The sequence below is a fragment of the Theropithecus gelada genome, chromosome 13, assembly GCF_003255815.1.
Source record: "Theropithecus gelada isolate Dixy chromosome 13, Tgel_1.0, whole genome shotgun sequence".
NCBI classification, from domain to species: Eukaryota; Metazoa; Chordata; class Mammalia; order Primates; family Cercopithecidae; genus Theropithecus; species Theropithecus gelada.
In genome coordinates, this window is record NC_037681.1 from 10,709,944 (window position 1) to 10,854,122 (window position 144,179).

The 144,179-nt window shown below is 44.6% G+C and overlaps 2 protein-coding genes across 6 annotated transcripts in view; one reads left to right on the forward strand and one right to left on the reverse strand.

Annotated features, from left to right (window-relative positions):
• The first annotated feature begins 22,173 nt into the window (after positions 1 to 22,173).
• UXS1 (UDP-glucuronate decarboxylase 1) lies at positions 22,174 to 117,336 on the forward strand. Of its 4 annotated transcripts, none has more exons than XM_025353809.1 (15): positions 22,174 to 22,416; positions 50,138 to 50,165; positions 51,440 to 51,488; positions 52,529 to 52,572; positions 58,138 to 58,198; positions 70,750 to 70,930; positions 80,345 to 80,449; positions 84,672 to 84,731; positions 87,264 to 87,385; positions 97,861 to 97,980; positions 105,766 to 105,809; positions 109,541 to 109,601; positions 111,909 to 111,966; positions 113,849 to 113,952; positions 116,481 to 117,336. In XM_025353809.1, exons 1-15 carry the CDS (start codon positions 22,323 to 22,325, stop codon positions 116,610 to 116,612), a joined length of 1,263 nt encoding a protein of 420 aa, XP_025209594.1. In that variant the 5' UTR covers positions 22,174 to 22,322; the 3' UTR covers positions 116,613 to 117,336. The 4 variants fall into 4 exon arrangements, with proteins under 4 accessions (XP_025209594.1, XP_025209593.1, XP_025209595.1 ...); XM_025353808.1 differs by having other exon boundaries at positions 22,215 to 22,416; positions 51,425 to 51,488; XM_025353810.1 differs by lacking the exon at positions 51,440 to 51,488 and having other exon boundaries at positions 22,222 to 22,416.
• A 17,565-nt stretch (positions 117,337 to 134,901) lies between these two features.
• Positions 134,902 to 144,179, reverse strand: part of C13H2orf40 (chromosome 13 C2orf40 homolog) — an 11,643-nt gene continuing 2,365 nt past the window's right edge. Inside the window, exons 2-5 of one of the 2 annotated variants that reach the window (XM_025354184.1) lie at positions 141,248 to 141,466; positions 140,390 to 140,437; positions 138,298 to 138,455; positions 134,902 to 135,297 (exon numbers count right to left, since the gene is read on the reverse strand). In XM_025354184.1, the coding sequence (XP_025209969.1) occupies positions 135,136 to 135,297; positions 138,298 to 138,455; positions 140,390 to 140,437; positions 141,248 to 141,332 (453 nt within the window). In that variant the 5' untranslated portion in view covers positions 141,333 to 141,466 and the 3' untranslated portion in view covers positions 134,902 to 135,135. The remainder of the gene's footprint in view (positions 135,298 to 138,297; positions 138,456 to 140,389; positions 140,438 to 141,247; positions 141,467 to 144,179) is intronic. The other variant, XM_025354185.1, reaches the window with a different exon arrangement.

Below are 144,179 nucleotides of genomic sequence, written 5' to 3' on the forward strand. Positions count from 1 at the left end.
TACATTACAAACAACCCAATTATACTTTTTTAGTTATTTTTAAATGTACCATAAGTCATTGTTGACTGTAGTCACCCTGTTGTGCTATCAAATACTAGATATTATTCTTTCTACCTAACTAAATTTTTCTACCCATTAATTATCCCTACTTTCCCTCACCCTCCACTACCCCCAGCCTCTGGTCACCATCCTTCTTTCTATCTCCATGAATTCAATTGTTTTGATTTTTAGCTCCCACAAATAAGTGAGAAAATGGGAAATTTGTTTTTCTGTGCCTGGCTTATTTAACTTAACACTATGACCTCCAGTTCCCCATCCATGTTGCAAATGACAGGATCCCATTCTGTTTCTACAGCTGAATAGTACTCCATCAGGTATATGCACCACATTTTCTTGATGCATTTCTCTGTTGATGGACACCTGGGTTGCTTCCAAATTTTGGCTATTGTGAATGGTGCTGCAATGAACATGGGAGTGCAGATATTCCTTCGATATACTGATTTTCTTTCTTTTTGGTATATATCCAGCAGTGAGGTTGCTGGATCATTTGGTAGTTCTATTTTTCATTTTCTGAAAAAATCCCCCAAACTGTTCTCTACAGTGGTTGAAATAATTTACATTCCCACCAACAGTGAACATGGGTTCTCTTTTCTCCATATTGTTGTCAGCGTTTGTTATTGCTTGTCTTTCGGATAAAAGCCATTTTAACTAAGGTGGGATGATATCTCATTGTAGTTTTGATTTGCATTTTTCTGATGACTGATGATGTTGAGCACCTTTTTTTATGCCTGTTTGCCATTTATATGTCTTCTTTGGAGAAATGTCTACTCAGAATTTTTACCCATTTTTTAATCACATTATTTGATTTTTTTCCTATAGAGTTGTTTGAGCTCCTTATATATTCTTGTTATTAATCCATTGTCAGATGAGTAGTTTGCAAATATCTTCTCCCATTCTGTGGGTTATCTCTTTACTTTGTTGATTGTTTCCTTTGCTGTGTATAAGCTTTTTAACAAGTGACCCATTTGTTCATTTTTGCTTTGGCTGCCCATGCTTGTGCAGTATTACTCAAAAAATCTTTATCCAGGCCAATGTCCTAGAGGGTTTCCCCAAAGTTTCTGTAGAGTAGTTTCATAGTCTGAGGACTTGGATTTAAGTCTTTAACCCATTTTGATTTGATTTTTGTATATGGCAAGAGACAGGGGTCTAGTTTCGTTCTTCTGCCTTTGCATGCCCAGTTTTCCCAGCACCATTTATTGAAGAGCCCATCCTTTCCCCAATGTCTGTTCTCAGCACTTTGTTAAAACTGAGTTCACTGCAGGTGTATGGGTTTGTTTCTGGGTCCTCTGTCCTGTTCCTTTGGTCTATGTGTCTGGTTTTAGGCCAGTACAATGCTGTTTTGATTACTATAGCTCTGTAGTATAATTTGAAGTCAGGTAATGTGATTCTTCCAGTTTTGTTCTTTTTGTTTAGGATAGTTTTGGCTATTCTGGGTCTTTTGTGGTTCCATGTAAATTTTAGGATTTTTTTTCTAATTCTGTGAAGAATGTCTTTGGTATTTTGATAGGGATTGCATTGAACCTGTAGATTGCTTTGAGTAGTATGGATATTTTAACAATATTGAGTCTTCCAATCCATGAACATGGAATATCTTTCCATTTTTATTCTTCCAATCTATGAACATGGAATATCTTTCCATTTTTTTGTGTCCTCTTCAATTCTTTCATCAGTGTTTCACAGTTTTCATTGTAGAGATCATTCACTTCTTTGGTTAAGTTTATTTCTAGGTATTTTATTTTATTGCTATTGTAAATGGGATTACTTCCTTGATTTCTTTTTCAGATTGTTTACTGTTGGCATATAGAAATGCTACTGATTTTTGTATGTTGATTTTGTATTCTGCAACTTTACTTACTTTATCAGTTCTAATAGTTTTTTGGTGGAGTCTTTAGATTTTTCCAAATTTAAGATCATGTCAAATATAAGAATAATTTGACTTCTTCTTTTCCAATTTGGATGCCCTTTATTTCTTTCTCTTGTCTGATTGCTCTGGCTAGCTAGGACTTCCTAAAGGGTTCTTGATAGAGTTTTTTCCTGGTTTGAGTTTTCTGATGAATTCCTGCAGATGGTTTTGCTACTCTGACTTTAGGCTTAGTATTGCCCTGCTGTGAGAACTGTAATACTTACTGAGGAATGAATGATCACTGGGCCCTGTCCCTCATTGGTTACACTGAAATTATTCTATACCATGTGAATCCTTGTATGTCCTACAAGAGTTGCTGTGTGAATAAAGGATTTCTTATGTTTATTTCACTTCCTTCTCCAGTAAAAATTATCTGATATTCCCCTATTCCATTTTAACCACACTAGGGGTGTATGGATATCCAATTCTGACACTAAGTACCCTTTTTTCTTCTCCTAATTCTAGCGCCCGAGTGAGGGCTATTAGTTCTGCCAGCTGAGCACTAGTTCCTGGAGTGAGGGGATTACTTTCAAGTATTCCATTATCACTGACCACTGCATACCCTGCTTTTCGAAGTCCTTTTTCTACAAAGGAACTTCCATCAGTATACAAGTTGAGGTCGGGAACAGTCAAGAGAACCTCTAGAAGGTCCCCTTGAGTGGTGTAGGTTTGAGCAATTACTTGTTGACAGTTATGTTCTATTTTTTATTCATTATCTGCAAGAAATGTGGCTGGATTGAGTTGCACAAGTGCGCAGTTGCAGCACTGGTTCTTCAAATAATAGAGCCTGATATTTAAGCAAATGGTTGTCTGACAGCCACAAGTCTCCTTTAGCAGTGAGTATGCCGTTCACATCATGAGATGTTCACACAGTAAGATCTCTTCCCTGTGTCATTTTAACTGCTTCAGATACTAAGACTGCCACTGCCGCCACTACCCATAAACAATGAGGTGAACCCTTTGCCACTACATCAATTTCCTTACTCAGATATGCCACGGGTTGCAAGCTAGTCCCTCGGACCTGTGTAAGGACTCCTAGAGCTATTCCTGCTTTTTCCGTGACATATAAAGAAAAGTCTTGCACCACTGGCAAGCTTAACACTGGGGCTTGCGTTAGGGCCTTCTTTAGGGCCTGGAAAGCCTCTTCTGCTTCAGGTGTCCCTCTTACTAAATGGGTACTGGCTTTCTGATTTTCCTTAATTAGTGTATATAATGGCCTGGCTATTTCGTCATACCTGGGAATCCATATTCGGCAGAAGCCTGTTATGCCAAGGAACCCTCTTAGTTGCTTTAGGGTTTGCGGATGAGGATCAGCCACTATAGGCTGAATATGTTTCTCACTGAGGGCCCTGGTGCCTTTGGATAATTTTAGTCCTAAGTATTTATCCTGCCGTGAGCAGAGCTGAGCCTTTGGTTTGGAAATCTTGTAGCCACAGGTGGCAAGGACATTTAAGAGTGCTTGGGTGGCTTGATGGCAGAAGGTTTCTGAACCGGCAGCTAAAAGTAAATCTCCACGTACCGAAGGACAAGAGTGTCCAGGTATGACAATTGGCACAAGTCTTGGGCTAATGCCTGGCCAAATAGATGGGGTCTGTCCCTGAACCCTTAGGGTAAAACAGTGCAGGTGAGTTGAGACATTGGGTTCAAAGGATCTTCAAAGGCAAACAAGAATTGAGAGTCAGGATGTACAGAGATGCAGAAAAAGGCATCCTTAAGGTCCAGGACTGGAAACCACTCTGCTTCCTCTGGTATTTGGGAAAGCAGAGTATAAGGGTTAGGTACAGCTGGGTATAGAGGGACAATGGCCTCATTGATAATCCTGAGATCTTGCACTAACCTCCACTGTCCGTTGTGTTTCTGTACTCCTAAAATTGGAGTATTGCAGGGGCTATTGCATGGTTTTACTAGGTCTTGGGCTTTTAGGTCCTTAATCTTTTGGAGTCCTTGTTGGGTCTTGGGTCTAAGGGGGTACTGCCTTTGGTAGGGAAAGAAGGAGGAATCCTTTAGTTTAACTTGAACAAGATGAGCATTCTTTGCTCATCCATATTGTCCTTCTGTTACCCAGACTTCAGGATTAATTTCTTCCTCAAGCAGGGGACAACAAATGGGTGTTCTTTCTTCTATGTTCAGGTGTATAATGGCCCCTGCTTTTGCTAGACTGTCTCTCCCTAACAAGGGAGTGGGGCTTTCAGGCATAATTGGAAAAGCATGTGAAAAGAGTAAAGTTCCCCAGTCACAGCTTAGTGGCTGGGAGAAGTATCTAGTGACTGGCTGTCCTAGGACCCCTCGGATAGTGACAGATCTGGAAGACAGTTGTCTAGGACAGAAGAGTAAGACTGAGAAGGCCACGCCAGTGTCCAGGAGACAGTTAACCTCCTGGCCCTCAATGATCAAGCATACCTGGGGCTCTGTGAGGGTGATGGTGTGAGCTGGCACTTGCCCTGGGCACCCTCAGTCCTGCTGCTGGATTGTCTGGTTAGTGGCTTCTGACTCAGAGGACCTTCGTCCCCTGGGGCAGTGGGCCTTCCAGTGATTCCCTTGACATAAGGGGCATGGATGAGGGGGCGGCTTATTCCTATTCAGACAATCTTTTTTAAAGTGTCCTTGTAGACCACACTGGAAGCAAGCTCTATTAGGCATTCCATTTTCCCAGCCTTTCTGTGTTCCAGAGCCTCCAAAATCTGCTTGCCTAAGGGCCGTGACTAAAGCGGTGGCCTTTTTCTTATCTCATTTGTCCCATTCCACCTGCTCCTCCTGATCTTTATTATAAAAAACCTAGGTTGCCAAGTTCAATAGGGTATCTAAGTTTTGCTCCGGGCCTAAGGCAGGCTTTTGAAGTTTTTTTCTAATGTCTGCAGCTGACTGAGTGATAAACTTATGACCTTCAATAGAGTCAGGTGACAGAGAAGTATGCTTACTCAATGCCTCCCTTAGTCTCTCCAGAAAGGTGGTAGGATCTTCTTCCTTCCCCAGTGTTACAGTGGACATTATTGAATAATTTATAGGCTTCTTCCTAGTTTTCCTTAGTCCTTCTAGCACGCAAATTAGCAAATGTCTGTGGCGCCCATCTCCATGTTCTGATTCTGTGTCCCAGTGAGGGTCTACACTGGGAACTGCCTGCTGGCCTGTGGGGAATTGTTCTCTTTCCTCTGTTGTCATCCTATCATTGACCTGACTGAGATACCAGAGATCGCCAAACTCTCGGGCTGCAGTTATGGCGGCACTTCTCTCATTTGGGGTTAGTGTCCGATCTCGCAGTAACAGTATATTTCTCCAGGTCATATCAAAGGATTGTCCTAACCCTTGTAAAACACCAATATAGCCATCAGGGTTACCTGAGAATTTACCTAGGTCTATCTTCTACAAGAGTTTCCCTCAATTATTGAATATCCATTGTGTTTTCTTTTTTTTTGTCAATCACCTGGGAGGAACCATCTATTGTCCTGTCCTGGAGGCAGTTCCTCCTATGTCTGGTCGGACCTTCGTATGGTAATTAAGATTTAAATCCCCTGTTAGGAAACCTGCTGGGTTAAGGGAATTTTCAGTGATTAGTGTTAAATTATCTTTTTCTAACAGAATAGCCCCATACTTTAAAATTTTTGAGTTAGTAAGCTACCTTTTTTGCTTTTTTTGACTTAGGATAGTTCTAAACTGGAGAGGTGTGCTCACAATGAGGTTTCCTCTAAAGGCTAATTTTCTACTTTCTTCTGTTAGCAAAGCAAATGCTACAGATGGAATGCATTTGGGCCATCCATGGGTTCCTGGGTTAAGGATTTTTTTTATAGGAGGGCTACTGGTTGTCAGTGGCCTCAGTGCTTTCGGGCTACACCCTTGTTTACACTGACAACAAAGGGGTATTGTAGTGTTACAGGGTCATGGAGAAAAGCTTCAATTATCAATTGTAGGTTTTAAATTTACCCTGGCTTTTAAAGAAATAGGGTACACTTTTTTCTTTACTACTTCTATCTTTCTCTTTCTCTTTTTCTTTCTCCTTTCTGTCTTTGTAGATGGATTTTGGAAACACAGTGGAAGGACATTCACTCGTTGCCCTCATTTGCCACTATAGGAATATGTGCCTCCCTTTTATTTACTCAATTTGCTTTCATCCTGATATATTATGTAGTTGTAGACTCAGTTCCAGTTGTTAAAGTACTGGATTATCAGTTCTAAGGCCCTGGCAAGGGTGGTGGGAAATGGGTCCCACATAACTGCCCATGGCGACACCAGGGACAAAACTCCTTGGTTTCATAGCCTAGGGGCCTAAGGATGCAGCATAGAGCTTCCTTAGATCCCTTTGGAGATACAACCTGCTCTAATACTTGGGAGAGGAAGTGAAAGTCTGAAGCATTAGTATCTAGGAGGCAGGGATTGGAGGAAGTAGATTCAGAGGTACAGGGAATTTTGCGGCTACACTTTCAAGAAAGTCATGGTCAGGACCCAGGAGGTATGGGTGAGAAGGAAAGGTAGGGGCGCACACATGGGCGACTGTTGAGTAGAGACTTCCGGCTGCACCATGATCTCAACCAGCTAAGGCCAGGAGTTTGGGACGACAGCTTTCTGCCTCTAGTCGGCCCTTGGCTTCCCCAGGAAAACTGAAAGTGGAAGCTGGTTCCAGGCAGACCAATGCTCCCAACCCAGAAGGGTTGGGGGTTGTTAGACAGCCCTTTCCCAGACAGCCTCACACCTGAGTCTTAAGTCCGGCGGCCACACGAATGGTTGTTTTTTTTTTTTTTTTTTTTTTTGAGACGGAGTCTCGCGCTGTCGCCCAGGCTGGAGTGCAGTGGCCGGATCTCAGCTCACTGCAAGCTCTGCCTCCCGGGTTCACGCCATTCTCCGGCCCGAATCGTTTTTAACCAGCCGACAAGTGCCCAGTATTTTCCTCCAATTCTAGGGAAGGATAGGACAGAATAGTGAGTGAAAGTGGTCCAATATTGCTCACCACTTTGGAGGTCCCTTCATGGTCGCCAAAATGTTACTGGAGGGGTCCTTGTTCTTCGAGTTCCCAAGATGGTGGCAAGCCTCTTGTTCTCTGACCTGGGGTTCTTGGCCTCACGGATTCCAAGGAATGGAATCTTGGGCCATGCGGTGAGTGTTAGAGCTCTATTAGAAGCTGTGAGTCACAGAAGAGAACCGTGGAACCCAGCAACTAGTGTTCAGCTCGATCAGGATGAACTTGGGCACTTAGCCATGCAGGAACAAGGGTGAGCCTTTAGCCTGATTGGGAGAGACAATGGGCACCTCACTGAATCAGGAGCGCAATGGACACCCTGCCAGATCCAGAGGGTTGGAAGCTAGCGGTGGGTCTGTGATGTCAGCAAACAGCAGTGATAAACGGTGAGTGAAAGTTCAGCTCGAGCCGTAACAAACACGGATCAGAAGAGTGTGCAGTTGCAATATTTAATAGAGTGAAAACAGAGCTCCCGTAAAATGGGAGGGGACCCAACCAATGTCTTGTTAGAGGCTATTCCTCCTCCAGGTTTTCTTGTGCACACTGGATCTGGACCTCTGCCGAATGCTTGATAAAGGTGATTACAGATCAAGGGCTTATCTACAGTACAGTTCACTCCTGTTGTTTAAAGGATCAGTTAGATGTGAAGGCATTGCCATATTGATGACAGACATAAAGTTTCTTCTCCATGTAAGTTCTCTGGTGTTTATAAAGTTTAGAGCTACTGCTGAAGTCTCTTATGCATTCATTACATTTATAATGTAGGTTCTCCCAGGTTGTCTATAATCAGAGAATTGACTAAAGGCTTTCCCACGTATCTGACATTCGCATGATTTTTCTCCCCTATAATTCCTTTTTTTGGTGTTGTGTAAATCAAGTGAGAGCTCTTGATACAGGAGATAGAAAGAAATTATTTAGGCAGATAGTGAGGGCAAAAGAGTCCTCGACAGAATTTCCCTTCTAACAAAAAGCAGCCCAAGAAAGCATTTCTTTTCTAACAAAGAGAAGCCTGAAAGATTGAGCTGCAAGCATCGATAAGGAAGCTGGAAGCTTGAATGTGGGGAGGCCTACAGCTAAACCCATAGAAAAGGGCTACCTGGGGCCAAGCATCTCCACCACGAGGCTCCACTTTCCCTTTTTTTGTTACCATGTATACAGTAAGAAAGAAATAAGCAACATGGAGTAGCTACACACCTGCATAATCAAAGATTGGGGTGGGGGCTGCCAGAGATTCATGTCCTATGCAAATGGCACAACTGGTCCTAACCGGATTTTCGTGCCCTGTGTAGATCAGACACCATCTCCCCACTAGCTCATCTATAAAAACACCCTGCATTTCACCACAGATTGGCAACCCATTTTCCTGGGACCCCTCTCTGTAGCAGACAGCTATTCTCTTTCTTTCACCTATTACAGTTCTGCTCTAGACCTCACCCTTGTCTGTGTCCAGGTCCTTAATCTCCGTGGCCATGAGACCAAGAACCTCCCGGCAGTCAACGAGGCCACTTCACTCTGATCTAAAATCCTGGTCACAGTCATTTTATTTCTTTAGTGTAAATTCCCTCATGCTTACTAACCAGAAATTTGGCCACATTCTTCAACATAAATGAACATTCATATCATTTCTCTCCAGTGTGAATTTGCTTGTGTTGGCTGAGGGATCAAGGATAACTGATGGCTCTTCCACCATCATTACATGTACAGGATTTCTCTGCAGTGTGAATTATGTGGTATGAATAAAGCTGAATGCTTAGGTAGAATTCTTTCCCACATTTACTATATTTACAGAGTTTCTCCATCATGCAAGTTCTTTAGTGTGAATAAAGGTTACACTTTGAGATGTTTCCCAAATTTATTGCATTTATAAGACTTCTCTCCTATGCGAGTTCCATGGTGTGAATTTGGTGTTCTGACCAAAATGTTTCTCACAGTAATTCCACTTAGAAGGTTTATCTCCAGTGTGGATCTTCTTGTGTTGTCTAAGGCCAGAGTATGTACTAAAGGCTGTTCTACATAGAAGACATTCATATACTTTCTCTCCAGCATGAGTGGGCTCCTGTTGTCTAATGTGAGATCAATGATTAAAGATTTTCCTGCATAGATGACATTCATAAGGCTTAACTCCAACGCGAGTTGATTTATGTCAACGAAAGGACTAGCAGTCACTGAGAATCTTTTCACGGTGATTGCAGGCGTGGGGTTTTTCCATGTGGGTTATCACGTGCTGACTAAATGTGGAGCTGGGATGGAGATTTCCCCACACTCACTGTATTCAAGAACTTCTCTCCAGTATGAGTTCTCTGTTGTTGGGAAGGCTGCTGAAGGACTGATTACCCTTACACTTTCATTAATTTATCTATAGATAGATTCTGGAGTGATCGTTTAGTGATAGTCTCCAGTCAAATTCCCTTCCATATCACTATACGCAAATCTATGTTAGTTACACACAGATTCTCTTGCATGCACAGAGATTTTTCTCTTTTGTAGCATCTCAATGACATAACTATCTGATGTATTTTCAAGGCTTCATTATGTTTCAGAGATGAGGTATGAGCCATGTCTATGCAATTGTCCTGAATTCCTAAAGAATTCAGGTTATAATTTTGAGCTCAGGTTAATATCTTCCTAAATTCAAATATCCAAAACCCTCTAAAGGGACACACTCCCAGCTCCAGTTAAAGCCATGTGACTGTGCTGTGTTCCTAACTCAGCCCATCCCCAGGTCTCTAATCTGGAAGAACAGGGTTCACCCCCATGAAGCTTATCATTGACAAGCAGGTAGAGGGACTCCTTCCTCCAGAGAAAGTGTATGGACACTATTTCTTGTTTTTAAAGGCCACCCTGTCTGCCTAAAATAATTGAAAAAATTAGATTGCTAGAGTGGCATTAGGAGGATGAACACAGGGAAAAGGATACAAGGCTCACGTGGGTAGGTTTCAAATACTGGCTCTCACATAGGGGAGACATGTGAAATGGAGGAATATACCAGTGACTAGGAAGACATTTCGGGAAATTAAAAATTTTAAAGTATTTTCGAGAACGAAGAGAAAAAATAAAGATGTGACATTGGGGAGGTCATGAAAAGGAAAATCATCAAAGGCAAAGGACCAGGGCAAAGGTCACAATGTGAAGCTTTAATTCTAATGAAGACGTGAATAGACATGAAAGAAACTGGTATATATATGAGAAATAATAACATTATGTATGGAATTTTTCTCCCAATGACTTCTCATAGTTTTCTAAAAACATTATTCACTCAAGGTCATCTGCATTCCCAATTATCAAAGTTCTGTCCCTCACCGTCCAGGCACCTCCTGTACTGAGCCTATCTGTCTGCAGCTCACCTGGATTTGGGCTCTGGGGAAATCCTTCCTTCCCTCCACAGCACTGCTCCTTGCTTCAGCTGGGAAATCATGAATGATTTGCAGAGCTGATGCTCTGTGGAGAAAGTTGCATGGATTTTGAATTCTGTGTGAGAACTGTGTGTGATCTTCAGATCTAGGGCAGGCTCCCAACAAGACAAGGCGAACATGGAAGGGCACCCGGGGAAGAGCACCTTGAACACCAAGGACATTCAGGGCCCCTCCCTGGAGTAGGAAGGAGAACCCCTGACACCAAGCCCCAGACAGTCTCAGAAGCAGTGAAGATTTAAATGTTTCCACAGTGGGTTGTGGAATTTATTCTCATAATTAATCCAATAAAATTAAGATCCATTGAAACAATCTAGGTTCTATTTGGAAAAGAAAAATGGCTATTATTTTTATTACTGTGGCCTCAAACCCTAGCTTAGTGCTTAAAACAGTATTGTCACTTAGTAAAAACTTAATCCATCTATTTATTCCAAAAAAATAGTCATTGAGTTCCCGGCACTGTTCTCAATGTTGGAGATGGAGTAGTAATAAAGACAAAAAGCTGTGGTCAGGAAGACATGTTCTAGGGGCTGATAAACTAGATTTAAGTAAACAAACAATGCTGAGGCAGTTGTAAGTGCTGTGAAAGAAAACAGATGAGGATAGAGACAAGGTAGCGTATGTGGAAGCCGCCTGGCCTGACGGGCTGAGCACCTGATGAATCACCTACCTCCATACCTGACCTTCAGCACCTGCCGTCACACATCCCTGTCACCTGTGGTCACCACACACCTAAGACCCCTGCAGCCTCTGACATGGTTGATCGAGTAAGTCATTTCCCCAACATGGCATTGGATGGATGAGAAAAAGATAGCCCTTCACTTATGTTCCCTGAAAGGATATCCTCACTGGAGAATGAAAAAATTGGTGCACATGTTGGGAAGGACATGATCTCATGATCAGTTCCTGACCTGCCATGAGCATTCCAGGGTTCTGGAGAAACAGAACTTTCATGAATACTTCTCGGACATACTTACTAATAGAAGATCCGGGCCGAGAGGAGAAATGTGCTCATCTGCTGGCAAAAGGTAATGAACTCAGGAGAAAGAGCAAGTCCCCACGCACCCGTGTGTTCCTTGTCAGGAACTCGGCCGCCACCTGTCTTCCTTCACATTCTCCCTCAGGATAGTCCGAAAACTAAGCAGACAAAGCTGAAGAGGGATGAAGAAGCCATGAGACCTTGGTCTTATTCACCCCGTTATGGATCTCCAAGCCTTCATCTGGGAGTGAGTGCCACCAGGTCCAACTCACATACGCCTGCAGGGTGATCTGGGTTACCTTTTTTCCCAGGTAAAAAGGAAGAAAGTTTTGGCTGGGGCAGCTCATAAGGAACATACGAAAATCCTCACTTTATAGAAAAATAAGAGGACAATTATAGTGTTTTATGCTTTGCTTAGACCTGGTATTCAGGGATATCATGTAATTCCCTCCCTGATGGCAAATCCTAGGAGGACCTGACTCATGCCACATGGTGATTCTTGTTTGCACAACCAAGAACAAAACTTTGTGACTTAACACTTCTTGGTTAGGTGCATTAGCATTCTTTCCCTAACACTCACCCAGCCCTGCAGAGCGACAACCTCCCTGCTGTGCCCGGCCCTCACCCTCCCTGTCCTGTCCCGCCCTACCCCCTTCCTCTCCACCCTGCCCTGTCCCCCACCCCCCACGCTGCCCCCTGCCCCCACCCTCCAATGCACTTGCCCTCAATCATCTTGACTCCTCTACATGTGGGTTCAGGCAGCACCAGAGACTCAATCCTAGCTCCATGCCCCAGGGCCTGAATATGCAGCCAAGCACCTTTAGAATCTGTTAAACAGTGGACATAACAGTTCAAAGCCTCATCCCCTGTTGGAGGGTTCAGTGGCTCACTATGTTAGTTTAGCAACAAAACCCCTTTCACCAAAAAGAAGCGGGAGTGAGCCCTTTCTAATGCTACTGCTGTGTCTCACAGTCACCCTACGGCAGTGGAGCTCCTAGAATACAGGAGGAAGGAGCTTAGTTTTGAGGGACATTTGACTCCTTTGGAAATCTGAGTGAAATGGTAGCTGGAGATCTGCCTTAGTAATTGGCATTGGCAGGAACATCTCAGCATTTCATAATTTATGTACTTGAAAGCATTTGTCAATAGTAGACTACTTTCTAGAACAATGTGAATAATTGGATGTATTGCATGGACGGATAGTGATAATGAGTCATGAACAGGGTGGGAAGACAACTCCTTGAGTGAGGTCCCCAAAAGAGAAAAGAATTCCCATAGCATCAGCTGAGACTCTGTGAATCACTTCCTTGCATTTGCTTATTTAATCCTCACAATATTTGTGCTACGTATGGGTAAGCTGTCCATATAACAAGTGATGTGAAGTTAAGTTCTAAAAGCTTTATGAATGTGACTAAGTCACATGCTACAAAATGACAGAGCTAGAATTTAAACCAAGCTCTGCCCATCTCTGTCTCAAATTTCTACATGTGTTTGTCTTGAGAGAGGTGGACACCAGAGCCAGGTTTTACCGGGATATGTCTCCTGTCTGACCAGCCAGGAGAGGCTCTTCCTTGTTATCACAGCCTTGTCTTTTCAGTCTGTACGCACAGTCCCTACCATACCCCATGCCCAGGTTCTACTCCATACCCCAAACATCAGCTCCCACGTCTCCCCATTTTTACTGTAAACCAAAAAGTGCCTGAGACAGATCTTCATTCATTAGAGGTTTATTTTGCCCAGACTGAGGATGTACCCAGGAAAAAGAAATGCAAGTTCCAACAGGATCTGTGACCTGTCCTTTTCCCAAATTGAAACGTCATGCCCATTAAACAACAGCTCTCTATTTCCCCCTCTCCCCACCCCCTGACAGCCACCATTCTACTTTCTGTTGCTCTGAATTTGACAACTCCAGGTACCTCATATAAGTAGACTCACACAATATTTGCCCTTTGGTGACTGGCTTATTTCACTTAGTATAATGTCTTCAAGGCTCATCCAATTGTACTATGTGCCAGAAGTTTAAGGCCAAATAATATTTCATTGTATGTTTATACTACATTTTGTTTATCCATTCAACTATTGAAGGACACTTGAGTAATGTTACTTTATTTTATTTAGAAATTCACCGAGGGATATCTCTTTTGAAATTCTTTTTTTTTTTTTTTCTCCCAGAGCAAATTTCCCTCTATCAAATTCAGCACTGGGGACTAGCTTCTTCTGGCTTGTGAAGGCAAAAAGGCCTTTGGCTTTTTGACCTGCTATTTTATCAGTGTTTCTTGTCTCCTTGAACTTGTATGTTAAACTAGGCGTACCTGACTTTAAAATGAACAAATTGACATCCACTTACACTGCATCTTCTGTCCTTTCTCCCTCCCCACTGTATGTTTTATTCTGCTAAAATGCTTTAGTTTTGTCCTATTAACATATAAAAATTTTCCCATCTCAGCCTTGACACCTGCACATTACCTTATGATGGAAATCTGCTACCATCACAAGAGCTCTGCTTTTCCCTTATATTGTTAATTTAAAAGCAATTATAAGGCTGCATATGAAGTATGATAGTAAAGGAACTGACTTTTGCACATATGTCTAAATGAATGTTGTCCTTCAGAATGATCCCCTTCTTATAATGTCAGTGGAATTGTCTTCACATCTATTTTATGAGTTTTATTACTTTACAGTCTCAGGGTGCTTTCATGGTTGATTACCTCCTCTGCTTTTTGACTCAATTTGGGCACATTCCACCTTTCCTGATGCTGTCCTTCACTGTAGGACCAGACAGTGAAGTGGAGGTGGAGGACATGAAGAAGAGGACTATTTCATGTCAGTTTTTCTCATGTACCGGCTACTTGTTAGAATTTTAAGTTAGCATTGGTTAAGTTAGAATTGGTTGTGCACCAGAAACCCTAAATCTAACTGCTGTAACTTCATAGCCCCAGATGCATATACAGAAGCCATTTCTATCTTTTCTCCTACCTTCTCATTGCATCACTACATCCTACCTTCACTGCTGACTATATATGCCATGTATAGTTGTGCAGGTTGTGCACTGACCGAAGGCACAATATCACAGAAATATATATATACACACACACACATATATAAAATATATGCACACACATATATACATGTGTATATATACAGATCTATATCATAACAATTTCCAGAAAGAAGTAAAGAAGGTGCATTGAGGAAAGCGAGACTTCTCCTGCTCCCTATCAAAATATCATGGCCTAGCAGCAGCTCTGCCTTTCAAGATCCCATGGTTGTATACCTTAAGACATTATAAGGTCTCAAAAGTATGACTCAGTAGTGGCTGATACCTAATTCACAATTAGCTGATTAATTCACTATTGCCTTTTCATATAGTGGTTTGAGCAAAGCCCTAGGTCAGTTTTTAGGAACTCATTATTACGGGGCTCTCACCCAGCTCATTGGTTATTTTAGTCTAGAATACAAGACCAGCTTTAGACTAGACAAGGAAGGAATTGCCTACATGATATAATATGGAGGCTTTTGTTCAAAACTATCTCCTCCATTAGCAGCTTTAGTACGTAAGATTCGTGATGAAATTATTGAACTGGAGGGAACTTGCCGATATAACCATGAAAACCATGAGTCATAGGTTCCCCCCAGTGTCTGTCCCATCTATCTCAACCACACAGGCATTACCAATATCACAGCACTTTCCTGTTGTGTCTGGATGCCCTTCCTAATCCAGAGCTTCAGGCAACCCACATTTCTACTGGAGTGGGCATGCATATAAAACCTATTTGTCAACTTTGAATTCTAGTCCAGGAGAATCACTAAAATACAAACACCTGGGAGGAAAAAAATACCTTCAGTCTTCACTAATACCTCAGGAGGACCTGTCACCCAGCATATGACATGAGAGTCTCATTTGATTACTCTTTCTCCCTGTTGATCTATATAATCAACCAGAATATCTGTCATTCAACTTCCAAAATAACTCTCAAAGTTATTTCTATGCCCTTTCCACCACGACTACTAGCTTTTCTCGCTCCTGACCACCTGATTTTTTGCAGCAGTCTTCTATGCACGAGCTTCTCCTGAGACCGCTCCCACTCCAGCCTATGCTGCTGGAAAACCCGCCTGGATGATGGGAGCTACTGCTTGAGACAGACAGTCACATCCCACTGTCTGTAGACAAAAGGCCAGACTCTTGTCCTGGTCAGGTTTAAGAAGATATTTTAAGGGTCTTTGGTACATCTTAGGGAGGGAACTGGATTTTCTTAGAAAACACTTCTGTTAACAGGTATAGATGAGGAAGGTAAGTCCTTCATGGGTATGGACAAAATGAGGGAAGACAAACTGCACAGCACAGGAATGAACAGGAGTTCCAGAGTTGGGGTGGGATGCAAGGTTGTAGGGAGAGCAGAGGAGAGGAAAGGGGTGTGTGTGTGTGTGTGTGTGTGTATGTGTGCGCGCACGTGTGTGTGTATGAAGGGAAAGGATAGAAATCTGCACAGATGCCATCCCAGTGGTAAAGTGGTCAAAGAAACAAGTGACACTGCTATACATGTGTACTGGAATCGACTAATTTAGTAAATGGATGGCAGATGGTGGGAGCCAGGTTTAGGTAGATGATCCTAAAATGATCCATGTGGCAATGTATTAGAGTTGGAGACCTCAGTAGGAACTCCTCTTTATAGATACAGAGTGTTACCTATAGAAACATTTATTGCTATGTGTATATACAAAGGTTAGGGCACATACACACATTTCTTTGCTCTATGAGCTAAGAACACCTAGAAGCAACAACACTCCAGTAGCACTAGCACACCTAGTACCCAAATCTTGGTTTCCAATACTGTTCTCCAATGAAAGAAAACAGGGATTCTTGGAGAAATGGCTGATTCTAGGACTGGGGCAGGAAATATACAAGATGAGTCTGGAGTTTCTTGGGAGTGCCAGGAAGTAAGAAAATGCTAAGACAAAAACAAAAACCTAGACACTCCACAATGATGGCAGTATGTCAAGGGGGCACAGAAGCCAACAAAAAGAGCTCCCTATAACAGACACTGGCAGAATTTGAACGATAAAATTAGTAAAGTAGTACGGTATTATAACTCCAAGCATAAAATAAATATCCATGAGTCTATACAGATACAAATAAATGATTGAATAAATTAACAAAAGGAGAGAAGAGACAAACTCCTGTGCAGTAGAATTCCAAAGAATTTATGCAGATTCTCTACCCTCAAGGAAGGAAAGCATGATGCCCCACTCCCTGAGTGTGGGCTGCATAGAGTGACTTCCTTCCAAAGAGTATGGAAAGGGGTTAAAAAATAAAAGAGTAACTTTCCAGTGGAGAAACTTGATAAATACTACCTCCGTTGACCTTGACCTGATCAAGGTCCACATCAGCAGTCACAAATCATGTTGATAGTGTGAACCCTTGTGATAAAAATCCCAATACAGATGCAAGATATTAATAATAGGGGAAAAAAGGTATGGGGTATGTGGGAACTCTCTGCACCATCTTCTCAATTTTTCCATAATCTAAAGCTGTTCTAAAAAATAAAGTATATTTTTAAAAAAGACTCAAAAATTGAAATGTTAGATAAGCAATTTCAAGTTATTTATGATGCTGTGATATTAAACCCATCTGTCTGCTTAAACCAGTAAGATCTAGTGTGCTCATCCATCCTGGGATGATGGTATGGTGGCAAGTAAAGCAACAGGGCAACAAGGCTTGCATCTATCCTTCTCCTGAGACCCTAGGAAAGGGAGACATATGTTCCAGAAAGGGACTCCAATACAGGCAGGGTGGTCATTACCAACAGGAAAACTTCTGTGGCCATGGCACAGCTGGCATGGCGGGGAGGAGCAGCTTCATGGCAGGCACCTCAGGAGGAGGTCTGAGACCAAGCCGTCTTTCTCACCTTCATCAGAGGAGGATCAATTGAGATCTAGTCAGGAAAACTATTGTAAGTATTTCAAACAGAAGAAATTTAATACAGGGGTTTGATTCCAAAGATGTTGGCAGGGTTAAGAAGCACCAAAGGCAGAAGAGAGATTCTGAAGAAGGAAAAATGAAAGAAGCGATGCCCAGAGATCAGAAGCTGTCAGCTCCAGATCAGCTGAGAAGAGGGGCCTTGATGACAGGGGTCAACTTCTGAAAAGATGTAGCCTCCCTGGGGCTGCTGAGTCCAGAATCACCCTGCCCTCACTGCAGCAAGTGCCAGCAGCCACTAGCCATGGCCACGTTAGAAGAGCTGACACAGAAACATCTCTCCTCTGCCCATTGATCTTCCTCCAGGGCCCTCTCTTGGCAGGGCATAATGGGAAGCCTGGAAGATGCAGTGAGCACACACTAGGCCCAGCAGTGTTCAGAGCAGAGTGCAAAGATGAAGATGGAGGCTGACACTGCTACTGAGTAGCCAGGAAAGAAAGTAACCCTTGATGAGGGTGTGATTGATGTCTTGTTTCTCCTAATCCTCATGGCCTTTCTTTGGAACATTACTTATACCTTCACTTCCTCTTCTTTTTTATTTTCTTCTTTTCACGATGGAGTCTCACTCTATCAACGACGCTGGAGTGCAGTGGTGCGATCTCAGCTCACTGCAACCTCTGCCTCCTGGATTCAAGTGATTCTCCTACCTCAGTCTCCTGAGTAGCTGGGATTACAGGTGCCCTCCACCATGCCCAGCTAATTTTTGAATTTTCAGTAGAGATGGGGTTTCACCATGTTGGTCAGGCTGGTCTCAAACTCCTGACCTCAGATGATCCACCTGCCTCAGCCTCCCAAAGTGCTGCGATTACTGCGCCTGGCCAATATACCATCGCTTCCTGTTCTCTGCTCCTCCCACCAGAGATCCCCACTATTTCCTATGGAAACCTTTCCCTCCCCAGCATCTTTGCCTTTGCTATTTCCTAAGGGATGCCCCTGCCCAAGATGTATGAGTCCAAATCCTATATTACATCTTTTCAAATTCAGCCCACGTAGGTCCTGCTCTGCAAAGCTTTCTCTCTCTCACTGTTCTCATCTGCAAGCAGAAGTATGCTAGTTAAAAGAAGAAAAAAAAAAAGAATCCCTGGTATGTAGCAACTGCATATTTCCAGGGTGCAAATAATCCCAGAAGAACAGTTGCTAACTGTCAGCTCTTGTGAGCCTGTCAGTTGGTCCTGGCATGGCAAACCACAGTCCATGACCTGGAAGCATACCTCCCTGTTGTGAAATTCCTTAGCCATTCATGCGACCCCCGACCCAGTGAGCTCTCACCACATTTTGCTATGTGTGACAGTCATTTCTTTGCAAGTCTGCACTCAACTCCAGAAAAGCATCCTCACATAGGGAAATTCATGGCTTAAAATTCCAGCCCTATACTCCCAGCTCTGTGACTGGTAACCCTGTTACTTGCCAAGCCAAGTAGCTGGTAACCCTGCCACTTACCAAGTGTTGGGACACTCATCAAATGTTCAGAGCCTCAGTTTCCTCATCTATTAATGACAGCAGCAATGTAAATCAGTAGAGCCATTAAGGAAGACAGTATAGAGGTTCCTGAAAAAATTAAACATGCAACTACCTTATAATCCAGCAATTCCACTTCTGGGTATGTACCCAAAAGAATCTATGGTGGGGTCTTAAAGAGATATTTGTACACCTGTGTTCACAGCAGCATTATTCACAATACCGAAAAGGTGGAAGCGAATTAGTTTTAGCTCTTCCACCATCTATACATTTATTAAAAACATCATACCACACATCATAAATATATACAATTTTTGTTGATTTAAAAATTAATTTTAAAAAGTTGTTTTTTCAAAGAACAGCAACAATGGCAACCCTGCCCCACAGGGGTGTTACAAGAATTAAACGAGTGTATTAGTAGTTTTCACACTGCTATAAAGCACTGATGGAGCCTAGCTGACTAATAAACCAAAGAGGTTTAATGAACTCACAGTTCCGCATGGCTGCGGAGGCCTTAGGAAACTTACAATCGTGGCAGAAGGTGAAGAGGAAACAAGGACCTTCTTCACTTGGCAGAGGGGAGAGGAGAGAAATGCCGTGAAGGGGAAACTTCCAAACACTTTTAAAACCGGCAGGGTGTGGTGGCTCACGCCTGTAATCCCAGCATTTTGGGAGGCCAAGGTGGGTGGATCACCTGAGGTCCAGGAGTTCAAGACCAGCCTGACCAACATGGTGAAACTCCATCTCTACTAAAAATACAAAAATTAGCTGGGCATGGTGGCGGGTGCCTGTAATCCCAGTTACTCGGGAGACTGAGGCAGGAGAATCACTTGAACCCAGGAGGCGGAGGTTGCAGTGAACTGAGATTGTGATATTGCCCTCCAGCCTGGGCAACAGTGAGATTCCATCTCAAAAAAAAAAAAAAAAAAAAGCCATCAGCTCTCATGAGAACTCCCTATCACAAGAACAGCATAGGGAAAATCACCTCCATGATCCAATCACCTCTCACTAGGTCCTTCCCTTGACATGTGGGGATTACAATTTGAGATGAGATTTGGGTGGGGACATACAGCCAAACCATATCAATGAGATAACAATGGCAAGTGCATTGCATAACAGTCCCTGGCACATTGTAGAGGTTTAATAAATGTTAATTTTCTCCACTCCTCAGGCTTTGTACACTCTAGAAGAGAAGCCATATTACAATTCATTTTTTAATTACCCTAAGTATCAAAAACACTACCTTGTAACTTGTAATTGTTCAAAACTATGCAATCGCTCAAAAATATTGTTGTTAACCTATCCACTGGAAATATGAGAGGGTTGACAGCGAGGGGAGGGGGCAGGGAGGGATGAGCCCAGAACCCACTGGGGAAGTGGGGATGGGTTGGGAAGAGACAAGGGAGGCAAGCAGCACAGGGAAATGGTGCTACTTACGCCCAAGATCCCCAGAGCTTACGGGGCCTCTCCAGCATCCCCCTCCCTCAGGCCTTCTTACCTCCACTGGGTGCACACTTACTATTGCTTACTCTTTAATTCTGGCTGCGGCTGAGCTGGACACCAGCGTCCTGGAACACCAACCGCCTTCTGGGTGGCAATAATGACAGCAGCAGCTATTTCAACTGCAGCTGCTAATGGTATTTCAATATACTTAATCCCACGGGGCAGAAGTTGGCACTAGCGTCCAGCAGCAGAAAAAAATGCTAACAGGGAATGCTGGGCTTAAGGAGTTTAGTACAGAAATGGCAAATACCCCATAATTTCTTACCTTTTTCATCTAATAGGATACCTATCAACTAAACCTTACCTAAAACCTAAAATGCTTGAAATCTGCCTAGAAGCTTCAGTCTGATTTTGCCCATAGGTCAAGTGCTAATGAACTGTTCTTTTCTTCCATTTCTGCTCCTCATCTTTAATCTAAAAACCACGGAGTCATGGAATGGGAAAGGCCTAGAGCTCCACTTGCTCTAATTACTTCTCTTTTCAAAAACCATAGATCTAAGGCAAACCCAAAAAGTCAGCCACGAGGAAATGCAGACTTACAGACAAAATCGATTTGTTCCAAACCGGTGTGCTCTGGGGGCCTGGCCCCTCTGGAAACCCAGGGCTCAGTCACCCATGCCAGGTGTTTTGTCACTTGGCAGCCTCCTCGGACAGTCAGAGTCAGGGAGCTGGGCTTCTCGAAAGAAGTCCATTCCATCTATGGACAGCGTGCACAGCAGGGGCGATCAGCCTCAGCAAACCGCTCAGCCTGTTTCCTCCTAGTCAGGGATTCTCAATACGTTTAGGGGCGCGGTAGGATGGAGATTTTATCAGAATCATGGCATTTGCACTATATAGTTTGAAAGATGTAACATAAAGCTGCTGCTTTAGTACCAGCTGCCATATTTCTTTTTCTTGGAGGTTTCTAATAAATCTAAAGGAGGGTGTTCTATTGAGTTGAGCAAAATGGACTGAGGTTCCAAGAACTAGAGCTGCTGCTGACTCCAGTTGCTCCGTATAGCTGAAGATGAGCTCTTGAAGCCTGCAGATCCCAAATCTGGGATCTCCCTTGATGTAGCATCACACACATCTGTGTGTACTTGTCTTTTTTTCCTCCATGGGACCAGCTCTCAGCAGATCCAAAGACAAGATTCTGATTGTGGATCTTCTGATACATCTCCTTGCTTGTAATCATTCAATAAATGCTTTCTAAACACAGGTACCTCCTATGCAATCAGTACAGCACTTATAAAACAGATCAACAAAAAGACTGAATGAAACACACATGACAACGTGTTCATGGTTTATCTCTAGGCAGAGACAGCGCAATTTCATCTTTTCTTCGTCTACCCTAAATTAATATACTTAGCACTGCTTTTTAAAATAACAATAAAAAACTATTTTTAAAAGAAAAGCACCCCAGTTGATATAGCCAAGGAAAAAAAAGGCGCAGCCAGTTTTTATTTCGGCAAGGTTTAGGAGATTTATAATTTTCGCTGCCGATATTCTAACTAAAAAAACCCGACTAAACAGCCCAGAGAACGAGGCAACTTTCTGAGGCAGGCATTCAACAACTTCAAAAGCTCGGCCAAGTTTAGCAAATAAGTTTCGTTTCACGGCAACACCGGGACGCCCACCGCGTGCCCCCAGCCGGGCGGGGCTCGGAAACTGGCCACCACGGTCGTGCCCTTGGGTTGGGGACGCACCTCAGCGAAACAAACCGAGCAGCACTTCCCGGCTGGCGCCCGCGCGCTACAGCTCGGAGAAAACAGACCGGAACGCGCATGCGCCGCGCTGCGCCGCGCCGCGCCGCACCGCACCGCCCACCAGCCCTCCAGGCCACATTCTTCGAAAACCAGGACAAGAAAGGCGGCAACTGCGCCTGCGGGGAGAGAAGCCGGAGGAAGGGGGCGGAGCCGGAGGAAGGGGGTGGAGGCGCGCGTGCGCGCTGATCTCGCCGGCAGGAAGCCCGGCGCGCGGGGGCGGGGTCTCGCGGCGGCAGGGGGCGGGGCTCTCGGGGCCGCTGCCGCCGCCGCCGCCGCCGCGCATTGTGTAGCAGGCGGGCCCCCGCGCGGCAGGGCCCTGGACCCGCGCGGCTCCCGGGGATGGTGAGCAAGGCGCTGCTGCGCCTCGTGTCTGCCGTCAACCGCAGGAGGATGAAGCTGCTGCTGGGCATCGCCTTGCTGGCCTACGTCGCCTGTGAGTGCGCGCCCGCGGCTAGGTGGGGAGCCCCATTCATTCCCCGGCTCCGCGGTGGGCCGGGCGGCGGTGGTGCGGAGCCCCGAGGCGGCCCTGCAGCCCCGCGTTGCTCCCCGCCCCGGGCGGGACCGGCGCTTTCTGCTCCCACCCCTTTCCACTCTTGCAGCAAAGCGGGCCAACTTGGGCGCACACCCCCGACAGCTTAGGCCCGGGCGCGGACCGCGGACGGAGGGGCCCTTAGCCGTCCTCGGGCGGCCCCCGGTCCCTGCCTCCTGTCCGGGGAACTCGGCGGCGGCGCTGTCGTCCACGTCGCGCTGGGAGCCGGCGAGAATCCCGGCCGGCGACTCCGGAGCGTGCCGCGTGGGGATACCCTTGGGGACACCCGCGGTCGCGCCGCGGTGTTGGTTAAGTCGGATAAAAATACTGTGGCCGTTGGCAGAGCCCCCGCTTCGACTGTTTGCTCCTCAGGAAAATTACTCAGCGTTTAACTCTTGGGGAGCCAAATGTGGGCGGCCCCCCGGGCCGCTGCCGTGGCCAGGTGTCGGGGCGCACGGGCACCCCCATTCTAGGTTTTCCCCCGGGGCTCGGCGGCCGGGCCCAGCGGGCAGGCAGTTCGGTGGCCGGGCGGGGCGTGCCTGCAGCTTCGCCGTGCGCGGGTCTAGTTTCTGTCATCACTCACAGCGTGCTGCCTGGAGACGGGGCAGGAGGGGCACTTCGCAGGCAGGTGGTGGGCCCTCTGCTTATTAGGGAAGTCAGAAATCGTCCTTTTTAAGATCTATTCGTTGGGCATATGTTTTAATTGCTGTTGTTAATACGTCACCAAGTACCGAAATTGGACTGGAAATAGCTCCCAGTGTGAGCTGCGTTTGAATGCTAGCCACCGAGACACACTGAAATGAAATCACCTGCTAACCTGTTGAGTTATCAAGATCTAATTCCCGAGGTTAGTGGGGAATCACTTGTCTGAAGTGACTTCAGTTGAGCTCTAAGAAGGCAAGTGTGAGTAAATCCAGCCTGTCTGCTAGAGCCCAGCTGTTCAGGAGGTGGAGCTGGAAAACCCCAGCAGGACTCCGGGTTGCTAGGGCAGGTTTCAGGCCTCGGATGGGTGTTAGATGTGAGTAGTTTTGCAAGGGAGGAAGAACTAGTCTGAAGTGTGTGTGGTCAATCTTGAGTAAGAAAGCTGAGACCCAAGAGGAAAGACCATTTAAAGTTGAATAACTATTTATTATGGCAATAATACTACCTTCATTTGTTGAGTGCTTAACCGTGTATGTGAGTCTTGATTCTTAGTGCCATTGTCTGAATCATTCAGCAACCCTGGGAAATCGGTGCTATAATGATTCCTGTTTTAGAGGTGAGGAAGTTAAGGCCAAGAGAGATTAGGAAATTTACGGATGATCACACAGATAGCAAGAGAAGGAAGGCCAACATTTGAACCCAGAAGGGTCTAGGAGCAGGAGCTAGAACCCTGGTCTTCCGACAGCAGTTTCCATTTTATTTTGGGGGTATTCTAAAGTTGCCGCAAGGGTTTAGAATTAATAAACTAGGAGAGTTATGGAGTCATGGAATTTTTTTTTTTTTTTTTTTTTTGAGACGGAGTCTCGCTCTGTTGCCCAGGCTGGAGTGCAGTGGGGTGATCCCGGCTCACTGCAAGCTCCATCTCCCGGGTTCACACAGTTCTCCTGCCTCAGCCTCCCGAGTAGCTGGGACTACAGGCGCCTGCCACCACACCGGGCTAATGTTTTGTATTTTTAGTAGAGACGGGATTTCACCATGTTAGCCAGGATGGTCTCGATCTCCTGACCTCGTGATCTGCCCGCCTCGGCCTCCCAAAGTGCTGGGATTACAGGCGTCTGCCGCCGTGCCTGGCCGGAAAGTTTTTTTTAACCTGTTATTCATCTAACCAGGAAATCTTACCAAGTCCTTACTGTTGTTGCCGAACTTGGCACCAGGAGACACCATGGGCTGCTAAAACACCTGGTCTGTGCTGTGATGGTACAGACCGTATACCACAGTCAGGCACATTGGTTCTCAGACTTAAGCATGCATCAGAATCACTAGGGGGTTTTTTAAAAACACAGACTGCTTGTCTCCCTCCTCAAGATTCTGATTCAGTTGGTCTGGGATGTGGCCTGAGAATCTGCATCACTAATAGGTTGTTCTGTATGCTGTTGCTGTGGCCTGACCCCACTTTGAGACCCACTGGCCGAGATGGTGAGGTGGGCATGAATTGGAAATGAAGGTTAAATTACAAACTGGTGTGAGGGAAAGGAATGAATGAGAACTGTGGCAGGAACTCCTGAGTGAGAGCAATCAGGTATGTTTGTTTTCTTGAGGAATCAAAAAATGAGCTGAGAATGGAAGGCTTATGTAGGAGTTAACAGGGAGGTCACAGGAGAGAGCGAGTTCTAGGAGGAGCAGTGTGTGCAGAGGTCCTGCGGCAGCCAAGAGCAGGCAGTATTCTAGGAATGCAAAGAAGGATGGTATTGTTGGAGTGTGAAAACAAAATTACAGCCATGAGGCTGCCCAGGCAGACAGAGGCCAGAGCAGGCAGGCAGGCCTGGGGTGCAGCCCACGACATGGGTGATTTTAGCTATGAGGGGTTTAAAACAGGGTGGAGGCAGTGTTAATAAGGAGCAAGTAGGCTAAGTCTGAGCCACTCTGCAGGGAAATATGTTACAGGGCTTGTGATTGATAACACCCAAGGACGCTGAAAATGTAGTCCCTCAACCGTAATGTCTGTGTTTTCTAATCTCTGCTTTTCCTAATTAATAATCTTGTCCTCCCTGTTACAAGTAAACTCTCACCACTGTTTGAAAAAACTGTCCATACTTCCCAATTCTTTATACCCTCACTGTTAGCCAGTCTCCGTTGCAGAAATGCCCTCCCTGTTTCGGGAACAGAACTCAAGTTCTGTTAGCCTTTCTCCTTCTGCTCCTTACATCTTTCCCAAAGCCTTTGTTACTTACTCTGGCCCTGAGTCTCCTCCTTGATACCACATAACTCTTCTTCATGTCTTGGGGTTGACCACCTGCCAACTTGCGTTGTACTTGAGTTCTTTCCCGTTCATATTTTGGCTTTTTCCTCAATGAAATCCTGATTCTGAGGACAGGGATTGTGTCTTACGTGTTTCAGCCCTTGTAGCATTTATAGCAGTGCTCATGGCTCATTGAAAGAACTCAGTTTCTACCCTTTGTACTGAATCAAAAATCAGGCCAACCTACTAGGTATCTCCTGGGCAGACTCGGCTTGAATAACCTTTAACGTATTATTTTTTTAACATGCATATAGTGTAAAAAGTTAAGTAGCTTCTGCGGGGCCAAACAGTATCCCCTGCCGCCATTTCCCTCTCTCCAGAAATAGGCACTTTACTTCTTTTTTTTTTTTTTGATACAGGGTTTTGCTTTTGCTGCCCAGGCTGGGTTGCAATGGTGTGATTTCGGCTCACTGAAACCTTGGCCTCCCGGGTTCAAGTGATTCTCCTGCCTCAGCCTCCTGAGTATCTGGAATTACAGGCATGCGCCACCATGCCTGGTTAATTTTGTATTTTTACTAGAGACGGTTTCTCCAGGTTGGTCAGGATGGTCTCAAACTCCTGATCTCAGGTGATCCGCTGGCCTTGGCCTCTCGCAGGCTTGAGCCACCGCACCCAGCCCCTAGGCACTTCATTTCTTTTAGCTGATTATTTTGGTATTTATCTTTGTGCCATTGAATCACCTGGCTTCCTGATTTTTCAGTTGTAGATATTACCTAGTGACTTTGTTCTTTGGGAGATGATTTTTTTCTTCTCTTTGCCCCCGTGCATGCTGTCTACCCTCCTCTATAGATGTGGTGTAATCTCACGGAGATCAACATGCAGTGTTTACAAGCGTGACTATGTAAATGCTGTTCTAGTAAGTCATGTTGTACGTTACTTTTTGTTTTCTCCAGCGAATAATTGGCCGGTGTTCTAATTTGCTCGCTTTCTATGTAGTATGACAGATCCCACTGCAAACTCTTTGCCAGTTGTCGCATCTTCCCCCACGATGTTCACGGGCATCAGGATGCCCCTCTGTCAGCACCCCTACCTGAAGAAGGGCCCCGGAGCCTTCTACTGAAACTTGTGTATGCATCTGGGGATCAGCTGCCAGCCTCACCACCTGCACCCACATCAGCCTGGACCTGCCCACCGCAGGGCTTCTGTCTCCTGACTTCCTCTTCCTGACTCCCCCTTGTTTCACTCCCTGGTTTGGATGTGATGGGAGGTGAATTTTGAGACTTTACCCATTAGTATGTTTTCTGCCTTCATGTCTGATAGATTGATAATATAGAATTATACAAAAAAATTTCCTTTCGAATTTTTGAAGCATCGATCCAATCCTTTTTGGCCTCCAGTATTGTTGAAGAGTTTCAAGCCAGTCCTTCTCCTTCTGAAGATTGTAGCGTCTTCCTTTCATCCCTGGTCACCAGTGTTCACCACACATGTCCAGCCCCCTGCCCCCCAGGTTCTTGGTAGGATTGCCCTCCCTTCCTCACTCCCTGAGCTTGATGGCCTCACATGGTTGCTGTGCCAGTGGCCTGCCCGGGAGCTGAGCGGAAGTGCTACTTCCACTTCTGGGCCTGCACTTAGCTGCGAGTGTAAGTTGCTGCCAGAGTTTTCCCTCCCTTTAGTTTGGTTCTGAACTCAGCTTGACAGTGATGATACTCAGCTTGCAGAACCCCCTCCTACCCATGCTGTGACCCTGTTCGATTGAAATAAACTTGAAGAATAAATCTTTGTTGTTTCAGGCCTCTGAGGGCTTTCGGGCTGCTCATTGCTGCAGCTTAACAATGCCTGCCCTGACTGATACATCCATGGTGTTCTGAGATACACAGTGCCTTGGTATATTTTATCCAGCATGTTGGGCATTTTTGTGCCCTGGCAATCTGGAAACACTTATTCTTTAGTTCTGGGAATTTTCTTGAATTATTCTGTGGTGATTTTCTCCCCTCCCATTTTCTATTTTCTCTCTTTCTGGAACTACTACTATTCTGATAAAGGATTGCCAGACCAATCCTCTTATTTTCTATTTTCTACCATTTTAAGGTTGTTGCATTTTTGGGAAGCCTCCTTATTTTCGTATTTGGACTCTTCTAGTGATTTTTTTATATTTTATTTTTGCCATACTTTTTTCACGTATAAGAGTTCTTTTTTGTTCTGTCAACTTTTTTTAAAAAACTAAAACATGGTCTTCAGTTCATGGTATATTCTCTTGATTTTTAAAAATTTTGTTTTCTTTTCTCGTTGCTGAAGGATCTCTTTCCTCTAGGCTGCCTTCCCGTTTCTGTGTGAGGCTCTCCTTGGATGGCCTGCCCATGTTTAATAGTGGGGGACTCGGCGGGGATGGGCAATGCCTGCTGTGAGCTGAACCTTTCCTTGTTGGGGCCTTCTGATCTCAGTGCTGTGGGTCGGTCCTCCCGGGCTGTTGTCACAAGACTCTCCCTGGTCCCTGCAGGAAGGGGAGGCTTGGCTGCCTGTCTCCTGGAGCCCAGTGAGCGAGGGCTGCAGCCTAATCAGTAACCTGATTGTCCCTGGGGGATCTGGGCTCTCCTGTCAGAGACCCTGATTCCACTCTCTTCAGAGATGGAGCCACCTGTCTTCTCCCAGGGCGGGACAGGAGCTGAAAGTTGTCCTGCTTCTTAGATATCTTTGAAAATCAGACTTCCTGTCTCTGCTGCCTCCACACCCATTGCAGATGCGCCAGGCCTGGCCAGTTCTTGACCCTGTCTAGGTATAAATGGGCCGTTCCACTGTCCACCCGTGTCCGTGTTCTCTCCATGTCCCCACATTCACCCATCTTCTTTTTCCCATCCAGCAGAATTTTGGTGCCTGTTCTCCCCTCCCCTTCTCCCTGTCCACATGGATTGATTCCTCAAACAACAAGAACAAAAAAAGAAATCAGGGAGGAGGGATATGGAGAGAGGGGCCGGGAGGAAAATAGATTGCCTATATTCAAGAAAAGAAAATAAATCAAAGACAAAAGACATTTTCTGATATTTTAGTGGGGTTTAGGAGCCATTGTCTTTTCACCTTTAGCCTTTGAAAATTAGAGTTGAGGCCGGGCGCGGTGGCTCATGCCTGTAATCCCAGCATTTTGGGAGGCCAAGGCAGGTGGATCACCTGAGGTCAGGAGTTTGAAACCAGCCTGGCCAACATGGTGAAACCTGTCTCTACTAAAAATACAAAAAATTAGCTGGGCGTGGTGGCGGCCGCCTTAATCCCAGCTACTCAGGAGGCTGAGGCAGGAAAATCTGGTGAACCTGGAGGCAGAAGTTGCAGTGGGCCAAGATGGTGTCGTTGCACTCCAGCCTGGGCAACAAACGCAAAACTCCATCTCAAAAGAAAAAGAAAAAAAGGAAATTAGAGTTGTGACATCTAGTAACGTTTATGTAATTTTTGGTGTATCATGGATTTTGTTGTAGTGACGTTTTAGTTGTGGTACCTTTCTTTCCTGCCGGTGTTGCTTAACAAGAAAAGAGATAAAACCTGAAAACCATATGAAAGAGTGTTTTATGTGTCTTAGTTTCGTGTTTATGGTAACAGGCTTCAAACTTCTCTGAGGTTGGGACTTTGGTTACAGTACAGTTTTGCCCTTAATATAATCAGCTCCTGCATGATTGGCAATTGCCCTCATAATTCACTCGGGACACAATTTCTGGCCTCTGCCTTGGATGATGTGCAGCAACTTAGATATCACTGTGATGCCAGAGGACCCTGGGGGAGAGCAGATGGCTAAAATCCAACAACCTAGTACCAGTGGCATTCCCAGGCTGACCTGAGCATGAGATCAGCTTGGGCTTGTCAAATGCAGGCTCCTAGGATCCTCCTAGGCCTGTATGAGCCTGGGGGTTGGAGGCACAACCTGGAAATTGTGAATTTTCAACATTTTCAAAATTTCCATGCAGATTTTCTATCTTTTCTACTAAAGGAATATTTTAGTGAACACCCAAATACTCTCTGCCCAGATTCACCAGATGCCTACATTTTTTCCACATTTGTCTTTCTCTTACTTTTTTGTATATATTTTATGTATACTTTTTTTGTTGAAATATTTGAAAGGTGCAGACATAACAGTATTTCACCTTCAAGTACCTTCATATATCTCATAAGAATAAAGGTATTCATCTATATAATCTCATTACCATTATCACACCTTAAAAATTAACAAAATAATATCATCTAAGATATAGTCTATATTTAAATTTCTTCCCATTGTACCATAAATGACTGTGATAGCCTTTCTGAGAATTTTTTTTTTTTTTTGCTTCTGTTTTTTTGAGGCAGGGTTTCAATCTGTTGCCCAGGCTGGAATGCAGCGGCACAATCTTAGCTCACTGCAGCCTCGAAATCCTGGGCTCAAGTGATCCTTCTGCCTCAGGCTCCTGAGTAGCTGGGACTGCAGGTGTGTGCCACCACACCCAGCTAATTAAAAAAATTTTTTTTGTTTGGTTTAAAATCTAGGACCCAGTCAAGATTTACATGTTGCATTTGGTTTTATGTCTCCAAATTTAGCCATAATAGCCTGATTTTTTTGTTTGTTTGTTTCTCATGACATTTACTTATATATATATGTGTGTGTGTATATACATATGTATGTATATACGTGTGTGTGTGTGTGTCTGTGTGTGTGTGTGTAAGCCCAGAGCCGTTTTCCTATAAATGTCCCACATTCTGGATTTATCTGATTGTTTCCTTATGATTAAGTTCAATTAAACATTTTTATAACAGTGCTTGCTAATTGGTGGTGTTGGGAACATGTAGTGTCTGGGCTAGTCCCACTTGACAGTGTTCAGTGTGACCCCTGGAGGGAATGGCCTCTACGCTGCTTCATTTTGAAGGTACATTTTTGCAGTTTGCAATCTGTGGAGTGATTCTTGCAGCCTGTGCGAATATCTTGTTCTCCAGCCAGTGCATTTCACGTCCATTGACGATCCTTGCCTGGACCAGTTTTTATGTTGGGGATTGCAATTAGTGGTTTTCTAGTTGTGTAAATCTTTTAATGTTTGTTAACTGGTGGTGTTTTGAAAATAACTTTCCCTCCCTCTTTATTCTCTCACTGTATTAGTTTCCCATGGCTGCTGTAACAAATTACCCCAAATTAGGTGCCTTTGAAACAAGAGGTATTTATTATTTCTCAGTCTGGCGGCCAGAAGTCTGAAATCAAGGTGTTGGCAGGGCTGAGCTCCCTCAAGAGGGATGCCCGTAAGACCCAGGGCATTGAGTTGGCATTTTGCAGAGGGATACAATTTGGGCAGTGGAGTTGAAGGTGAAAGTGATGGAATGAGCAGAGGCTGGAGTGGCACAGTGCCAGGATCATGAGTCTTTGTGGCCCATAAAGGCAGAACGTGTAAGTCTGACTAATTACATCCACAAAGACCTTTTTTCCAAGTGAGATAACAATCACAAATTCTAGGAATTGGGATGCGGACGTAGTTTAGGGGGCACCGTTAAACTCATAGTGATCATCTTTAATCACTGTGGATCGGTAGCTTCTTTTAGTCTTTGAGCACTTCCTTGATGTCTAGATGTCTCAGGCTCATCTTGTTCTTTTTCTGCCCCAAACCTGGAATCAGCTGTCTCTCCAAGGAGCCAGAATTGAGTGGAATCATTGGCCACTTCCTTGGTGTCTAGAGAGTGGGCGAATTGGTTGGTAGTATGGGAAAAGCACACACACGTGGTATCAGAAGTGTTCTGTAGGTAGAAACAGGGTTTAGGACTTGGGTGTCTTTATTTTCAACAATTTTCCCTTTTTCCACCATAGTTCCTAAGAAAATGGACAAGATAAAGTGGTCAAGGTAAAGTGCTGAGTACCAGGAGAGAAATGAGACCTGGGACTTGGAGAGAACGGGATGCCCATAAAACCCGGGGCATTGAGTTGGCATTTCGCAGAGGGATACAATTTGGGCAGTGGAGTTGAAGGTGAAAGTGATGGAATGAGCAGAGGCTGGAGTGGCACAGTGCCAGGAGCAGGAGTCTTTGTGGCCCATAAAGGCAGAAGGTGGAAGACTGACCTGACATAAACTTGATCTAATGAGATGAGTAAGCCTTGCATAAGAATTTGTGCAGCATGAGAGAGATTTTGATGAACATGCCTGAAGTGTTCAGACATTAGGGCAGGGCAAAGTATAATCAGTTTTGCATTTTGGGGTTGGCCAGTGTGGCCTGAAATGTGCTTTGTGGTGTGCCTTTCTCCTGTGCTGCCTACCTTTTGTAGATATGTGACTGGATTCTAGTCCTGGTATATGATATGTATGGTACTTCTGTACAGGCCAGTGCTGTGATCTGAATGTTTGTGTCCCCTGGAATTCATATGTTGGAACCTAATACCTGAAGTGATGGCATGAAGAAGTGGGGTATCTGGGAGGTGATTAGGTCAGGGGGCAGAGCCCTCATGCAGGGGACTAGTGTCTTTGTAAAAGAGGCCCAAAGGAGTTCATTCTTCCCTTCCACCATGTGAGGGTACAGCAAGAAGGCACCGTCTGTGAATCAGGAAGTGAGCCGTCACTGCCAGTGCCTTGATCTTGGACTTCCCAGCCTTCAGAACTGTGAGAAGCAAATTCCTGTTTATTAGCCACCCACTGTGTAGTTTATTTGTGATAGCAGCCTGAACACGGACTAGCTGAGAAGTCAAGAACATGTCTAATGTGAGGTTGGAGAGCTTTCACAAATAGATGTTGAACAGGTGAGGCCAGTTACCAGATTCTTCATGTGTACTGAACCCACTTTAATGTCTACTGCAAATTTCTTTTCTTGCTTTTTGTCTTACAAATATGACAGGTCTGAGGAATCACCTGAAGGGCAAATGTGGGGAGGAGTAATTCAGGGTCAGCCCTTTTCTTTTTCTTTTTATACATTTATTTTTTTCTGAGGTGGAGTCTTGCTTTGTTGCCCAGGTTGGAGTGCAGTGGTATGATTTTGGCTCACTGCAACCTCTCCTCCTGGGTTCCAGCGTTTCTCCTGCCTCAGCCTCCGGAGTAGCTGGGATTACAAGTGTGGTCCACCACGGCCAGCTAATTTGTGTATTTCTAGTAGAGATGAGGTTTCACCATGTTGGCCAGGCTGGTCTTGAACTCTCGACCTCAGGTGATCCACCCACCTCGGCCTCCCAAAGTGCTGGGATTACAGGCGTGAGCCACTGTGCCTGGCAGGATCATCCCTTTTCTGAATAAAGTTGTCTCACCCTGATTCAGCTCACCCTGTCACATGGTGCTAGCTTTCTAACTTTCTGTTTCTTTTTTTTTTTTTTTTTTTGCACTTGTAAAATGAAAATACTCTGGTCTCTTTTGCCATGCAGGTAAAAATAATTTGTTTTAAATACTGTGAGGAATTGAGGGAATTTCTCTAAAGAGATGGTAGCTTCAGCTGATGAGCCTCAAGGGAGAAAAGGTGTTGTAAAGTAACCTGCAACATACAGGGACTCTTTCCAGGCAGGAAGGGCAGTGACCGCCAGCAAGTGGGAACTTCTCCACTGAGGGGGGCCGAGGGTTTCCTCATTGCCCTGCTTTTAGAAGGGCCAAGAGTGAATTTGGAGTTAATCCATCAGTTTCTTTTTGGTTAAGCTTTTTAGAGTTGCTGTAACCAAAATAAGTAAGTGAAATAAAGCAACAGCAGAAAACATTTGAACTTCAAAGCAGTCTTTTTAGAGGGAGTCTGGATGTGCTAGAAAAGGAAAACAATTTTGTTAGGGTGGTGAGATCTTGGAATGTTATTCTTAGTATCTTTGAATTTTTTATAGTATTTTTAGAAATTGAAAGCAAAGCATGCTGGTTCTAAGTTAGAATTTGGTTGACGATATACTGGGGTGACCTTGCTATTTTTTTTTTTTTTTTTTTTTGAAAAAAAGACATGAGCAGGCAGCTGGGTTTTATCAGCAACAGAACATTGGTGGTGTAGGATGGCTTGGTTGTAACCAAGGGAAAGAACCAAGTTGTTCTGACACTCATCAAGGGGCCTCATGATGGCTCTGGTGGAAATGGCCATTAGCTGTGAATAACAGGTCCTCATAAACAGGGCTTCTCAGCAAAACTCATATACTGCCAAATCAGGATCTTTTTCTTTTTTTCCTTTAGGTTTCTTTTGCTGTTCTGTGCAATTTAATTCTGATTCCCTGCTTCCTTACCCCAATGCATCCTAGTTATTTAAAAAACAGAATTTCTATGCTAGGTTCTTAATACAGTGAGAGGACCCCACTACCCCAATGGAGACGCTCTCTGCCCTCCTTAGGCTTCACCTTACCTGCATTCCCACCCCACCGCCACCCACCAGTGCAGATGCTGAAATGCAGCCCTCACTTTGGGCAGGAGAAGTGGCACCCAACTATCCTGCAGTGAGGTGTGAAGAAGGGAGATGTCTCTCCATTTCATAGAGGGGGAAACTGAGGCACAGAGAATGAGCCCAGAGCACTGACAACCCTCTGGGTTGGGGCGTAGCTGCGGTAGCTGAGGGTCATGCCCATGGGTGCTGTGGTTTCCTCCTAGATTCCCTCCCTCACCTTTCTCTCTCTGCCCCTTTTGAACACAAAATGAAAAGGCTCACTTAAAACCATTATTAAAATTTTTTAAATTCCCATTTGAAAATGACAAAATACAGGAGAAATAAGAAAACAAGGTGCTCAATGTGGAAAAGCTAGAGAATGAAGTGCAAAGAAGAGAAAAATCCCAAACCTCTTAATTTCTGCATATTAAATTGCCTTCCCATCCAGAAATAGCACCTAGCTTTTCTTTGCCGAGCTTGTTCAAGCGGCGGCCCGCGGGCTGCATGTGGCCCAGGACAAATTCATAAACATTCTTAAAACATTATGAGGTGTTTTTTTTTTTTTTTTTTTTTTTGCTTTTTTTGCTCATCAGCTATTATTATTGTTACGTGGGGCCCAAGACAATTATTTTTCCAGTGTGGCCTGAGGAATCCAAAAGATTGGACATCCCTGCTTTAGACAGACCTTTCTTTTGGCCCTCAGGAAAGTTTTGTAATTTCTTTCTTTTGCGAAGTGTATTTCCATCAAGTTTCTCTTTAGCATTCATTCTACATCAAGATCAAGTATCAAATATATTACTAACAAAACTTTTTAACAGTAAGCAATAAAGAGCCCTGAAGTCATAATCCATCTTTGAAAAAATTTATCCTTTGCCTTTTGTATGAGTGCTTAAGTTGTCTACATTTTTCCCATCTTGTTCTTAACGTTTAGAAAGTGCCCTACTTTCTGAAAGAAATAATAGAGCTTTACATGTTATGTCGGATCCTAGCACTAGCAGTCCTGGGTTTCTTAGATCATAGTAGTTCTGCCTAAAAGTGGTGGTGAGAAGTCTGAATTTACTTTTACTTTTTCTTTCTAACTAGTATGATTGTTTTTGTTGTTGTTGTTGTTGTTGTTGTTTTTGGAGACGGAGTCTTACTCTGTAGCCCGAGCTGGAGTGCAGTGGCACCGTATCGGCTCACTGCAGCCTGCCCTCCTGGGCTCAAGTGTTTCTGGTGCGTCAGTCTCCCGAGTAGCTGGGACTACAGGCGCACGCCACCATGCCCGGCTAGTTTTTTGTATTTTAGTGGAGACAGGGTTTCACCATGTTGCCCAGGGTGGTCTCGAACTCCTCCGCTCAGGCGATGCTCCCGCCTGGACCTCCTAAAGTGCTGGAACTACAGGTTGTGCTACCATGCCCCACTTGCCCCAGCTTTCTTTGCCTTAGGCATTCTAAAAATAGTTTCATCCACGGTTATTCTCAAACCTAATCTGTGGTGCTGGCTGGAGCCTACTGAGAAGGGAGCGTGTGCTGGGAGCTGGGGCCAGTCAGCAGTTTTCAGAGAGGCGTTGGCATTTAATGGTGAGGTTCCAGAGCCCTGCCCCGAGCCAGGGACGTGATTGGCAGGAGGAAGAAGAGTACAGGGCTGCTGCGGGATGTGCCTGTAAGGATGAGGGCCCTGATGCTTAGCCTCACTGGTCACGGGCATGGGAGGGGCGAAACTCCAGTGACCACTCTGCAGCACTCTGTGGGATGCCCCCATGAGCTAGGAGGGTTTCCCTCCCCTTGGTTTTCCTCTTTTTCTTTAATGAATCTGTTCATTCCATCAAAAACTAAGGAGATTCATTCATTTGGTAACCTTAGGGTAAGTATATTTCATTTTCCTTTGTTATCGTTTGAGGTAAAATATTGTCACATTTCTGTAGGTGGACCCTACATCTCTTTAAGTAGAAAAAGGCAAAAGAAATAGCATGGCAACATTTTCTACCATGCCACACCAGGCGTCATTGATATTTGCGAAGTTGGGAGGAGAGAAAGAAGGAGAATCCACTTCTTATCATTTGATATTTGTCTGTAGGAATTTGCAGGATCAAAGTCCATTTTTGCTTTCTGGAGATCAGAAGTGGTCTGGAAATTTTCTTTCTATTTGTGCCTCCCTATTCTGCTCCCCAAATTTGATGCTATCCTCTGGCATTTCGGATGAAGAGGTGTTTTGTGCTTGTTAAATGGTGACACTGGACTAGAACCTTGAGTGAAACGTGTGAGTGAGTGCCACATGTTTCCAAGTTGATTGGTGTCCTGCTTCCAGTGACAGAAGGTACTTGATTTTCTCAGGTGGAGATGTGCAGATAGTGTATCTTATTTCCAGTTCCAAGAATTAGTCACATAGTTGTTACTGAAGTATCTATTGCAGAGCTTTCTCTCTGTAGTATTTTTGCGGCCAAAACCTAAGGTGAGGTGGAGAACCTGGGAAGGTACTTGGTGGTTAAGGGTGGTTTATAATTTGGATAGTGAGATGCAAGGGTCATTGATATTTTACATATATTTCTGGGGCTTAGTTTTAATTCATAATTTTAACCATCAGTCTGGAAGTATATGGAATGCATTGCTCCCTTCCAGCTAATCCTGTTCACCTTCCCGTAGGTTAGAATGTCTTAAGTGCTTTTAAAATGTAAATGGTTTTATGCCCTTGATTTTTCTGTGCTTTGCTTTTTTACTTTATATGTGGAGGAAATCTTTCTTTTTTTGAGACGGAGTCTCGCTCTGTTGCCTAGGCTGGAGTGCAGTGGTGTGATCTCAGTTCACTGCAACCTCTGCCTCCTGGGTTCAAGTGATTCTCCTGCCTCAGCCTCCAGAGTAGCTGGGATTATAGGTGCATGCCATCATGCTTGGCTAATTTTGGTATTCTTTTAGTAGAGATGGGGTTTACCATATTGGCCAAGCTGGTCTGGAACCCCTGACCTTGTGATCTGCCCGCCTCAGCATCCCAAAGTGCTGGGATTACAGGCATGAGCCACCGCGCCCAGCGATGGAGGAAATCTTTCAATGTAGAGATCTACCTCATGAATCCATGGTTGCACAGAACTCTGGTAGATTTATGTCATAGTGCCTGTGCCTGATGCATGACGGAGCCAGAGAGGGAGACTGGGCGCCCTTGGGATGAGGAGAGAGCCAGACACCAGTGACCGTGCAGGGCTTTGCTGCACAGAGCAAAGGTAACATGAAGCCCTGCTCCCAAGCTGTGCCCAGTCCAGCCCACAGGGACCTGGTCCTGAGCGAACTTTATCAGCACAGCCCTGCCATCCGTTAGAAAAAAGGCCCATTAATGATCAGACACTGATTATTTCTTGGTCAAGAAGTACGAGTGTGATAAAAGAAGCTGGAAGGCATTCTGTGGTTCAGGAAGGCTGGGGGGCACTGGGTGTGCTCAGAACTACACTGCCCAGCTTGCCACAGGTGATGGAGGAGTGGACATAGGGCAGGGGCAAGGGGGCTGGGTGTGGGGGCCAGTGCCAGGCATCCACTAGGGGGTATTCTACTCCACGTGGAATATTGTAAAAGAGATTGTGGAGCTGCTATATATACACACACACACACACACATACACACACACAGACACATAGGCACACATGTACATATACACACATGTATACACACATATATACATACACATACACCCACTTGTATATATTTACACACACATACACACACTTGTATATGTATACATACACATATTTGTATATATACACACACGTATGTATATACACACACATACTTGTATAGACACACATACTTCTTGCCTTGTCCTTGTACATTGTTTATTTCTGTTATAATGAACTTAATATAGTGGTACATATACGTATATGTGGGGTGCATGCTCAAGACTGATAATTGGAAGCAGGTAACCAGATTGTTCTGGAGAACTCAGAAATCTTGAGCAGGAAAAGGACAAAGACTTTTTGGACAAACCGTGTAAAGAAGGGAGAAGTGCCACATGGGATGGCATAGACAGAAGGGCCCGGAAGGAGGCGGCCTGGTGATGCAGTGGCCAGGGCCCCCACGCGGCGGGCACAGAGATGGGGGACACGTGGAAGAACACATTGTCAGCATCTGCCAACCATGATGGAAGAGCAGTGAAGAGGGAGAAGGGGCATCTAGAATTCAGTAGCGCCTGAGACAGAGGAGGTGCATGCAGAGGAGTTCTTCTGACATTTGACTCTGTTGTTTGTCTTACTAAAATGTGGAATGTCTTAAGACGAACTGAGCAAGTGAGAACACAGGTGAGTGACCAGAGCAGAGGGTCTCAGATTTGGGCCATATCAGCATCACCTGGAGCCTTGCTAAGGCCAGATGGCCGGGCCACACCCCAGAGTGTCTGCTTTGACAGCTGTCCTACTCCAGGCTGCAATAACAAAATGCCACAGACTGGGTGGCTTGTAAACAACAGAAATTTATTTCCCACAGTTCTGGAGGCTGGGAAGTCCAAGATGAAGGCCCCAGCAGATTCAGTGTCTGGTGAGGGCCCACTCCCTGGTTCATAGATGGTACCTTCTCACAGTGTCCTCACATGGCAAAGGGGTGAGGGCACTCTCCGGGGTCCCTCTTAAGAGGGCACTGAGCCCACTCATGAGAGCTCTGCTTTCCCAACTCAGTCACCACCCACAATCCTCACCTTGGAATGCCAATATATTGGGGGTTAGAATTTCAACATATGAATTTGAAGGAGACACAAATATTCAGACAGGAGCCCTGCATGGGACCTGAGAATCCATATCTCCAGCAAGTTCTCAGATGAGGCTGCTGGTGCGGTTCAGGAACACACCTTGCATAGCTCTGGTTTGAACAGGCCTTTGTGCTGTTCTCCCTTAGAGGATTCCCTATGGAAGTGAGTTTCTTTTATCCAGGTATTTTATTCTAAAATAAACAAATATATACATGTATAGCTTTAAAAATGCATGTAGCTAGACCAGGCTTGGTGGCTTACGTCTATAATCCCATCACTTTGGGAGGCCGAAGCAGGTGGATCACCTGAGGTCTGGAGTTCAAGACCAGCCTGACCAACATGGTGAAATCCCGTCTCTACTAAAAATACAAAAATTAGCCAGGTGTGGTAGTGCGCACCTGTAATCCCAGCTACTCAGGAGGCTGAGACAGGAGAATCGCTTGAACCCGGGCAGTGGAGGTTACAGCAAACCGGATCGTGCCACTTCGTTCCAGCCTGGGTAACAGAGAGTGAGACTGCATCTCAAAAAAAAAAAAAAAAAAAAAATGTAGCATTAAAAAGCAAAAACATTGACCCTGCTGTATGTGTTATCCTCTAAGTTGTCCTTTTTACTTAACGTTGACATTTTATGTGCAAAGACTTTTAAAAGGTGCAGATATCATCTGCAAAACCCATACTTTTAACCACCTTTTAAAAAAAGTGATATCTTGGGGCAGATTTTTTCCCCTGGGCATATTGGTAGGATTTTATTAGGTAAGCCTATGGGAAGGTGTGCGTCACAAACAGGGGTTTTATAGCCGAATTTCAGAGCCTACCATCTGGGATTGCGAAAGGCTGCTCTTTTGCCTGCTTCTGGAGGCAGCTAATTGGAGTTCTGGCTTCCTGGAGGGCTGAGAGCAGGGCCCTCTGCTTTAGGCTTGGAGCATGCCAGTTGCTAGAGCCTGCTCAGGTACCCCACATTGCCTTTTTATTTGGGCCACTTTTCATCCTGTGTAACCACTTAGGATGAGCGCAGGCCTGGAAGGCTGAGGGCGGCGGCGGCGGCAAAGGCTACTCAAGTCTGGACATGCTTCAGGAAGTTTAGAGCTAAGGCTCCTTCAGGCTCAGGAGTAGGCATGGTTTCCTGTTCGGCAACTGCCGCTCTTTGGCCTGTCATGATGCCTGACCTTTGAGCACCTTATTCTTTTGGTAGGAACTAGCAACTGCGAAGCCCCCTCAGCCCAGGGACACATCCCCCTTTCTTACTCGAAGAATTCAACACAGAGCAGTATCTTCTCATTTGAACCTTCTGGTCAGCTTAAGACAAACTTTGAATGCTTTTCTTCATAGAAGAATGATGCATATTCTTACCTGCTTTAAGAAAACATTTCAGTTGTGCCACCTCAGGATTTATCCAAGGCAAGTCAAAGATTTGCCCTTTTCCGGAGAGCTAGGATGATTGGGGTTCTTCGGAGGTGAGTAAGGATGCATCTTTCCTATGTACACTTGTTTTGTTCAGATGGGAGGTGGGAGGACTACAGTCAGGTGGGGAGCAGCCTGGGTTGGGGGGATCAGGATCAGAATTTTCCGAAGATTCAGACTTGGCGCTTGACTTCTACCCAGGTGGACCAGTCTCCATGCAAAGCTGTGCTTTTGACTGGAGGAGGGGGCAGATACGCTTGGTAGGGTATGCTGTGGGTGAGGAGGGGTTTAGCCCTATATTTGGCTTGATTTGAGGGCTGTGACCTGGGCATATGAGCATCAATAGATTAAAGGTGGTGACAGGTCCAGCTCTGTTTTGGTTGTGGTTATGTTTCACTGCTTAACCAACCACTTTAAAACATAGTGGCAGAAAACAGTTACCGTTGTATTTATACCCATGGGTTTGATGGGTCAGAAATTTGAGATGGGGATGGCTCTTCTTCGTTTCGTGATGCCTGGGACCACACCCAGGTTAGAACATCCATTTGCAGGCGGCTTCTTCACTGGCAGGTCTTGACCTTGAGGACAGACTCAGGCTTGACTGTTAGGGTGCCCACAGGCAACCTGTCCAGCCTCGGGTGGTCAGACTTCATGCATGGTGGTTCAGGGCTCTGAGACTGAGTGTCTCAGCAAATGTGGCGGAAGCACTGGCCATCTGTGACCATCTAAAGACATCATATAGTGTATCTTCTGCTCTTCCCTGTGGTCCAAGCAGCCCAAGACCCCCAGACTTAAAAGAAGGACATAGAGACACTCCTCCTGTCCCCCCATGCAAGGTGTGCCAGATAATTTTTGGACAGGTTTTAAAAGTGTCACTTTGGAGTCTCCCTTTGGGTATAAAGATTCCATGTCGCTTTGCTGCAAGCACTTGGCAGACAAGCTGTTTTACAACTCAGATGAGGCTTTTTGATACAGCTCACATGTTCAGAAAAACTTGAGAGGAACAGCAAACAGTCCAGCATCGGAATGCATGCAGCAGCAGCATTCTGGAACTTTCTCTGCCAATAATACTTTCAGTGTGCTCAAGGTGCCCTCTGTTTGTACAAGATTTCCATTTTGAATGCCTCTCTAAATTAAAGTGTTCCTGCTCTGAGCACTGGAAGGTTGGAAATCACTATTCGTTCTCCTGAAATGGGGGGCATCTTTCACATTCCAGGAGGCTTCACTGCCCCGCTGAGGATTTCATGGAGGTTGATGTCACTCAGTTTTTGTTTGAGCATGTGCCACGTGGCATCGAGGATGGGGGGATTAGCTTAGGGGATGTGTTTGGAAATGAACAAGGCGCCTTTATTCCGTGCAGATGGGAAGGAATCTGGAGCCCTTGACAGATCATGCAGGCCTTGGACTGAGGCCTCACTTTTGGAAGGGTGGCCCGGGGTGGGTGGGCGCTAGCTGTGTGGCCTCGAGCAAGTCACAGGCTACCTCTTGGGGCCTGTCTTCCGCTGTGGGATGGTGGCGATACCATGACTTTGTGATTAGAACCAACATAAAAGGCCCATGTGGAGTAGGTGCTCAGTAAGCAGCAGTGATGCCAGCATTGCCACTCTTACTGGGCACGTGCCTTGGTTCTGTTACAAGGCCCTCCCCAGGGCTGTGGCCTCTCACCATGTGCACCCCACACAGGCCCTGGGTTGCGCCTCTGGCTGGTGCGGGCCTTCAAGCCCCGGGCCTCAGGTTCTGTTTGCCTGTGAGACATCTTCATGTGGGTTGCTACAGGATGCCCTGAGCTAAGCGTGTGCTTATCTCAGACCATCCTCCCCTGCCCCAGCTGTCTGCCTCAGGTGCTCTTATCTTGTGACATTACTGTCCTCACCCTCAGGACCTGTGGGCTCTGCCCTCTGCATTATTTACTTACTCTGTGTTCAACCCTTCCCTCACCCATTTGTCTCTCACACCTCTGCTTCCAGATTCGCTCAGGCTACAGCACCTCACTGTCTCTCATGCTCCGAACAGCTGTTCGTTGCCTCCTGTCCGGAGCCCAGCTTTCTTGGAATAATATAAAACACAACGGTGGGAATGATATAAAACACAACAGTGCCCATATTTGGTTCATAAACAGAATCTCCTGGGGCTTGTTAGGAAAACAACTGTCCTGCCCATCTTGACCTTGTTGCTGCATCTTCCCTTCCCCAGAGGCCTCTGCTGGCATTGCTGCCTCCGCCCCTCCCTCTTCCTCCACAAGAATCTCCTTCTCCCTCCGGGAATCTTCCCATTTATGAGTATGTGGCCCACAGGCATCTTCACGCTACTCCCCAGGACTTGGGTGACTGCAGCCTTTACTTCTCCACCGTGCTTTGTATATAGGTGGCTGCTGGTCATTTTCCTTCGAGGACAAGAACTCCCTGGACTGGAATCACCCTAGTCCTTCTGGTATCCCTTAGAGCAAAGGTCAGCGAACTGTGGCCCGTGGGCCATATCCAGCCCACTGCTAGTTTTTGTGAGACCCAAGAGCTGGAAAGTTTTCACGGGTTTTAAATGGCTGAAAAAAGTCAAAAAGAAGACTAGCTCACAGCACCTGAAAATTACATCAAATGCAAACTTCTGTGTCCTTCAGTACAGTTGTGTGGGAGCACAGCCATGCTTTTACAAATTATCCTTGGCTGTGCTCACGCTCCAGTGGTAGAGTTGAGTAGCTGGGACGGAGATGTCCCACAAAACCAATATTTGCTATTCTGGCTCTTTTAATAGAGTTTTGTGGGGTTTTAATTTTTTTTTTTTTTTTTTTTTTTTTTTGAGACATGGTCTCACTTTGTTGCCTAGGCTGGGATGCAGTGGTGTGATTATGGCTCACTGCAGCCTCAGTCTCCTGGGCGATTCTCCCACCTCAGCTTCCTGAGTCGCTGGGACCACAGGTGTGTGCCACCATGCCCAACTAATTTCTGTATTTTTTTTTGGAGAGACAGGATTTCACCGTGTTGCTCATGCTGGTCTCAAACTCCTGGGCTAAAGCAGTCCACACTCCCGAAGTGCTGGGATTACAGGCATCAGCCACCACACCCAGCCTACAGTTTTCCGACTGCTGCCCTAGAGTAGCAATTCCCAGTCATTTGGGGGAGCTTTGTAGTCATTCTTTCAGCAAATATTGAGTGAGTACATGTTATGTTCATCTGTCTCAGTACCCTGGATAACAGCACTGAACAAACCAAAATGGGTGCTCCTGTGGAGCTTACATTTTTTTGTTGGGCACAAACAGGCAATAAACATAGACGTAGATAAATAGGTGTATTGGCTGGTGATAAGTGCTGTGAAGAAAAAGAAAGGCTAAGTGGGCTGTTGGTGGGGGTGCTCTTACAGATAGATTGGTCAGAAGACCTCTTTGATAAGGTAACTTTTGAGCTGAGCCCTTGGATGAACTGAGAGAGGAAGGGAGGAAGGGGGAAAGGTGAAGAGGCAGTTGGGAGAAGTGTAAGTGCAAAGGCCCTGAGGCAGGCAGGTGGGGCAAGTCTGAGGAATGATGAGGTGGATGGCCTGAGCCTGGACTCTGAACATTCAGAGAGGTGGGCAATAGGTGGTGGCAGCAGGTCCCCAGATCCCTTAGGGTAGAGGTCCTCTTCCCTCGCCAGGGGTCACAGTCACCTGGGGTACTTAAAAAATACAGCTGCTGGAGGCCTCTGCAGAGATTCTGATTCAGCAGGTCTGAAGTACAGACCTGTGGCCTGGAAGGTCCTGGATTTTATCGGTTGAGACTGGAGAATCAGATCCACATTGCCCCACCCCTGACCCCATCTTCGTCAGCGTTGGGGCCTGCAGAGCCCTTGCAATGCTAAAAGGCAGTGTGGATTAGGAACCTTGGCTACTGGACCTCACACATTGCTTGGCTCCTAGAAGATACTGAAATAAATGTTAACATTTTTAAAAAGAGACCTGCATTTGCCCTGTGACTGATGGCCTCTGTTACTATTATTTTGGGGCATGCCTTTTCTTTCTCTGTGCATGCTTCAGTCTAAAGGCCTAGGCCTCAATAAAGGGGTAAGTTCTTCAGCATCTAGCCAGTGGTGGCTGATCCACTTTTATTGCAGGAAGTGGGGGCACGCTGTTTCCTGTAGTCTGAGGTGGACTCCCCCACTGCTTGTCACCCAGCCAGGCCTTTGGGAAGACTTCTCCATGCCCTCTCTGGGGATCCTCCCTATACTTGCTACATTTCCATCACAGACCCCACATCACCTACTGGACAGTAAAGCAATGTGTGCAGGGTCTTAACTTGTGCATCTGCAAGTACTGAGTTTGTTGAATGAATGGGGGATGGATGAGCAAGGAAGGATTTTAGGAAACGTTGGAAGGAAGGCAAAGCCTGCATGAGGTCCCCACAGCCGGGGGCTGCCTTGATTTCACTGAGCATCCAGCAAGCTGCTTTATAGGATGTCATACTGTAAAGAAGGGCATGCCTTACATACAGTGTTACATAGATAACGTAGGGTAGGAGAGCAGTCTCCCTAAATCATACTTCCTTCCTGTGACTTAGTGTAAAGGTACATATGCTTTCCAGTTTAAAATAGTGGTTGGAATGACTGAGAAAAACATGCTAAAGCATACTGTAGCCATTTAAAATGGACAGGTATAAAATGGAAATGGTGATTTTGCTTGATCCAGCCTTGTAACATTACTTGAAATAGGACCATTGAAATTGCTACCCAGATCTGGATTCCTGGTGAAGAATCTGTACTTTGTGTGTGGCCTGGCATTCAGGGACTCAGGCTGTATCTCTATTCTAAAACAAATGTGCCTCTTAAAATCCTGGGCTTTGATGGATTCTGAATTGGTGGTTTTTCATTCGTTTGGGGTCTTGAATTCATTGACGGACCTTGACCTGTGAACACACAATTTCACGTGTGCTTTCACATGAGACTCCCCTCTAGTCTCCCTGAAACCCATTCAGGGATCCGTGGAGACCCACAAACTTCAGATTGGGAGACTGTGTTCTAAAAGGATTGATCTCATGATAGCTGATGACTGTTTAAGAAATCAAGTTAGACTCAGAGAGATTATGAAAGTGTTGGGTTAGTATTTTAAATTTTTCTTTGTTGGAAAAGGACACTGATTTTAATCATACCCTTTAAAACACTCAATATTTCACTCTAAATGAAAATTTTTATGAGATAGATTTTCTTGAACTGGGTTTCCCTGCATAGCTTGAAGTCTGGATACCAACATAATGAGAACTATGAAGCTGATGTGCCTCAGTTTACATACAAAGTATTTTTAAAATTTATATTAAAAATTAAAATATCTTGAAAGCTGTGTAAGGGAATTCAGTTATAAGCCCTTTGTCAATAACTGAATAAGTATCTTTATTAAAATACTTACTTTTCTTAATATCGATTCCTGGTACTATATAAATGGGTTTAATTCAGTTCAAATATTTGTAGAGTGCATCTGTTAGTAATGCCCAGCGATCTGTTTGAAGCACTGTAAGGTGGGTCAAAATAACTCAAGCAGGTTGCAAAAACTTAAAAGCAACATTACTTTAAAGTAATGTTTAACTTTTAAGGTCTATGCCCTGCAACCTTTCAGGCTACTCTACACAAAACTACACAAAACTACTGCTCCATAATTGTTGGAAATTGCTTGTGTCTTTCCATTCGGAATCTGTGCAGCAATGTGGGGGTTTGTCCTGCTTTGCCGTGTGTGTGTGTGTGTGTGTCTGTTCTTTGGTCTGGGCTGGGTATTGGATTCTGTCTGAAGTAAAGCAGGTAGAGCTTTTGATAATTTGAAAGGAGGCCAGAACACTTGACATAAAAACATTGTAAAGATTAATTGGTTATATCGCGTCTGAAGATAAAAATAAGCAAGGGATAACTGTTATAAGAAAAGGGAAAAATTACTTGGCATGCATTCAACTAATTTTAGTGCTTGGACCACGAATGCCTGGTGTAGCAAATGTAAATATGAAAACACCTCATCTTGCAGAGAGACCCACCTGTAAGGTACCAATTAGAACACAACATGTAGCAGGCCTTGGCCACACAGCAGGGCCCTCAGTGTCTCCTGGAGCAGGAGGGATGATTGAAGATGCTTTCTGGAGAATAAAATCTCAGATGAGTCTTGGAGGTGCAAGTGCCCAGGACACCACCTGTGGACGAGCTGAAGGGTTGGGGACAGCAGGTGGTTTAGGGAGGGTGGAGAGTCCCATGCAGGGGGCTGCTTGCAGGGGGCTGCTCTGGAGGTCTCAGTGGGGAAGTGTGGAGGTCTGAGTGGGGAAGGAAGGGATTCATGAAGCCTCCTTTGCAGTGTGAATCAGGAGGTGCAGCTGGGGAGGACAGGGTATGTCTCCAGGTGCGTCTCCAGCCTCCAGGGTCAGTGGAAGAAGTCTGAGACCCAGAAGTGAATCTGGTCCTTATCTGCTTATATCCATTCTTACCCATTTATGAAGGGTGGTAAAGCTTTGGCTGTGGCTTGGGCATCATTCGCCAGGGCTGATCCTGGGAAGAGATAATTAAGGAGAACCAGTGGGCAGGAGGAAAGGGCTCAGGACATCATGGTCAAGGAAACTGAAGGTGTCTGGGATGGGTGGCAGTCTTCACTGCTCTGAAATGAACTGAGGATAGAAGGATTGAGATATTTCTGTGAAATCAACTTTTTTTTTTTCCCCCAAGACAGGGTCTCACTTTTGTCACCCAGGCTGGAGTGCAGTGGTGCTGTCTCAGCTCACTGCAACCTCGACCTCCTGGGCTCAAGTGATCTTTCTGCTTCTGCGCCGCATCCCCCCCGCCCCTGAGCCCCCGAGTCCCCGGCCCCACCGCCGCCTCCCCGCGGCACCCATGTAGCTGGGATTACAGGCACGGGCCACCACCCTGGCTAATTTTTTGAGATGGGGTTTTCACCAGTTTGCACAGGCCGGCCTCAAACTCCAGAGCTCAAGCGATCTGCCTGCCTTGGCCTCCCAAAGTACTAGCATTACAGGCATGAGCCACCGCACCAGCCTGAAGTCAGCGTTTTAAACTGACTCAAAAAAAGGTTTGAAAGAAAAAACTGAAAAAGCAAATAACCATGGAGTGATTTGAAAGGTCTGCCAAAAGGTGCTACCCACCCAGAAGGCAATAAGAGAATGAATGGATGCTTCCATAGCATGGAATACTATTTTCAGTAAGAAAGGGACTACTTTGTCTACTTTGGTAAGCAGCTTAATCCTACAGCCAAAATGAGACAGTACACTTATTTGGGATATATAGCACAGTAAAGAAAAGTGCACATGGGTTGGGCAACTGGTGGCTCACAGGTGATCTTTGTGGACTCTGGTGGCAGCAGTGCCTGGAGTCCGAGCTGAGGACTGACCCAGGTGTTCACCAGGTGTCTAGAAAGAGGCAAGAACAGGACAACAAGGACATGGAGTTTAGTAAGGGTTAAATTCTCTTCCCTCCTTTTTTAAAAGTAAGTAAACACTTAACCACAAGGAAAATTAAACAGTTACTCATGTCACCATTTAAACTCAATATTTTGGAAATTTCACAGTCTTTTTTTTTTCCCCAATGCATTTTATAGAAGTGAGAGTCACACTGTATATATATTTTTTCGTCTGGTACTGTCATAACTGCATCATGTTACAGTGTAGTTCCATAGTCATATTTAATGGCTTTCTGATTTCATCAAATGGCTGTATGACAATTTATACAGCAGTTCTCTAATTGTGGGATATTTTGGCTTATTCCTTTTTTGTGTGTGTGATTATAAATAAGGCCATGACATTGGTGAGGGCACTTTTGCTGTATGTTTACTGATTTCCTGAGAATAAGAAAAAGACAAAATCATGTGGTCCAAAGGTGTAAGTGTTACAGGAAAGGGGTCCCGATCCGGACCCCAAGAGAGGGTTCTTGGATCTTGCACAAGAAAGAATTCAGGGTGAGTCCTTAAAGTGAAAGCAAGTTTATTAAGAAAATGAAGGATTAAAAGAATGGCTCCTCTATAGAGAGGGCAGTTCTGAGGGCTGCTGGTTGCCCATTTTTATGGTTACTTCTTGATGAAACGCTAAGCAAGGGGTGGATTATTCACACCTCCTCTTTTTAGACCATATAGGTAACTTCCTGACGTTGCCTTGGCATTTGTAAACTGTCATGGCGCTGGTGAGAGTGTAGCAGCGAGGACAGCCAGAGGTCACTCTTGTGGCCATCTTGGTATTGCTGGGGTTTAGTCAGCTTCTTTACTGCAACCTATTTTATCAGCAAGGTCTTTATGACCTGTATCTTTTTTTTTTTTTTTTCTTGAGATGGAGTTTCTTTCTTGTTGCCCAGGCTGGAGTGCAATGGCATGGTCTTGGCCCACTGTAACCTCCATTTCCAGGGCTCAAATGATTCTCCTGCCTCAGCCTCCCAAGTAGCTGGGATTACAGGCACATGCCACCACACCCAGCTAATTTTGTATTTTTAGTAGAGATGGGGTTTCACCATGTTGGTCAGGCTGGTCTTGAACTCTTGACCTCAGGTGATCTGCCTTCCTCTGCCTCCCAAAGCGCTGGGATTACAGGTGTGAGCCACCGTGCCTGGCGCATGACCTGTGTCTTAATGCTGACTTCCTATCTCATCCTGTGACTTAGAATGCCTTAACAGTCTGGGAATGCAGCCCAGTAGGTCTCAGCCTCACTTTACCCAGCTTCTGTTCAAGATGGTGTTACTCTGGTTCCAATGCCCCTGACCTAAGCAGTTTTTATTTTTTTAATGAATAATGACTCTAGTTAATAGCTGTATTTTAATTTCTCCCTTTTCCCTGCTTTCTTGCCACTTTTATTTATTTGGTCATATATTGCTGTCTTTTTTTTTTTTAATCAAGTTTCCTCCTCTGTTTGAAGAGAGATGTGCTTTTATGGAATAGGCGACATTCCCCTTCTTGACAGTGGGAATTTCTTGTGGGGGTGTAGTTTGTATACTGCATCCTATTTGATGAGTAGCTATTAAACTCCTACTACACACAAGAGGATGGCAATGGGAAGATGCCTGGGGTGATGAGATCCTAACCTTAGGGCTTTCCCAAACTCACAAAATTAACAACCCCAGACTGCGAGGACGTTTGTGTTTATTCTCTCTGTTCCTCCTCGGCGCCTGGAAGCACCTAAATGCACCTGGCACTTAGAAGGCCTTCAGTATCTGCTGAGTGGCCAAATGAGGGCCAAATAGGAGTATGTACAAAATATTAGGACTGCTTATCCTCAGAAAAGACCTCCATAGAAAGAATCGCCTGCTCAGTAACTTAAAGTGAGTGCTCATGGTCCAGTATTCCGTTTTAAAGTCATCTGCCGTTGATTCAGGGCTGACTTACACACATTTACCGAAGGCCAGCTGTATACGGGCACAGGAGAGCCTGCCCACCAGGCGCCTAGAGGCACCTAGAAGGGAGACGTGGTAAGTGCTGAGAAAGGATGCACTCCCGTTGGAGTTAAGCTGCACTGCAGGCCACTGTTGAACTTCTCTGGGTTTGCTTTCATCATCATTACAAGGGAGAGGTTAGACTGAACTTTAGGACTTCTTTCAGACATGTGATTATTTGATTTTTGTGACTAGCTCTTCCTCAAACGAAGGTTGAGAACATACTGTTTATCAAAACACATGCATCCTTAGCTAGGTGTGGTGGCGCATGCCTGCATTCCCACTTACTCAGGAGGCTGAGGCGGGAGGATCGCTAGAGACCAGACTGGGTAATGTAGGCAGATCTGTCACTTGGGAAAAAAAAAAAAAAGCTTCACATGCACTCTCCAACTCCAGACCCCAAAAGAGGTATTCCAAAACCACGGGGATAGATAGAAAAGAAAAACAGCTCAGAGCAGTATGAGCCATGAGGTATGCAGAATTTATCAGGCCACAGCGATGTGAGCATGGAACTAAAGTCATGCCCTGCCATGCCCAGGGCCAGTTCTTCAAACGCATTTTGTTTCTGCCCAGCTGCCTCACCCAATTATCTTTTTCCTGGAAATTTTGATACAAAAAACAATGTATAGCCAATCAGTAGCTTATGTTATTTTAATGTAAATTCTTGGTAACTTAGAAACTGCCTCTTCCTTTAAAAGCCCACTTGTGACTGCTGCTGATGGGAGCATGTATTCAGGGCTACTTGGATCAATGTTCTTGGGTTGCAGTTCTCAAACTTGGCCTGAATAAAACCTACCGGTCCTGTTTTTACTTATTTTGTAGTAAGATGTAATTGTTCTGAAAACAAAGTGTGCATTTGGTTGTCTTCATGACATAAGTTAATTTTCTTTGTAAAATTTAAAATATTGGTTAAAATTTAAGATTCCATCCATTGGAATCCCTGAAAGTTGTGGACTTAAACATTGACTTCTTTTTTTTCTTTCTCTTACAGCTGTTTGGGGCAACTTCGTTAATATGAGGTAATTGTTTTTAATTACTTGGGTACTGTGGTTGGATTTTATAGACACATTTCAGTTGGGACATAGATACCATGAATGTCATGGTTTAATTAAAGGTATGTTTTAAAAACAAAACTGGGTTCTTACTATTCACATATCTGAGGTGTTTCTTTTCTCCTGTCAGTATTCTCAAGGAATTCAGCTGATTTTAACAATTACCAAGTAAAGCCCACAAGTAAAGCAATGGTCAGCCACCCCTCCCTTCCCTCCTGATGTAGATAATAAAGGGTTGACCCTAGCTTATGTAAATTGTATTTCTGGGTGGCTTGAGCAAGAACACTGAGGGGCTTTTGCAAAGCCTTTTGAGAAGGGAGCTGTCTTCGGGAAGCCATGGCTGGCCCGGGACCCCAGGGGGCCAGTTAGTGGATATCGATGCAGAGACCACCTATTTAGTCCAGCGTTAGGCCTGTATGCATCGTGTGTGCTTCACAGGGCAGGAGGCACTCTTGTAAAAATAAAACCCTTGTGTTATCTCTTTACCAAATTGAAAAAATAGCCTTTAAAAAAAATCAGCAGAAAGAAATAAGCATTTATTGTAAAAAACAAATTTGGTACTGTTAATAGTTTTCCATGTAAAGGAAAATTTGCTCCCCTTGGTTATGTTGTGAGAATCACTGTTGTGATGATTAGGTTGGTATTGTAATGTAATGCGGCTGCACATGTCTACCAGGGTAAAAGGTTACTATGCCCTGAGGAGACTTTTCATGTGGAGTTGGGTTTTGCAAGATGAGTGGGACAGTGTCGATTTGATTCCTACCACCAGGGCATGTGTGTGTCTCCTGACAAAGGCTGCTGTGTATGACTAGGTGGGGTGCTCAGATCCCATTTAAAGGAGCTCTGTGGTTTTACTTAAAAGACTCCATTTTTGCGTGAAATCCCCAGGAAAGCCCAGCAGGCACAAACATATACTCCTACAGACACACTTCCTGCTTCTAATTTAAAATCCTGTGTTGGATGTAGCATAGCAGTGAGATTAGTTTAGTTTAGTGGAAATAATCCATTAGGTAATACTGAGCGTGTTCATAGATGGATTTAAGGGGATTCCCTCCGTTTGGTTGTCTTCTTTTCCTCTGGTGCATCCCTTCTGGAGGGAATTGTACATGTGACTGATAGTTGAGCAGGAGACAGAGGTGGTCTGCATCCTTTGGGTTATGTTAGGGTAATTTATTCAGAAACAGTCTTGAAGTCACAAAGCCTTTCTGTTGATCTCAGTTTTATAGCTTTCTACTTAACAGGTCTATCCAGGAAAACGGTGAACTAAAAATTGAAAGCAAGATTGAAGAGGTTAGTCTCTTTTCTATTTTTGTATCTATTTTGTCTGTGCGCTTGTCAATTTTGCTTCCTTTGCTTGTGCTGTCATTCTTATTGTGGCAGCTTGATGCTGTTCTGTGATTCTGAAACCATGTCTCAAAAAATTACTCCCTTATTTAAGAGGACATGCAATCTGTTACTGTTGGTCCATTTTTGACTTATTAAAACAAGTTCTACCTCAAAGGCAAAATGGATTTAGACTTTTACATGACTTTTCAGGAAAGCGTCTTTTAGAGAAAGGGAAGTGATTGCCTTTGGGAGATATAGATGAGTACCAACATCCTCTCACTGGCACAGATGCTGAAAAGAAAAATGGCCACCAATCGGATGCTAGGCCAACAAATGTAAAGAACGTCCACATGCACAGATGGAGATGTCGCACACCCACTCAGCTGAAGGCTAGCACCTATGCTTGGTTATGCACTTCCTATTTAAATACATATAGATACAGCCAGACCACTGTAACATGGACTGTGGGGGAGAGGATGGGGGGTTACTTACTTTGTATCTGAAGCCAAATAAGGGAGTCCTGGGAAGCTCTTGGGTTGCTGTCTTTTTCCTGAGTCCACAGTGTCTACAGACGTGGATGTGGGTTGACTAACAGCCTGCAACTATGTGCTGCAGCTGGTAACATGAATATACACAGTAATTGCAGAAACAAGATGTTAAGCTTTTGTGGGCCATGCTTAGGGGATTCTTCCTAAAAAGAGATGGATAGTGTTGATCTGTTTGTATGAACCTGAAACACCTTTTACATTCTTCCTAGTAAGATGGGTGAGCAAATACATTAATTGTCTCAGAAACTGAGGCGTTTATGGAGTAAGAGTTCAAATCGACAGTTTACCTGTTCAATTCTAGCATTGTGATGCAAGTGGTGTATCGAAATTTCAAACCGGAAGTTAATTTGTAGAAGAAATTAAAACCTGTTTTGCCTTATCTGAAACATCAGAATGGGGTGAAAGGAGTTGAGAACTGTGTTTTTGCTTTAAAACTGATTTTTGTTATTGTTCTAGATGGTTGAACCACTAAGAGAGAAAATCAGAGATTTAGAAAAAAGGTATGTGTACTTTTTGTCTTAAGGTCAATAGTTAAAATAAGTTTGTCTCAATTGAGTAATTAATTCTCAGTTTGTTTTCTCCAAACTCTACCAACCTAAATAAATGTCTACATATGCATTTCCCCCGCTTTGAGTGTAATACCCAGATAGAACATTGGGAGAAGAGTCAACCTCGATGTGTTAAGATCTTCCTTGTTCAAACTCTGAATGTCTGAATTTCTGCAAATTTATTACATAGAAGTTGAGGCCAGGCCTCACATTTTCCTTTAACTTCTGCATATATTGATCAGTTGGCTAGAATTCCGAAACAGGAGGACAATCCTCTGGGCCTAAAACATAGTACCATATGCAAACACCACAAAATAAGAATGTGGAGCCTGTGGTGTGTCATGTGTAGTCATTTAGCTGCTTTTGTCACAAAGGTTATGAGGTTTCCAGAATTTAGTCCAGGTGAAGTGGGAGGAAGAATGAATGGAATACGATAGAAACATTTATTTGAGTCAGATTCCAGAGAGAACCTCTCTTCACCCTTTGGGACACTATCGCCCTCAGGTTCTCTCTCAGGCACTCCCAAGGCCGCTGAGCCTCAGGCTCTGGGACCTTCCTCTTGCACGTACTGTATTCGAAAAACATTGTCTGGAGTAGCAGTTGAGTCTTTAGAAATTTTAAAAAGAAAAATGACAGCATGTATTAAAGTTGATGTGATTTTTTTCCCCTTTCTTGGGATGAGTTTGGATGATGTGTGTCAGCATTGGATGAGCCTTTTTATCAAGTCCAAAACAAAAATGAAGAAATGAAGAGCAGTTTTTCTTTGATTTTCTTTAAATGATCAAAGGGAAATACAATTGGAAAAGCATCATTAAACAAAAAAAAGCATCATTAAACTTTCTTCTTATACTCAACTGAGCAGTCAAGCAAACTGTTAGTTTCAGCACTTATCAGAACAAAAGTTGTCAGTAATTTTTAACAGATTCCCTTAGTAATATAAGGTTGCTACTTGTGCTTTAAATTTTTTTTTTTGCTGTGATTTTGTGCTTCAGTTATACAGCTTGTAATATTTCCTTGGATGGGAGCCAGAAAATCTGCCTTTGATAAGAGAGCAGAATTGAGAGATTTTAATTGGAAGCTTTTTTTTTTTTTAGAAAAATTGGAACGATAAGAAATAACCCAACACACGTTTTATATATTGGTCAAAAAAAAAACAAACTTGTCGACCAGTGATTATTTTCTTTAGATGATAGTATTCATTTATGAAAAGAAAAATGTCTCAATTCGATAACTTCCCTAAAGCAATAGCTTACGAACAAGAGCTCTCAACATGTGAGGATTACACAATCTCTTTGATACTTTTGTGATGTTTTTTTGAGTGTGTGCTTTTAAACTGGACAGAGAAGCACAAATAAGAATTTGATCCTAAGAATTTACTAACACTTTATTCTTGTCAACCTGTGAGACCACCTTGAAAATAGGGGCAGAGGGCAAACATTTGCCTCTGGGGCTGCTTGCAGGTGATTCATTCTGGAATGGTTCTGTCCTTCAGGTTGGTCAGCAAGTCAGGTGATCCACATGCCTGCATTACTGTGTCAGAAGGTCAAGTGCAGGCCTGGCTAAAAAAGCGTGACGATAGAAATTGATGGAACTCCGTCTAGCTTTACTTTTCCTAAGTGTGTGATAAAGATGATCAAACTACCATCTCGACACTGACAAGATAAGAATGTGACTGGAAGTAGGTTTACTTGATGTGCTTGTCACTTTGAGCAAAGTGGCCCCCAAGAACGAAAGATATTTTTGGAAGTTACGGGTTATATTTATACAGGGAAACAAAGAAGACGGTGTCATTCTAGAATCCTGAGTAAATGGATTGTATGTGGGCTTTTTCTCTTTTATCACACTCCCATTGCTTAATACTTTGATTATATGCCATTTGTTTAATTTTAACTCTGTATCTTTAAATGTTCTTTGAATAGATGGCAAATGATGATCATTTAAATTCTAAGTAAGAATACTACTTACTGGCTAAACAGTAAGTTTTATCTCGAATGGCATAAAACGTTAATAATTAGTAAAGTGTTCATTTGGGACTGTAAGAAAAGATTTGTTACCTAGTTCATCCCTCATTCTGCCTCTGCTTGCTGGTTTCTCTCTCGCTGAGGAATGCAGGCCTCATGCCTCTGCCGCGTTTCGCTGCTTAACCCCTAGTGCCTAGTGTAGAACGGTGCTTAATGGAAAGTTCCCAAATAAGAGGATGAGCCAGTACACTGGGTAGGATTTTCACCTGCTACAGGTCTTTAAGAAGCCTTGTGGGCCAGGCATGGTGTAATACCAGCACTTCGGAAGCCTCGGCAGGCCAGTGGCTGGAGCCCAAGAGTTCGAGCCCCCCTGGACAGCATAATGAAACCTCATCTCTACAAAAAATACAAGGCTGCAGTGGGCTGTGATGATGCCGCTATACTCCATCTGGGGCGATGGAGTGTGAGACCTTGTCTCAAAAAAAGAAAAAAAGGCCTTGTGCCCCTGCCCAACCCTGGGTCAGTCCAGCAGGTGCTTGGGAGCACCAGGCAGTTGGCTCAGCCTGTGGCCCAGCCAACAGCATCCACATGGTCACTGCACTCTGTTGGTGACTGTGCTCCGTCACCCATTACTGCAAGGAGGAAAACAGGATGACATGCCTACTGAGGAGGACCCCACAGGCACCCTCCCCTTCCTGTTACTTTCAGCTTTGTATGTGTGGCTTCTCACAGGAAGAAGTGAGGAGTATAAGATAGTTTTTTAAAAGTTTAATTACTTGAGCGTATACATATGAAATCTGAAACTCGGCTGCTACGTATTGAAGAGAAACAAAGCAAGAAACTCAACTATTTTTCGTCTTTTAAATTAAAGGTGTCAGCACACTGCATTTGAAGTATTTTTTAGTCCATCTTACGCCTGTCACTGCGTGTGTCAGGCAACCATGCCTTTGCTTGAGTTCAATTTCTTTGAAGTACATTTCCTGTAATAAAACGGTTTGGCCGTTTCCTCTTGGTATAAGTAGCACACCACATTTCATTTTAAGCTTTCAGATAGGGACTATTCTAAGCTGACAGCTTGGATTAACATTTGTTTCCGTGGCCCCGGATGCACACTCCACAGTCCTGCGCCTCCGCTCCTCACTGAATTGGTTTCTCTCCTGCACCTCGTTTTCCCGTATGTAGCTATACTCCCATTCCCGCGCGGTCCTGACTCTAAAATCATATACACAGTAGAGAAGGAGCCCTGAAGGTGAGTGAGGGGAAGTTACGAGTCAGAGACGGCACCAGCATTTTCACAACACAGTCCGGAGGAGCCACGGTGCTTGTGAGCAGTCGTGGGAAGGAAGGAGGGTCTCAGCTGTGCCGCGGCGCTGGGTGTGCCGCTCAGGGATTGAGGCTGAAGACCTGGATGGCGTGAGCTCAGAGAAATGAGGACAGTTGGAGCGGTGTGAGAGGCGTACACAGATAACTCTGAGATTTAGAGTGCCGTCCCCCAGCTGAGTTGGTGAGGGAAGAGACGGAATGACAAGAAGTGTTACTTGGCAAACAAGACATGTGTGCTGCTCCTGCCAGTCTAACAGCATCGCTTCTGACTGAAGGCAGAACTTGCACCTGCTCCCCAGCTGCGTGGATAACATTCCCGAGGCCCTTCCTATGGGCGGCAAGTACTAAAGACACTCAGCGAGCTCACAAGGGGAACCCTGGGGTTCCCACCTGTGCCCTCAGACTCTCCCATCTGCTTTTGTAGTCTGCAAGGGGAACTTGAGCTTTTGAGACTCTGGAAGTTCTTAATGGGGGAATTCGTCAGCATTGTAATAGCCCTTTGACTCCCATTTAAGCATGCTCCTGGCTTTCTGGAGATGAGAAACCCCTGCTTCAGGGACTTCTGTCTAATGACCCTTCATATTCCCTTCAGTTCAGCGACCATTAAGGAAGTGCATACTGTATCCTGTATTGCTGTGTCTGTGCTGGGGACAGGGCAGGGATGGACCTGGCCCAACCTCTCCAATTAGTGTAATGACCATAAAGCTGATGTCTCAGATTTTATTTAAAGCACTTTTGTTCCTAACTGAATCACTTTAAAAATGACTATTTCGGCTCTGTGTTTATTACCTCTCACTGGATGTTTTATATTCTCATCACACTGCCCTGCTCCTGGGACATCAGTGTGGGCTGGGGACCCATGGCACCTTAGGGCAGCAAGAGGGCATCGAAAGATAAGTGAGATTTAAGACGGGGTCAGAGCAGACCCACAGAGACAGAAGATGCTGATGCTCCATTGTTTTACCAGGGACGCTGGTCAGAAAGAGGATGCCGTGACTGTGAAAATTCCTGGAGCAGGAGACAAAGTTTCATTAATATCTTTTCTCACTCTTGCGGGGCAGTCCTCGCGCGTTGGGCCTGTGACTTCACGAAGCTGCTTTCTTCCACCTGGGCCCTGGTACAGTACCTAGAGAATGCCATGGTTACAGCCCGGTGGGTTCTTCTTGCCCACTGCCCTGAGAAAACCAAGGCACTGAGAACAACAGGTGTTACAGCCAAGAAGGAGTTCAATCGCAGGGCCAGCCACCTGTGAGAATGGGAGTGGTTTCTCAGATCTGCCTCCCTGAGAACTCGGAGGCTTGGGTTTTTAAGGGTAGTTTGGTGGGCGGGGTCTGGGGAGCTGAAACAATTGATTGGCTGGATGTGAAATCATGAGGGTGTCGAAACTGTCTTCACGCGGCTGAATCAGTTCGTGGAAGCAGAGTCTGAGGACCAGGTGACATCTCTTCGTCTGTATGCCAAAATGCTAAATCTGAAAGATACCTCAAATACCGTTTATTTAGGATTCACAGTAGTGATATTATCTGTAGAGGTTACTGGAGAAGTTACAAATCTTGCAACCTCTGTTTGAGTGACTCTGGGGCAGTAAGCAATATACAGATAAACCAGCTAAGCTAAGCAATGGCAGGTCAATGTTTATGCTTATTCTTTAGCAAAGTGCAGACCCTACCATAACTCTAACCTCAGCTTAGGAATGTGGCTTCAATCTCGAAACGAGGAGGGTCAGTTTTCCTTGCCTCAACATTTTACTATAAATTCCTCTCCTAGTTATCTTGGCCTCTGCACTAAAATAAGCAAAAACAACAAAAACAAAAATTTAGCCTGTGAGATTAAAAGCAAGATGGAGCCAGTCATTAGATTTCTCTCATTACAATTTTGCAAAGGCAGTTTCACGTCCATCTTCCTTATGGTGTGGTTTTGTCTGGACTAGTAGAGGTAGTGCCTGCCCTGCTTTAGCAGCTGCTGGAAGCCTGTAGTTCCTTAAGCTTTCACTTCTCAGAGGTAGAATCTCAAGTCATGTCCTTAGCTTGATCCTAAACAAGGAGCAGGTTAGATAGCTCTTGACCTCAAGTTAACTAGTGACTCCTTGGTTTCTCCAGCACTCATTCAAGAGTAGAGAGAAGGAGCAAACAGTAACAGCCCCAAAACCTGACACATGCTTTGATGATAGACAGAGAAAATATTCAAATGGGATGTTTGACTTTTTCCTTTTGAATCTCTTTATATTATACAGCTTTACCCAGAAATACCCACCAGTAAAGTTTTTATCGGAAAAGGATCGGAAAAGAATTTTGGTAAGTTTGCACACCTGATTAGTATTTGTAATATTAAGAAACTTTCTTTTTTCATTGAGAGATAATTCACATATCATAGAATTCACGCTTCTCAAAGATACAATTCAGTGGCTTATAGTATGTCCACAGAGTTAGCACCGCATTCTGATTCCACAGTATTTTCATCACCCCAAAAAGAAGTCCTGTACCCATTAGCAATCACTTCCATTTCCCAGCCCCCTCCCGCCAGCTCTGGGAAACCACTAAAACTACTCTCTATCTCTATGAATCTGCTTTTTTTGAACATTTCATCCAAATGAAATAATGTGATATTTGGTCTGTCTTCAAGGCTCAGCTCTAGCATGAATCGTACTCTTCATGCCTTTTCATGGCTGAACAATACTCCATTGTATGGATGTACCACATACTGTTTCCCTGTTTCTCAACTGATAGGTATTTGGAGTTGTTTCCACCTGGGGCTATTGTGAATAATGCTGCTGTGAATGCATGTGTGTAAGTTTTTGTGTGGACGTAGGATTTTCAGTTCTTTTAGATATACTTAGGAGTGGGATTACTGGATTGTGTGGAAACCCTGTGTTTATCTTTTTGAGGAAGTATGAAACTTGGGAGCTGTGGTTTTTAACCTTTTCTGGTTCACAGACCACTTTGATGAATACCCTGGAGGCTTCCTTGGCTAATAGTACTCTTGTTAAACATCAGTATAAACTCACCAATGAAAGAAACCCTTTTAACTATTAGGTAACAAATTATGTCCAAAAATATTGCATGTTGCATTTTTTTAAAGTAACAGATTTGTTGAGATATGATTCACATACCATACAATTCCCCCTTAAAATATATAATTCAGTAGTTTGTAATGTATTCTCAGAGTTGTACAACCATTACCACATCCAATTTTAGAACCCCCTAAGGAAAGCCTATACCCATTAGCTGTCACTCTCCATTTTCCCCTAAGGCCTTCCACACCCCAATGCCTAGGCAACCATCAATCTGTTTTCTGTCCATGTAGATTTGCCAATTCTGAGTATTTTATATAGATGGGATAATGCAATGTTTGCCTTTTGTGACTAGCTTTTCTCACTTAGCGTGTTTTCAGGTTTCATTCATGTGGTAGCTTGTATCAGTAGTTAATATATTTTTATTACCAAATAATCCATTATGTGAATATACCACATTTTATTTATACAGTAGGACCTCCATATCTATGGATTCAGCTAACCATGAATTGAAAATGTAGTTAGGCCCACAGTGGTTATGTCTGTACTGAATATGTGCAGACTTTTTTTATTATTCCTTAAACAATACAGTATAACATTTTTACGTAACATTTACGTTGTATTAGGTATTATAATTATCTAGAGATGATTTAAAGTATACAGGAGGATGTGTGTGGGTTACATGCAAATACTACACTATTTCATATGTGGAACCTGAGCATCTTTGCATTTAGGTATGGGGGGTGGGGTGTGGTCCTGGAACCAATTCCCTGTGGATACTGAGGGATGACTGTACATTTGTTATATGTGTCATAGGGTGACTCTGTTTAACCTTTCGAGGAACTGCTGTTTACCAGAGCAGCTGCACCATTGTACATTTCCACCAGCAGTATATGAGGGTTCCAGTTGCTCCACATCCTCAACACCACTTCTTATTGTCTTTTTGATTGTAGCCTTTCTACTGGGTGTGAAGTGATATCTTTTTGTGGTTTGAATTTGCATTTCTGTGATAGCTTATGGTGTTGAGCATCTTTTTGTGTGCTCATTGGTCATTTCTATGTCGTCTTTGGAGAAATTTCTATTAAAAACTTACCCTATTCTTTAATTGGGTTATTTTTCTTTTCATTATTGAGTTGAGTTCTTTATATATTCTTGATTCAAGTTTCTTATCAGGTATATTATTTGCAAATATTTTTTCTCATTCTGTGGGTTGTCTTTTTACTTTCTTAATGGTGTTCTTTGAAGCATAAATGTTTTAAAGATGAAGTCTGTTTTTTTCTCTTTTGCTGCTTGCACTTGGGTGTGTCTTATTTAAGAAATCATTGCCTAAACTAAGGACACAAAGATTTACTGTGTTTTTTCCCTAAGAGTTTTATAGATTTTGTTATTAAATTTAGGTCTGTGATCTATTTTGAGGTAGCTTTTGAATAGGGCATTACATCATCATTCTTTTGCATATGGCTGTCCAGTTGTCCAGCACAATTTATTGAAAAGACTATTTATTGCCCAGTGAATTTTCTTGGCACCCTTGTTGAAAATCATTTTACCATAAATGTACAGTCAAGCATCACTTAACAATGGGGATACGTTCTGAGAAATGCATTGCTAAGTGTTTTTGTTGTTGTTCTGTGAGCATCACAGAGTGGACTTACACAGACCCAGATGGTACAGCCTGCTACACACTTAGGCTACGTGGTATGACCTATTGCTCCTAGGCTGCAAATCTGTACATCATGTTGCTATACTGAATACTGTAGGTAGTTTTAACAAAGATAAGTATTTGTGTTCATCTGTATAGGCCACTTACCACAAATGGAGCTTGCAGGACTAGAAGTTGCTCTAGGTGAGTCACTGAGTGAATCCCTTATAATTAACTAATTTCCTATTTGGTACCTTTCCCTTCTCTTTCCCTGTGGAATCCAGTTACTATCTGGGGTCACTTGCTTTCAGCCTGAAGAACATCCTTTAGTATTTCTTGTGTGGTAGGTCTGCTAGCAATGAGCTCTCTCATTTTTTGTTTATCTAGGGATGTCTTATTTTTGAAAGTTATTTTTGGTTGTATATAAGATTATTGACTGCCAGTTTATTTTTACACTTTAAATATGTTGATAGAGTTTGGATATTTGTTTCAGCCTCCCAATCCCATGTTGAAATTTGATCTCCAGTGTTGGAGGTGGGGCCTAGTGGGAATTATTTGGGTCATGGGGACAGATTCTTCATGAATGGCTTGGTGCACACCCCACTGTAATGAGTTCACACGAGATCTGATTGTTAAAAAAGAGTATGGGACCCCCTTCTCCTCCCTCTCTTGCCATGTGACATGCCTGCTTCCCCTTAGCCTTCTACTAGGATTGAAAGCTCTCCAAAGCCATCACCAGAAGCAGATGCTGGAGCCATGCTTCATGTACAGCCTGCAGGACCGTGTGCCAAATAAACCTCTTTGCTTTGTAAATCACCCACCTTCAGGCATTCCTTTATGGCAGCACAAAATGAAGTAATACGTATGCCATCCACTGCTTTCTCCATTGTTTGTTGTAATGAACCAGCTGTTAATCATATTGGAGTTCCCTTATATGTGACAAGTCATTTTTCTTTTTCTGCTGTATGAATTTCCTAGGATTTGTGTAACAGTTACCACCATCTGAGTGGTTTAAAACAACAGAAATTTAATCCCTCGCAGTTCTAAAAGATAAAAGTCTGAAATCAAGATGTCAGCAGGGCCATGCCTATGTCCCTCTGAAGGCTCTGAGGGGAATTTTCCCCATGCTTTTCTCCCAGCTTGTCTTATTGCCAGAAATCCTTGGTGTTCTTTGGCTTGTAGAGACATCACTGTAGTCTCTGCCTCCAGCAGCACGTGGGTCCTTGCTTGCCTCTAGTATTGGATTAAGGTCCCACCCTAATCCGGTAAAACCTTTTCTTAACTAAATACATCTACAGGGGCTTTATTTTCAAATAAAGTCACATTCTGAAGCTGTGGGACAGACATAAACTTTGTAGGACAGTATCCAACCTAGTACAGCTATTTTCAAAATATTATCTTGTCTGTCTTTGGTTTGTGGGATTTCTAGAACGATGTATCTGTGTGCATCTGTTTTTGTTTGTGCTCATCCTAATTGCAGTTCATTGAACTTCTTGAATATGTACATTCATATGATCATCAATTCTGGGGAGTTTTCAGCCATTATTTCTTTGAATATATTTTGTATTCCTTTCTCTTTTCTGATACTCCCAGTGCAGCATGCATGTCGACGCACTTACTGGTGTTCTGGATTTGTCTGAGGCTCTGTGTAGTTTCCTGTATTTCCTCTGATCTTGGGGTTGCATAAGCCCTTTCAATCCAAGTTTGCTGATTCTTTAGCCTAGTTCTAATCGACTGTTGAATCCCTCTGTTGAATTTTTAGTTTCAATTGTGGTATTTTTCAACTCCAGAATTCAATTTGTTTCTATTTTGTAATCTGTCTTTATTATCTATGTACTTCTTTAAGTATGGTTTCCTTTCGTTCTTTGAACACTTGCCATTACTTTTAATGGCAAAAACTGCAATTACTTTTGCACCAACCTAATATTTATGGTGGTTGCTTTGGTGTCTTTGTTATATCCAACTCTGGGGACTTCACACAGACAGTTTTTATTGATTTTTTTTTTTTTTTTCTGTTTGTGGGTCACCCATTTCTGTTTCTTCACATGTCTTGTAATTTGATGTAGAAAACTGGGCATTTTAGGTAGTATATTGTAATGTAGCACTTCTAGATACTGTGCCCTCATCCCAACCCCCACCTTCCCCAACTTGTTTTATTTTATTTACTTGTTTTTTTGTTTAGTGACTTGTCAGGTCTACTTTAGTGAAGTGTTCCCTATTCCCTCCCCGCCACTCCAGTGTGAAGCTTTAACTGTTGATCCTTGGAGGATGTAGCCTTGGCCACACCCCCTGGGATGATGGTGGCTCTAACAGGCTCATGTTGACAGTCTCTTTCCCTGATTTCTCTATTAAGCCTGTGCAGTATCTCACCCAGCTGTTAGGCTGCCGGGGTTGCTAGCTAATTGCTTTATTTTTCAACAAGGCTGTGTGTTTTAAATTGCTCTTCAGCCTGATTCAGTTAAATTCTGTCCCCTTGGCAGGGGTAGATTTTGAGACCAGTCTTTGAGGTTTCTTAAGTGTCCTCTGCCTGGTTCTTTCTGTTAAACAAGCTGGCCTTGGATTTAGCTTTTTATTCTCATGGATCTACTGCCTTCTGTGTATTGCTTACCATCTGCATCTCCGTTGTTCTTGAGAGCACCCTTATGCTTGAACTTCTCCACTTTCCTTTTGAAATAAAGTCAACTCCCTTTAGGGAGAGCTTTTGAGTGCACTGTTTTCAGTACCTCTATCCCCCAGGAAAACCTCTGAACCACTGCCCTGAAGCTGGGGTGGGAGCAACATCTCTGTTTTATAATCAGGGTGCTGTAGCCACTGATTTTTTATCCTTGCCCCTCTTGGCATGGAACTTCTCCCTTCTAAGTAAGTTGGGGCAACCGTGACTGGAATCCTATTATTCTCAGCCTTCCCTGTCTGGAAGTACTGCCAAGTGGCCCTTCCTAGTGAGATACCATATCTTTTGAGTGGGATTCTCATTTTCTTGGCCACACCCAGCACATTCCCCACTCTAAACTGTGGGGATGGACTCAAGTGTTGTGTACTCTTGCTGTTCTTACTTAATTTTATATTTTCTTTCTTTCTTTCTTTTTTCTTTTTCTTTTTTTTTTTTTTGAGGTGGAATCTCGCTTCATCACCCAGGCTGGAGTGCAGTGGCACAATCTCGGGTCACTGCAACCTCCGCCTCCTGATTTCAAGTGATTCTCCTGTCTCAACCTCCCAAGTAACTGGGATTACAGGTGTGCTCCACCATGCCCAGCTCATTTTTGTATTTTTAGTAGAGATGAGGTTTCACCATGTTGTCCAGGCTGATCTTGAACTCCCGACCTCAGGCTATCTGCCCACCTCAGCCTCCCAAAGTGAATTTTATATTTTCTTGAATACATGTTACTTATTTGCTGTACATGCTTAGCACAATTTCCAGAGACTTTTACTGGTTATTTAAAAAAATAATTTGGACCATTTATGGTTGTTTCCTTGGGGAACAGGTCTGTGGAGCACTTTACACTGCAATTCTACAAGAAATGATTTATATATGACCTTGATGTTGAAATGACTAGTACACAGGTTGGTTTGTTCTTTTACCCATCACCTAGGCTGTAGGACTTTGCATCCCTAAAATATTATTGTCACTCCTGAATTGATATTAGACTATTGCCCCATATAATCTCTCTATTCTTCTGGAAGTTACATAAAGTCTCTTACCTTTTTGAGATGGCTTACATAACTCGCTGTGAGCAGACTCTGAAGTCTGTTAATACTTGTATGTCCCTCTTTTGAGGTTATTTCTATTGCCTCAAAAAGGCATATGCATTTGAGCATGAATTTGGAAATACATTAGTGTCTCAAGTAGCATAGACAAGTTAATTTTTCTAATGTTTTGTTGCCGTGTTGTCAGACTGATCACAAATCTGGTAGTCTACTCTTCTTAGTTTGTTTTGTGCCGCTGTAACAGGTTACCACAGACTGGGTAATTTATCAGTAGAAATGTGTTGGCTTATGGTTTGGAGGCTGGCAAGTCCAATATCAAGGGGTGTTCTTGCTGCATCATCCCGTGGCAGAAGGGCAGAGAGTGGGTGAGAGAGACAAAGGGGACCCAACTCATCCTTTTACACATAACCCACTGCCACGATAGTGACATAAATTCATTCATGAGGGTGGGGCCCTCATAACCTAATAACTTCTCATCAGGCCTCACCTCCCAATACTGTTGCATTGGGAATTAAGTTTCCAGTGCATGCTTTTGGGGGCACACATTCAAACCCATAGCATTCTGGCTGTGGTCTCTAGAATTTATGTCCTTTTCACATGCAAAACGTATTTATTTCATCCCAGTAGCCCAGCATTTTAACTTGTTCCAGCACCAATTCGAGAGTCCAAAGTCTCATCTAAACATCATTTGGGTAAAATTCAAGGCATGATTCATCTGAAGGCAAATTCCCCTTCAACTGTGAGCCTGTGAAATCAAAAGAAGTTATCTACTTGTAAAATACAATGGTGGAACAGGCATGGGGTAAACATGCCCATTCCAAAAGAGAGAAATAGGAAAGAACAGGGTAACTGGTCCCAAGTAAGTCCAAAACCCAACAGGGCAAACAAGATTCAATCGTAATGCTCCGGATCATCTTTCTTGACTCCATGGCCTGAGTCCTGGGTACACTGGGGTAGGGGTTGGACCTCCAAGGCCTCTGGGAGCCCCAGCCTTGTGGCTTTGTTGGTCTCAGTCCACCTGGCAGCTCTCATGAGTTGGAGTTCTGTGCCTGTAACTTCCTCAGGCTGGTGTTACATGCTGGTGGCTTTACAGTTCTGGAGTCTTGGTGGCAGCTGTATTACTGCAGTGAGTCTCTGCCTACCCCCGCCCCGGCCCCCCACCACCTCCCACCCCGCCCCAGGCTATTTGTGACATCCTTTGAAATCTAGATGGAAGAAGCCATGTTCTCATGGCTCTTGCATTCTGCACACTTGCAGAATTAGAGCACCACATGGACCCCGCCACCGTTTACAGCCTGTATCTTCCAAAGTGGTAGCTTGAGCTGTGCCTGGACTGGCAGGAGCCACAGCTGTGCTGGTTGAGGAGTGTTAAGGGGAGCAGAGACTTGTGGCAGCACAGGGCAATGAATGCTGACCTTGAGCACCTCTCTGGAAACGCTGGCCTCAAGGTCCCAGCCTACCTGGAGGATTTCTGAAATGCCTTCAGGGTCGTTCTCCCGTTGTGTTAACGGACAGAACCTGGCTTCCTTCTAGCCATGCTAATCTGTGTATCAAAGAGTCAGTTGTCTGCACTCTCCCACACTTTTTCGTTCTTTATATGGCAAAGCTGGGGATTAAAAAAAATTTTTTTTGTTCTCTTTCCCTTTTAGTTATACAATCTGTCTTTAAACCATTTTTTATTTTACTCTGTGTAGTTAAAAGAAGTCATGCAATTCTTTTAATATTTTGCCAGAAATTTCTTCCACCAGATATCCTAGCTCATGGCTTGTAAATTTTGCCTTCAAAAAGCCAGAGGACACAGACACATTTCAGCCAAGTTCTTTGCCACTTTGTAACAAGGATAGCCTTTACTCCAGTTTCCACTGATACGTTCATCATTTCCATCTGAGACCTCATCAGAATGGCCTTCACTGTCCATATTTCCAGCTATTCTGATCACAACCATATTATAAGTAATCTCTAAGAAGTTCCAGACTTCCCCCACGGCTCTTCTCTTCTGAGCCCTCACCACTGTCTCTTTAACCCTCCATTCACAGAAGTCTAGGCTTTTTCTACCATGCACCTCCAGATTCTTCCAGCCTCTACTCATTACCTAGTTCCCAAGCTTTTTCCACATTTTCGGGTGTTTGCATAAGCAACCATCCCACTTCCCTGGTACCCATTTTCTGTCCTAATCCTTTTTGTGCTGCTATGACAGAGTACCTAAGACTGGGTAATTTATAACAGAAATTTATTGGCTCATGGTTCTGGAGGCTGGGGAGTCCAAGAACAAGGGGTTGTGATCTGGTGAGGGTCTTCTTGCTATGTCATCACATAGTGGATGGGTAAAGAGAGGGCAAGAGAGAGACCAAAGGGACTTAACTCATGCTTCTATGCGGAACACGCTTCCACGATAACAAACTCACTCCTCTGATAATGGCATTAATCCATTTACTTCACCTCATGGCCTAATCACCCCACCTTTTAACACTGTTACACTGGGGATTAAATTACCAAAACCTGCTTTTGGTGGACACATTAAAAGCACAGCGGCACTGATACATGAATGCTGCAAAATCTTGCCATGAATTTTATTATGTACACGTGCAATGATCTTCCTGTCGATGCTGAGTATTGTAGAATTTCTTTTGCTTTACACATCACCACAGCAAACAGACTTAGTTTTTTCCCCCTCACCTGCCATTTCATAGGTTAGGCGCATTTCCGAGGCATTTGGCCTGTGAGTCTGGTATATTGTTGCTATAACTTGAAGCCTTTTCAGCAAATTGATAAGCCTTTGAACAACTTCAACAGAAAGAGAAGGCTTGCTTTGAAATGCATTTTTTGATTTTTTGCTAATTTGCTAAGCATCACGAGTTTGAATGCTGACCTTGAGCTACACCATTTTAGCTGCCTATTGGCACCCACAAGAGCGAGCCAGAAAGCACACTGAGACAAACCCCTATACTAGAAAGCCATGCAAAGCCGTGTAAGTTCTAATCCATATCATTGTAAGAGGTCTTACTTCTTTTCTCCTATTCTCTTTTGGGTATTAGCTCCTTGTTACTCAAAGAGTATCCTTGGGTTTGGTGATTAGTGTTCCTGATGGAGCTTTGTAAGTGCTAAGCTTTCACCAAATTTGTTTCTATTTGAAACACTTGCCTAGTGGGCTAACATTGATTAGGATAAAAAATTGCATAACCATCCAGCTATGTTATATAAATCTTAAGTATTTTAGGTAGAAGGAAATTACTTCAGAAAAAAAAAAATTCCCATGCGTTTTAGTCAAGCCAAGGTGCTTCCAACAATTTTATGTCAGTACTAAGACTAGTGAGATGTTGGAGATGATCACATATAGTTTAATATGCTGCATCTCTGATATCTCAGAACCGTCTGCCAGGTATTTTGGGCACAGAAATGATGTTAGAATGCCACTGAACATTTTGTTTTCAGAAATATTTGCATATAGAGAAACAGTTACATTAAAAGGGGTTAAATTTCTTTTTAAAAGTTGCAAATTTTTAACTGTAAAAATCATGGAAAACTTGGAAAAATGCAGTAACATGAAGATAAAATGAAATCTCATCCTGTGAGTTAAGCTGTAGTGGTGAGTCAACTTTGAATTTCAATTATTTTTCTGGAAAATCCTTTTTCATAGTCATTGTTCAAGTATAGCAGTAGAATGTGGGAACTCTTAAGATGAAACACAAACCAGACAAATTGACAGGCAATAGAGAGCATGTATTTAGAAAGAGTGTAGCTTTCGTCTATCCCAGCTAGTGATCTCTGAGGATTTTAGTCAAAGACATAACTTCTCTGGGTGTCAGTTTCTTATCTTGAAGGCAAAGAGGATTTGGAAAATGTTGCTGTTGGTAAAGCCAAGTGAAAGCTATCAAACATGAGGATGCCTGGTCTCACCCATCCTGTCTTAACCATTTTATTCACATTTCATCAGAGCATATGTAATATCTATGTGGTGGTTAAGGGATGGTTATTCTTGAGGTTGGCCTTGTTAATTGAAAAACCAAACTCTAAAATATTTTAGAGGTTTATTATGAGCCAGTATGAGTAACTGCAGCCCCAGAAAACACAAAACCAAGAAGTCTTGAGTAAGTGTGCCCGAGGCAGGCGGATTACAATATATACATTTTAGGGAGGCAGAAGTTACAAGGAGGTATAAATCAATATATAGGGGCTTTACATTGGTCTGGCCCAAAAAGACAGGCTATTTTGAAGTGGGAGCTCGTAGGTATAGGTGGGTTAGGAGATTATGTAATTTATTTTATTTTATTTTATTTATTTATTTTGAGACAGGGTCTCTCTCTGTCACCCTGGCTGGAGTGCAATGGCACAATTGCCGCTCACTGCAGCCTTGACCTCGCTGGCTCAGAGATTTTTTACTTTGTAATTGGTTAAAGGCATAAATCTTTGTGTAAAACTTTGGAGTCAGCAGAAAGGAATCTAAGTTGTGACAAGGAAGTCTGTTCACCAATACACTGGGTCAGAGTGACCTGGAGGGATGTGACTTAGCTCCTGTCTGGCACGACCCTAGGTCCTGTTTATGATCTCTGTTTTAACATTAACGTTGGTCAGTTATGTCTAAACTCCAAAAGATAAAGTATAGTGAGGCATGTCCAATCTCCTTTCACATCATGGCTGGGAACTCAGCTTTTCGGATTTCTCTGGGATTCCCTTTGGCCAAGAGGGAGTCCACTCAGTTGGGGGGACTTAGGATATTTATTTATTTATGAGACAGAGTCTCGCTCTGTCACCCAGGCTGGAGTGCAGTGGTGTAATCTCAACTCACTATAACCTCCACCTCCTAGGTTCAAGTGATTCTTCTGCTTCAGCCACCATAGTAGCTGGGATTATAGACGTGTGGCTAATTTTTGTATTTTTAGTAGAAACGGGGTTTCACCATGCTGCCCAGGCTAGTCTCAAACAGCTGGCCTCAAATGATCCACCCACCTTGGCTTCCCAAAGTGTTGGGATTACAGGCATGAGCCACTGCACCCAACCCAGATTTCATTTTTAGTTTATACCCTCCCCTTACTTCTCTGCCATTTTTGATCTTTTTCATCCAGGTGACTTATTTATTTATTTATTTATTTTGAGATGGAGCCTCGCTCTGTCACCCAGGCTGGAGTGCAGTGGTGCGATCCACTGCAACTTCCGCCTCCTGGGTTCAAGTGAGTCTCCTGCCTTAGCCTCCCAAGTAGCTGGGATTACAGGAGTGTGTCACCACGCCCAGCTAATTTTTTGTATTTTTAGTGGAGATGGGGTTTCACCATGTTGGCCCGACTGGTCTCAAACTCGTGATCTCAAGTGATCTGCCTGTCTCAGCCTCCCAAAGTGTGGGATTACAGGTGTGAGCTACCACTCTGGCCAAATCCAGATGGCTTTACTCTCTCACCCGTGGTGAATATTTCATCGTGTGTGAGATTTCATTTATTTTAAACAGGAGTTTCATGGAGAATTACATGTTTTAAAACCATAGACCTAGGAGTTTGTGTACTTTTATTTTAGGTAGAAAGGATTGCTGTCTTCCTATTAATTCTTTCAGTTTGAAACAGAAGGGTGAAATGAATGAGAATTTTGGTGAAGAGAAGGCAGAGTAGAGAACAGGATACAGCAGGCTAGAGAATCGAGTTGCGCGTGGCAAGTCTGTTTTCCGAGCCTGTTCTTTTCACTCCCACTGCCTATAACCTTCCCCCAGATGAAATTCCCTTTATCCTCCTCCAGTTATACCATTTAATTGGAATAAAATACCTGTGTTCAACTTAAAAGTATTTTTCAAGCGCAGTTGACTTTTCACCTTTGCAGGGGTCTAGGTTTTGTTATTACCGAGTTTCTGTCAAGACCCCTCACAGCTGCCTCATCGTGCTCTGTGGCTGGGAGTGGATACCACACTGTGTTCAAATCACCACTCAGAAATTAAACACACAGTGGACTTAGGCGTTTAGGACTTTAGTCTACAAACAGCATGTATTGCTTATTAATTTGTTCTTGTAAACAATTTAAAAGATACTTGTTTTTCATGCGGTTTTTGAATCTCACTTAAATATTAAGGTTTTTTTGTGGGTAGTTACCAAATCTCTGCATTTTGCTGATCGCTTTTTCTATAAAGTAATTTTTAAAGTTCTCAGCAGTAATATTAAAGCCATGTGAGCTATGCCCAGCATCCCGTTTGTTATAAAACAAGAACCTTTGACTAATGGGAAATTCTCTGTCAGCGAAGACATTTTGAAATTTGTAACTACGATTTTTCTGTATTCTTCCCAGAGCAGGATTTTGAAATTTTAGGCTGCTTAGGAGTTTAGAGAGAGTATGACCTCTTTGTTCTGCAGTGAGAGTCAAGGTGCTACCTTAAAACCTTTGCTGTCTCCCTTCCCCGCCTTGCTCCTGAGTTTTAAGTCGTGGCTACACCAGAGATGTCTCTCCGTGGAGCTGGTCCTCACTGTGTTCTCATGTGCTTTTTCTGGGAATGTTCCGCACACGCTGTCCGGATGCAGATAACCGGAGGCGCAGGGTTCGTGGGCTCCCATCTAACTGACAAACTCATGATGGACGGCCACGAGGTGACCGTGGTGGACAATTTCTTCACGGGCAGGAAGAGAAACGTGGAGCACTGGATCGGACATGAGAACTTCGAGCTGATTAACCACGACGTGGTAGAGCCCCTCTACATCGAGGGTGAGTGAAAACTGCACCTTGTTATTATTCAGAACTACGCAGGTGGCCTCGCCCGAGCTGCGGGATCCCTGAGGGTAAGCTGTCTGGCTCAGCACGTTGAAAGCTATGTTGGGTTTTATTTTTGAAACGTCTCAATGTGTATGAGGTGCTGTCCTAGTCTCTGTGGTAACGAGTGGTTGTAACAGTGTGAATAGCTGTCTTCTCTCCTACATGGCACCCCGGTCCTGAACTTTGTGGACCTGTTGAAGTAACTTTCCTGTAGTACACATCTGCTATGATCTGAATGTTGGTGTCCCCCCAGATTCATATGTTGGCATCCCAAGCCCCACAGTGGTGGTGTTAGGAGGTTAGGCCTTTGGAGGTGATCAGTTCATGGAGACAGAGCCCTCACAAATGGGATTAGTGGTTTTATAAAAGAGGCCTCAGAAAGCCCCCTTGGCCTTTCCACCGTGTGAGGACATGGCGAGAATATGCATATATGAACCAGGAAGCAGGTCCTCACCAGCACGCACTCTGCCAGTCCCTTGATCTTGCTAATTTGATAGAAAACCAGTGGTTCAATGTACATTTCTCCGGTTACTAAATATGCTTAGACTTTAACATGTTAATTCATCAGAGAAATACAAATGGTTGTTAGTCCATTTAAAAAATACTCTTTTAGTATGAGTTCTTTGTAATAGGAATGTTAACTGTTGGGCTTGTATTTAGCATTTTTCCCACAAAGGCAAAGTTTTTGCCTTTTCGTTTGATTGAAATTTTCTAACAGTGTCATCTGTTCATATCCCTTTTGCTGATTCTTGTGTTCTCTTTCTGCTCTAACCATTCCAGGGTTAGATGACTATTTAATCTAATATTTAGAAAGCAGCCATGGTGTTATTTTGTTGGTCGGTTTTTTGCTTCGTTTTTAAACATTTAATTATGTAAGCTGTTTGGGGTTTATTTTGGAGCGAAGCTGTAGTTTTTGTAAAGTGTAAGAGGCCATGTAGATTATAGCTCAGTGGGCTCACTTTCCTCTTGGACTTCCTCCTGGGATTGCTGTGGGGTTAACTGAGGTCATGCGTGTGACAGGGCCTGGCAGGCAGATTCTCACAGGTCCCTGCTAAGATGCCCCTTTCCATGGTTCAACCCAAGATGCTAGGTGGTGCTGTCACAGGACTTTGCTGATGGAATCATGGTTATGAGCCAGCTGGCTTTAAAATGAGGATGATCCTGGATTATCTGGGTGTGCCCCCACATAGTCACGTGGAGCATCAAAGGCAGTAACAGAGAATGGAAGAGTCAGGTAGAGAGACTGGATAGGAGAGACACCACGGGGAGACCAGGCAGAAGGGAAGCTGGAGAGGTTTGCAGTGTGCGAGGGACCTGACCTACCCTGGCTGGCTTTGAAGGAGCCGTGAGCCGGAGAGTGTTGCAGCCTCTGGAAGCTGAGACCAGCTGCCTGCTGAGAGCTTGTAAGGGGACCTCAGTCCTGCAGCCTCAGGGAACTGAATTTTGCCATCATCCTGAATCATCCTCTGAAGAAAGGAACACAGCCCTGCTGACACCTTGATTTCTGCCTGCGGGGAGGCAGAGCCAAGAACCAGCTGAGCCACACTGTGCCCGGTCCTGTAGACCTGTCAGATCAGATCGTGAGTGGATATTTTTTGAGCCTCTAAATTTGATTAGGCAGCAATAGAAAACTACTGTGAGGACTTAGCACAGCACTGGGCCCTCATTTCACTAAGTGCTGCCCAAATTATACCTTTTTTTTTTTTTTTGAGACAGAGTCTCGCTCTGTCACCCAGGCTGGAGTGCAGTCATTGAGGCGCCATCTCAGCTCACTGCAAGCTCTGCCTCCCGGGTTCACGCCATTCTCCTGCGTCAGCCTCCTGAGTAGCTGGGACTATAGGCGCCTGCCACCATGCCCGGCTAATTTTTTTGTATTTCTTAGTAGAGATGGGGTTTAACCGTGTTAGCCAGGATGGTCTCAATCTCCTGACCTTGTGATCCACCCGCCTGGGCCTCCCCTAAATGATACCTATCAATATTACTACTCTCTTCTCTTTTTTAGCACGTGGCAAGAAATATTTATTTTATGACATTGTTGTTCATATAATTTCAGTACTACTGAGAAGCCAGAACCTAATAAAAATGGTGTTTTAATAAGTAAATTATCTTCTTTAACTGCAAGCTTTGATACCATAGCTGCTCTAGGCCATTTCCACCAATTCTGTGACTGTGTGTAAGACACGCACACGAACATACACATACATGCAAACACACACACACACGCCCACACACTGAATGAAGTCATACAGTAAATGATTGCTGTTTTGTCCTTTGTTCGGAGTCTTGCATTCCCTCAGTTGGTATGTATGTTGGGAGAGCATAAGATAAGCTTCTCTGCCTCTGTAGTTTGAAGCCTGTTTTCCACTTTCTCCTTCAGCGGGTCCTCAGCCTTAGCATCAGGTCTTCTGTGCCCTTGATAATTTCCCGCTTGCTGCCCCCTCCATCTCTTCACTCTTTCTGCCCTCACAGTGCCCACTTCATCCAACAATGCCAAAATGTACCTTCCTTTGAAGCCCACATGAAACATTCTCCAAGATTGATCATATTCTGAGCCATAAAGGACACCTCAGCCAACCCGAAAGAACAGAGTCCTATAAAGTGTCCTCTCAGACCAGAGTGGAATTACACTGGAAATTAGTAATAGAAAGATACCTGGAAAATTACAAAAATATTTAGTGATGAAACAACAAACTTCTACATAACATATGGGACAAAGGAGAAATCTCAAGAGAGATTAAACATACTTTCAACTAAATGAAAGAATTAGGTTTCTTGTTTATATATTTGATAAAGAATGAGATGGAAGAGAGTCTGAAATATTTTTCTCTTTTCAAAAGAATCTTTTTTCCTCATGATGAAAATAATACATACGTGTTAAAGAAAATGTAGAAAGGTATTTTACAAAGCAAATAGAAAATTATTTTTAATCTTTCTATAAACTGTTGAGGAAGTTGGCTGGGTGCGGTGGCTCACACCTATAATCCCAGCACTTTGGGAGACCAAGGAGGGTGGATCACTTGAGCTCAGGAATTTGAGTCCAGCCTGGGCAACATGGTGAAACCCAGTCTCTACCAAAAATACAAAAAGTTAGCCGGGCGTGCTTGTGCATGCCTGTGGTCGCAGCTATTCAGGAGACTGAGGCATGAGAATCACTAGAACCCAGAATGCGGAGGTTGCAGTGAGCCAAGATAGTGCCGTTGCACTCCAGCCTGGGTGACAGAATAAGACCTCATCTCAAAAAAAAAAACAACAAAACAACAAAAAAACCGTTGAAGCTAACATCCAGTTGTTTTCCTAAATGTGATTTTTTTTTTTCAAATTAAAAGCATGCTTAATAGGTAATACGGTTATATGGTTCAATTATTTTAAAAAATAAATGGAAAAGATGGTTAGGCACAGTGGATCATGTCTGTAATCCCAGTACTTTGGGAGGCTGAGGCAGGCAGATCGCTTGAGTCTAGGAGTTCCAGACCAGCCTGGGCAACATGGCAAAATCCTGTCTCTACAAAAACTAGCCAGGCGTGGTGGCATGTACCTGTGGTCCCAGCTACCCAGGGGGCTGAGGTGGGAGGATTACTTGAGCCCGGGAAGTCGAGGCTGCAGTGAGCCATGACTGCACCACACTCCAGCCTGGGTGACAGAGGAAGACCCTGTCTCAAAAATAAATAAATAAATAAATAATAAACATAAAAATGGAAAAGATAAAACTATAAAGTCTTCCTCTTGCCAGTTCTCAGCTCTCCTCAGGAAACAGCTGTTGATCCTTTCTTTGTATTCATCTGCAGTGTTTGTATGTGACCCAACTAACACAAATAGGTATTTATAGTTCTCCCTTTTTATATAACCTATTATGTATTATCCTGAATCTTATTGTCTTCCACTTACTGTGTCCTGGTGATCTTTCATATATATCATATATAGAGACCTTTTTTGGCAGCTGCTTAGTGTTCTATTTTGTGACTATACTAGCTAGATCTCTTTACCAAGACACGGGTTTTTTTCCCCTCAACATTACTTGTTAGCAAGTTGCCTTCTTATGAATATATTGTAATTTTCTTAGTCCTGTGTTGTTGGATCTTTAGGTTGATTGCAGTTTGAGGCCATCATAAACCATGCTTCAGAAAGCCACACATCTGTGTCTCTGTCATCATTTTCATAGTACACTGGCTTTCCCAGGGTCCTGCTACAGAGCACCTGTGCTGCCCTGAAATACTGTCCCAATTTACTTTTCCACCATCTGCAAAAACAGTGATCTTGAGACCAGCGTTTCCATGGGAAACAGGAAAAGGCAGAAATGCGCATTGTGTCATGGGAAGACCAGTACTGGGAACTTGTAGTATCTCTGTTGAAGAGGTCCAGGAAAATAAAAGAAGGAAGTGTCCATAGCTAACCCTTAACTATATTCCAAGTGCTATTCTAATTGCTGTTTATGGTTGGCAGGTTTAATTATGTCAATACTTATGCGAAGTAGGCAGCTATTTTCCTCATTTTTTAGGTGAGGAAACCAAGACGTGGAGTCCTTTCCATTACCTGCCTTTTGCCTGGATGCTCAGTTCCTATGGAGGGCTGGGGGTGGGGGCACCAGGAGAGGGAAGACAGGAGAGCCAAGCCATTAACCCTGGGTGCCCACCCTAAAGAGGAGGGGTGGGAACAGTGTTTGCCAAGGGGATTGAGTCCATGTTTATGTAGACATTTAAAGCATGCAGCTCCGATTAGAATATTTTTGTTGAAGTATCATTTAGAAATTTTTTTCTCAGCTTTCAGTTTATATTGCAAATGTAAATAAAACTGCAGTGGCGGCTCTTAGAGATCTCCCTCTGTTTAATTTGGAGCTGTGGAGGCTTCCTGTGGAGCAGCCTAGGACACTGGAAATTCTTTCCCCTGCGGTGGCTTCACAGGGAAGGTGACCCCCTCGCTCAGAACAGCCGACAGCACTGGCGGGCAACCCCAGCTCCCGGCGGCTGAGCCGGTTTCTAGTGTGCGCAGCCTTTGCCCTAAGTAAATACATTTGACATGAAATGAAGGGAAAATCTTGCTGTTTTGCTTCTTTGTGCCGAGAGAAATTTGGTCTTTATACTTTGAGAAGTTCTGTATCTTCTTCATTCCTGTTTTCCATCCTAAATACTGTTTCTGGAGACGGAGACTAGGGCCATGCTGTGAGGCTTCACATTGCAGAGAGGAACATCTCATTGGGGAGTATTTCTGTAAAACCTCTGACTTGAGTGTAGGAAAAGAGAATTCGACTGTAAGTGTCTTTTATGATGGGAATTGAGTATATGCTAAATAATCACGTGAGTTCACAGAAAGAACTAACCCATTGTTTTGCATTTTAGTGTTTCCGTAGTCTTCAGTCTCATGGTACAAATCCTTAACTGGCCCTTGGCAGTTTCGTAGAGCGTGGGAGTGGCCCAGAATGAGGCTCGACGCAGACTATGTCACTAACTTAAGACAAAATTCAAAAGAAAATCAACCAAGGAGTGGAAGCTATAGTCAGTTTTTCTGTGGAAGAGGTTTTTTTGGTAGAAGAAAATACTTGATTTCTCCGATGTGTTCTGAACAGTGGTTTCAGGTTATTCCGAGCTGTTCTCTTCCTACGGTGATTTTTTTTCTTCCCTATTTATGTGTCATTTATGTGGGTTTTGGGCACAGTGAAATTCAACCTAAGACCCTATAGGGAGTTCATTCGTGGTTTGACTGGTTGGATTTTCCTGGTCAGAATTCACAGAAGGGCCGAGCAAGTCGCAGCCGTGCCCTTACCCAGCCTCTTCCCAACATAAAATTACCCTGCTTTCTGGTAGGAATGCTGCTGATCATTAATTGGAGCTCTTTTAGGCTCATTTCTTGAGACTTCTGTTTTTCCAGCTGAACTCCCAGCACATGGCTTTGTAAATGTGAAAGGTCGTGGCAGGGTCTCTGAGCGGTCTCTGGAACGGCTGTGTGGGCACCCGTGAATGGGCTGCCTTTCCGTCCTCCTTTGACTTCCTCTCCCCACCTCAGCTTGGATTTTGGAACATCAAGCTCATGCGTGGTGTACTCTGAACTGTACAGCTGACATGTTCCAAGGGCCTCTGTCCTGGGTTGTGAGGGTTAGCCTCACTGCTTCATTTACATTCTGCAGCCGGTTGTTACTAATGTTACTTCATGTTTACCTGGCACCCCTCATTGCTGGTTATTGTCCCTGTTCTGAATTTCCCCTCTTTTCTCCCCTTCAGAATTGCTCAGCAGACTACTTAACCAACAGACTCTGCTACAGTGCCCTTTTTAGGATAGGAACTGGAGTTACTGTTAACGTTACAGGAAGAACACATTCTCAGAGGAGAGCGGGTGGTGGGAAACTGATTTTCATAGAGTTTTCAGTTTCCTCTCAAATGGGAGGATGCAGCAGCGCCGCTGCTTAACTGAACATCTCGACAGTTTGACGGGGCAGCCCTCAGCCTTCCGGAGCAGCAGTGGGACTGACCTGTCCAATGAGGAAGAAACACCGAACCAGATGGACTGGCCTTTGGGGACGGAAAAACCCCAGTTTACGCTCAGTTCTTCTCTCAGCTAACTTTTGTGGAGCCCTGTTCCCAAATTGGCCCGGGCCAGAGCACCGTGGAAGGGTATTTGTTGTAAATGGAAGGTTTCCAGGCCCTCCTGGAAATCCTGAAGCGTGAGACCTGCGGTGAGCTCAGGAGTCTGCGTTTGTGGGTGCCTGACGGGGCCTCCCCTCCCTGCAGAGTCCACACTGGAGAGCATCAGGAGGGGAAAGGCCTGCGTCTTGTGCTTGGCAAGCTCATCATCTAGTGAGGAAGGCATGTGTGAATCTCGGGACAAGGCAGTGCTGAGCCGTTGTGGACTAGCGGTGCAGGCAAGGGGTTGTTTCTGACCAAGGGCAGTGAGAAGGTTTCCCACAGAGACGGACGTCTGGATTGAGCTTTGAAGAAGAAAGCCAGGACTGGAGCAGATGAGGAGGGAGGCGTGCGAGGCTAATGACAGTGGCTTTCTGTTTGATGTCGGGGCGGTTTCCTGTTCTCTCAAGGCACACTTCTTCCCTCTTAGCCTTTCAGGCAGTTTCCTGTCTTTCCTTGCATACCTTGTCACCCCGAGTAAAGATAGTGATGAATAATTTGTTGTGTTAGGTCACAGCCCATGCAGAGTTGTTTAGACTCTTTGAGGAACGTAGGGTGACCCTGTCTGTGTAAGCAGAAATGCCCGTGAGTGTGAGTCAGGTGGCAGCAGGTTCCAGGTCTCGCACACCTGAGCGGACTCTGTGGTGTCGTACTCAGCTCCGAAGGTCTGGCGAGGTTCTTTTTTTTTATTTTTATTTTTATTTTTAAATTTTATTTATTTCTTTTTTTGAGACAGTTTTGCTCTTGTTGCCCAGGCTGCAGTGCAATGGCGCCATCTTGGCTCACCGTAATCTCCACCTCCCAGGTTCAAATGATTCTCCTGCCTCACCTTCCTGAGTAGTTGGGATTACAGGTGCCTGCCATCACACCTAGCTATTTTTAAAAAATTTTTAGTAAAGACGGGTTTCCCCATGTTGACCAGGCTGGTTTTGAACTCCTGACTCAAGTGATCCACCCACCTCGGCCTCCCAAAGTGCTAGGATTACAAGCGTGAGCCCTCGTGCCCAGCCCTCATTTGGTTTTGAACTTGGCACAGTCCTGCTCCAAAGTGGCAGTGGGTATGAGGAGTCATCTTCAGAGGAGGCCGCCCAGTGCCTGTTTCCGGGGCTAATGGTCTGCTGCTTCTACCTGCAGCCCTGGAGCTTGGAAGCAGGTGTGCAGGAACTGACCCGATCTGTGCTGGACCTAGCTGGAAACTGCAAAAGATAGCTTGGCCTTAGAATTATGGGACTTTGTGAAAACTGATTTTTAAAAGGTATCTTGTTAAATTACAATTTGTATAATAGAATGTTAGTTCGTCTTTTATTTTTAGCAGTTTTTCAGCTCAGAATAACTTGTGGGGGTGGAAACAGCAGTCACGGGATTTCCTTTTACTTGGACAGATCCTTTCAGCGAACTTGCATCTTGACAGACCGTCAATAATTTTAAAGATTTTGGGTTTTGTTAGTTCTCTTTACAAAAAGATTATTCTTCCCATAAGCGTTGGTTCTATTTCTAAATGAACTCACTGGTTTTCAGACTTGACTTTCAAATGTTAAAATATATGTGTACACACACGTATATATGCGTGTATATATGTACATATGTGTATATATGCATGTATATGTGTATATATATGTGTATATGTGTGTGTGTGTATATGTATATATATGAAGGTCTAGAGTCTTCCAGCTTGCTTCAGGGTGTTGGGGACCCAGGCGTTACCTCACTGGGTGACTAGTGCACAGTCAGGATTGATTGAGAACCTCTAGACTGACCTGCTGCGGCTCAAAGGCTTGATCTTCAGCTCTTCCATTCCTAGCATTGGGAAAGGGAAGATAGCAGCAGTTACCTGGTCAGGAGGAGCCTGGAAGGCCCGGGCAGAGGGGCCCCTGCAGATATTCTTACACATCCATGTGCAAGGGAGAACTCATTTTGGCAGCAGAGCTTTCAGATCCCTGTTCCTCACTCTCCTGTGGATGGTGGATGTGTTTCCTCACCAGTGGCTGAAAGTAGAATGGCACGACATGGACTTTGTCTGAAAGGATGGCATTGCTCCTGTGTGTGTGTCTGTTGCTGCCATTCCACATGAGAGGCTGGTCCCCGAAGACTTCTCTGCTGTGTGCAGGTGTTACCTGACTTGGATTGGTGCTGGAGGGCTGTGGGTAGTGATGTTAAAGTGAATGCCTGTGCAGGAGGAGCAGGGGTTGTGTGGAATCTGAATTGCTTTGCCATTCATGGCTTTAAAACCCCGTCTCCCTCCCTCCCCATGGTCTCAGGGTCTGGTTTTATGTATACAGGATGCATAAAAACAGAGGAAAGTCTACTTTCTCCCATAGTTCTGTGTCTTTGGTTTTAAGTCATATTTGCGTCACAAACTAAAAAAAAAATTCATGCTTAATTCTGTGTCTGAAAAAAATCAGTCTTCCTTCTGATTTGAATGCTTTATCTGGGACAAATATTTCAGAAAACAATCAACTCAGTAATCGAATTGACTCTGGTTACACAAGAACAGACTCAAATAACTGACCCAGCACATGTTTTTGTTTCCAGATAATTAGACTTTCTATTTTTATTTAACATTTTTCTAATTACAAATGTAAATTAGTTTATATAAAGAATAAAATAATTTGATTTCGGTGAAAGATATACTAATACGTTTATTATACAGTGTATATCCTAGGAGGTCAGTGTTTTTTTAGCGTTTTTGTTTTTGTTTTTGTTTTTGTTTTTGTTTTTGTTTTTAAGTAATAGGCTTCTGTTTTGTCTCCTTTAGTTGACCAGATATACCATCTGGCATCTCCAGCCTCCCCTCCAAACTACATGTATAATCCTATCAAGACATTAAAGACCAATACGATTGGGACATTAAACATGTTGGGTAAGTTGCCATTTTCTTGTTTTTTGGCTCTTGCTGGGAATATTTTAGGCGATTATAAGCATAGGACATTGAATCTTCTACTAGAGTTTGATCTGAGTCCCTTATCGTCCCTAATTGCCCTGCCTGTGGTATTTGGCAGTTTTGCAGTGTTATTTCAGTGTGACTTTATTTGTCATCAGAATATGTCTTGGAGGAGATATTCTAACTTTTCATGCATCGTAGTAATTGGGCTGCAGCACCCTGGTGTAGATCCCCTGGGAGTGACCACAGGCGCTTCATGTGACTGACCACCCAGCCTTCCCCTCCTCCTCTCCTCTGAAACCAGTTGATGAATGCCAAGGATAAGTGGCATGCCTCATGCTGGAAAGAGGCAGTGGTGGCTCTCATCCCGAGGTTGGCTTGGCATGGCCTTACACACGGTTGTTTCAGTAGCACTCTTTGAAGGAATGGATGGAGACATCTGTATGGGATGTTATCAAGATGGAGTACCTGCCCTAGATTGGACTTCAGGGTTCGCATTCATGAAAGATGGAAGAGAGAGCATTGTTAAGGGTGGCCATATGTGTATATTCACAAATGACATGCCTTAGATTTATAGCTCTGGGTAATATGCACATATTAATGTTTAAAATTGGAGGCATGCTTAAATTTGGCACAGGTTTTTTCTAAAAACTCTCGGGGTTTTGATTATTTGCAAAGTGGAAGAAAGGAACCGCTTTTTAAAATGGCAAGTAAATGATGGATTTAAGTGTAGGAACATTTAATACAGGTTCCGCAAATAGACTTGGGAAATACAGCACTAAATTTTGATTTGAACAAAACATGGAGTCAAGGTAGTGAAAGGACAGCCAGAGATTGGTTTATCTCTTAGATGCAATATTTTAGGAGGTGGTACTAGTCAAGGTTCTACAGAAGAACAGAACCAGTAGGATGTGTAGAGATTTAGAGAAAGATTAGTTATGAGGAATTGGCTCACATGATTATGGAGGTCGAGAAGTCCCACCGTCTGCCTTCTGCAAGCTGGAGAACCAAGAAAGCCAGGGGTGTAGTTCCAAGGCCTGAGAACTGGAGAGCCAAGGGCAGATCAATGTTCTGTGTAAGCAGTCGACCTGCCTCCATCTCTGTGTTCCAGTCAATCCTGTAAGGGACTGGATGATGCATCCACAGTGGGGAGGGCCATCTGTTCTACGCAATCTACAGATTCAAATGCTCCTGTCTTCTGGAAACACCCTCACAGACACCCCCGGAGATAATGTTCAACCAGATCCCTGGGCATCCCGTGGCCTAAGTTGACACATAAAATGAACCATCACAAGGGTCAAGTTGTTTGGAGTAAGATGATTCATTCTTCCTGTCTGAAAAGAGCTTTATCTTCTTTGTTACCGCCCCCTGCTCTGGTCCCAGACAGAACAGGGTGCTGCTGCTTCTGCTTAGAGGTGTGTGTGGTGCCCTCTTCTTGCCATCACAAGCGCCTACCCCTGCATCATACCAGAACTAGACCGTAGAGGAAAAGCCCATCATACACTTGGTGTTTAGAGAGATTCCATTTGTTCTTCCTACTTAGGGGATGCAGTCACTGTGCCCATGAGTCCTGTCACTGTGGGGCAGATTCAGATGGGGTTACCCTCAGGCTCTTCTGCACTCGATGCCCCATGGCGGGTGGGGGCTACTGAATGGGCACAAGTGTCGGTGATACCTAGTAGGAAGGGAAAGGCTCCCAAAGAGAGGCCTCAGCAAAATGCTATTAGAGTTAAACGCAAAAGTGACTCGAGCTAGGGCTTGAGCTATTACTAAGATTGAATGTGGAGGCCTTGCAGGAATGGTAAAGAGTGCTCCAGGAGAGATGTTGACAAAAGGCGAAGGGAGACCATTGGTAGGCTGGAAAGAAACCCACGTTGGACTTTGTATTCTGAACGGAGGGGAGCCGTCATTAGCCATCTTGCACTTGAGATAAGATGCCATGAACTTTGCCTGGCTTCTTCCTGGTGAGACCCTTTCCTCTATGTAACTCGCCCGCCTCCCAGACCCTGTGCTAGACTTCTTCCTCTGATGAAAGCTTTTCGTAACCCCCAGACACTGTAGCAGCAGGATAGCTCCCTTGGCTTCACTCCCTGACAGTTGCCTCTGTAGATCCTGCGTAAGTCATTCCATGAAAGTGATACAGAAGTAGTCCTAGTTTCAACATCTTTAAACTCGGTTGTTTTTGAAATATAACACATTGCATTTGTGATGTGTGTTTGTGACCAAAGTTCAGAGAAAACTATAAACTGGAAATAACTCAGGTAGGGGGGAATATAAAATGTATAGTCACTTTGGAAAACAGTTTGACGCTTTCTTAAAAAACTAAATATGCATCTACCATATTACTCAGTAATTGTATTCTTGGGCATTTCTCCCAGAGAAATGAAAATTTATGTTGACATAAAAACCTGTATGAATGTTCATAGCAGCTTTTTTGTGTAGAGGTGGAAAATGAGAAGCGACCAGAATGTCCTGTCATAGGTGAATGGTTAACGGCAGCGCATCCATATATCCCCTGGAATTGTACGTCATAGGTGAATGGTTAACGGCAGCGCATCCATATATCCCCTGTCATAGGTGAATGGTTAACAGCAGCGCATCCATATATCCTCTGGAATTGTACGTCATAGGTGAATGGTTAACGGCGGCGCATCCATCTATCCCCTGGAATTGTACGTCATAGGTGAATGGTTAATGGCAGCGCGTCCATATATCCCCTGGAATTGTACGTCATAGGTGAATGGTTAACGGCAGCGCATCCATATATCCCCTGGAATTGTACACGGCAATAGATTAGGAAGGACCTGTTTATACACACTGCAGCTTGGATAGATTTTGAGGGAAATATGCTCCGTGAAAAAATTCAGTCCCAAGAGGTCATGTTCCATTTGTGTATCGTCCTTGAAATGACACAATTATAGACATGGAGAATTGGTTCATGGTTACCAGGGGTCAGCAGGTGGGAGGGAGAGAGGAGAGGCTGCAGAAGGGCGGTGTGAGGGATCCTGGTGGAGATGGAAATGCTCTATCACTTTTATCAATGCAATGTCCACTTCAGTGGAAATAGTCACCGATCATATCAATGTCAATGTCCTGATAGTGACACAATCTAGTTTGCAAGTTTTAGCATTGGAGGAATCTGGGTAAAAGATACATAGGGTCCCTATATTACTTTGTACAATTGAATTTGAATGTACAAATATCTCAAAATAAAAAATTTAATCAGGAAGAAAAAGATCTCAGGGTCCTTCATTTTGAAGCTACTACATTGTTGGACACGCTAATACCTCTGGTTCCCGCACGCTAGAATCCTTCCACCCCCACCAGCCTCGCCCAGAAGCGCACATAAGCTGCATGTGCCTAGCTTGTCTCACCCTCCTAGCAGTGCTTTGTGGGCATGTGTTGGCCCCTGCTCTGTGTGGGGGACAGAGCTGAGGGGTGTCCACATAGCCCCCATCTAGTGTAGTGGCGATTGGGGATGGGGTATGTCCCCTCTCTTAAGTACAGGGTTAATGAAGGTCAGGGGGGTTCTTGGAGCCTGTAATGAACCTCTGTACACTGGGACTCTGTGAATGAGTTTGGAAGACTTTCCATACTTACTTGACTACCGTAGATAATGATGTTCTAGTCAGTTACATGTGAGTGGTCAGTCCAGGGAAGGGGTTCAGAGCAGGACTGAGGAATGTGACAGTTGCTTTGGAGAAGGTGCTGTGTAAGCTGAACCGCAAAGGAGGAAGAAGAATGTGTGGACAGTTATCCAGACAGGGTGGCATGGGCAGTTGGAAGAGCCCAGGACATGTTCAGGAAGTGGCAGGTGGACCATTGTGGAAGTTAAGGAGAGAAGGGCCTTGCCTTCTGCCAATCAAGGGAAAGTTACCCAGTACAATATGGGGTCATATTTGGGGGCAGAGGAGTGCCTCACGAAACTCCTGAAATCACACTTTTATCAAAGTAACGGATTCTGCATTTGGCCCTGCTTATGACAATATTCAGCAAAATACTGGCCTTCTGAGAATCCATTTATGTTTTTCTTACTGCATTTGTTTTGTTTATTTTGGTGCCAAAGCAGATGCAGTAAGAGTAGATAATTGAATAGATAATTAAATGTCTTTAATACTAAAACATTGCTTAAATTGGCCAGCAAAAAATGTGCCCGCACATGTAAATCGAGTCTCTTTTATCATGTCTTTGCTTTCTATAGGGCTGGCAAAACGAGTTGGCGCCCGTCTGCTCCTGGCCTCCACATCGGAGGTGTATGGAGGTGAGTGGTGAGTAGGGGGCTCTCTCAGGGTACGCTCACTCCAGCCCTTGGTCTATTTTCATCCTGTCTCAGAAGAGTCCAGGGTTCTTTTCTGAGGAGACTCAGCCCGCCCATGCTCCTCCTGTGCACAAGAGGCTACCTGTCAGCCTCCCCGGTCGCCAAGCTCCTCTGCCCGGTGGGACAACCTCTCATTTGATCACACATCATTGGAGCACTGCACCCTGTCACCTGGCCAATAAAGACCCACCATTTATGATTCCACGGAAGTGTTTCTGCCATTCTGCTCTGAAAACACCCCAGAAATCACACTATCTTTTTACCTGTTTGGCTAGCACATGTCGTTCTTCTATGTGAGTCACGCGTGCTGCATGCCTGACCTCCCAAGAGCTCATGGGCTGGCCTTTAAAGCTTCCTGGGAGAAGAGACATGTGCTTACTGCCTCCCCTGTTGTATAACGAGTTCTGGAAGAACCTTAAGCAGGTAGTGTCAGAACACCCATGAGTTTGTTTTACCAAGCTACAGCCTCCCTCTCCTTCACTGCCTGGGAAGGAGTTGAGGAGTGGGGACCAGGGGCTGTATTTCCAATCTGTATTGATTTCTCTTCAGCCCCAAACCAGCTGGGTGTGCAGGGTTTAGGAGAACTGCTTTGCTGATGCAGCGGAAGCCAGGTCCTGGTATGATGCAATTTTTCTATTTTACATTCTTACTGTGGACGAGAGAAGGAAGTAAGAAGGCAAAATCAGAAGAAACTTTTTTTTTTTAAGTAAGGAAACTGAATGAAAAAATCATAGCAACAGAGAAATTCTTCTCAATGCAGTGATATTCTTTGTAATCTCTATGAAAAGGTAGTTCATAGTCTACGTTTTTGAAGTCCTCAGCAGTTACTAATAAAAGAGCAGAGCGTGTGCCCCTCCCTACCTGTGGGATGTGGTGTCTGTCCAGAGGAGCACAGTGACATGTTTCCCACAGCCACCCTGCTTCCCCCACTTGTCTCATTTATTATCCGCGTGTCTGACAGGAGCCTGTGTTCCTTAGGCTTCCTAAATAGCTGAGAGTGTAATTTGTGGAAGTCACCAAGTGCTCTCCTCTGACCTTGAACAACCAAAGTAAACTTTTGTGGAGCGTTTGCTTAGTGCCTTAGCCTCACAGAATGCTGGAAAGGGGAGATGATTGGAAATTATTTTTGACTCTGGATCTTTACTTTCGTGTTAACAATGTAAGTTTTCCCTGTTTTTTTCCACGGTGATTTTGTGAGGGGACTTATTTAGAAGCTTGCCGTCCTGAGCATTTCAGTCCAGACGGTGCCTGTCCAGGGACAGATGGGCGTACCCAGCCTTTTCTTTCTTGTCCTTTGTCCAATTTATGACCATCTCTTTTGGAGTGTAGCTTGCCCAGCTCTTGTCAAAGAGCCCTGGAAAAAGGTCTGAAATCAATCATCTGGTACATTCTGTGAATTTAAGTCAATGATTCTCTTCTCTCAGGAAGTATTTTCCTTAGAACTTTTCTCTCACTGCGCAGTGAGAAGTTTGCCCTTCGAAAGGGAATTTTAAACCACAGCAGCAGATACATAGACCTTTCTTTGCAGCACACTTCTGCATTGCCGCGGAGGCTGTGCTGACCCAGAGGGATCCGCTGAGCAGACATGTGGCAGGATACCTGTCTGTTTACCTCCCTGCACCTGCTCAGGCCCACTGAGTCCCAAGTCAGACTTCAGGGGTAAGATAAACAAGATGGGAATTTATAACAGTGCATCTTTTTGTCCAGATTTCATGGCAAAGACTTACACGTTTTATATCATAGTTGTACTCAAGTATGTATAAAATTCTAGGTGTACTAAATAAATTAGATGTATATTCACATTCCAGAAATATACTCGTGTGAGTAAGAGAATTTGTTACTTGTTTTCTTCCAATAGTCTCTTCCCCTGGTAGGTCTTAAAGCATGGTTGATTTATACGCTAGAAAAACAGGAATTGGGAGTGTAAAATGAGGGCTAGAAGAACAGGCTCCCATTTGCCAGGGAACACCCCATCCCTCCACCTGCCCTACAGGAGCCTCCACGTTGTCTCGTCACAGGTCCCGATGTGTTCTGCTGATGGCACGTGTCAAAGTCATCATGTTCCACAGATGCTGCGTTTTTCATTTTTTTCAATAAATACATGTTTTGCTCCAGTTATCGATTTTATAAATATAAAACAAAACCATGTATCTCTTCACATAGATTCTATTTAATTGTAATTTGCGTAGCACTCTAAAAGTGAAGAACAATTTACGGAAGAGAGGGAAAACTTAAAATTGGGAGACCTGATCTTTTACTTTTTTTTTTCCCTGTAAGTAAAATGTTGTCATTGCTTAATATCGTGTCCTACTGGAACTTAGAGAATGGACCGGAAACCTGAGGTGGCCTCTTTAATACATCTCTCCATCTCTAAATGGGTCTTTCCGAAGTTCCCTTTTGCATCATAAATATGCATTATTGATATGAACTGGAAAAAGGAAAGATGAAAACAGTCTCACTTTTCTCCCATCGTAGATCCTGAAGTCCACCCTCAAAGTGAGGATTACTGGGGCCACGTGAATCCAATAGGACCTCGGGCCTGCTATGATGAAGGCAAACGTGTCGCAGAGACCATGTGCTATGCCTACATGAAGCAGGTATTTCCCCAGGGTCTGGGCTTGCGGTTTAGGCGTGCTGAGCACCTGATCTGAGATGTAAAGTGCTGTAAAGGAATGAATGCCATGACTGATTTTGTCTGGGGATAGGTGTTTGGGAAGCTCAGTTTCCCAGTATTATAAATTAATAGTATTATCAACAGCTTTTTCCCTGTATCTCCTTATTTTAAAAATGATTTCCTAGAGATGAATTCTTGGGTTTGGAATACTGTTTTATGACTGTGAACAGAATGCTTCTTCATTGCCATTTGCTCACCAGCAGCTAAGAAGTGCCTCTTTTCCTGAAGCCTCCAAATCAATGGATCTTCGTTTTTTACTTTTCTATCAATTAAGTATAAAAATGGATGCATTATTGCTGTAATTTGAACCTCTTTAGGAATTGTTATTGATATGTATTTACATTATTTCACGCTTTCTTCATTAGTCATTGTTGTGCTGAGGTGCTTTTGCCAAGGATATTTTATGTCACAGCTTTGGTCTCCCGCATGTTATAGGAGAAATTGCTCACAGACCAACATGCTGAGGTTGCCACACTGGCCGTACTGCCGTGTTGACTCTTAAGATTTAAGCCTTCATTCTCTCAGTTCTTATCTCTGACACAGGGTGTGTGAAGCCTGCCTTGCCCACATCAGGGCAGTGCAGGAGCCAATCAACTGTGCAGAGGTGGAGGCCCAGGCATAGGATATTCCATTCATGTTCTCACTGAGTGTGTCCTTGGACTTGGGTCTGAACTTCCACATCCTCATGAAAATGCCCTCTGGTATGGTGGGACATGCAGGTAAATCAACGTGGCTGTGGAACGTTGGTCCAGGACAGGCTGTTGGTAGATGCAGTGTCTGTTTCTGGGAGCAGTGCTGTCAGGCTCAGGGTCTAGTCTGCAGGTGAGCTTGGGGAACTGTTGGCTGTGTGCTCTATAGGAGGGGAAAGTGTTGTCAGCATGGCCAGCATCCAGGAGTTTTCCTGACCATCTGTCTCAGGTCCCGGCAGAGCCCTAGTCAAGCATGTGCCAAGGGCCAGGTCACCTGCTCCTGACCTCGGATGAGAGTTTAATCGCTTTCCCTCCCCATGGTACCACAGAGGACAGGGCAATGTAAAGCCAGGTAGGCTCTCTGATGGGTGGGAGAGAATGTCAAGGACTCTCTTTCTCATCGTGTGTTTAATGAAATGCCAGCATTAAAGATCCATAAATTAACCTTATGCTATTGTTGATATTTAAACTTTACTGCTTTATTTCTTGGCCAGAAGCAGAACGAATTGCCTTTGAAGCTACTTTAGTCTGTTGGCTTACATTATCCACTTCCTCTACGAAATGCTAATCAGTTTTAGTAGGAACATACTTTCATAATTCTGGGGCCCAGAATATCTGGACTCAGAAGCTTCAGATGATCTCCCAGACACTCAGGACCACTCTGTGTGCGTGGGTACTTAGGAGTACTGACTAGAGTGTCAGGGGCACATAATTGCATTTTATTTAGAATATGTTCCAGGAGTGATATGATTCGCAACTGTTTTCTTTTGCTTTCAGTCCTATGATTGTATTTCTTACCTAGTGAATTTTTACACAGGTAAAGCTGGTGGACAAATGGGACATTTTGATTGAGCTTTTAGTTTTAATTAAATGGTTATTTGGCTAATGTAGTTGATAACTTTATGGGTATACGTATTACCTGAAGTATATGCTTGAGATAATTATGGTATTTGGTAATAATAGAGGTAGCATTTCTTGAGCACCGACTGTGTGCGAGGTAACAGTTCTAGGGGCCTGGACTCCAGCCAGGGTCTGCATTTCACACACATACTAACATTGGATCCGTTCCTGTCATCTGTGCCTGGGGGTTCAGGAAGGTAACACCTAGTAACTCTGGAACATCAGCATTTACATTCCTGCTCACATAGGTCTCGGGAGCTTAATGGCATGGGCAGCGTTGCCCTGAAATCTCTGAGTAATGTACGTGTTAGAAGTACCCCGTGTGGTCAGCTGGTTCCTCCTGCTCAAGGTAACATCCCTGACATGAACCCTGTGGAGAGGATGTCCCTGTCACTCCCTTGGCATGGTACGCCTTCTATGGAGTCACCAGGCGTGGGCCTCCCACCCTGGAGTCCCCAACAGACAGTTGCAGAATGGCTGCAAGAGTCACTTCTGTGGCCAGGTTCACAATGTAGTTCACACAGGTGCTGTGGGTTCTTCATGTGGGAACCACACTTGCGGCTTTCCGTCACACCGGGAGGCTTGAGAATTGGCCCACGGAAGACAGGTGCAGCACTTTCTAGGAAGGAGAGTGTGGAACTTGGGGTCTTGGCCAACAGGTCAGTGATCTGTAGTTTCATTGGGGCTCACACTCTACTTAGCACATGTGCTGAGGGTTTGCATCTGCTCAGGTAAGAAATGGCACCAAGGAAGGCCCACTTCTGGTGGCACATTGAGGGGGGCACGGAAGCAGGTGTGAAGCAGGTGTGATGTTGCCACCCTTCCCCACGGACCCTACCCATTCCCACTGTGCGGTCATTATGTCAGGGAGTGACTGTGCCCTTGACCCTAGGGGTGCTGGGGCCCTGTCCAGTTCTGGTGGCTGCGAGGCAGACAGCAGGAGGTTGTAGTTTCCTGACGAGGAAGGAGTGACGGGACCAAGAGCAGTGAGCCTGTGAGGGTCACTGTGGTCTTGCCTGAGTTCCAGGAGGCCTGTGAAGAAGGTGCCATGTGTTCTTCCCACCTTCCGTCCCATTGTTCATGTTGTAAATGTTGTGCTCCCTTGTAGGAAGAGCCATGGGTCCAAGACCACAAGCCCCTCTGGGCCCTAAGATTGGTACCCAAATACTCACTCCCACTTTTGTCTGAATGGGTGCTGAGGAGGGAGGAAAATGGTGCCTTTCCTCTCTGCGCGTAGGAGCAGACACCGCACAGCTGAGACAGGTTTCAGTTCCTGCTATGGCAGGATATTTTGCCAGGTATAGAAAAATAAGAGAATACTGATTAAGCAAGAAAAAAGAGAAATTGCTATGCATAATCCCAGCTAGAGACAAACATAAGGGGGAAAATTTTAAAAAACAACCACCACTATGTGAAGACTGTGAGAGATATAAAACGTTCGGATGAAGACGTTGAGATGGTTCTTTAACTCAGGATTTTGTGACAGCTGGCAGCAAGGGTGGGTCCAAGCACCGCCTGCCACATTGGGTCTGAACTCTGTCCATGGCCTGGTCTGGGGCAAATCACTGGACCTCTTTGGGGCAACAACTCCAACGGGATTGTTATTTTCTGGGACTATGACTGTGTTCTGAGCACAGCGGCCTGCAGGGCATTGTGCTTTTCGGACGTGCCCCTGTCTGGAGGTGACATTGTTTGAGGATGCTCTGCATGCGTGCTGTGGGTGTTGCGAGAGAGCAGGAACTGGGAGCTGGAGTGCCTGCTGCATGCTCAGCCTCTGTTAGGGCCCAGTCCGTTTAATCTCAGTGAATTCCCTGCAGTCCCCTCTGAGGTGGGAGTGGTTAGCCCATCGCACAGATGGGAGGATGGGCTCCAAAACTGGTTTCTAGGTCCCTAGCCCATAAGTGGGGCTGGGACCCTCAGCTGGGTACCTGTGGGGCCTGCTCCTCCCCACACTCCCTGGCTATCCCTGCAGGCTGAAGCAGGTAAGGAAGAATGAGTGAGCAAGAGGAGACCATGCAGCTCCAAGTCCAAAGGTGCCAAGGCTCCTTTGCAGCTCGCACAGTCATGGGACAGTGCCCAGAACGAGTGGTTCACGTGCCTGCGCTAGCGTCACCCCTGCACCTCTTAGCTGGGAGATTCAGCAACGGGAGCTGCACTGTGACCTTGTCAGTTTATAGTTCTAAACGTGACCTTTTCAGATACTTTGGTGGGAAAATTTAAAACTTCGTGTTGGCCGGGCGCGGTGGCTCAAGCCTGTAATCCCAGCACTTTGGGAGGCCGAGACGGGCGGATCACGAGGTCAGGAGATTGAGACCATCCTGGCTAACACGGTGAAACCCCGTCTTTACTAAAAAATACAAAAAACTAGCCAGGCGAGGTGATGGGTGCCTGTAGTCCCAGCTACTCGGGAGGCTGAGGCAGGAGAATGGCGAGAACCCGGGAGGCGGAGCTTGCAGTGAGCTGAGATCCGGCCACTGCACTCCAGCCTGGGCCACAGAGTGAGACTCCGTCTCAAAAACAACAACAACAACAACAACAAAACTTCGTGTTAGGATTTATGCTGTCTGGAGACAAATGAAAAAATCAAGCAGGATGAACCAGGTGGAATAGTACATCTGGCATATTTTTAATTCATTATTTTAACAACTTTAATTAATTTCTTATACATAATAACATATCCCCTCTTAAGTATAAATTGTCATTTTATTGTCAAGATGCTATATAGTATGTGGATATGTCTTACTCTGAGTAATATGTAAAGATTGAAAATATAAACAAGATAGAGGTAGGAAAAATTTTTTTATAGAAAAATTTCTCTTTTCCTAAGGATTCTCTTCTGAGTTTCTTTTAATGAATGAAATTTCCTAATGTATTCAAAATAGAATTTTACTTTCCAGAAAAATCTACCACACATCCCTTAGAAAAAGGGAAACTCCCTGGAATATTTTTTCGTGGGATGGAGTGAGATGGAGGCTGGGATCAAAGGGCAGAGCTTCTCCCGAATGGTTTGAACTTGCCAGGGAGGAATTAAATTGCCGCCTCTGCATGCATTTGGACGCAGTGGCTTGATAAATGTGGGGGCCTCCCCTGTAGGCTGCGGTCAGTGCTTAGTGTGCATTTGAGTTCATCGCCCCCTCATGAGTCTGACTCTGAGGTCTGTGGCCCACCCACTGGGCTGGATCTGCAAAACAGGCCACCATTCATAAAACCAGCAAATGGCAGAGTGGAAAGAAATCATACTCAGAAATCACCTAGTCTAATGGCCCTGAAGGTGTGGTTTTATGTTAGTTCCTGGCATCAAAGTACTTTTGAAAAAGTCAAAGAGTTGGTATATATATTCTACCTGAGTTGAAAAAAAAAAAATAAGCAGCCAAACCAGGTGCAGTGTTCCATGGGTAGGACTGACACCCCAGGGGGCCTGTCCTGTCCTCTGGATCTGCCCAGTAGCAGTTTGGCTTCCTGGCCCTGTGACTCACTCATTGGGTGCCTGCTGGCCGCATCCCACCTGTCCCACCTGGACACTGGCAGAGTGATATCCACGCCTCCTGGCCTGCTGCAGAGCAAACCTCAGGAAGGTCAGCTGATTGTTGATGCTGAAGCAGGAGTGCTGAGGAAGATGGCCAAGCAGTTGCAGACACACCCCTCCCAGACCCCCTTCCTCAGCCACCCCCTTGAGTCAACTTGAACCTTTTAGCACCTTTGAGAATCGTGCTTCAGCACAGTGAGCTCTGCAGTTCTGCAGTGGCCTTAGTCTTATCCACAGGTAGGGAGCAGAACCCGAGATATATGCATGACAGGCCCTAGGGGAGTTGGGGGTTCGGCCCTCACAGCCTGACCCTGTTGCTTTAGGGATGTGCACGTAATTCTCCAAGGGAAGCGTCAAAGAGAGTCTGGGCTGCTGTACCTGGGTGCACTTCCTGGCATTTCTCCATCCTGTTCCCTACAGGTGAGTATGCCCAGGCACCTCCTTCAGGACCTGCTCCCACTATGCAGTGCTCTCTTCCACCTTCTATCACTAGTACCTTACTAGTACCTTCCGTCAGCGAATATAGTGATCATGTCACAGTGTTCAGTGGCTTGATATAGCACAGAAAGTCATCACTTAACAGCATCAGTGGGTTCTTGGAAACCGCTACTTTCAGCAGAAGGACATAGAACAAAATCAGCAGTAGCACAGGCTAGTTGCTATAAACAAGAGTTAAGTTCCCAGGCGTATTTCTGGTCACAAAACATCACCAAAATTCTAAATAAAGACTAAAACACTTCTGATATTAAGGATTTGAAATAAATGTGAGCCATCCACCTAAGGAAGACAAATAAAAACAAGATAATTATTTGCAGGGTCTCAGGTGGCCAGAGACTGTCGCAGCAGCTCCAGGTTCCAGGCAGGAGCCTGCCCTGGACAGGATGCCACCCTCTCACAGGGCATACTCACTCACACTGGGACCACTGGAACAGCCCACTTGTCTGCCATACACAGCTTCGGAATGTGACAGGAAACCAGAGTACCCGGAGAAAACCCACGCAGACGTGGGGAGAGGAGAACGTGCCAGCTGCATGCAGACAGTAGCCCCAGCCAGGAGGTGCTTTTGTTTCTCATCAGTGTTATCATGAAATGATATTGTTTGGGGACCTGTTGTACTCTCCATTACATTTTAAAAGAAACTTTGAGGGAGAACCCATGTGTCGTGAGCAGGGCAAACAAGATCAGACATAACCAGGTCCATGAACGTTTGTGTCTTTCCACAAGGTCAGGCTTTTATTGATACTGTTTCCATCATAAAATCCATGTGCTCTATGCAGTGTCCAAGGAGGGACTTCTTAGTACTTTCCATGCACTCGGTAATCAGAGCTATGGTCACACGGGCTCAATCCGCTCCACAGGTCAGTCAGTACTGCAAACCATACCTAGTAGTATACTTAATATAGAAATGTTTAGATTAAACATTCCACATCAAACAGAGTAACATTTAACATTGAGAGATAAGGGGAGAGGAAAAGGGGTTAATGAACCAGTCCAAGGACAGTGACATGGACAAGGAGAGGGTCCTGGGCTTATCTGGACGCACAGCATCATCTTGCATGGAAGAGCCCTTGATTTGGCGGCAGATGCTGGGTGCTGATCATGAGTGACAGCAAGGTGGAGCCTGTCAAGATGGCCATCTCGAGTTGTAGAAGTCCTGTTCATTATGGCCCTTGAGCCCTTTGGTGAGGACGACAGTAAAGGGTTATGCCCTTAATCTGGTTGGGAGTTGTCTCTGTTGATTACGCAAACATCTAGACCGTGTTGGTTGGATGCCTTTTGAAATGTGAAATGGAGTCATTTTCTAAGATAAAATCACTTATGTCAGAGGTGCTCTGTACACCGTGTAATCCCTGCTGGTAACATTTCTGTCCTTAGGAGATATCTGGGGAGGGAGGAACCCTGTACCTTCATTATTCCTCTTGGATCACCTCTTGCTTCTCGGGCCTGCTGTTAGTTGGCTCCATGTCTCCGGACCTGCATACCCAAGCCCTCACTCCTCTCTCAGCTGCTACGAATGAGGCAAGGAGGCGTTTGGTGCCAGCTTACACTGTTCCAACCTAGCTGGTGTTTCCAAAGGGCCTTTGGGAGCCTCAGCCTGTCCCTTACAATCCTAGCGTCCTGGTGGCAATGTGTGTGAGCTATTCCACACGTGGTCACCGTCACTTCAAGGTAAATTAGTGTCATCAGAAAATTGGGGACCGAGGTCAAGGGCAATTACTGGGTTGATAACCATCCCTTGGAGGTAGATAGTAATGATGGCAGTTTTCAAAACGGTTTCAGTGTTTTAACTCCTGTGTTGTAGGTAGAATGGATATTATTGTCCTCATCTCAAAAGATTAGGATCTTAAGTCTTAGAAGCTGAAGTGACTTCCTCGGGATAATGAATCCCAGGATGGGATGAGGCCATCCAGACATTCCAGCCTGCACCCTGTGCAGGGCCCTCAGCATCCATCCTCTCTGAGTTTCCGTTGGTTCTATGTTGGCGCAGCTTAGGCTTGTAGGAGTTGTCTTGACCTTCCTGATGCTTGGAGCTGTCCATGACTCATGGGTCATCACAGGGGACGGAACCACAGAGCATAAAGTGAAACCCAGCCGTGCCTAGGGATGAGTCAGCAGTTAGCTTTCTGACTGACAGCCTTGTCTATGCTCAAAGGCACCAGCTCAGTGTCAGCAGGGCCTGACCACTCGCAGACAGAACATTGTGTGGGAGTCAGGGGTTCATGAATGTGTTTGCTTCTTGGTCCTTCAGAGGTAGGCTCTCCCTTAAATGAGACAGTGTTGCCTGCTGTGCCCTTCCTGGGTTTTCAGCCTGGCTCTTCCCTTCTTAGGAAGGTGGCTTTGGGTCAGACCCTGGACCTCTCCTCAGCTCTGAGATGAGGAATAACTATACCTTTCTCCAAGCCATGCATGTGGGTGACAACTGAACTGCCACCATGAACAGTGGTGTCGGCACCCACCGACTGTCCCCCCGCCTGCCCACATGGTCCCACCGTGAGGACCAGTGGGAATGAGGATTCAGCAGCAAGTGGACTGTCCAGATTGATTGGGGGTCACCTTTGTATGAAGGCCAAGGGTTCCTTGAAGCTACCTAGAAAGGGATAGATGGGCACGCAAACTCCAGAAGACGCCATCCTCCCAGAGGAGAGAGCTCTTCACTGGAGTGAGCCTCGGCTTCCTGTCTATTTTATGTAAGGAGTTTCGGCTTCATGAGTAGCTCGTCTTACTGGTGTAGACCGGCCCTGAGAGCTCGCGTTCTTAGAAGTGTTGTTGCGCTCACAGCTATTGCACCTGTGTAGAAGGGCTGCCCTCTGTTGCTGAACCATTACAGACCCAAATAGAAGAGCCACAGCAAGCAAGCTTGTTTATGGGTTGGCCAGTTCATGTCTGCTCATCCTAATGAGGCCACGTTCTGGAATGTTGTTTTGTGGAAAGGGAAGGTCAAGAAGATAAAAGCATTTGATTTGCTGCTAATTTTGCCTAACCCATTGAGCTTTTCCCCTGCCAGGCACATTGGGTTACTGTAAATGTGCTGAGGTTTTCCCAGTCTCTTCCTAGAATAAAGCCACATCCATTCACTTTGGTTCTTTCCTCATCTTATCAATGAAATGCAAGTGGGTACTTCTGAGTTATTTTCTGTTGAGAACAGCATCTCTGCTCCCCCACTCTTTTTAATACACTCATTAGTTCGGGGGGTTGATTTATTCTTGGACTTAGCTCATATCTTTGTAACTGAGTGGCTCCTGTGAAGTATTACAGTGTATTGCTGGGAAGAATTAGCACTAATAAAGCACTCTGGCTTCTAAAAGTTAACTGTGTGCTTCTATGCCTCCCACCCTTTTTCATATCACAGCACACGTAAAAACCTGCCCGGGTTTGTGGAACACCCTAGGGAAATTGACAAGGCTGCTGTGGGCTGAAGTGGCAGCCATGTCACTCCAGCCACTGAGAGGGCTGGTGGGGCCGCTGGGGCTCACGCCTCATGCCCTTTAACTCGCTATACTGGTGGAGACATTAAAGTAAGCCTTGTTAGCTAAGGGTTTGTTGGATTCCCACTCCCAGCCCATGCCGGCCTAAGGTGTTGATATAAATTGAAAAAAGAACTGTTTCAGCTGGTAGTGATAACTGGCACCCAATACAACCACTGGGCCTGTGCTTCCGTGTCAGAACACTGAGGTGATCAGGTGACTCCTTTCCCAGTCTCGCTGTGACCGAGTCGGTGGCCTGCCTGGGCAGTGAGCAGTGGAGCAGGAACGGCAGACATATGGGCACGGTGAAAAGCAGGAGCCCCAGGTCCTCATGCCCGAGGCTCCCTGCTCTCAGATGTCCAGAAAGTGCACGGTTGTTCGGCAGGGAATCAAATGTTAGATACATATATACTGTAAAAGCCCACTAATTCAGAGTTTGTGATAAAAATATTTAATTTTTCCATCCATGGCAAAGCGGTCTGTGAAATAATTAAACATGATCATTTAGAACAGGCTTTTGTTATTCAGATATGCACTTCCCCGATTGCATATTTGAAAACAGCTTTTCTGGATTACAAAAGTAATACATGTTTATTGTAGTAAAAATAGAAGCATTGAAAAATACGTAGAAGGAAATGAACATAGAGATGAAAATGAACAGGAGGGATGACGGTTTTAAACAGTGGCAGTATGTTTCTCTTTCCAGGCCACTAGCTAATAACCTATACTGGGCACTAAGTTGTATTTAGTTTTTCACTAAAACGGATGTTTTTCAGTCAAACAGATTGGGAGTGTAGGTGCAAGGTCACTCAGTAAGAATGTTTCTGTGTCCCCTTTTCCTGAGATAGAGAGCCTTCTTTTATTTCTCCCTAGCTATTAAATATTCATTGACATCCAAATCTCTACTGAGTGATAAATTTGCACAGTATATTATGTGAAAAAGATTAGAAAAGCATATTCATAACATGATCCCATTTGGGAAAATATGTATTTAACTGGGAAAAAAATTTATATAAACAAAAGTTTTTTGATCCTTGCACTGTTTATCTAGCTGGTTTTCTACCAAAATACTAATGCTGATGGCCTTTCAGTGGCGAGATCTGGGACAGCTTTGACTCTCTTTGATATAGCCCTGTGTGGTCTCCTGATTGGTTTATAATGAGCACATTGTGGAATCAGAACAAAAAAGCCATTTCCATTTTGAAATGGAAAGCAGAACGTTTCCTGAAAGGCTTTGCATGCAACACACTGGAAATGCAAAGTGATCACATGGACCACGCAGGGGGGCACGCCTGACCTCCTCTTCTCTCTGTTCCAGGAAGGCGTGGAAGTACGAGTGGCCAGAATCTTCAACACCTTTGGACCACGCATGCACATGAATGATGGGCGGGTGGTCAGCAACTTCATCCTGCAGGCGCTCCAAGGGGAGCCGCTCACGGTAGGTGCTGGCCTCGGCGTAGGGAACACATTACAACCCAGATCAAAGTCAGCTCACAAAGGATGAGGGACGAGTGCATCTCGGTTCAGGGATTGACACTTCTCAAGCTGCCATGTCGTGTTTGTGTTCATCCCCGCTGCCCTCCACTAGGGGGAAGGCAGGCACGGGGACAGAACCCAGATGCATGACTGCTCCACATAACTCGAGTCGCCGTGCCCTCCATGGCCACTGAGGTCTCTGCCCATGCCTCCAGGTCTGCCTGCCTGTACCAGCCGGCCTGTGAAGACCTTCCCCGACATATTTTTGGCCTGCTGGCTGTAGCCAGAGGTGTGCCTGTACTGGGTGTCCTCGGATGACCAAGAAGCCTGGACTGGTAGGGTGAGGAGGTGAGCCGCATCTGGTCAGGCTGGGCCGTCACCTTGACAGTGCCGGCAGGCCCTCAGTACCATCCTCTACTGGCCACCCTCAACCCAGGGAAACTTCTGGAGCCAGCAGAGGTCCCAGTGATCTGTGGTCGGTGGTCCGAGTGTGTGGCAAGAATGTCTGTGCCGACAGTGACTGCTTGGTACCCTCGGATACCATCTGGGGTCAGGGTGGGCTGCTCATTCCAGACCTGTCCCCACAGCCCTCTGGCCTCCCTGGGAAGGAGCGACCCAGGCCTGCCTGGTGAGAGGCTCTGCCGGCGTGTTTGGTTTTGCTAATCCTCCCTCCCACCCCCACCTCCCCTGCCACTCCTCTTCATGGTTATCTGCCCAGGCTGCTTTGCTCTGATCTGTAGCCTCCTAGAGCCCTTTGCAGCGTGGCATTTAGTGGGACTCAGGAGTCGTTTGCATCCTGTTACTCTGAAAATCCTGTAGGATGGTTCGTTATCAATGGAGTGTATTCCAGGGGGAAGAATTAAAGCTCTTTGTATTCTGTGTAGTATATATGCGCCTACCCATTGACCAGTTGGTCACGTTAGCTCACTCTTCTGTCCCGTGATCTGCAGGTGACATTACTCACCTCCTTTTTCAGGGGAGGATGCTGGAGCACAGAGGTTATATGAGTTGCCCAGGCTTAGGTGGCCACACAGTGATAGCCTGGGTTTGAAGCCAGAGCCCCCGCTCTTCATGAGCGTTCTCCGTGGTGCGCATATCTCCTTGTCTGTGTTAGCTGCTCCGCTGCCATTGTAGAACCAAAAGCCTAGCCTGTTACACAGTGGGATGGCTCCCTGCGGGCAGCTGCATCGTATAGCTGAGTTTCGCTGAATGCATTCCAGGGAAGAGGTGAGTCCAAACTCCAGCTTCAGGCTCCCAACAGCCCATGCCAGTTCTCCCACGTCCCCCTGTCACTAAGTGGTATCTTGGTGCCCCAAATGGAGGCTCTGTGACCACACATGGCTCTTCTCCTTCCTTCACTGCACAGATCCACCAGCACATCCTAATAGCCGTGTCCCACCCAGGTAGATCCAGACTTCAGTCCCTGGTCTACACTGCTGCCGCCCCACCCCTATTTATTGCCATAGGCTTGGAGCCACTCTCATTCTCCCTGTCCTGTGTACTCTCAACCCCGCAGCTGGAGGGAGCCTTGTAAAGAGAGGTCAGAAGCTCGAGTGGCTTTGCAGCTCCAGCAGAGCATGGGATGCGGCCCTGTTGCCTCCGAGCCTTCCCTCAGGCCGGGCTTCCTTGCTCCCTTGCTCCTGCCTGTCCCAGGAGCGTCTTGCTTTTCTTCCAGGCATTCTTGTTCATTCATTCTCTCCTTAAGGGAAACTTCTCGATGCTTCTCTGCATTATGGCAGCAGGCTGGTTACCATAACCATGTTAATTGTCTTCACTGTCCTTGTAACCAGCTGAAATACGAATTTTACAGCCCCAATCCCTGTTAGTATTAGTGTATGCTCTTCAAAACCAGGAACTTTGTTTCATTCATGGTTGCATCCCCGGCTCCCAAAAGACCACCAGGCACATGGGCGCAGGAGAGAAATGTTGGGTGGACTAGTTACTGGGTTGTAGTGGCCGCTTTCCTTTATGGTAAGTGAAAGTGGTGAAACTTCCTGTCATCTCGTGTTCCCCTCTTGCTGCTGCTTGGGGTTCTGAGGAGCTCGTGCTATGCCCTGCGAACCCCTTAGTGCACCTGATCAGTTGAGAATTCCATGTCTGAGGACAGCCTGGTGCCTTTTTAGTGACTGTTTAGAAACTCCCTCATGCTGTGAGATGAGAGCTGCTTTGTTTGCAGAGTAAACTGTGAAAGCCTCCAAGAAGCAACTTGATTTAGTGCCTCCTTGGCAGCAGCCAGGGCTCCCGGTGTCCCCTAGCCACCCCAAGAATGCCTGCATTGTTGGCAGAGGTGATAATTCATGTGTTGTCTTCACACCGAGCAAGCTTTTGTGCCAGAGACAGAAGGGAGAAGATCTCTGGAGCCGTCCCTGACTGCAGTTAATCCAGAACGTGGCGGGCTTCAGTCTCTGTGGGCACCTTCTGGTGGCAGGAGGCAGAAGTCCCGAGGGAGGCCTTTCAGAATGTGTTTTTGTTTCCTTTGTCACACAGAATTCTGTTTCCCAGCAAGAATTTGATGAAGTCACTGACTTCATTCTTTTCTGTCCAGTTGAGATACCATGCCTTGCTCTTGTCAGACGGCTCTATGGAGCGGTCTGGGGAGAGACTCACAGGCCTGCCTCAGCCAGCCTGTCTTTAGAAACACTCAGTTTATTGAGGAAGGGAAATTAGGAGGTGTGTCCACCTATTTCCTTTTCTGCTACATTTCCAACAAGTCACTTCCGAGATGAAGACCTCTTCGGGGTGGTCGGAGACGGCTCAGTGTCTCGTCCCCCCTTTCCAAGCGGGATGGGCGTGATTGCTTACCTTGCAGCTGTGTTTTTGAGCAGATTCCTCATGCCTGTCTTAGCATCTCACTCGCTGCTGTACCAGATGCCTGTGAGGAGGACTCAGGGAGTATGTCACTAGGTTAAGTGCATCATACATCAAAGCTATATTTTAAGTGGAATCATGTAGAAGTTCAGCCAATTTTGCATCTCAGCTTAGAAAATAGATGAGTATGGTTCAGGTAGAGCTATTGTCCTACGTTTATTTTCGAAGAGACTTTGGCCCACAGTTCAGCAGCACATTCACAGGAGGGGTTCACTCTGCTTTCCACCTTACATGATTTTTCCCAGGTTTGGATTTGCCCAGGACAGGTCAGACGTGGCAGAATTGGGGTTTGAATCCAGTTCTATATCATTTTAAAAGCCTTGCTATTCTTCCAAAGGGAAATTTTGGAAAAATCATACTTCTAAGACCAAGTCAAAGCTGGTATGATGTTTAGCCTTTTTACTGATATTGTGGTATGTTAAGTGATTCTTACATTGGGCCTTTGTGGCAGAGGGCCATAGGATTCGTTAAACAGTTACTAAATGGTACTAAAATATGGTGAGGAAGACTTTATTCAGGACCATCATGACAGGAATACGGATCACTGCAGTGGGATTTTTCAGGGGGAGAGAGACTGGGATCAACTCCAAATACAGTACAGGCAAGCAGGATTTTCAGCCAACGAGCAGGGAGGAGATGAGTGGATGGAAAATGATTAAGAGGAAGCCTCAGAGGTAAAGAGGATTCTATCTAAACCAATCTAACAGGATTCTTGCTGATGACAGGCCAGGGTGATCGGACACACTCTGGGGGATATGAGGAGTGAGGAATGTGAGATATCGAGGGTGAGGGTTTCTCTAAACTGACTTAGCAGGGTTCTTGTTAAAACTAGATTTTACAAGGAAGTGCACAAATGGGCCTAGGAGAAGGTACTAGAGCCTGAATGAAGTTTGGCCAAGCAAAGAATCTTTGTCACATCTTAAACACATAAAGCACAGCAGCTGAGGACATTGCCAAGTGATCATGAGAGCTCCTTGCTGCTCCTCACCCCCGGCTGGTCCTCTCCCCTGTTGGTGACTCCTTGATCATCATGCTGCTTTGACCCGCACACAGCCCTTCGTTCCCCGGCCCCCTGTAGCAGCCTTGACTCTTGCATGAATCTCCTTGCATCTCTCCTGTTCTGTGAAATGAAGCCAGAGGGACCAAATCTCACACTCTGTCTTCTGTTAGAAGAACAATGAGGAAGCCGAGGGAGCTCTGCTGACGTCACCTGTCCACACCAGATCCCTGTGATAATCATGCCCAGATTTTGCTGCACACCCAATTTGTGCCAAGTCTCTGTGGGCCTTATCTTGAAGTGGGGGAGATAGAAGGCCTCAGACCACGCTGGGAGGGCTGTACACGGGCTGCAGTTGAGTTCTAGAGCCCGGGGAAGACAGATAGTTTGGATGGGGCATAAGTGCATCGCATCTTCTCTCTTGCACACACACCCCTTTCTTTTACTTTACATTTTCACATTAGCACACTGAATATTTCACACATGAATTACAAATCCTCATGTTGCAAAGTACTGTGTTAGTGAAATAGGGAGGGTAATTTAATCCCAAGTATAGATGATGGATGTGATATGCTATAGAAACTGAAATCCAGCAGGACTCTTAAGGATACGAGGAAGGAAGTGTTCCAGGCTACCACTGACATTGCATCTTAGCCTAATGCACACACGGGAGCATACAAACCTTCAAGACTCTGTCAGCAAGGCCTGTCGGGGTGTGCAGTGGGCGTCCCACGGGATCCACGCCTTTCCACTGCAGCCCGGCAGAACAGCCGCATCTTGTACTAGGGACTATTTCGTTGAGGCCCAGTTGCTTTGTGGACATCAGGTGGGACCTCAGAGGGGCTGCTGCTGAGCGGCTTGTGTCACCGAATCTGAAGGGAGCAGAGCTTACCCGGTGACCGTGGTGCCTGCAGATGAACCTTGTGTCGGTGCTGGCTGGGTGGGGAGCTGCCCCTGGCGAGTCATGCAGGGAAATGCGCCCACAGTTGTAAATCTTCCAGTGCGCTTTGAATGAGGCAACAGTGGGAAATACCCAGCAGCCTGCAGGTTATTTCGGGAGCCTTTTGGACTTCCCAGACTGCAGCCCTTTGGGATGAAGTGACATTCAAGCTGCTGAGCGTCTCCACCACAAGTCCCCACCACAAGTCCCTTGTTTGGTTGAGCAGGTACCTGGTGTGATTCTTCACATCCTGAGCCTGGCAGCCTGGGTTAACCCGTCCTGGTCTGGGGGTTACCCAGCATGTGGTTCCCTGGATTGTGTTCCCTCCAGGGCATGTTTGGGTGGAATAGAAAGCCGCCACTGTGCTCTTCCATGGCTCCTCTCTGAGAGGCGGCGTGTGCGTGGATACCGCAGCTCTGATGGGCGAGCCTGGGCTTTCGATCAGGCTGAAGACTGGCCTCGGCTGGCTTGTTGAAGGCCACTGCCACTCTGCACAAAGGTGGGCTTTCTGTGAATGTGGCTGGAATGCACTGGCGGACTGGTGAGCCCACCGTCGCAGTGACCCTGACTGAATGCGGTGGGAAGGTGCAAAACAAGTAGCAGAAGTGCATCTGTGCGCTCAGCTTTGAGAGCAGAGCCCCGGACACAGGCAGAGGCAACGGGCAGGACAGCAGCACAGCCCCAAACCCACCTGTGGAGGAGCCTGTGACGCGGGAGTTGCCTAAATCCGATACTCACTACAGTGAGGTCGTAGAATGGCCTGGTGCCAGCCTGAGAGCCACAGTTTGAAAAAAAAAAAAAAAATTGTACAGGCAGTTCCAAAGTTATGAACACAATAGGGCGGGAAGAAGAATCCTGAACTTGGAGTCAAGATAAATTTGACTCTGCTGGGTGCAGGTCACTGCAGCACTTTGACCTTCCATCAGCTCATCTCCAAAATAAGGTTGTGAAAAACAAGAAGAGTTACACCTACAGCACTGGTGTAGAGGCGAGTTTCCAGGCTGAGGGAGCTGGCAGTAGGTGGACCTCCTCTCCTACCAAATCAGGCCCCCCGCTTCCTGCCTTCCTCACGTGTATCAGAAGGATCAGCCAGGCCGGAGAATCAGGTTCAGACAGAACTCAAGGAATTCCCCTCTGCTTCCAAGAGGCCCACGCCCATCTTTCCTCAATGTTCCTTTACTGAGATTTGTTGCAGCTGTAGTTTCTGTGTTGACAGGAATCTCCGTTCCTCAGTATCCCCAGCCTTTTCTCAGTGGAAGGCCTTACCCCCAAGAACAGAACCTACATAGATAGAACTGATACACCTGTGAAACTGGCATATGTAAATGCTTACTAAGAAAACACAGATACAGCCTTTGAACCTGCTAAATAAATAAGACATTCAGGAGATTTGAGGCATGTGCTTTTTTTTTTTTTCTTTTGAGACAGAGTTTCGCTCTTCTTGCCCAGGCTGGAATGCAGTGGCGCAATCTCGGCTCACTGCAACCTCCGCCTCCCAGGTTCAGGCGATTCTCCTGCCCCAACCTCCCGAGTAGCTGGAATTACAGGCATGTACCACCACACCCTGCTAGTTTTGTATTTTTAGTAGAGACAGGGTTTCTCCATGTTGGTCAGGCTGGTCTCGAACTCCCGACCTCAGGTGATCCGCCCACCTCGGCCTCCCAAAGTGCTGGGATTACAGGCATGAGCCACCGTGCCCGGCCATGCATGTGCTTTTCTTCCCCACCTGCTCCTTCCCCTTTTCCTTCTCAGAGCTGGAGGGAGGAGCTCCAGGGAAGCCGGGCTGAGTGTCTGGGGCTGAGGGGGCTGGTGCTGTTCTCAGAGCTGCTGGCAGGGGTTCTTTTTTGCTGTCAGGCGGGAGGAGGCCCCAGGGTTGTTTAATAATCAAGCTTTTGCCAAAGGCAGTCCATTCCTCCCAGCTGCCTGCTTTCCACCACAGGAAGGCACACAAGCAAACAAAACCTCCGAGGGCACTCGTTCCTGTGATGCTGCACTTAGGAGATCTCCCCAAGCACCTCTGTTGCCATCTCCGCCTGAGTGGCGTGATCCGTGACGCTCCGCAGGTCGTTCAGCAGATGCTTATCCCATGCTAGTATCGCACCACGCATCGTGCTGGGCTCCAGCAGGGCGAAGAGCGTTTGGACACCAGTCCTTCTGGGGAGTTCACAGTTGGGGGCAGTTGGCAAAGGGCTTTCCCTGGGGAATGAGCCAGAGGAAGCTTCTCCAGGAGATGGCATCAGAGCCTGTCCCTAAAGGATAAGTAGCACTCTGCCAGGTGGAAAGTAGACAAGAGGGTCTTGGCCGGCAGAGCAAAGAACACAAGCCAAGCTATGGAAATGTGGAGCAAATGTGCAGTGGAAACAAAGGAGAATGTGACCCTCCCTCCTGCCTCCTCCGCGTCACTTTCAGAGTCTCCTGCATGGCTCCACCTTGGCCTTACATTAGAATCTCCTGGGGAACTAGCTGTAACAATACCAGGAGATGCCGGCTTCATCCCAAACAGTCTGTGGACCAGCCTGGGCGGCGTCCCCGGCTCTGCTGTTGGGCAGTCAGAGTGAGGAACCCCAGTTAAATGCACGTGTTACTGTTTGTGTGTAGATCTGTCACCTAGCTGGACTCTGAGGTCCCAGCCCTCAGAGCCTCACATGATGCCTGACACATCATAAGACTCCAGCAGAAGCAAATTCCTTCAGGCACTGTCTTTTGAGGGAAGACTTTACGCATCTATACCAGCTGCACGCTTTAGGTGTTGCTGCCCCCGTCTCACTGTCGGGGCATGGTCTCGAAGTAGAGTGCGGGATGTGGCACTAGATGCTTGGAGTCAGCATCACTGCCCCCTGGGATCAGTTTCGAGGTCAGTCTATGTCCCCTGAAGTTCCAAGGACACCTACCAAGTACTGGTGTGGTTTTCTCAGGAGGCCTAACTGTTGGTTTCCTTCCAGGTATACGGATCCGGGTCTCAGACAAGGGCGTTCCAGTACGTCAGGTAAGACCGTCCTGCCCCACCCCAGCCTTAGCAGTGCCTTGGAGCAGGCCTACTTGACAGTTCAGTGTCTTGTATATATTAACCATTTCCATTTCCACAACACTAACACTATATATTGATTAAAAATGTTTAATTTTATGATGGGAAAACTTGCTGTTCTCTGTTTAAAAGTTAAAATTTGCATTCATCTCCATGACTATTGTGACTCATGTGCTAATCTTTTACTGCCACCTAGCGGTGTAGCGCTGAAGTTGCCCAGCTCTGAGGGTGACTTGGGTGATTTCAGCGCAGGCCAAGTTAAGAGATGGCCTTATGCATCCAGCAAACCTGTGAATGCCAGAATCTGACCCATTGCAAACGTGGCTCGCGGGGTGGAAGAGGTAGTCCTTGTGGAGGGCACAAGGTAGATAGTGTTCTCATGTTGAATTTCATGCTGACACTAAATGCAGATAAAAATATGTTTTTTGGATAGATTCACATGGTGATTTTTATTGTTTTCTTGGCAATCCTTATAAATCCACTGTTTTGTTGCTCCATTCCACTGTTGATTAATTTTAGAAGGCAGTATGGATTCTCAGAGTAGTTAGGATAGAAGCAGTTGCGTATGCCAAAGTGCATCCACCAATATGTGGCTACTGTAAATTCTGTGAAAGTTTCTGGTATCCTGAATTGTTATAAAACCCAGTTCTATATTTTGAACCCATATATTTTCATTCTTCATTGCAAATACCCCAGTATGCCTGTCAATCAGGAAGTGTTATTCCTGCTGTCTTGGCGCCATCCCAGGGGCACTAGGGTGAGATGGTGGCTGTTGTGGTGCAGGTTGGGGTGGTGCAGGTCAGGGCAGCCCCCGAGTCCCACCTCAGCCAAAGCAACCACATAAAATTCTATCTACCCAGGACCCTTAGGTAAGGGTCCTGGGTAGGAGTCCCTAGGAGAAATGAAACTGGTAGTCAACTAAAATTTTAAAAACAATTCAAAATAACCACTGTAGATTTTTGCTGAAAGTATTTGTGAATTTCCATTTACTCCAAAAGAAAGCTGTGAGTAAACATTTACACAGTCAGTGGTTTTTTCCTCCCCACCCGTTAGTATCTTGCCTCAAGGGGCAAAAAGCCCGAAAGTGCACTATAACCAGCTATGTTGCCTAAATAGGCATGCATATTCTAAAAAGCGATTTAACAGGGAAATGGCAGCGGTCCGACTTTGGGACTGTGTTCATTTCAAAGCATTTAGCATAGGCACTGTGTCCCTGGAGGAACTATCATGGCACACTTCTGTATGGGGACCAAATTGTGGGCCTCCTGTGGATTGAGTACTGTCTTCGCGTAGTGACACGTTCTCATCCCATCCTCCTCCACTCACCCAGCTGTGCCCTTTCCTGAGGGAGTTTGGCTGTCCTCGGTTATGTGTGCCTGCCTTAGGCTTCCTCACCAGTGGCCCCCAGGCTTCTCCAGCCCCCACACCACATGGAATATCAATGAGATGTTGTGCCGTAAAAGGAAATCAGTCAGAACCCATTCTTCTTTCTGCTCTCATTATCTCAAGGGCATTGCCTGCAAAATTCATTTAAAATAGCCTCAGAGACTTTTCTTTTTCTAGGGACTAAAATACTTTGAGCATTCGATGATGCCTGCGCTATGTGCTGTCCCAGCTCAGGACAAAATGCACGCAGGGTACCCGGCCCGCTCTGATGGGCGAGACTCCCCTGCCCCGTCACCCTCTCTGTGCCCTAGTCACTGTCCTGTGCCTGCTTTGATGGTTGTGGCTCATGCTCCTAGCTGCCATCACATGCATTGTCCTCTCGCACACCACTTGACTATTTGAAAAGAGGGCGTGAGCAGTTTCCCTAGACATTTGGTTGTTAACCCTTTTAGAAAACCCCTTTTCGTAACACTTCAGTAGTAGTTATTTACTCCCCACTCTGGTGATCCTCTCCGGTTTCACAGTAGCGGAGCCTGAGATGACGAGGCTTCAGGGACTTTGCCATACTTGGGCAAGGGTTTCCCGACTTAACTTTTTAGTCATTGAGGACTCAGCTGAGTTCATTAACTGACCAAAGTTTTGATGTTTTTCACAAGCAGTTTTTTAGGAACCGAGCATCTTTTAGTAATGCACAATGTCTGGGTCCATAGTTACTGTATTAAATTAACCATTCTCCAAACCCATGATTGCCTCAAAACAACAGTGCAGGGAGTCTGAGGTCTAGGTGGCCATCCGCATCGACATTTTGGCATGACCGTGTTTAATATTCTCATGGCCGGTTTTGTCCTCATTTACATAACAAAGGCATGCTATTTTTTTAAAAAGTCACTTTGTCAAAATGACACTTGTAAAGAGCTTCAGGTTAAATGAGTGTGATCTATGCAATTGTGACCTTAAAAGTTGCCAGTTTGTCAGGTAGAAGGCCCATGGCCCTCCCGTCTGCCCCCCTGAGGATGACTACCTGAGAGTCAGCCTTCTTCCAACTCAAAGAGACCCACCCCCCAGTTTCAATATGAAAACCTATTGTGGATGCAGTGGAATGGCAGCTTTTAATGTCTTTTTACAAACGTGCACAGGTGTACGTCATGAGTGCACTGTTGTAATGTAACAGTACTGCCATAGTGATGAAGTGACTTTTTGCTACTTTCTATAAAGAGGAATCATCCAGGGTCAGCAGGGATTTGCATTAGTGCTTGATCCTTGAGAATACAACATTTTAAGCATGTTCGTATGAAATACGCATTTGTCGTAAAGGAACACGCAGAAATATCTTATTTACTAAATACCCCAATAGTTTTTTTTCAGTTGAAAGCAAAACCTATCTGAGGTTTTCTTTTGGAAGTTTATCCAGACCCAGCGTGACCTGCTCCTCACTGGTAACGATGGAGGACGAGAAGGAGACGGGTCAGAGCTTTAAAAGTCTTCTAAGAATTGTAGCTCATGGAAAATTGGCATAGAAAAAGTGCTTGTGCTTATTAGCAGTGAGGTGTCATTTTTACGAAGTCACTTTTTTTTAACAGAGCCACACTTTAAAGCTTCTGAAAATAAGAGCCAAACCTTGGTAAGCGAAAGTTTGCTTACTTATCTTCACCTTCATGGCCCAGTTGATCACAATCCATTTGAAACATCTGAATATCCCTGACCGTTTTCATACGAGGTGTTTTGCGGGATGGCGACTTCACTGTCGGGGGCATAGGGAGGGACGTTTCTGTTTATTTCAACCCTCAGTATTGTCTGGCTTTATCTGTGATTTGCCGGTATGGGGATCACATACTGGAGTTCCTTCATTTCCGTGGATCTTGTTTTTAAAAGTAATCACGTGCTTTCGTACAGGTCAACTACTGGGTTCACATTAAACATGAATTTTCTTTGGAAACTTACGTAAACTCCATCTTTTTTGAGTGTATGCCTGTTTTAACTTATGCTTAGTTTTTCATTGTTAAAGGACTTCAGAAATGCAGTGGCGAACTCAGCCCCATCTCTCAGCTTCCATCCTATTTAACCATCTCCACCACACCCAAAAAAAGCAAATCCCAGACGTCAAATGTATCATTTCATCCATAAATACTTTTGCATTATAAACACCATCTTAGTTTGCAGGATTTAATTTTGACATTCAATTTTCCATTTGGGTTTTTATTTTCTTCTGGGGGTGGTAATTTTTCTTCTGGGAGGGCTTCTACGTGGCGCGTGGCACTAGCGCATTCCAGCAGGCAGAGCCTCACCCGCCTCCCCTTTTTTTACAGTGATCTGGTGAATGGCCTCGTGGCTCTCATGAACAGCAACGTCAGCAGCCCAGTCAACCTGGTGAGTGCTCCTCTCCCTCCACTCTGCAGGACAGCTCAGACTTTCATTCATTTGTGAAACCATGAGCAGCACCAGGCTTTGCTTCATTTGCTATCAGCACACTTAAGGCATTCGTGTTTGTTGCTTGCTAAATACTAGAGGAAAAACAAACAGAAAGTAAGAGTATACAAAGAAGTAAAATATCTGCAAGACATGGATGAGTGATGTAATTAGTCCCTCCACCTTCTGAAGGGCCCAGGTCTCAAATTGTGTGAAGCCCTTTGGTGGTAGTAGGTGGACATGTGTATGCAGCTCATTCTCTTTTTACTAGGTGCGTCGTCATTATAAGACCTGATTGCGTTTTTAGAAGGTGGAGGTTGTTCAGAGAGAAAGTTTTCCAGTTTTGGATGATGTCTGTCATTTAGCCGGACAGACCACCTTCGTGGCTTCTTGCCTTCCCTGCATGCCTGCCCCCAGCCCAGAACCTCCTTGTTGGAGGGATCATCCAGTCTTGAGCAGTTTCAGTGCTGGTGAACTTGCTTCTGCTCAGAGAAATTCACCCTGTCTTTGGACAGTTCTGGCTGGCAGAAAACTCTTCCTTATATTGAACCAGAAATCTCACTTTCTGCACACCTATCCACTGACCTCACTTCTCCACCTGGGGGCCATTCATGGCAGTGTGATGCCTCTACATTGTGGTAACTCTCCAAAGATTTGAAGGCCATGGTCCTACGCGCCAAGCCTCCTCCTCCTCCTTGGCTGCGTCAGCCAAGGTCATGGTAGGACCTCTTACCCTTTCTATCACTGAGTGATTTTCTGAGCAGTTTTGTTCCATCTCATTTAAAATGCAAGGTTTCCAATGTGGACTGTCCAGCATTCAAGATGTTCTGCGTCTGTTGATGGCAGTGGACACAGGAACCCCTTAGCTCACTAGAGACCTCCCCCTTAATCCTACCTCGATGAAGCCTTGGGGTCATTTCAGGTGCTTCTCCCAAACTACCTCTCCCGGTTCCTACACAACATTCTAAGGTTCGGGGAACTCTACAATGTTGGCCATGTGACCTGTTTCTTGCAAACCATGTCACCTTTGCTTATGCATGTCTTTGTAACCAGCCATCTCAAATACATTGCAGACCGTGCATTTTCCCCCGAGGTGAAAGGGAATTCTCATCACGTAGGGAAGAATGTGCCCTGGAGTGCTGACTCCATCCTGGGACTATTGCAGATTCGTGGGTACAGTGTGCCGCGTTTGAAAAAAACATTCACTTAAAACAGACCAGAACGTGCCTGGCACTGTAAGCCTCATCTTGCTTGCAGCATTTGCCTGCGTACACCGGAGAGGCCTGAGCCGCCCCTGCTCTGCGTTTTTGCTGCAGGTTCTTTAGCAGGGGTGTTGTCAGTGACTTCCCTGGGCAGCCAGGCTCTTCTCTGTAGATACCATGTTCCTCCTCCCCCCTTTGTGGAGGGCCTTTGCACAGGGACAGTTCATGAACTTGGAATCGTGTGTGTGCCAGGAGCCCCGATAAAGGCAGAATCACTTTCTTCCAAATTCCCGTCGCTCCACTTTGCTAGTCAGTCCCCTCTGTGCTCAAGTGAGGCCCAGGGTCCCTCCCTCCACATTTACCCTCTAGCTTCAGGCTAACCGAGGACCTGGGCATGAAGAGGCTAAAGGATATAGAATTATCAGACCTTATGGTGGTCTCTTATGATAGGCAGCAGTGGCGGCAGAGTGGAGTAACAGGTGTTCTGATGTGTGATGGAAGGGAGAAAAAGAGCAAGTGGTTTTCCTTAAAGCCCCCACAAGTGTTCTCTCTTCATGAAGCGCATCGAGTTTGTCCTCTGGCTTGCTGGGGACGCTTGCCTGTGAGCATACTCATTTCTGCTTTAGCTTTCGGGTGTGAGATTGCAGGTCCTTCATCATTGACATAGTTAACACAGCTCACCCAGAGGGAAATAGATGGTGTCAGGAGAGCTAATTTTGTAAACCCAAGCTTTTATAAAAGTGACATTGAAGTTATGTCAGATATGAAATTGTCTGATACTCAGCGAGTGAATGTGTGCCTTCATCAGAGACTCTGGACCTATCCAAAGCCCAGCCTTGTACACAGCAGCCGAGAGGCCGCAGGTCTAGATGGTGCAGTTTAGCACTGCCAGGTGAGTCACTGTCATCTTGGAAGCGGAGTACACTCTGGCACACGGAGCTCTGCTGAAGCACTGCAGAGAGGTCAGACTTGGCCAGCAGACGTCTCTGCAGACACGCATGTGGTCTGGGTGGCGGGTTGCTGCTGTTGTCATGACGCTTATAACTGGAAACCCTTTCTTCCTTAGGGGAACCCAGAAGAACATACAATCCTAGAATTTGCTCAGTTAATTAAAAACCTTGTTGGTAAGTAGGATAAATCACTTCCTGAGTAAAATCGGCTGTGCCTGCCCTATCTGTGGATAACACCTTGACTAGACAGCGGGTAATTAATACCAGCTAATTGAATTGGATCAAAGCAGAACTTTTTATCAGGAACACTTAAGTGTTTTCTAATTTTTAAGGAATAGAAAGATAAAGGAGGGCAGGATGGCTTTGTTCTCAGTTTTCATTGTAGGTTTGCATGGAGTGGGAGGGAGGAGGAGATTTGCTCCCAGGGTTTGAGGCACGATTGTGTTAGGTCATCCTGCATGGGTGACAACTTTGGATTTCCGAACTGGTCATGTCAAGCATAGCATTTCAGACAGCAAGAGACAGCAACCACCAGCTGTGTGCTTCAGGCAAGTTTAAAATTTTGTTTGCAGTTCTGGTCATCCTGGCCGCCAGCCACTGGGGGCAGTGTAGCATTGGGAGAACCCCATCAAGGTGGGCTCTTAGGCCATGAGAAGGTCAGGTCTTCCAGACCAGCTCTGGATTGCAGACGTAGAGTGCATGAGCCCTTGGCCTCATCCTCAGACTTCCTGGAGCTCTGAGGAGTCAGACTCTTGGAGGGTGTCTGTTGTCTGGGGTTGATTCTGAAATTTGAGTGAAGTCACAACCAGACTGGACTGGCAGGTAGGCCAGGGAGGAGCATGCCACAGTGTGTCCTGAGGTGACCATTCAGACCCCACTTGGCTGGGTTAATTCCTCCAGCGTGCCCTTCCTGCATCAGGATGCCATTTACCGGCGTTGGTCTAATCACCGCGGACAGTTGGAATCCTCTCGTTGCTCATGGCAGTAGAGGCAGTGGTCTTCCTCAGACGTAGCCTGCATCATCTGCGGCTCCCACAGCCGCTTCGATGCACTTCTCAGCTTTTCCATCCTGAATCTGTGTTCCTCCCTCGTGAGGAAGGGGAAGGCTCAGATCACAGCTCTCTGCCGTCCACTCCTTCATACCCTCACTGCCCAGAGTGAGGCCCGTGGGCCAGCGCAGCAGTAGCATTGGGTGCCTGTTAGAAATTTGGACTCTCACACCCTAGCCCAGGCCCGCAGATCAGGATCTGCATGTTGACAGGCTCTTCAGGTGATCCGTGCATGCTGACGCTTGAGAAACTCTATTTGAAACCTAAGGTTTGGGGGAGGGGTGCGCAGCTTCTTTGCTGTGCTTCTATGTGTAGCTTTGTGGCACACCATCCTGAACCACCCGTGGTGGTGATTTGCTGCAGAGTCTCCGATGTGGCCTCCATGACGGGGAGGCAGGGAAAGCCTCCACAGGCTTTCTTCTGCAGGTCTGGCCCACAGTCACTGGTGGGGCTGTATTCTGCTGGCCAGTGGGGCCTGGGCCCAGCAAGGGTGCAGAACAGGCCAGGCTTTGCCGTCCTCTGAGAGGTCCCTCCAGCTGGGTGGCTGCACATCTTGAGTCTCAGGGCTGTCCAGGCTCCGAGCACCCAAGTGTGGCCCACTTGGGGCATCCACCTCAGGGATGGCCCCACACCACGTTTGTGGTCTCACACTGGGGTCATGCTCAGTGGGCACGTCTCACTTGTTACCTGGTGTGGGTGGTCTGCCTTGGAGCAGCCCTCTTGTACTGGGCGGAAACTCAGGCCTGTTGAGACAGAGTAACGTGCCTCCCACCAGGCTCTTGCCGGGCGCCTGCACAGTCAGCTTGGCCGCAGCGGTTGCAGGAGCGTTCCCTGGACTTTCATGCAGGACAGTCCCTCGGGAGCTCTGGGGCTTCTCGAGAACTGCATCTCCACAGCCTGCACCCTATTCACACTGCATATGGGGTTTGACTTTGATGTGGATAGTAAGGCCGCGCTTCGCCGTGCTTTGTGATTCTCGCCTACCTTTTTTTCTTTAAACATCTCAGGTAGCGGAAGTGAAATTCAGTTTCTCTCCGAAGCCCAGGATGACCCACAGAAAAGAAAACCAGACATCAAAAAAGCGAAGCTGATGCTGGGGTGGGAGCCCGTGGTAAGTGCAGGGAGTTAATGCTGCCTTGTGGGGAGGGGCCTCCCGTGTCCTGTCTCTGCTGTCCTGTGGGCACCGACCCTTGTCAGGCAGCCCCCAGGGGAGCAAGGTGGGCTCGGCATCCAGGCAGATAGAGGGTTTTCTCCAAGCAGTAAACAGCCTCTCCTGTATCAGGAGTCTCAGAGAATATTACCTGGGAAGCGGCTGGAAGCCCCAGCTCTGGCCTCTGTTTTCGTAAAATTACACACACACACACACACTCTCTCATACTCTCATACACACACACTGTCATACAAACACTTGTACACACATATTCTCACACTGTCTGCCACACTGGCATATATACACTGTTACACGAACACACTTAATACATGTATACTCACTCATTTTCACACATACACATTCACACTATCATACACATTCTCACATTCATACACTCACACGCACACTCATACACACACATTCACACATACACTCTCACTTCCATATACATACACTCTCTCACATACACACACACACACACACACGCACACACGGCTGACTGTGAATGACGTGCCGAGAGCACTGGCAGCGCACACTCAGAGCCCTGTGTGGCCCCGGTTGCCTGCCTCTCGAGTGTCGGGGGCCAGGTCAGGAGCAGGTGGTCTGCATCAGCCCGGCAGTGGAGCCCCTGGTTGGAAGCATGTGAGACTGAAGGGTGTGGAGGAAGGGGAACTGCATGCCGCCTTGTCGTCTGAAGGGGGCAGGGTGGGGGCAGCTGCCGCCCCTCTGGTGCTGAGCCTGAACCCAGCCTGCCTCTGCTCTGCTTCCTGCTGTGCCCTTCCTGCCTTGGGTGACTGCAGACTCCTCCCCGCTGGAGAACGCTCGCCCTCAGGGCTGCCTGTGTCCTTCAGAGACCACCTGTGTAGGGAGGTTGGCTGGGCCGGCCGCATCTACAAAAGCAAGCCCACCTCATTTACTGTCACCTCTGCCTGGCTTTTCCCTCTTTGCCCACCCTCATGTGCCCCACTGAAACTCAGGCTCCCCTTGGGCAGAGGCGTGTGGCCCTGTGTCCAGCAGGAGCCCAGCACCTGTCAGACCTGACACACACTGGGTGCTCAGCCAACGTAGGAGCGTCTTGGCGTGGCCCATGGGTTGTGGCGGTCAGAGAGTCAGGGACGCAGTTGAGAGCTCCATTTACCTTTTTAAAATGTGCATAGTGAGAGCTGAGTAGAATCCTAGAATATTGAACTTTAAAGGGACACGAGAGTTCCAGCCTGATGATCCTTATTTCATTCTGTGATGTCCAAGTCTAAGTGATCTGCTAAAAGCCACAGATATTTGTTGAATGAAATAAAAATACAATTATACCCAGACTTCACAAAATCTAATAATCCCAAGCTGTGCAAAACGAGTTATAGCAGCTTAGGTAGTTTCTTGTGTTTTGAAGCTTTGTAAGGGGCCATTGGTCCCTTTGTAAGGAGAACCTATATTTTTAAACAAAATATTTTTTGAAGAGTTAAATGTGCATTCGCTAGGTATTAACTCTTGCTTTTGATGTGAGGTGTGTGTATGCTCAGTATCTTTATTTTTCTGGAATTTAGATCACAGTATTCTAACATTCTTGGAATGTGAGCCATCTACCACTGGTTTCTCTCCTAGTAGTAGTTTTAATTTATAATAAACTTTTGAGGGATATGATCCAAAGAAACTTACAGGCGTTATCCATCTTAATTGTCCCAAGTGTGTGTGTTTAACAGCTTGTTGAGCTGTAATTGGCATACTGCAAACTGCCCATATTTAGAAGATACAGTTTGATAAGTTTTCATCTATTTTGACACCTGTGAAACCATCCCCACAGTCAAGCTGACAGACAGACCTTCTCCCCCAGTGGTGCCCCAGCACCCCTTGGCAGTGCCTCCCTTCACCTTTTCTCTTTCTGCTCTTAATCAGCAGTTGATCTGGCTGGTTTCCTGTTGGCTGCAAAGCAGCTGCAGATGAAGGTTGCTTTCTGTGGTGTGGGCTGCCGTGGGTCCCCTCTCAGACTCAGCCTCTTAGTATGGTGGGGGTGCAAGTGGGCCACGATCCGCTGGGCAGCGTAAAGGGCTGATGTCACGTGGGAGAATCAGGCGTGTTGATCAGATGCAAATCACCTTCCCAAAGCATCTTCCCATCACTTCAAGGTGGATTTCTTCTGAAAGAATGGGGCACATGGGCATTATCTGAAAAACAGTCTTGCCAGCTGATTGAAACTGGAGCAGACATTATACCGGCAAGAGGTGGTTGGGGTCTTTTGTGGGGTGGAGCTCACTTGGCTTCAGTAAGAGTGACACTTATTAGCTCCACATTACATTCTGAAAGTGGCCCTGAAGGACCTCTGGCTTCTCTCGGTGGGCCGTGATGCTGGATGCTGGATGCTGTCACAACCAAAGTGTGGTTCTGTGCGTGTTCCTCTGAAGGAGGCCCGACTGGCTGCAAGGTGGCACTTCCTTCCTGCGATGCCCTTCTGTCAATGTGACCTTGTCTCCCTTTCTCGCTTTCCCTTTAAACAGGTCCCGCTAGAGGAAGGTTTAAACAAAGCAATTCACTACTTCCGTAAAGAACTCGAGTACCAGGCAAATAATCAGTACATCCCCAAACCAAAGCCTGCCAGAATAAAGAAAGGACGGACTCGCCACAACTGAACTCCTCACTTTTAGGACACAAGACTACCATTGTACACTTGATGGGATGTATTTTTGGCTTTTTTTGTTGTTGTTTAAAGAAAGACTTTAACAGGTGTCATGAAGAACAAACTGGAATTTCATTCTGAAGCTTGCTTTAACGAAATGGATGTGCCTAAAAGCTCCCCTCAAAAAACTGCAGATTTTGCCTTGCACTTTTTGAATCTCTCTTTTTATGTAAAATAGCGTAGATGCATCTCTGCATATTTTCAAGTTTTTTATCTTGCTGTGAGAGCATATGTTGTGACTGTCGTTGACAGTTTTATTTACTGGTTTCTTTGTGAAGCTGAAAAGGAACATTAAACGGGACGAAAAATGCCGATTTTATTTATAAAAGTGGGTACTTAATAAATGAGTCGTTACACTATGCATAAAGAAAAATCCTAGCAGTACTGTCAGGTGGGTGGTGCACCGGCATTGACTTTAGGGCAGATAAAAGAATTCTGTGTGAGAGCTTTATGTTTCTCTTTTCATTCAGAGTTTTTCCAAGGTCTACTTTTGAGTTGCAAACTTAAGACTTTGAAATATTCCTGTTGGTCATGATCAAGGATATTTGAAATCACTACTGTGTTTTGCTGCGTATCTGGGGCGGGGGCGGGTTGAGGGGGACAAAGTTAACGTATTCTTGGTTAACCATGGTTAAATATGCTATTTTAATAAAATATGGAAACTTTCCAGTCATGGACTTCAGTTTTAAAGGTTGTCTTTCTGCTTCGGCATGACACTTGTTGGACTGCTAAGGAAAACATTGGAAAATGCAGTTTAAAAGAAAATCTGAAAACATTCAGGTTTGTGCACTATGTAATCTGATATGTAGCTATTGAAAACATTTATATGCTTCTCGGGCTGAGTGTATGCATCTAGTATTCACTGCCATGTGAAGTTTTCAGATCTTAGCCAGGGTTAGAATCAGTTTTGTGACCTTCCTTGGCAACATAGATCAGAAAAAAAGGTACAAGTTGTCTCCTCTGGAGAGATTTGTGAACTAGGCTTATTGAGTGAAAACTTTGAGAGCTTATGTTTTCAATAAGAACCCTTTCAAGGTTCAGTGTTAGCATTTTGGTTTTCGTCTTAATAAATGGAAGAACAATGCGATACCTTAAAGCTCCACATTTTCCAAGTAGATTGGCTCCGCGTGACAGCAGCACAAACCTGAGCAGGCGCTGCGAGGATAAAGGTTTCTATGTATCAGAAGCATTTAAAAATGAGAGATCCTAAGATACCTAACCAGTGTAAGCTAGACTTGCCCGTCCTTTACAACCACCTTGGGATTCTTCTTAATTGGACATATTTTTGGAATCCCAATCTTGGGCAGGGCAGAGGACGTTGTGGTTTTGTGTCTTTTTCGTGCTAAATTCTCCAGAAGATTCTGGAACTAGGGTCAGTGCTAGATTGGATGTGGTGTGAGAGAGAAAGAGGAATCAAAGATGGTTTCTTATTTATAATTTTAATTATTTTAGCCAGAAGTAAGTGATATACCATTTACCGAGATGGGATTAACAGAGCTGGGAAGCTTATTTGGGAACTACTAATGGTGACCAAGACATTGAAGAAGGAGTATAGACAGGGACAGCTGAGAATTTGCAGGGGTTAAGTTCTACAGTGCAATTTGGGAGAACCTAAAGGCCCCAGGGTCCAGAATTCTCTTACCTTGTTACTTGCTAGTTAGTATCGGGAATTCTTCCATGAGGTTCATTCTTTGGTTTTCTTGCCTGTGATTTTCATGCAATATTTTCAGGGGAGAGAGGAGGAGGGGGAAGAGGAGTTATATCTAATTTACCCTAAAGAAACAAGTAATGCGTCAAGGTTGTAGTGTAAGGTTCATTCCCATGAATGTCCTGGGAAGAGAGGGAAGTGGAGTTGAGGGGCCTGGAAAGGGATGAATGGGTAGACAGAGCATGGTTACTGTGGTCTGAATGTTTGTGTCCCCTGTAATTCATGAGTTAAAACCTAATCCCCAGTGCAATAGCATTAAGAGGTAGGATGCTTAAGAGGATTAGGCCATGAGGGCAGAGCCCTTTAGTGCCTACAAAAAAGGAACTTTGGTAGTTCCTTTTATAGGCACTAAAGGGCTCTAGGGAGCTTTTTTGCGTCTTCTGCCATGTTTTAAGGACACAGCAAGAAGGTGCTATCTATGAAGAACAGCCCCTCACTAGACACTAAATCTGCCAGCACCTAGATCCTGGGCTTCCCAGCTTCCAAAACTACCAGCAGTAAATTTATATTGTTTATAAAGTACCTAATCTGAAGTATTTTGTTCTAGCAGCCCGAACAACTAACACAGTGGTGCTCCGGCATCTCAGGATTGGCTCCCGGTTGAGGCATCACTGCTATTGCTTGCAGGGATGAGACTGGTGCAGCTGCTCTTACTAACTTCAGTGACCGTCATAGTGGGCTTAAGCAAGGTGCAGATTAGAGACTGAACACACTGGATTTCCACTACACCCTCTTAGGTACTGAGCCCAGCCCACTGGCCCAGCTGGACTCTTGTGACTCTTGTGGCACTCTGCTCCAGCCCTGACAGCATCTCTTATCACAGCTCTGGTGCTTCATAGGCCACCGTTCTGGTTCATGGTTCTTAGTTATGTGTGAGCTTGACTTTGTTCTCAGTCTAAAAGGTGTATTGAGTGGAATGCTGGTCTGGTGATGACTGTGAGCTACAGTTTGGTCTCTTAAGACTGGGAAATCTAGAAAATCCTCAGCAGTTTCCTAGGGCAAAAGAGTTGTGAGTTTTAATGCTTCAGTTCATCTGTTTAAAGTGGTTTGTTGACTTTATCCAGATATTCTCAGTGGTTGGTTGTTACCTTTGTAAGGGAGTTGAAAGATTATATTACCCTGAGAACTGATGCCATAGTATCTGGGGTGTGATGCACTGAGCTTCAGAGACAGCAACAAGACTTGGTTCTAATCACTGTGATTAATCCACGTTTTCTCTGTATTAAAAAGCCCTGAGTGTGTCCTGCTTGGACCTTCGCTACTTTGGAGAACAAGAGTCATTTTTATCTACAATTGTGTTGTGGGAAAGAAAAAAGTAAAGATATTATTATCAAGAACAATGTTTTTAAAATGTCTTGCTATTTTGGTGCTGCTGAATTTTAAGTTTCTGTATTTTATACACATTTTACTTGAAGTAAAACTAATGTGATGTGGTGTAGAATTCCAGGATGTAAGAGTCAATATAGGTGGCTCTACCATGTACTAATGAGGGGAGGTCAGTTTTTAAAGAAATGAAGATAAAGGAAAATGCAAGGAAGAGACTCTACCATTTTAGAAAATAGACATACTTTCCCTCATCTTCCTACTAAGTACAATTTAAAATTCTGGACGTTATACGTAAAACAAGCATAAGATGCTGAAAGTAGATAGAAAAAGGTAGACCAGCCAGGCACCTCAGGACCTGAGGAAGAATGCAGTGGTGATATGGGCTGAACCGTGTTGCCTTAAAATGTATATTGAAGTCTTAACCCACAGGACCTCAGAATGTAACTATAGAAATTAGGCCTCTGAAGGTGATTATGTTAAAATAAGTTCTTTAGGGTGAGCCCTAATTCAGTCTGACTGGTGTCCTTGTAAGAAGAGAAAATCTAGACACCGGAGATTTGCATGCACAGAGAGAAGGCCATGTGAGAACACAGCAAGAAAGCAGCCATCTCAGCCCACGAGAGAGGCCTTCGGAGAAACCAAACCTGTCGACACCTATTGATCTTGGACTTCTAGCTTCCAGAACTGTGAGCAAAAGGAATTTCTGTTGCTTAAGCCCCCCAGTCTCTGGTATTTTGTCATGGCACTCCTAACAAACTAATACAAGTAGTGAGTTCCCTGGGTTTTCTTTTTGCCTTCTATATTGCTAGCCTTGGAGCTGGATAAGTTATTAACCAAAGAGTGCCAACAGACACAGTCAAAAACCCCAACAGAAACCTATTCACTGCTGCCAGCATACCAGGGAAAGGGCAACCTAGTAAAAAGGAAAACTTCTAAACAGAAATGGCTCTACTGTAGCCAAACACCACATGAAAAACACTACAGCCCTACCCCATCCCTTCCAGCAAAGACCACGTGGGAGCTCCACCCTCACCTAACTTTAACAAGATGCCTCAACCTGCCCCCACCCCCACTCTTTGCTCTGATGCTGTCAGCAAAGGCCTGTAGAGGCTTGGGACTAGAAGGCCTGAGCTGAGATTTGCATCTCCACTGGGTAGTATTGACCGCAACCCCATGGCATCAGCCGCCTAGTGGAGAGTCAGGGCTTTCAGCACTTTCAGTAATCAGCAATAATAAGGCAACCTCAGTAAAGGCCACATGGGGAACAGTAACAAGCTCCCCACCCCTGACAGCCTGAATGTTACCAGTGGAGGCCTGGAGGGAAACCTGGGCTTCCACCTGCTACCTGGCAGTAAAGAGGCAGGTTCCCCACTTCACCCCCTGGAGCAGTCAGAGTAGGCCTGCTAAAATTCAAGATTTAAATCAGACCCAGAGTCTTACAGCACTCAGAACTGATGAGGTTTAAATCAAAAATTATTCACCACACCAGAAACCAAGAAGATCTCAAGGTAAATGAGAAAAGATAATCAACAGATGCCAGCACCAAGATCACATAGACATTAGAATTATCAGACAAATTAAGTTTTAAAGCAGCCATTGTAAAAATACTTCAATCAGCAATTATAAATATGGTTGAAACATGAATAGAAAATTTCAGCAAAGACAAGATACGAAGAACTAAATGGAAATTTTAGAACTGAAAAAATAAATAAAAAGCCCTGTGGTAAGTTCAACAGCAGAGTGGAGAGAACAGAAGATATAACAATCAAAATTACCCAGTCTAAATAACAAATAGAAAACAGACTGACAAAATGAACAGAGCCTTGGAGATACATGGAACAAAGCATCTGTTGTGTCATTGGGATCCTAGAAAGAAGAAAAAGGATGGAGAAGAAAATTTAAGGAAGAAGAGCTGACAATTTCCCAAATTTGACAAAAAAAAAAAAAAAAAAAATCAAAATGCTGAGTAACCACCAAAGAATATAAACCCAAAGAAATACATGCCAAGATATATCATGGTTACACTGAAAATTAAAGGCAAAGACATGGTCCCTAAGGCTGCCAGAGCAGAATGACACCTTACCCCCAGGGGCAAAGCAATTAGAGTGGTAGCAGGTTTTTCAGTGGAAACCACTGAGGCCAGAAATAAGTGACACAAGTGCTGAAAGAAAACTGTCAATTCAGAATTCTATATCCAGCAAAAATGTCCTTCAAGAATGAAGAGGAAATCAAGACATTCTCAGATGAAGGAAAATTATGAGAAATGTAAATGAGCAGACCTCTAAAATAACGACAGTTATCTAAACAGGAAACAAGGAATCTTGTGGCATCAAGCAAGAAGAAAGAACATAGAATGAAAATATCAATGCAACAGGCTTTCCTTTTCCTTGTAAGTTTTCTAAATTATGTTTAACATTTGAAGCAAAAATTGTAACATTCTCATGTGGCTGTCTATGTACAGGAAATAGTCAACTATATTATACATATCAGAAGATAAAGGGAGGTAGCATTTCTACACTTCACCCAAATGGGCAAAAGTTGACACTAGTAGATTTCTGGTGAGTTATATGTAATGTAATACCTAGAGCAACCAGCAAAAAAAGCTATACAAAGAAATGTACTCAAATGCACAAATAGAATGCTTTAAAAAAAAAAAAATACAACCTTCAGGAAGGCAGGGAGGAGAAAATGAAAACTATAAAACAAAGTAAAATGGCAGATTTAAACTTTAACACAACAATAATTGCATTAAGTGTAAATGGTCTCAACACCAGTTAAGAGATTGGCAGAGTTGTATTTTTAAATGGCCCAACTATATGCTATGAGAAACTTCAGTTAAAACAGTATATGTAGGTTGAAAGTAAAAGGATAGAAAAAAATATACTATGCAAAAATCAGGAAAGCAGGAGTGACTACATTAATATTAAATAATATAAATTTCTGAAGAAAAAGAAAGAAAATTGCAAAGGTCAGAGAGGAGCATGACGTTATAATAAAACGATCAGTCCACCCGAAAGATCCAGCAGTCATAACGGTGTGTGCAGCAATAACACAGCTGCAAAATTTGTGAGGCAAAAACTGGTAGACCTCAGAAGAGAAATAGATAACCCAAAATTATAGTTGGATACTTAAGCACCATTCTCAACAATTTATAGGGTAACTATACAGGAAATCAGCAAGGATACTGAACTCAACATCTACCAACAGGATCTAATTTGCATTTATAGGACACTTCACAGAACAGTAGCAGAATACACATTTTCAAGTGCCCACTGAACATATACCAAGGTAGAACATGTCCTGGTCGTAAAACAACTTCAACACATTTAAAAGAACTAGAATAAAACTGAGGGACCACAATGGGGTCAAACTAGAAATCAGTGACAGAAAGATAACGGGAAAATATCCTAACACTTGGAAACAGTGCAGCATACTTCTGAATAAGCCACGAGCCAAAGAGAGAGTCTCAATAATTGTTGAAAATATATTGAACTGAATAAAAATGTCAAAATTTTTGAGATGCAGCTAAAGTTGTGCTGAAAAGAAAATTTGTAGCACTAAAATTCCAGTTATCAGTAGAGGAAAAAAAATCTCAATAATTTGAGGTTCTACTTCAAGAAATTTAAATGAAGAGCCAAGTAAGCCCAAAGCAAGCAGAAAGAGGGAAATCATAAGTGCAGAAATCAGTATTGAAAACAAAAAGCAACGGAGAATATCAATGAAACAAATTACTGCTCCTTAAATAATAAAAGCCACAAACCTCTAATAAGACTGACAAAACAGAAGACACCATTAATGGGAGTGAAACAAGGGATGTCACTTAATAGACATTGAAAAGGTAACTAGGGAATACTAGCTACAACTCTGTGTACATAAATTTGAAAACTCAGATGAAATGGGCAAATTCCTAGGAGACGTATCCTAGGAAATTCCCAGTATGAAATTTGTAATTTGAATAGCTTATTTAATGATTTGATTCATAGTTTAAAATCTGAAGGAAAAAAAAAATCTCCAGGCCCTGAAAGATTGGAGAATTCTGCCAAACATTTAAAGAATTCACACCAATTCTATACCATCTCTCCCAGAAACTAGAAGAGAAAGAACATTACCCAACTCTTTTTATAAAGCCAATAATATACCCTGATACTAAAACCAAAGAGTACAAGAGAAGACAGACCAGTATTCCAAATTCATTCAGATGCAAAAAGTTTTAATAAAATGTTAGCAAATTGAATACAGGAGTATATAAAAGGAATTATTACCAAGTGGGGACTATTCATGGGATGCAAGGGCTAGCTCAATATTTGAAAATCTTTATTAAAAAATCTCATGATCATAGCAAATAATGCTGAATCACATTAAATATTTCACCTGTATCATTTATGCCTGTTGTCTATCTGACAAAGCTTGAATTTGAAAGATTATGTTTAAATAAAGGGAGGAAAACTTAAAAGGCATTGAAAAGGACTAAGGAATCAGTAATAATCACTAAAAATGGAATTTTGTTCATTCAGTGTTAAAAGCTTGTCATTGAAAATATATATGGGTGAAGGTGATAACACCTGATTTTCCCCGCTTTGAAAGGTGATAGGTTGCAGTGATGTAATATGCAAATGTGAGGCAGAAATGGTGATACAGTGTTTCTTCACTGCTTCCCAGAACAACTGTGCCTGAGCATGCTGGGCAGCTGGAGAGGTCACTGTGGACAGTTAACCATGCTCTTTATTCCCAACTTCAAGATCAAATGGCAGGAGGCAAAATCCATCTGTTAGTGCAGGAAGGACCCATTCGATGGGGTTCCTCTCTGCATTTGGGCTTCTTCAGTAATGGATGCTTACTATGCCCCAGTTTATTTTCACAAAATTTGTTTCTCAGCAAGAAGAGAAAGGGATCTCGAAATCAAAAAAGAGTAAGATGAGAGAACTCAATTTAAAAACAGAAGCAGCAGCAAAGCACGAAATCACATCAAAGGCACAACACATCATTTGCAGTGGAGTCTGACTCACTTGCTTCATAGATGCTACAATTGCTGCTTGCGTGGGCTTCTCCTTGGTGCGATTTTAACCCTGTGGAGGTGCAATGACATAGTAGTGTGCTTTTCTCTCTCCAGGTCATCTTAGGTGTGTTAGGCAAGGGCAGAAAAAAAAAGGTACCTCATTGGAAAGACACAACTCTTTATAAATCCCAGTTCCCGACTGTACTTACCTGTTTCCCTGTTTGCTGCAGTAACCTGACAGGAGAAGCAGGGTAGATCAGGAAACTGCTAGAAAAGCATCAGCCTGGTTTATAGGCAAGTCAGCTGCCTTCCCAGAGCCTTAGCCTGAGGGGGGCGGTGGATTTCCTGTATCTAGCCTTGCCACCACTCCTTGTGTTTGTACACTACTAATTTTATTTTAGTGGAAGTTTCAGAGGAATCAGGGACTAGATCTCTTCCTAAAGGCTCAGCAGGGATAGAGCAGTGAGTGGCTGTTGTACTTGAAAATCACCATTGGGTATCCCATTGGCTTCAGACTTTAAGAAACTTTCATCTTCAAACGCAGGAATTTCTATAAACAGTTTTTACAACTGTTCACTCGCCCTGCTGGAAGCACTTAGCTTTGTGAAGCGCCCATTCCATTATCAGAATTCTGAGCAAAAATTGGCTTCACTGAGCAGCCACTCATGGGGCCTGGTTGTGCCCTTGGGGCTCTCCAAGAACAAGACAAAGACTTTCCTCTTGACAGCCCTTCAGATGTTTGAAGATGAGCAGTCAGGCCAGTCCTTGGACTCTGCTCTTCTAGGCTTGACGTTCCCAGCATGGGTTGTCTGGGACTCAGTCTTCTCTTTAAAAAGATGGGGGTAGGGATAGCAATGCCTGTTCACACAGCATCTTTCTGTCTTTAATCTGTAGCTCTTGGTCTGTATATTACAGTAGGGGTTCTTGTCCTCTGTTGAAGAATCAGCTTTATATAAAATGTCTCTGGTTTACGAAATCCTGGCGAGTAATTCTGATCCACAGAAGAAGACAGTGCTGCTTGTTAAAAACGGGCCCTTAGGGGAGCAGGGGATATGATTTGCAAAGCTCATGGCCAAGGGTCTCTGGCCAACTTAAACTGCTGGGCACTGTGGCTCACACCTGTGATCCCAGTACTTTGGAGGTTGAGGCACGAGGATTGCTTGAGACCAGGAGTTCAAGACCAGCCTGGTCAACATAGCGAGATCCTGTCTTTTCAAAAAAATAAATTATCTGGGCATGGTGGCACACCCCTGTAGTCTCAGCTGCTCAGGAGACTGAGGTGGAAGGATAGCTTGAGCCCAGGAGTTCGAGCCTGCAGTGAACCATGATCACACCACTGCACTTCAGCCTGTGTGACAGAGTGAGACCCTGTCTCAAAAATAAAATAAAAATAAAAATAATAATAATAAACAAGCTTCACACCTGACAGGATTGAAATCTCACCTGTAGTCACAGCACACTGCTGTTCACAGGTAGCTAGCTGCAAGGGCAGTGGTTGAGTGGGAGAAAATGTTAGTTTGCTGTTGCCAAGCCAGGTGTAGGTTCAAGAAACTCCAGGCCCAAGAGGCATACTTGGGAGGGAGGAGGTGAGACCCTGCTGTGGTGGGGCATAAATAAGCTAATGGGTGGTGGGGACAAGGGAGAGGAATAATGTGGTATGGGAAAGACCTCCACATCTGAGTCATAACCCCTCCTCTGTTCCTAACTCACCTTGTATCCCAGGAGCTGTCTGTCATTCAACCTCTCTGGCCATCATCTTCATATGTAAAAATGAGACTAGATCCATTTTTCCCTTCCTTAGTGTGGTCGGGATCCATTCGACACGTATTAAAGCTCACTTACTCTGATGGGCTCTGTACTAGGCTCTGAGGGTTTTATAGTGAGCAAAAACAGGTGTGAGCTTTTCCTGGGGTTCAGAGTCTAGCAGGGTTGGCTGAAGTGCAGAGCAAGGGGGATTAAAAACAGGAATATTAGGAGGTAGGGAGGGGGCCAGGTCTCATAAAACACATCAGGGGATTTCATCTCTATCCTAAGAATAACTGGAAACTTTCTCTCTGGATATATTACAGGAACTGGAGTGGATATCCCTTTAAATAAGGAGTCTCATGAACTTGAATGGGAAAAAAAAATGAACCTATTTGTTTCTACTAACCCGTAACTCAAATTTAGCCTTTTCTTCAATTACAAATGTAGGCAATAAACTGTGATGGAAATAGCTCTTAGCTGGGATTCTGCCACGTATAGAAATCAGATATATCATCACATAGTTGTTACAATTGTCTCAAAATGTCATTTACTTCCACTACTTTGAAATTACAATAGCTGTACACCTACCAGTAAGTCTTGTTACTTACAGCATGAAGAAACACATTTATTACTGTCTCATAAATTTGTCTTTTAAAAGGTTGGAAACTTTTTCAATATAATTGATTTCCTTTGTAATCCTGTGTACTTGGTTTTATGCATTTACAATTGTTATTTTTTTTTTTAAATGTATTTATTATTATTATACTTTAAGTTGTAGGGTACATGTGCATAACGTGCAGGTTTGTTACATATGTATACTTGTGCCGTGTTGGTGTGCTGCACCCATCAACTCTCAACTCGTCATTTACATCAGGTATAACTCCCAATGCACTCCCTCCCCCCTCCCCCCTCCCCATGATAGGCCCCGGTGTGTGATGTTCCCCTTCCTGAGTCCAAGTGATCTCATTGTTCAGTTCCCACCTATGAGTGAGAACATGCGGTGTTTGGTTTTCTGTTCTTGTGATAGTTTGCTAAGAATGATGGTTTCCAGCTGTATCCATGTCCCTACAAAGGACACGAACTCATCCTTTTTTATGGCTGCATAGTATTCCATGGTGTATATGTGCCACATTTTCTTAATCCAATCTGTCACTGATGGACATTTGGGTTGATTCCAGGTCTTTGCTATTGTGAATAGTGCCGCAATAAACATACGTGTGCATGTGTCTTTATAGCAGCATAATTTATAATCCTTTGGGTATATACCCAGTAATGGGATGGCTGGGTCATATGGTACATCTAGTTCTAGATCCTTGAGGAATCGCCATACTGTTTTCCATAATGGTTGAACTAGTTTACAATCCCACCAACAGTGTAAAAGTGTTCCTATTTCTCCACATCCTCTCCAGCACCTGTTGTTTCCTGACTTTTTAATGATTGCCATTCTAACAGGTGTGAGATGGTATCTCATTGTGGTTTTGATTTGCATTTCTCTGATGGCCAGTGATGATGAGCATTTTTTCATGTGTCTGTTGGCTGTATGAATGTCTTCTTTTGAGAAATGTCTGTTTATATCCTTTGCCCACTTTTTGATGAGGTTGTTTTTTTCTTGTAAATTTGTTTGAGTTCTTTGTAGGTTCTGGATATTAGCCCTTTGTCAGATGAGTAGATTGCAAAAATTTTCTCCCATTCTGTAGGTTGCCTGTTCACTCTGATGGTATTTTCTTTTGCTGTGCAGAAGCTCTTTAGTTTAATTAGATCCCATTTGTCAATTTTGGCTTTTGCTGCTGTTGCTTTTGGTGTTTTAGACATGAAGTCTTTGCCCATGCCTATGTCCTGAATGGTACTACCTAGGTTTTCCTCTAGGATTTTTATGGTATTATGTCTAACATTTAAGTCTCTAATCCATCTTGAATTAATTTTCATATAAGGAGTAAGGAAAGGATCCAGTTTCAGCTTTCTACTTATGGCTAGCCAATTTTCCCAGCACCATTTATTAAATAAGGAATCCTTTCCCCATTTCTTGTTTCTCTCAGGTTTGTAAAGATCAGATGGCTGTAGATGTGTGGTATTATTTCTGAGGACTCTGTTCTGTTCCATTGGTCTATATCTCTGTTTTGGTACCAGTACCATGCTGTTTTGGTTACTGTAGCCTTGTAGTATAGTTTGAAGTCAGGTAGTGTGATGCCTCCAGCTTTGTTCTTTTGACTTAGGATTGTCTTGGAGATGCGGGCTCTTTTTTGGTTCCATATGAACTTTAAAGCAGTTTTTTCCAATTCTGTGAAGAAACTCATCGGTAGCTTGATGGGGATGGCATTGAATCTATAAATTACCTTGGGCAGTATGGCCATTTTCACGATATTAATTCTTCCTATCCATGAGCATGGTATGTTCTTCCATTTGTTTGTGTCCTCTTTTATTTCACTGAGCAGTGGTTTGTAGTTCTCCTTGAAGAGGTCCTTTACATCCCTTGTAAGTTGGATTCCTAAGTATTTTATTCTCTTTGAAGCAATTGTGAATGCAAGTTCATTCCTGATTTGGCTCTCTGTTTGTCTGTTACTGGTGTATAAGAATGCTTGTGATTTTTGCACATTAATTTTGCATCCTGAGACTTTGCTGAAGTTGCTTATCAGCTTAAGGAGATTTTGGGCTGAGACAATGGGGTTTTCTAAATATACAATCATGTCATCTGCAAACAGGGACAATTTGATTTCTTCTTTTCCTAAGTGAATACCCTTGATTTCTTTCTCTTGCCTAATTGCCCTAGCCAGAACTTCCAACACTATGTTGAATAGGAGTGGTGAGAGAGGGCATCCCTGTCTTGTGCCAGTTTTCAAAGGGAATTTTTCCAGTTTTTGCCCATTCAGTAGAAACTCAATCAAAACCGCTCAACTACATGGAAACTGAACAACCTGCTCCTGAATGACTACTGGGTACATAACGAAATGAAGACAATTGTTATTCTTAAAGACTTCCAGAGACAAAAAAGGTAAAGAATGTTTGGTTTGAAATAAATGACCAAATAGGAGTTCCGTCTCCAGCAGTATGACAGGTTAATGTAAATAAACCCCTGAATGGGAGCAAGTGAAATGCTGGATATTATTTTATATACACTTTCCTTGGATGATAGATAAAGAATCTGCAGAGTCCCAAAAGGAAGGGAAAACCAGCTTTTGCTTGAAAATATCTGCAGAATCATGTAGAGCTTGAGAATCTTTGAAAGCTGCCAAGGGCTCAGGACAGAAGATAAAGTTTAGGCCAGATTACCCTGCATCAAACTGAGCTCCCAAAAGGCTCTACCTTGGTGCACGGGCCAATGAGAAATAAATCCATCACACAGAAGTGGGCAGTGAGGATGCTTTCTTTCAAATTTCAGTTTGGTGGGAGTGGACTGAGAACAGTAAGTACAAGGTGTCCCTGTTTGGTCTGTAAATCCACAGGCACAGAATTTAAGGTGGTCCCAGTTTGGTAGACTACATTGCACCCCAAGCCACTAGCAAAAGAAAATGCCGGTGCTGTCTGGAGAAATTAAACTTCACTTAGCTTTCAAGTGTTTCTTAAAAACAACATTCCAAAAAGAATGAGCAGGTCATGGTTAGAAATTACATAAAATCGCCAGGCGTGGTGCCTCACGCCTGTAATCCCAGCACTTTGGGAGGCCGAGGAGGGCAGATCACAAGGTCAGGAGATCGAGACCACCCTGGCTAACACGGTGAAACCCCGTGTCTACTAAAAATACAAAAATTAGCTGGGCGCAGTGGCGGGCGCCTGTAGTCCCAGCTACTCGGGAGGCTGAGGCAGGAGAATGGCGTAACCCCGGGAGGCGGAGCTTGCAGTGAGTGGAGATCACGCCACTGCACTCCAGCCTGGGCCACAGAGCAAGACTCCATCTCAAAAACAAAAAGAAATTACATAAAATCAAGGAGACAGTCACTATGAGTGAGAAACCATAGATGGTAGGCAAAAAGAGATTCACAACGACCTCTGATACTGGAAATGACAAAAATATAAGAGTGTTTTATACATTTAAAGAAATGAGAAACTTGAAAGTCTGAACAGGGAACAAGAAATATAGCCCAAGCATATTTGAATAAGAAAGGAAAAATATAATCGAAATTTACATACGTGAATACAACATTCCAGAAAGATCTAATAGAATGAGGGAGAGATGCTATTCAAAGAAGAAAATGGAGGAGAATTTTCCAAATTGTTCGAAAGACACCAATCCTCAGATTAAGCCCAACAAACTTCAAACATTAATATTTATGGACGTAGATGTGGATATAGATAACAAGACAAGTCGGTGTCAAAACAATGGAAGAGGACAGTATCTCCTACAGAGGAATGGCTATTAGATGAGTAATGAAATTCTTAACATCAGCAATGGAAACCAGAGACAGTAAAATAAATTCAAAGTATTGATTAAATAACCAAGAATTTTATGCCAAGTAAAACATGGGAAAGTGCCAAGCAAATTTGAGAGTTTACCACCAAATGACCCTCACTAAATGGATTCTGAAGGATATGATTCAAACCGAAGGAAAATGATCTCAGATGCATGGGCTGAGTTTTAAGGAGAGACAGTGAGCTAAGATAATTATGTGACAATCTAAACAAACCACTGATGATGAAACAAAGATAATTTGCAGGGAAAATAAAGCAGACTAGATTTAAAATGCCAAGTTGCAGTCACATGTAAGTTGGAAGGGGGAATGCAAGGCCATGTATTGTCCAGGAGAACACTATGGCTATTGAGTCCCTTTAACTTATTAATATGGATGAAATAAGGCAAACACCAATAGACGAGATCAGTGTATACCTTCAGTGGAAGTAGAGAGAGAAGAGTCCAAATGAAGGAAGAGAGGGGAAAGGAGCAAGTAAAATGGAGCAGATCAAATGTTCAAAATGTGATTTGTCAATAAAACCAAATCACTAATCACAGTAAGCATAAGTGGACTAAAGTCTCCAGTTAAGGTTTTGTTATAGTTTAGAAACAAAACAAAATTCAGCTATGTGCTTATTACAACAGAAACACCTAAAGCACAGAAAGATTAAAAGTCAAACAGTGGAAAAGATAGACCAGGAAAATACCCAAAGCAGGCAAGTATAGTCATATTAATATCAAAGGAGAATTCAAGCAACAAGTATTACTCAAAATAAGGAAATTTCCTACATAATGATAATTCCATTTACTGGGAAAAGGTACTGATTCTAAATTTATGTATATATGTATATGAATTATGCATAGCCTCATGATATACAAGGCCAGACTGACAGAATTAAAAGGAGAAATTTTAAATCTATCATCATAGTAGATTTTAACACATTTCTCAGTTATTAGTAGATGAAACAGACAAAATCAGAAAGTGGAAAATGCGAACAGTAAAACTACGGAGCTTGAATTAATGGGCGTTTATGGCATCTGACATTTGGAAAAGACACACTTCTTTCAAGCACACATGGAACAGTTGCTGGCATTGACACACCCCAAACATAAGGCTCAACCAATACACTTCAAAGGATTGAAATCCGCCCGACCACTCTTCTTACTGCAATGCAATTAAGTTGGAAAACAAAGCATGTAACATAATTAGAAAAGTTCACTCACTTGGAAATTTAATAACACAACAATATATGGGTCAAAGGAGAAATCATAATTGAAATTAAAAATTTCACCATCTAGTTTTTTACATCAAACACATGGGATACAATACTTGGAAGGAAACGTACAGCATTAAGTGCTTGCCTTAAAAACCAAAATGAGAAGGCTCAAAATGGAGCTAAGATCGAATTGAATCAAAGACCCACAGAAGTAGAAGGAAGGAAGTGAAAAGGACAGAAATTAATGAAATAGAGAAACACACAAAAGAGATCAACAAGAGAAAACACAAAAACTATGTATTTGAAAAGGCATGGTTCATTTTTTTTTTAATGGAATGAAAACATAACTGCAGATGCTACAGAGAAATACAAGAGGGAATAAGAACTGCTGTCAGCACACTTTAGAACTTTAATATAGTGGATGACTTCCTAGAAAGACAGAACTTAGCAAAACCAACTCAAAGAGAAACACAAAATCAGAATCATCCTTTACCTGTAAAAGAAATACAACCAACAGTCAAAATTTTTCTCATAAAGAAACCAAGTCAAAATGGCTCAATCTGAATGCTACTAAATATTCAAGAAACAACATTTTCATTCTCACCATTCCTACACAGAGAGAAGAAAACAAAACACTCTCAATTCATTTTATGAGGCCAATATAACTTTGATACCCAAACTGCAAGAACACAACCAGAAAGAGAACTACAGGCCAATTCAATCTCACTTTATGAACATGCATGCAAAAATTCTGAACAGATATTACCAAACCAGATCCAGCAATGAATAATAAACGTGATACATCATGATCAAGTTGGGTTTATTCCAGCAAGTTGACTACTATTAGAATTGTTATTAATAAAATTCACCGTAGTAACAGATTTAAAAGTAACTTAATAAAGAAAAAAATAGAATTAAACATCCATATAATGTATGACATTAAAAAGGTCTTAGCATATTTTTAGAAGGAAATTTTTTTTAACTTGAAAAAAGACATCTACAAAAAAAAAAATCTAGCAAGTATAGTTAAGGAGGAACATAGAAAGCAGTCCCTTTAAGATAAGGAATGAAACAAAGATGTCCTCCATCACCTCCTTTACTCCTCTTTAAGATTGCGTTGGGATTTGAGCCAACTCAGCAGCTCAGTATAGTCAAGAAAAAGAAACAAAATGTTAAGGGTGAGAATGTAAAATGCTCCACTGCTGTAGAAAACAGCATGGAGGGTTCCTCAATTTTTTTTTTTTTTTTTTGAGATGGAGTCTCGCTGTGTTGCCCAGGCTGGAGTGAAATGGTGCAATCTTGGCTCACTGCAACCTCTGCCTCCTGGGTTCAAGCGATTCTCCTGCCTCAGCCTCCCTAGTAGCTGGGATTACAGGCGCCCACCACCATGCCCAGCTAATTTTTGTATTTTAGTCCACTTCAGCCTCCCAAATTGCTAGGATTACAGGCGTAAGCCACTGTGCCTGGCCTGGTTCCTCAAAAAAGTAAACAGAGAATGAATATGTGATCCAGCAATTCCAAAGATAATTGAAAGCAGGGACACAAAAAGATACTTGCACACTCGCGTTCATAGCAGCATTATTCACAACAGCCAAGAGACAGAAGCAGTCCAAGTATCTATTGATGGTTGAATGGATAAGCGAAAGTGGTCTATCCATACAATGGAATATTATTCTTCCTTAAAAAGGAAGGAAATTCTGACACATGCTGCAACATGGATGAAACTTGAGGTCATTACGCTAAGTGAAATAAGTCAGACACAAAAAGACAAATACGTATTACACTACTTATATGAAGTACCTAGAGTGGACATTCAGAGACAGAAAGTAGAATGGGGGTTGCCAGGGTGTTGGGGGTAGGAATGGGGAGTTAGTGTTTAAAGGATACAGTATCAGTTTGGAAAAATGAAAAAGTTCCAGAGATGAATGGATGGTGGTGATGGTTGCACAACGATGTGAATATACTTAACCACTGAATTGTACACCCGAAAATGCTTAAAAGGGTAACTTTTATGTGTATTTTACTACAGTTTTAATTTGTATGGCTCCCCAAGGAAGAAAAGAATGGGCTTTGTTTATGATTGTCCGTAAACACCACTGCTCTGAATCCAGTGCCTCCTACTGGGCCCAGGGTTATTTTCAGAGGCTATCTGCAAAATTGCATGTAATTTTTCTGAGGAAAAGAGTAAAAAGCTTTCATCAGACTGTCAGAGGAGTCTGTGCCACACAAAAGTCTAAGACTCATTCTGAGTTGCCTACCTCATGCTGTTAATCTCCTCCCCCACCTCACCCCCTGCAGTTCTGCCTAGTCTGGAACCAGACCCCATCCTATCAGCAAAGGCTCAGATTCTGCACTCACTTCCCCGTCTTCTTATCCTCCCTCTCCTCACGCAGATACTACCTTTTCTTTCATTCACTCAGGTTGTTTACAATGCAAAGAATATTCTTAAATATGTCTTAAATTCACGGAACAAAGTTTTATTTTTTAGATAACTGTGGCTCTGAAATCAACCAATTTTCAGGTTTTTTTCTATTGCCCTTCATTTCCTGGATGGTAATATTAAACAGGTCCAGCTCTAGCTCCGAACCAGAAAGGTTCTCTGTCAAATGGTTGGAATCCTCCACGTTCTGTAACCACAGATCATTTTTAACTAGCTTTTCTTGCTAATCGTATGTCTTGCATTTCATGTAGACTGTGTTTTAACAAACTGAAGACCTTTCACTCAGTCCCGTGGTCTGCCTGGGTGGCGGTGAGGAATCTCAGGGTGATAACGGAGAGGTGCCTCTCAGATGCACCTTCAAAATATCAAGGGAACGAGAAATGTCACCAGCTTAATTTGCACCCAAATGACTTCTGAGACTTTTCTTTTTAACAAAATGCTTTATTTCTATTTTTAAATGAGACGCATTGTTAGGCATTCCCATGAAATATCAAAAGGCATTTACATGTGTTGTTTTAACTCTTCTTTTTTGATCACAGAAAGTAGGTAGAAAAGATCTGCTGAAATAGAACAAATCAGAAACCAAGTAGTGTAAGGCATTAGGAGATACATGAAGAGAACCGCTATTTGCTTCTCGTACAGCGTGTAGCAAGTCATGGTTAGTAGTCGTCGTAGTTGACACTGGCTCCGTGCCTAAAGCTGTAGGGGCTCCGGGCACCAATTGCAGAGTCTTCATCATAGTGACGTTGGTAGTAATCGCCATAGTACTCATGTCCATTTCGATCTCTGTTAAGCCAATAGGTGATGTCATCTTCAAATTTCTGGAGGAAAAGAGAGAGAATGATAGAGAACGGATTTAAGGGCACACAGTCCCCTAAGACCTAATCTTACCTATGGGCTTTCACCATGGTGGTTTTTCTTCAGTGATTAACAACCCTTAGTAACTCCCTGTTATCGTATTCTTGTGCTCAGAGGCCAACACGGTCAGCAGTATTCACTCTGATAAAAGCTATCTTTTTCCAAAGGAATGCAGGCCCCATACCTTTGCAAACTTTTATAAAATATATGTTAAATATACTCCAGACTTAAACTGTACATCAAATGGACAGTTGCCCAAATGCAGTAACAACTTGGCCTGACCCTTAGGCCACATCTTATTGCGGCAAACACTGTCTTACCTTCCTACCCCATTCCTGTGCCTGGCCCTTTATATTGCATGTAGTAGATGCTTAATAAATGTTGCCTGAGTTAGATCAACCACTGCACTGGCCTATTATAGTGCTAGGGCAGAGAACTGGGGGTACATTTGATGGTGACTCTTATACCTGTGTTGTTGGTTAGAGTGTACACAGATGCACTTATTTATTCTGCAAACGCTTTGAGATGGGCACTGTGTATCATGGCCTGTGCTGGACACTGGAAGGCTGCCAAAAACAGAGTCTCTGCCTTCAAGAAGCCTACTGTTCCTGAGTGACAGATATGAGAAGAGACAGTTACAGATAATAAAAGGGATAGAGAAGCTAAAGCTGAGTAAGAAGTGTAGAATGATGCTCAGGTTTTTGGTTTGGGCAACTGATCTTGGCTATTAATACATTTTTTTTTAAGAAGAAGATACTAATTTTTCTTTGGTGGTGGTGAAGGTACAAGATTAATTTAGACTAGCACTCGTGTGTTGATGCTCAGGATGTGGCAAGAGATTTAGTGTGAGAGCAAAAAGGCAGGGAGATGACAGATGGGCGGGTGAACGGGTCATGCTATTGGGGTGCAGGGCCAGTTTTTCTCCAAGCATGGCCCATGCACCCCTGCATCCAAATCACAAATGCAGGTTCTCAGGCACCAGCTACTCCATGCCTCCTGCATGGAACTTTCTGATGTTTGGGTCTCAGCAACTTGTTTTTATTTTAACAAGACTGCCAATGAACATTCATTAATATTTGAGAACTTTGTGAGGCTGGAATCCCCAATCTAGCCCATGACTGTGGTCTCTGGGTCTCAGTGGTCATCCACTCTCAGTGGGTAGTGGGCCAGCTAGTGTTAGGCTAAAGAGCATGATTCCAGTTTCTCGCTGCCATTCTCTGTACCTGGGGTCTGAATCATCTGAGCCCACCTCAGCCTCTGCCTTGGGAAGGAGGACACCGACTTCTTTGGCTCCATCTCTAATTTTGCTTCTCCCATAATACAACATTCTTGGCCACGGTGAAACAATCTTGCTTCTTGGGTTTTCTCATTTTATTTTATTTATGTATTTATTTTTTTTAAGAGGGAGTTTCACTCTTTCACCTAGGCTGGAGTGAAGTGGCGCGATCTCGGTTCACTGCAACCTCTGCCCACCGCCATGTGTGAATGTGAAGTAAGTTCATACCTCCCTGTGTGAGACGTAGAGGGAGGACTCATGGCCTGTGCAGCCCCACCAGGGAGCAGATGGGCTTTTCATGGGCAGGACCTCCAACTGGGCAGTTGGAAGTGTTTTTCACAATGCGCACGTGATTCATTTAGACGGTGTATACACAATACTGCAGTAGGTGAAGAAAAAACTAAACCCCTTAGACAGATCATTTTTAATGGCTACATAAAATGAAATCATGTGACTATACCATAATGTCCTTCACATTTCCAACCATTGGACATATTACTTGTTTCCCAAGTGTCTTTTTGCCTTTTTTTCTTTTTCTGTGCAAATAGCTGAACACGTATAGCCAAACTGAGCTGAGCATGATTCTAAGTACTTAGAGGTATGAACTTACTTCACATTCACAACAACCCAAAAGGCAGGTGCTGTTATTTACATCTCTGTGCAGTTTGCCCTTTACTTAGACCACATTCTTCCTAGTGAGGTTCCTGGGGCAAGGGTGGAATCGCGTTTAAGTATCTCTGAGTATTGTCAAATTGCGCATTCCTGTGAGTCACATGTAAGAGCAACAGTTTTCTGGAATCTTCAGCGGCATCTGGTGTTCTCATTGAAAACTAAAATTACATGTTTACTTGTTTGATAGACAAAAATGCTATCTCCTCTTTCAGTAATTTGCATTTCTTTGATGACCATCATTAAAATGGGCATTGGGAGTTTAACATGCAGGTACGAGCGCGGTGGCTCACGCCTGTAATCCCAGCACTTTGGGAGACCGAGATGGGTGGATCACCTGAGGTCAGTCACCGTGGACGGACATCCATGTGGCCACATCTATGACTTCCATGGGCTGCCGTCTCACCTGCACAGGCACCCCAGCTGGGAGCCTAAGATTATAAACCTTTTGTCTTTCATTCAATGAATGCGTCCACCAGTGCCATCTAGGCGCATGAACTGTAAAACATCTTTTCCTATAAGTGCATTGACCAATTTTCCCCAAAACCTCTACAAAGACCCATCCTTTCTTTACAGGTCCTTTTTCATCTCTTGTCATTATCATCATAGATCCTGGCATCCCTGTTGTTTCTGACAGTCTTCAAGGTAAAAGTGAAAAGATTTTGGGGGATTGTGAGTTATTTTAAGGATACCCTGGCAAAACCATTCAGCCAAGTTAAAAGGGTTGCCCAGAAAGTCAGATTCTCGATGAATCTAGGTCCCCGCTGTTTTGGTTCATGACTGCCCTGGGTTCTGCCTCCTGAATGTGCCCTGGTGGAAACTTCCAGCCATTGACCTTACACCATAGGTAACGTGATCCAGTGCCTGATAACTCTTGGCATATGACGGGGCCCTTACTTTAGGAATGAACAGCAAAGCTGAATTTTCTGCTTCCTATTTCCCCGAGCCACGCCTCCTCCCTGCCTCCCTGCCACCCTGCCCTGTGGAAGCCAGGCCTGCAGCCAGAGGCAACACCCACCGCTTCGTCAAAGCCCATGTAGAGAAACTGCTGGTACCACTGCTGCACCTCGGGCCGGGTCCGGTCCCACAGCTGCCGCTTCTGGCGCTTCAGGCTGCCGAGGAATTCTTTGGCTTTGTTCTCATCAACGGCCACTTTGGTCTTAGTTGGAACAGGTGCTGAAATCATCAATTCCCCATCCCCAAAGCACAAAGAATGACTTCCTTCCTCACTGGCAGTGAATCCCTGTTATACATTCCATCCCCACCACCATGCATAGGAAGATTTTAACTCTCAACTTCATTCTTACTTGCATGTGGCAATGTGACACAGCCTCACGGCATCCATTACCATGCTTCCTGTTGGTAAGTTCTATTTGGTACAGCCATCTAAAGAGGCATGGACTAAACTTCAACCTCTGTGTCCTCAGGGTAGAAATGAAATTCAGCTCATCATTCAAGAAACAGACTGGATGTCTAGTGCCACACAGGTATACGGGCTTGTCCATTGCATTTGCAAACACAAGAAGGTTGTGCTTGGCTCAGGAGATTATGTAAGAGAAAGGAACTGGAATGACGAGCCCTGAGTGAGCAGGGACCAGACCCTGCCCAACAGTAGAGCTGATTCTCACACCAGGCTGCTGAGACAGAGAATTCCCTTAAGCCAATGCCTCTCTGCGCCTCACAGTCTGACCATTGATGCAGGATACTGACCCGCACCCTCATACTGCTGCTCCTAACGCCTTTCCATCACAGTCTCAATTGCTGAAATGGAACCACTTCTGCAGGTTGTGCTCGAGGAAGCCACTGTGCCATTAGGCATTCTGCCCCTGCTGTCACGTTCTCAGCCCCTGTCCCCTTATCTATAAAAGTGGATGGACAGTCCTTCTCAAAGACGTTAGGAAAAATGCACAGGATCATGCAAATGCAGGGTTGATGCGTTTGTTGGTCATATGGATAAATATCAGCAGGGATTTTTGTTTGCAGTCCCTTCAGGGACTGTTACACTGTTTTGTATACAGTAGGTGCTCAATATGTGTTTCTTGGTTTGAACCGAGACAAGGCTGCGGGATGCACACCTAGGAGTTGTGACTGCCTCAGCAACTTGCTCACCTATAACAAGCTGGTTCTGTGAGGGCGTTGTTCATCCCTGGACATCGGTGAGGTGAGGCTCTCACCACCACACAACACAGGGAGGGGACACTCTGAGCCGCTTCAGAGATTGGGGGTGGGCCAGGGATTCATGGGTGGCTGGAAACCCAGGGAAAGATGCTGGGAACGCCCCCAAGGAACTCCTTGCCTGCAAGGGTGGCCGCCTGTTCTCCAGCCACCTGTGGGAGGGTCCCTGAGCAGCGACTAGGGGGTGTGGGGAAGAACGACTGAGGACCCCACTTCAGGCAGGAAGTTCAGCCTGCTAGAATCCCCCGTAAACTAGGAGGGAAAGAATAAGTGACTAAATGGTCACATCAGAAGTGTGGTCACACTTTTTCATTTCTAAGGGATTCTGAATTTTACAGATAGAGATGAAAGTTGGGAGAGGGAAAATGACATTCACAAGACCCCACAGTTGATTCACCTGATCTAATTACAGCAGGTCCAGAACCTGTGTGTTGTGACCCCCAGACTGTTCAATTTCTATGACATTTTGCCACCGTCACATTTATCTTAGATGCATTTTTCAAAACAGAGGCTAATAACAAGAAAGGCTTTCCTGTTTGAAACCCTTCCCCACGAGCTCATGGGAGACACGGACTACTGCAACAGTGCTGTTCCACGCCTGCCCCACCAGCTGAGGATTATGTGCTCCAAAGATAATCTCTGAAGTGCTTCATGGTCCTAAAATAAATAGCATGCAATTAACTGTACCACTGTTTCTTTTAGAGTCCACACTGACAGGTTTCAGAAAAATAACTTTCAGACATTTACTGGCAATATTTATCTAATAAAATACCATAGCACATACCCACAGAATAAGCCCTTCATATATGCTAACCTTTTAAGGAGTAAACACTTTTGATTTTCCAAATACAAGACTCCCGCGAGCACATTCCATATTGCCACTTCATTTCCATCCAGTTAAGAATGCATCCCTTATCCATTTGGGGTATATTTACCTTCTCGTTTTTGAAGCATCAGCTTGAGTTTATTTCCACTTATGCCACCTAAAGGAATGAAAATTGAAATCCATATCAGAGTGACACTGCTCCCTTCAATTTCTCAAAGGCAGAAATCAGAGTGGGAAAAAAGAACTGCGGACCCCTGGCTTGATTTGACAAGTTGGTAACATCACAGTATTTAATGCTTGTTGTATTCCCTGTCCTGCAGGACAAACAATTCAGGCTGCCCATGGCTAATACTGGTGATAATGACCACAGCAGACCAAGGGCATTACGATTTGTGCCAGTCAGAGTGATGCAGTTCTTTTAGCCCTGTGTCTTACTATAAGGGGCAGCCATCTGTCATGCTTATCTTCCTGCAAACTTTCGCTTCATGGTGTAATACGTTGAATAGTGTCCTCCTGAAACTCCGATCCACCAGGAACCCCTGAATGTGAGCTTATTTGGAAATGGGATCTTTTCAGATATAATCCGTTAAGGATCTCAAGATTTTTCATTTTTAAAATTTTTTTTCTTTTCTTTTTCTTTTTTTTTTTTTTCAGCCTGACCCATCACTGAGAGGGTCTCAAGATGTTATCGTATGGGATTTAGAGGGATAGAGATCCAGTGGCTGGTGTTTGTATAAGAAGAAGACAGGATCCAGAGAGGTCGCCCGTGTGAAGACAGAGGCAGGCAGAAATGGGAGTCAGGCTCCCACACTTTGGGGAACTTGCCTTCACTCTCTAAAAGTGCAGCCGGGTTTTGTATCTTGCCCAGATCATCCTAAAATCAGGCATGATTTGTACCACTTGCTGTTATTTGTATTCACTTTCAAAAGTGTTTCTGATCAGCTCAATAATTTTTAATAGAAAATACCTTGTCTGGCCTGATAGAACACACACTTCCACCCAGCGCACTGGCTTGCGGACCTATAGAAGCCTCTGACCCTTAACTGTTGCATGCAGACATGCTGACATCGTAAGTAGTGAGTAGTGCATCTTCGGGTGTAAGGAACTGCCCCAGGATGGAGGTAATCGTGACCACTTTCTCAGCAAGGTTCTTAGCCTCTCCTTCCATGGACAGGCTCCAGGGGGTCTGGAAAGGCATGTAAAATTGTGTTTGCATCTGCAAAGGCAAATTTTCTGGGAATAGGAACCATAGCTTTTGCCAGACTCTCAAAAATGTCTGTGACCCAAATAAAATTAAGAAGCCCTGCTTTGTTTGTGAATCAATAAATAAATTGATCAATAAAGCTGGGGGAAAAAATAAATGTTTTAAAAGAGAACCTCTGCATCAAGAATTTACTATGGAGTTGGGGAGAAAAATATATCCATAGCCAAGAGTTACAAGCTGGCTGCCCTACCTGAGGATGCATTTTATTAGCATACCCAGTGTTTACAAATTTTGAATTCGAATGCCTCTCAGCCCAAGTCACTTAGCACACCCATGGTCCGTAAGCAGCCACCTAACCTACTAACCTCCTGCAGCATTTGAATTAAAGTGCTACCTAGCTGCCTTCAGAGTCATTGGGCCATCCAGGGAGACTGCTGGTCTGCCCTCTGGGATGGGACAGAGAACCTGCTAGAACTTATTAAGTCTATTTCCTGCTAAGTGCCTCCGTCGTAATTCACGGGTAGGGTGGCCACACTTTCTGGCTGTCCAGGGACAGCCCTGGTATATACCTCTTGTCCTTGTAAATTAATGATAGTGCCTCCTTTTGCTCTCAAAAGTGTTTTAGCTTGGATGATAAATTACATGGCCACCCAATTTTTCGAGGTTTAATGGCATGGAAATGGCTTCATAAGATCTCTAGGGACCACACTGAAGGGCCAGGGAAGAGAGGTGGTGATTTCCCTCGCACCTTCCCTATGAGAGCTGGGAGTCTGCTGGGTGACGAGCTAAGATATCAGCGTAGTGCACAGCAGCCTGTGGGAGAGCTGCAGTGGTTTTTGCTGTCTGTGCTCAGGTCGGTCTACAGTGATGTAGTTGTTTAAAAAGCCATTGCAATCTTAGGCTGTTCAATAAAGGATACTTAAAAAAAGAAAGTAGCTGTCCTGTCTCTGTTCCATCACAGCTCTGAGCAGACCTCCCCTCTACTATTTAGTTCAGTTCACATCATCTCACTTGAAAAAGGTCACAGAAAAACTGGAGTTGTGGTCAAAGGAGAGTGCCCAGAGAGGACTAGGGCCCAAGCACATGTTACATGAGAAGAAATTAAAGGAATTTAGATGTTTAACCTAGAGAAATAAAACTTGTGGGGCTGAGTGCGGTGGCTTGCACCTGTAACCCCAGCATTTTGGGAGACCACGGCAGGCACATCACCTGAGGTCAGGAGTTTGAGACCAGCCTGGTCAACTTGGTGAAACCCCGTCTCTACTAAAAATACCAAAAATTAGCCGAGTGTGGTGGTGCATGCCTGTAGTCCCAGCTACTCGGGAGGCTGAGGCAGGAGAATCGCTTGAACCTGGGAGACAGAAGTTGCAATGAACCAGGCATCACTTCGCTCCATCCTGGGTGACAGAGTAAGACTCCATCTCAGAGGAAAGAAAGAAAGAGAGAGAGAGAGAAAGAAGAAGGAAGGAAGGAAGGAAGGAAGGGAGGGAGGGAGGGAGGGAGGAGGGAAGGAAGGAAGGAAGGAAGGAAGGAAGGAAGGAAGGAAGGAAGGAAGGAAGGAAGGAAGGAAGGAAGGAAGGAAACTGGTGGGAGTAGAGCAATGGCTTTGAGGGGCCACTGGGCCATAGGTTAGAGCATGAAGGTTTCTAACACCCTGACAGCCACCCAAGATGGGACGAATGGCCCTGAGGGGTTTGAGATTAAGAGTTGCTGGAGGCATCTGAACATAAATAAACAAAGATGAGCACTTGACCAGGCTACTGTAGAGGGGATTTTCTAATTAGATGGGGGTGGGACTACTGTTAAATGTTCTACTTCTCTTCCAAGCTTATATTCAATGAAGAAATCTATGAAAATATTTGCCAAGGGAGACAGATACGATCCTTGGCACTAATAATAGCATTCATTAATGTCTTAACATTTGTCAATCTCTAACAGCTCACAGGGTAGTGCATACAGAATTAAGTATGGCCCCTCCATCTGTTTGCCTTCTGTAAAAGTGCTTAACAATTAATGAATGAAATGTGGTCTGATGTTGAAATAGACATTGGGTTTAGGCATTTGCCATGAGGCTGCAATTTCTTGCAGCAAATGTATATCACTATTACTCCAGAAACGAGAGCCTTGCCAAACCTTAGCTATAGACTGAAAAGCACAAATAAGTCCCAAATTATGAATTATGAATGTTGCTACTGTGCCAGGTACTACACACCGAACTCCATATCAGTACATATAATTGGACACTACACTAAAGTTGTTTGAGGAAAAGAATAAGGAACAATAGAACAGCTGTGATTTTTTTCTGTATTATGGATTTTTCACCCAATATCATCAGTTGTTCATTCTAGGCTGCAATAATAAGCACTCCTGAATTTATCCAATCCAGTTGTCTAGTATTAGCTCTCCCAGCAAATTCAGAGCTGCAAAATGCTCGTTTGAAGGTGCTTAGTATTAACAAATTGATCAAGAAAGGGCCACTGTCATTTTCTTTATTAAATGTTTGTGAGTGAGGAAGGGCGTGATGGTTCAAGCCTATAATCCTAGCACTTTGGGAAGCCGAGGCAGAAGCATCACTTGAGCCCAGGAGTTGAAGACCAACCTGGGCTACATAGTGAGACTCATCTCTACTAAAAATTAAAAGCACAAAAAAAAAAAGGCAAAAAAAAAAAAAAAAAAATGACCAGGCATGGTGTCA

Bases quoted from the DNA above. Each gene is read 5' to 3' on its own strand.
- UXS1 (XM_025353808.1), top strand. From the start codon at position 22,323: ATGGTGAGCAAGGCGCTGCTGCGCCTCGTGTCTGCCGTCAACCGCAGG. The intron at 58,199-70,749 runs GTAAGTTTGCAC...GTCCGGATGCAG, and splicing joins AGGATCGGAAAAGAATTTTG to ATAACCGGAGGCGCAGGGTT. The intron at 111,967-113,848 runs GTAAGTAGGATA...TAAACATCTCAG, and splicing joins GTTAATTAAAAACCTTGTTG to GTAGCGGAAGTGAAATTCAG.